Source organism: Falco biarmicus, chromosome 3 (assembly GCF_023638135.1).
Source record: "Falco biarmicus isolate bFalBia1 chromosome 3, bFalBia1.pri, whole genome shotgun sequence".
NCBI lineage: Eukaryota > Metazoa > Chordata > Aves > Falconiformes > Falconidae > Falco > Falco biarmicus.
In genome coordinates, this window is record NC_079290.1 from 83,392,148 (window position 1) to 83,535,901 (window position 143,754).

A 143,754-nucleotide genomic window follows, 5' to 3' on the forward strand; every position below is an offset into this window, starting at 1 on the left:
GGGAATGCTGCACGATCAGGACCTGGATGTTTGGCTATATAAGATACTGTTAGCAACTTGATGCGGCCATCTGGGGACATGGGCTAACACAGACTGGGGTCATCATGTGGAAAGCACCGAGTTGGCTCGGAGATTTTGGGGGCCAGAGGAGGCTTGGGGTTGAAGGTGCCCCTGGAAGGCACCTTGTCCGATTCTTAGCCAGACGGCGCCACTCGAGGCTTCACCCTATGGGTTTTTGAAACTCTCCAACGAGGGAGATTCCATCACCTCTCTGGGCAGGTTGCTCCAGAGCTTGGTTGTGAAACACCCTCCCCTCAGAGCTCAGCACTTCCCCCAGCACCTGCTGCCTCCTCACTTTCCTCACCTTCCCCTGTGCTCTCGAGAGCCACAGCCTGCAGGTGGAAGCTGGGAAGGGGGGCAGCACCTCTTCGGGTCCGCCCAGCACCACCTGCAACCTGGTCTAGAGTCACAAAGCACAGCCAGGGAGGTACTTAAAACCCCACCATACACACGTATTTTTCTTTTAGCCTTCAGTCTGGGTGCTGGAGGGAATCTATTTCAGCAAGTGGGCGCTTGGTTGCAGAGCAGGGGGCCACCACTGCCAGCTTTGCAGAGGCGCGGCGCCCCAGCAAGAAGGGCAGCCACTGGAGAGAGACCCCCATGCTCGCTACAGAACACCTCTCTGGGCTACAGCACAATGCCTGTATTTTCCACTTCAAATTGTAGTCTCTCTAACTGTTGAACATCCCCCATCACCATGTCTATAGCACTGCCTCAGTTGATACGGTGGCCCAAAACGCGAAGGCAGATGTGCCCACTGGCCACACTGGGAGCCGAGCAACGCGGGGTTTGTACAACACCTCTAACCTGATGTCTCCTCTGCTCACAGTGGCTTGTTTAACATAGCCTGCTGAGGTGCACAGGCAGCCAACATACCGTGACCCATATCACTAACACTGATAGGGTAGCAATGTGGGAAAGTGCTGAAAATTCCTGGTGTCAAAGGGAAAGCAATAGCCATGCAGATTGCTAGCCTTGATTTACAGCTACTTCAACAAGGCAACAGAGTGAGAAACCGGCAGATGTAGAAAATAAAAAGGGGCATGGGTCCCTTGGAGCATCTCTAAGTAAACTCAAGTTGCCAAGTCATTACCAGGGCAATGAAAAAAAAAACCAACAAAAACAAACAAACAAACAAAAAAAGTCAGCAAGTCAAAAAACCTGGAGCCAGTGTGGTGACAGGGATTTTTATTATTGTTTACATGTTGTGCACTTGGGAGGTGACAAGGGTGATAAAGGTGAAGAACTTGATAGAGAAACAAGGGATATAATGTTAATATAATAGAATATAGCAAAGGGTATACTGTAAAACAAACAATATAATCAGGACTGAATGGGGATAACTGTTTTCCAGCCCTGTGCCTGATCACCACAGTCTGGACCAGGACAAAAACCACACAGCCAGGAGGGACTGGCTATGTTTTTTCCTTGATGTTGATGAGGGAATACTAGAAGTGCCCTTCTTAATATTGCCAGCAGATTACATGGAGGGTGCCACCTACCAACATCGTATCTTCCTAACTCCTTAACACAGTGAAGTGTTTGTTTCACACATGGGAAATTCTGCTCAGTACAGGAGTATACCTGAGACAAATGTTTTGTAGTTAATAAAAAAAAAAGTCTGTATGCAAACCCAGCGTATTTCCATGTAAACACCTATGACCATCAATCATCATACCAAAATAAAGCATGAAATTATTCAGGTAAATTCATGATGAGGTCATGCTCACTAGCAAAGACAACTGGATAAATGATATCATTACTATTGATGTCGTAATGCAGAAAAACAAAGCAAATACAAAGCAAGATAAATTCCAACAACTTTTTAATGCTTAATCATCCTTTAGTCCAACTTTGATTTCACAATCTTATGTAAGTCTTGTAAAAAAACGATTAAGAGCTATAAATTAAAGTGTTCCTATTTTTATTTATGACAGTTTTCAAAACCAGATCATTTTCCTTTGACTGTTTTCCTCTCAAATTAAATTAAACACTAATCTTGAAGCCTAGTGTTATTTTATGCTTTTGTCAAATGAACATTTTGATCCAATCAATCATATCTTTTCTAGCTTCTTCAATATAAGGTTTATCAGCAGGTTTCATATCTTCTGGTTTCAACTGTGCAAACCCATGAACTTGTCCAGGATAAACCTTAATTTTATATGCAACTCTACAATACTGTTTCAACTTCTCCTCCAATAAGGTGATCTGTAAAAGAAAGCAGTTTTCCATTATGTTGTTGGGGTTTTTTTAAGTCTGCCAATCATGCCATTTCTCATATCTCTACATCTTTGTCTTTTCTCCATTGTCACACCTGAAGCAGGTTCTGTTGCTTAACAGATGAGAAAACCCCTCTTTGGAATGTAAGACTAAAACATTTTTTAAAAGTATGGGTGAGTCTAAGAACCTCAACAGTTAGTGCAAAGATGGTTTGGTAAATCTCACTGCCATAAAGGAACATTTCTATTCAGAGACTTAGGCTTGTAACCTAATTTTGAGCTCTGATCTTGAGAGAACATATTCCCTAAATCTCAGTGACTCTCAGTCCAAAACATTTTGATAGGCTTAGTAACAGAACTTAAGAAAACACAGAGGGTTTTTTAGTTTACTGTATAACAAAGAGACATTGCTTCCGCACAGTTTTTTGGTAAGTACACACATGCTTACACACAGAGTAATAATCATATGATTATGTACCTGTATACATGTGTAGACATTTTTGTGCTCAGTTCCATTAAAAAGTCAGAAAATAGGAGAATGAACACTTACTTTGCCCCTGCAAGCTTAATTTTACTCATTGTGCAGATTAGAGATAGTACTGTAATTATTTTCATGTTAACTTCCCTACACACAGAGAGAGAGCTCTTTATAATTCAGTGCAGAAAATAATGTATTTGAGGGGGTTTTCAGTTTGATTTTGGTTTTTTTTTTTTTAATGTAGACATTTTTCTTACATAATCTGGACAGATAGTTCAGAGAGAAAGCTTCAAGAGAAAAATATATGGCTTCAGTGTGTAATGCATGATGGAAAAAATGCATTTATGAAAATTGTGCCCCTGGGAAAAAGACACTTTCACCATAAAAAGGGGACAGGGAATGAAGGATTTGTTCTGTGCAGAGGAGACACATATCTGAGGTACAGCTCAACATGCTGAATAACACAGTTAAAAGTAAATATTGGTTTCTGAATTCCCAGAGCACACTGCCAGTTCCTCAGTTAGACCCTAGTCCTACACAACAAACTGTGCTAGAGGTGGTATGTTATTCTTGACACCGAAGAGAAGGAATTTTACTCACAGAAGGGGGCACCAGTTTCCTACCCATATATTTAACCAGCCTCTCAGATATGCTTACAATAGGGGTTATATCAGAATACAGATGACAGCCAGAAGTCAAAAAAGAGTCCACAAGATGTCATCATATTAGTCAAAATTCATGCCCAGTCTTCTGGCACAGTTCATTTTGTCTTCTTGTACCAAAAGCAATTGGTCCACATCATTAGAAAGTTCAGTTACTAAGCTGAAATTACTTTTTTCCATTCATATTTCCAAATTCAATCATCAAACTACCTGTTTGCTTGCCCATAGCAATAGTGTCCGTGTCCATGTTTTTGAGACATTTGGCTCAAACCAGCTGGATCTCCCTGCCCAGTTTCACACTCTGCTGGTCCAGCCACTCAGAGACTGATGACTGGTCTCTAGTGCATTTCTCACCTCAAAAAAGCAGCTTTGAATAACCTGAGCAAGATATGGGGGAATTTTAAACGTAAGCAAAACAAACCAGCCTGTCTGATTTTTCATACCTGAAAACAGTTTCTAACAAGCTAGGGTTTCTGTAGGAGATAAAAGAACTATGCGAAAAGAAGAAGCATTTCTAGTACAAGAGCTTACCTGATCATATGAAATAGTGTGGTCTTTCTCACCAAAAATGAAAAATGTGGGATTTAGTAAATTGTATCTTTCTTCAGAGTCCCTAATTATTCCTATAATGTTATTGAGAAACAGTGTGTTAGTGAGGTTAACATCCTTGCAAGATAAATAACAAATTAAAAGACAAAATTTGTATTTAGGTTTACTGGTTATGTACATTTTTTTAGATCAGGACAGTTTCTATTTCGATGGAGAAAAAAGCATTTGGAAAATATATTTCTCCACTCTCCAAGCACTAAAAAAAATTATAAATATTAGAGAATTACTGTGTAAAAGGAAGCAATTTTTTTCTGCTTTACAGCATTCTTAAATTTTTATACCAATATAGCATATTGCTGAAATAACCATAATTAAAATCTGCAACTCACCTTAGAGCTGAGTATTTACAGAAGGTGTTACAAAGCAATAACTAGAGTTACAAACTATGCATAGCCATGCGAGCCCATGTAAGTTTTCATGTGTTCTACACTACCATAGAGGGACACCCCAGCGGTTAATTGAGGATTTTTCAGCATCAAGTGATGTACTGCCATTCCACCCCAGGAAAACCCAACGATACCAATCTTCTTTGCATCGCTTTGTTCCTTTAGATACTTCAAGACAACATCAGCTTCCCTAAGACATATAAACAAAAGTAAACTAAGGAATCTATTGCAGAACCAATACTTGACAATTTAAGAAGTAAATTAAAAGAGGTACATGATTTTTTCTGCATCTGCACCCCCAATCATTTAAAATAGAGAATACTTAAAAAACCTATTTCAGCCCCGAGCAGTGGCTTCTATTCTTAAATGGGAGTTAACATCTCTGGTCCTAGTTTAGGGAAGTACAGGTGTAGGTACTTAAATACTTACCTGAATTGTGACCTGCTCCTTTCTTTTCAAAATAAGCAAATTTTTAATTGAATCACTTTGTCTAGGACAGGACAACTAAAGACAAGACATATCTGCAAGTAGAACAACATCTTGCATTATGGATTGTAGGAATAGATAAGCTTCACTGTGCTATCTCTACAGAGTCCACCTATTTAGATAAAGATTTATCCTGAGTATGGCATTCCTGTTGTATGAGTTAATATTAAGATATCCTACCACGTCCACATGTAATACCATATTAAAGTAGCAATTACTCAAAATTAAATTGTCAGTAACTATAATGTTTAAAAAACAGGTATTGCATGAGGTATAATGCAAAAAATATGAAAATTGGTTTTAATGTAGGCCAGAGCAGGTCAATTATTTTTTTAATTGCTAATTTCTTAGGTCTCAAGAGTTTTATCTTTTTCATTATCTGCAGTTTTATTTTTAAATGCAAACTGCATATATTAATAACTGTATTTTTAAATATTAAACATATTAGTAAGGTCATCACAGGTCTGGTTAGGCTGACAAAAAGAAATGAGAGTGACATGAGAAGGAGATCATGTCCTGAGCCTGTAGCCAGGGATTGCACTGTGAATGGATGGGATCTCTCGGATTTGGTTTGTGTGGAAGGGTGCAAAGTCATGGGAATCTTGGATTCCTTGTGCTCTGTGGATCTGACCTAGAAGCAGCTACCAGTGAAGCCTCAAAAGACAGCACAGGCATGTCCTTGAAGTGTAAATTGTTTAAGACAGGGTTCAAGTACCTGCTCACTCTTTGGAGCAGGATTTTTTACAGGTGTTAGTCATTTGTCTTTTCAAAAAATTTGCTCACAGTTTCTGCAACTATACAGTCAAAGCTTTACTGAGAGGTGTTGAAGTGAGGCTGTGACCATTGGGACCTCTTGAAAGGGTCAGAAGAATACTTGTGGCTTACAAGATGATAGCTGAGTAGAAGGGGGGTATCACTGCCTCACTATCATCTTCTGAAGTTTTAGGTTGTGGTGATAGATACTGAAGAAACAGTAATGTCTCCCATAATTCAGGGAAGCCTTGTTACAGGCACCGCTAGGCTCTACAGATTTCAGATGTCCTCTATTTCACATGGCCCTCTATTTCACATGGAGAAAAACGGTATAGCTCAACAGATATATCTCAGGTTTTGGGCAGTCTTGCAAATTTTTATGTAGTGCAGCTCAGGAGAATATCATCTGCACTTAACTTATCTACAAAGCAGAATGCAAGATGGGCAAGTGACAACTGGCAGATAACATGAGCAGTTGTGGAAAAGACTTCCTCCTTATCTTGAGGAACTGGAGGCAGAATCAGCCCTTGCGGGTGAGAGTGCTGGGTATTTCATAGCCTGTGAAATACTGGCTATGAGCCTGTGTGGTCAATATAACGTAGTTAGAAAAGGGCCCAGGAAAACAAGACAGGGACAATAAGCAGGGACGGACAGAGCAGATGATCTTTTCCAAATCCCAGCCAAGACAGTGCACAGAACCACAGAAGAACTGCCCAGAATAAGCAATTGTGTGTGTGCAGACACCTTGCCATGCTGTGAGGTGCCACTTTCAACATTTCAAACAAATTCTCCTCTTTTGTTGGATGCTTTTTAAAGTTCAAGTACAAATATATATCTTACTTGTCTACTTTCGTAGGATCATGATGTTTCATCCAGTCAGCAAAGTCAGCCCAGTGATCAGTAGTTTTCCAGGGATCTGTGCCCTTGAAGAAGTCTGGGCAGATGGTTCTGTGTGAGACATGGAATCAAGCAAACTTTTAAGTCCAGGTAGGGAGAATCTGTGAACGTCTAAATGTCTCCTAATGTCTTCTGCTCCAGAGTACACATGCACACGGTTACTATCTGAATCATATTCTACTCATCCTGTTCTGCCAATCAGTGTAGCTAAAAGTGTGTATCTTTGTACAGAAAAAAAACCAACACACAAATAAACTCTCATTATTTCCTTAGACATACTTAATACAAAATAAAGGGGATTAAGCAACTCTCCTGATTCTATTTAAGCACATATATCTCCCTGATAGTAAAAGCTAAAGCAACTATTCAAAAGGTTTGATTCTGAAAAGCTTATACAACTTAAAGATAGATACCAACATTTATCTTTTAATCACCCACACTGCCACATAAGCACAAACACTGGCACTTCGTGACTCTGCTTGTGGCTTTGTGCTCAGGTAGCCATTTTTGATGGGTCATTTTTAGTGACCTCATAGGAACATTTTGTCCCTTTGCATTTTTATTAACTCAGACTGAAACGGTATGGTTGCCCTATGTGTATGGGAAATACCATATGCCGTGCTTAGCTTTGGGCCTGGAGATTGCATTTAAGAGGAAGTGCATTTATCAGTGCATTTAAGAGGAAGACAGGAAAAACAGTTGCTTACATGTATCCATGACCTGCAATCAAATCGACTATATATCTAATATCTGGGAACTGCCATCCAAATATATCATGAATCACAATCACAGCTTTGTCTGTGAAAAAAGATGGTCTACAAACATATGCCTTGATGTGCTCAATTTGTACTTCATGTCCAAGGCACCCATATCGAGATCTTTCTCCAGTATCATATAGAAAAGGATCAGCCATTTGGAAACCTAGAAAAAGGGAAAAAAAGAGAGCAAGAAAGTCAAAATGATTTGTTAACACACATTATTATGGGCAAATAAAGACAAATGTGGCCTGCAGAAAGGAGTTCAGTAACTTCTGTAAACAGCATTGACATCCTTGTCTGAAAGGAGAGCAGAAAAAAGCAAAAGCAATGGTCCAGTGAAAAATGTCTTAGTCCCTTATATGTTATTGAGAAGAAAAATACCAGAAGCAAAGTTATAAAATTGCAAACAACCTGCACGTGTAGGTCCTGACTTTCGTGGCACGTTTGTTTTGCTCCCATGCTGCTCCATCAGCACTGGTGTGAAGCAGTATGACTTCAGATGTCACTCTGTCCCCAGGCATGGGCCATCATGCATGTCTTCATGGGGAATCCCATGCTGGTTTCTCTGAATTATGTGATAGGTAAGGACCACAGCACTCAACTGCTACAGAAAAGTACAGTGTTCGGTGATGCTCTCAGTGCTGGTGCCAGCCAGCCAGCTAATCTGTGCTCTTTGTAGCAGCACCACAGCTGTTCTGGGAGCCTATGTATCAGGTGCAGTTGGTGAAGGACTGCAGCATGGATTTGTAAATTAAATTCCAGTGCCTTAGGCCCATATGCCCTTGAAAGGGATTGCAAGAAAACAAGAAGATAATGCAAATCTCATTCAAAACAGGAGAGAGTATTTGGGTTTGTCCCTTCTCCAAAAATAGCAATTGCAGACAATGAGCCAAGAGCTGTACTAGAGAGATTAAAGTCTAAAGTCATTGTGACTCTGTGTCAGGAGCTTGGAATGGACTCTGCAAAAAAGTAGAATGTGATCCTGTAATTAAAAGTAGTGTTATAATGCATCTATACAAGGAATCCAATTAAGTCTGCAGGGGCACTGTTAATAGTAGCATTTCCTAGCCATGTACTGACTTTGAAACTGTACTTGGGGATACAGTACACACACCTGCATATACATTATGACTGTCTCCACTTCATCATTTCTGCATCAGCCTATTATTTCTGTTTGCATTGTAACATGTACATCAGAAAACTATCTAGTCTTCATGGAAGTGCAGCACAGCCTGGAAAACATGTATACCTTCCTCAGCTCTCTATTAACCGCAGCAGCGGAGAGCTAGGTTTACTGAGTAATGGGAAATTTTGCCTAGGCAACATGGACACATTTGGAACCACAGCACAGGCAGATTGAAGAACAGAGAATCGGTGACACAGAGACTCACCACTTGCTTATGCCTCACACAACAGTTCCCAGCTTGTGCTCAATAACAGCATCCAAATTTTGTATGTGTTTAGCCTGCCTTATACCCAAGACAATCAGCCTTCCCAACGTGCAGTGCAGAGACATCATTCTTCCTCATCGTCTCCCCATCCTGGGCAGGGCCAGCACTGTGTTTGAGCAAATATGCTCGATTACAGCTGTAACCCCTGGCTGACACCATGGTGTAGAGAGAGATACAGGAACTGATCTGTGGATTTGCTGCTAGAATCAAGCTCCTTCAGAAATAGCCACGAGGTGGATGATCTCACATTGTGAGTAATCCCCTGTGCTGATAACTGAGAACTGATTACATTTGTTAATTGCTCTCCCACCTTTCTCAACATGTGAATGTCAGGGTTGGTTCTAGGAAGCTTAAAGTAGCCTGAACTTCAGGACTAAAATCTCCATTGTTTTGGCATCATCTGAAGGTGGAAGTTGTAACACGCATGGGAAAGTATCTCCTAGTTTAATCCCCCCATAATACACCTGAAAATGCTTGAGATGTCCGTTCATGCAAAAGTGCTTCCTATCTCTTTGTTTTTTACCTAAGATGAATGAACTTGTTGAAGTGCAAGAGACTGCCTGAAGAATTCAGAGGCACTCCCAAAGACAGCTAACACCACTGGCTTCTGAGATGGCAGCCACAATCTTATTCCACTAAGGTCTTTTGTTCAGAAGGGCACAACCTATGGTGTCCCCTTCAAGGAAGTAGTGTTTAGGAGGCATTAAGCATTGCAATAATTGTGAAACAAGCTACTCTCTATCTGTTGGTTGCTTCCCAGAAATCACTTTTTTGGCTTATCTTCATGGATGCCTACTCAGCTGGCTCTTCTCCAGGCACCAGGCTGTGCAGCATGTTAGTAAATAGCCACACCTGAACTGCTTAGAAGTCTTCAATGGGATCCTGTTCAGTCAGAAGCTTTATTTGTTCCCGCCCAGTTTGTCCCACGCAATGTGGTGTGGCAAAGCAACAAGCCAGGATATTTCCTACCTGTCCTGTCTCACCTCATTCCCTCTTCCCACCAATTTCAGCCATTACACTTTTCCTTTTCCTGCTTTCCCTGTGGCACAGTTCCAAGCAGGCGGCATCTCAGCTTTACATCCTGCTCCTCATCGCTAAGCTTCAGCACAGAGGAGACGCAGGGCCCCGTGGGAAGCGAGGAACAGGAGAAAAACTGACTGCTGCCAACAGGGAAAAAAAGACTGATGTCCATGAGTCTGATGACATTCTTCTCATTAAGAGAAGGCCTTCTTATGGCTTCTCCTTCTCACCAGTAGTCCTGCTCTCCCTTGGATGTCTTGATACAATTCAGCTTTTGTGCAAGTAACATAAAAACTGAGGAGAGTTATTTACTGTTATCACAAGGCACACCTGGGCTCCCTCGGGTGTAGGACAGACCTGAACTAGTACATTTTAAGGGAGCAACAAATGACATGGTTAAATCCTGCCGAGTCTTAGTTTTCAATAGGAAAAACCAAATCCTTACTTATAAGGTGAGGCTAAAAATCTTTAAAAAACAATCAGGTAAAACAGGGGCAAAAATAGTCCTAAGGATAATCCCCACTTCTCAGAAAGCTGAGTACGAGCACATGACCTCAAAGTGCTGTGCTGTTTGGCAGGACCTTGGACTAGTCATGCCAAGAGGTGACATCTCTTCCTTTTTCCTGCATCCAGTGATAACATTTTAAACTCCAGCAGTAATTTATTTCAATGGTAAGTGCTCTAATGGGCCAAACAGGGAATAGAATGGGAGTTCATTACCATAAAGGCAAAAGAAATTAGGATGGTCCTTTAATGCGATCTTGCTACTGGTGGACATGAAATGGTTACCAGTGTCCTCAGAATTATTGCTGTGCCACAGTTGGCAGCAAGCACTCAGAATGCAATCGGTCTTTCCCAAAGTTGACACCCTTTATCTTCACCTTATCTGCTCCCTAATAGTTGACTTTGTGCATTTTTTTACTGAAACCAAAACAAAAGTCTCTCTTTAAAGGAGTGTTTTTTGCTGAATGTTTCCTGCCTTTTCAAAGAGCTATAACTAATCGCTTTGCAATTTCAGATTCCTCCCTTTTAGCACAGTTAAAAGTAGTTAGCAGTTCTCTGCTGCCAACTCAGTCTTTGTGGACCAGTTTGCCATCACATACCTGGAGTACAGGATCCTGTTTTAGCCCAGCTCGCCTCTTCTGCTCAGTGAAACACCAGCTAGTTCTTTCTAGACACAAAAAGAAGAAAACCAGTTCTGCTGACAGTTTTGCTCCTGCTGCTGCCCATCCAGTTTCCAGGTGCTCTCTTCAACTCTTGTGCAGACTTTGGGATTGGGAGGTGAGGAGGAGAGGCTTAGCACAGGAGTCATCCCGGCCGGAAGGGGTGGGGACAGCTCATGCAGAGAGGCAGGGTGCAGCAGGCTCCGCATCGCTTGCCTTTCACCCTACCTTTTACTTATTCATTATTTAAGGAGTGTGCAAAGCAAGATGCACACAAACACTATACTGCTCTTATTTTTTTATATCTCTAAATATATGTAAATTCTAACAAAATAGTTCAGAGATGTTGAAACAAGGCTGCTGAGTCTTATTATCAGCACACTTCAGTTTTCTGGGAGAACTTCCCTTTCAGACCTGTACACTACAAAGTGAATGATGTGTGTGATGCAACCGTTTAAGATACTGCAGAATCTTTACACCACAGCATTCATAGCGAAGGCATTTAGCATCAGTGGTGCATTTGCTGATGCATTGTTAAATTCAGAGATGTATTTTTATAGTACAGTCATGCACTTTTATTGTTCAGAATAAAAGTCTTTAATGGAATTTGTGCCAAATTAAGATTAATCCATGCTGGCAAACTTGCAGCATAAAAACATGGAAGTTTCCCTAGCACTCAAAAGAAACATATTACAGCCACACCCACAAGTATTCCCAACAAGTCCAAAAGTGTTCCAGGTTATTTTTGGTTAGACTTGCTTTCAACAAGTTAAAAACATTTGAGTCTGAGCTGGTTGTTATTGATGGTGGCTCATTGAAATTTTCCGTTCCTATTTCCATAATGGCCTTGTATGCAAGGAACTTAGCCCTCAGGCTGATGCCTACTATAGCTTTAGTTTTTCTTGATGTCTGCGCATTTAATTTTCTTGATGTGTGTATGCTGGGGGGGAGGAATGAGAGAGACCAAAGACCTCAAAGAAAATGACAATGTCATTTCAAGTCAAAGATCAATAAAGAAATTTTGATCCTAAGTATATATGACAAACAAGTCCCGCAGTCACTCTGTAGATGCTCAGCAGTACTCTGTGTGGTAGTGACCACTGTGTAATCTGAGGACTATGTAAAACAGGTGATGGCTGGTTTCAATTCACCAAAATTCAGGTATTTACAATGAGGATGTCTACATGTCAGCAAGGTGACTACACTCCCACAGTTGTCATAAAAATTTAGGGTGTGATTCACACTCAATGGGTGTCTTCTTTAGAATGAAATGGATAGTCCCCTAGATGCCACCACTTGTGCTCATCATGGAGTTTAATGGCAGTCTACCCACCTAGTGCAGGTGTAGATTGCTGTGCTGAGTGCATCATCACTCAGGTAAGATAAGTCCCACCTCTGTGTGCTGTGGGAGCCACACACCACTCGAAATTAAGGTTTGTCACGACCTGACAGAGGGTGTTTGTCCTGTCATACCTGTCAGTAGCCTTGCACATCAGGATTGTAAAAGAAACCATTAAAAAGATTGCTTGTGTTGCAAGGGAGGGAGTGGGGAGAGTTCACTGAAAAGATCCCATTTTTACTTTGATATTAACAGCATCTTGCTTGAGCTTGCCTAACCCGACCTGAGAGGGCATGCTGTACTCAGATCTACAAGACCAAAATACTGTCTTCCTACCTTGCCTCTGCAGAACTTGGGTCCATCCAAGCTGCGGTCCCCTGTGGAACAGATCGGGCCAGCAGAAGCAGACATCTGATCCCACATGCATGTCACAACCGAGTCCTGTCTTTCTGCCCAGCATCTCTGATTGGGGGTGGTTAGGGTGAAAGGAGACCAAAGGACTCACTCTGCTGTAATGCAAGCCTTTGCCTACACACTGTGATTATGTTTGACCTGCAAATCCTAAATCATTTAGATCTCACATACTTGAAGTCTGTCTCTTTCTCTCTAAGATATAATCACCTCTGTAATGGACTCAGTATTATGGAGTTCATTGCATCTGTGCATGTCCCACAGTCTCAAGCATCTTACACATTTATTTTTTTAAGCTTGCTGTGAACATCTCTGGTTTTAGGGTTTAAAAAGAAAAAGAAAGGAAGAAGACAAAGAAGGGTTGGAGTGAGCACAACAGATGCACCTGTTCAAACACACAGTGGTTGAATTTCTCCTTCACCTGAAACACACAGCTTTTTTTTGTTTGGTTTTATTTTTTTTTCTCCCCGAAGGTTTGCACCAATACTGCTCCAATTGCTTCTCTTGGTTTTATAGAAATGGGTGTGGAATAAAACCTTAAAGTAAATTCTCATGACTGTTGGCTGCATTTTTAGCTGTATGTTAACATAAGCAACAAGATCGTAGGACATGCAAGCCTGTTGTCCCGAGGCAAAATAGAAAAGTATTCCCTCTCAGACAACTACTGATAGATAAAACCCCAGAAAGGCAAGTACTCTGCTGGTATCTAGTGCAGAAGTGAAAGAGTCCAACAGAGAGACCAACGGACAGGCTTAATTAAACATGCCCCTTTTACTGTCACCTGGTACAGTATTTGGAGTGCTTCTGGTAGCAGTAGACTTGTCAGAAAGTTATAATTACTAATGTTATATTTATGTTGTGAAAAACCTGTTCAAAGCACCTATGATAAGTGATGCTCTGCTTGCAGCCTAGAAGCTGCAGATGAGGCCAGAGGGATGGTGAGGACCCCTCTCCTCTTGCATGGGTCCTGCTGGCAACAGCAGCCCTGCTAAGGAGTTACCACCACTGAGGGTACTTTGTGAGGAACTGGCAGAGAGGCTCTCAGGAAGGGTTAGCAAAGAGGCATGGTGGGATGGGGTCTGAACAGCACAGCTCAGCGAGGCCAGCTGTAACAACAGTGAGGGCTCCATATCCAACACCTGCCCCGAGAGCAAGAGGCATCCTTTGGGAGTGGGGTGGCTACAGCAGGGGAGCATAGCTAGTCCATCTCACACATCATCACTGAAAAGAGAGCTTAATAAGTGGGCTTATAAAATGGAGTTGGGTTTGGGGGTTTTGCTTCTGTATGTTGCTCTGTATGTTGATTCCTTTTCCTCCATCTAGTAAAAGGCTGCGTATCTAAACTTATCTACTGAGTCATCACTTTGGAGGGAAGAGAAACAGCTTAACAAATCTGATTTCATTTTCCAGGTTTTGGCTTCAGCCTCTAGTTAGTGCTTGAGTAAAGACCCTTGGAAACTGGGCCAGCTCTTGTTATGGCAAATCAAGGCTTGGCAGAAGGTTTACATGTACAGATACTTTCACTGTCATTGGTGAAAACTAGTCTCACACTTGAAACAATTTTGTTCTTTACCATTTATTTACCTAGCGTGGTACTCTGGAGTTTGTGTCTGCCTTTGCCTGGAGCATTAAAAAAATCTCCAGGAATTCTCTGATTCAGTTTGAAGTGAGGCATATGCCTGCTCTTTCCCATGCTTTCCCATGTGTCTAAGAAGAAAGACTCCTAAGTCTCCTCTGTGGGAGTGACCTTATCTGCTTCATCTGGTGCTGGCAGGCACCGCCGCGTTCCTTGCACTAAGCAGAGCACCCACCATTCCTCACAGGGCACCAGGACCCAGGCCAGGGCAACTGCTCCTTCTTTGTTATTAATCTTCGTATCTTTTGCCATGCTCCCACTCCCCTGCATTTCCACTTGCTGCTAAAAAATAGTGAACTCGATCTGTCGTCATCTCTCCCCTTTTGCTATCTCCCCCTTGCATCTGTCCCCTTCCCTGGCTTTCCACTCTGCTTCATTTCTGTAAGTTATTTCAAGCCACTGGTGTCAAGTGGTTTCTGGTTCTCCCTTTTAATGTCCATCTGAGTGTCCCATTTTTCTTCTGGGCTGGCTAGGGTCAGCTCTCAGAGTACACAACTCCTTTCCTCCCTAAAATCAAAAGTATGGCTCTGACCACAGGGACAGAAGGATGATCAGCAAAAAAATGTTTTCAAATAAGTATGTTGCTAATTTGCTTGTTGGCATGTAGAACTGGTTGACATAACAGCTTCTGGGTTTCTCATGCCTGGTTTGGATAAATATTTACCTAAAATAAATTGTGACTGGTTAGTCTCAAATTTCCTATTTTTGCTGAAAGAGCCTGTGGGATTTCAGAGGGTGTGTTTTGTGAACTTTATAGAAAAAGGGTGGAGTAAAACTGTAATGATGCCAAAACAATAACAGGAAAAGTATTTTAATATTGCAGGTGACATGCAAAGAGGCGTATGAAAATTACCTAACACTGTTCAGGTGTTTCTAGGTTATTCAGTAGCTCATCACTTTATTAAGAAACACTTCAAACGGAATTTTGGTATAAGGCACATGACTCCGAATAATAATGAATATTAATAACAATATATAAGGAAAACAGTATATTTTGGAGCAATGGCTCCAAAATAGGTACCCCGGATCAGATGCTGCATTACTATTGCAATGAACAATATCAATAGAGACATAAGCAAGACAATAGAGTTAAGATTACATGGATAATTGCATGGATTATGGTCTGATTTCCTTATCTAAAACCCTGAACATCTATTTTATGCATGATTTAAGAAGATGTCTATTATTTTTTCTTACTAAATATTTTGTTTTCTTCTGTAAAACTACAAAAATTTTGAATCAAGAAATTACTAAAAAGTACTTTTCCTTTCAGTTATCCACCATTCAGACAATCACCTTCAAGGACGAAGTAATTCCATGTATTTAGTCATTGAAATTTGAATTTTGTATGCAGAATTTTCCCCATAAAATGTTGATTTTAAAATAGATTTATTTGGTCTGTCTTGCTCCAGGGCACAAGTACTTTTTTTTCTTTTCCTTTTCTTTATTTGGTATGAGTTATCTCATACAAAACTCATCCAATGTTCATTTTATATTTCAGGAATTTTCTGGGATTAATCAGCTAGAAGGGGGTAATTTTGTTTGCTTGTAATTGGAGCTGTGATTGTGCTAAAATATAAACACAATTTTGGTCTTCAGTACAGATAAGTTGCCTTGGATAAAAAGCTGCTCTTTGTGCCAGTAGAATTTACCCCACTTTTCAGAAGAGGCAATTTTCATGAGCAGAAGTCTGGCTTCTCCTCTGTAAACTCTTAGTGTGCACTTGAACAGTTTAATCTGGCCGAGATTTTAAAAAAGATCCTTTTTAAAGCCAAGAGCACCCAAAAATCTCCACTGACATATGATCCCCCACAGGTTGTACAACTTCTAGATGACCACTATGGTCTTTTTTCCTAACTGGAAACAGGGAAAATGTTTGGTACTGTCACCAATTATTGAATTCTGGCAAAAAATTACTATACTGAATCAGTGTTTTAAACTACAAAATTTTAAAGCTCCAGAGCTCCAGGGAAAAAAAACCAAAACTTTTCCCCATGTTTGCTTGACTTCTGCAAACATGTCTACACTTAGTAATCTTGGTCTGGATCCAGGCAGCTTTGGACTGTATCCCACAAAGCAATACAGACGCCCAAATGCAACATCAAAGCAGCAAGTTGAAGGAAAGTAAATAAAAGAGCTTCTAATTATGTTACAAGGTAATTACCATACATAAATAAATTCAGAGCAATTAAGGTACTTTATTAAATAAATTTCCAGAGAGCACCTGTTCTTACCTTTTTTCTTAAAGCAAAATAATGAACTTTGACCTAGCAGAAAGAAATTACGTTTCAGTGTAATCCTGCAAATGGTTGAGTCTGTGCTGAGAGTGAGTGTACCTACTCTACAGTCTCTCCCAGTTTAGCAAAATCAGTCTCTAAGAGCCCCTGAGCATACAGTGAAATAAACACATCATGGAGGATCTCAGAAGACAGAAAGGGTCTGGGCAGGGAAGGGGCCAGCCCACCATGTGTCTCCTGCCCAGTGCTGCCCAGGTGGGCACAGGCAGGCACGCGGGCAATGTGCATTACATGTGGGAGGCAAGGCTTGGGCCAGGGAGACAAACCCAACTGCAGGCACTGCCCACCCTGCCTGGTTCAGAGAGGATGTCTGCTGCGTGTGGCATCAAATGCAGCAGTGTGGAAGCAGTTGTCTCCCCCTGCCCACCCAGACAGCTGCCCCTGCCCACCTGGAGAGTTAAAACTTTTGCAAGGGCTGTTTGTGCCAAAGCAGCTGTGCCCACAAGGAGTGAACTCCCAAGCTCGCTCTACCACAGCTCATTTGTGAACTAGTGAGTTTCAGACTGGAGGTTTCAGCAAGGAGAAAGCATGAGCTTAAGCAGGAAACTTCAAGGCTTTACCAGATTCCCCTAAGGGCTGATATTAGCACCTCCAGCCCTAACAACTGCTAGCACACTGCTTCCTTCTGGTCTGAAACAAATGGATCTCCATTGTTTGACAAGATCTCAGAAAGCTGATAAGTGATGGGCCATGAGGGAAAAAGCTTAGGGGCACCTTACTGAATCCATCGCAAGGTTCCTCACTAAGGCGCCTTGATTTTCCCCTTTTTTCCCCAGGAAGCTATAGAGATGATGGCCTGTCCTGTACCTGACACAGCAGCTACCAGCAGGCAGGCCCCTTCCAGAGCCCTGTCTTGAGCTGCAGCTCAGACCTCAGGCCAGGTTTGACTGTTCACTACAGCCTGTTCTCCTGGTTCAGAAGGAAAAAAACAACCCAAACCTGAAACCCTTCCCCAGCAAGCTGAAATCAAATCCCCAGTCACCTGCCTGTCTTCAAAGAGACCAGCAGTCTGCACCACAACTTATTAGCTTCCCCAAATCTCACAGCTTGCTTGTAGGTTTGCTTGGGGAGCTCAAATAATTTTTTTGAGAGAAATCACCACTTGCCTCTACCAAGCCAGACCCCAGTGGGTTTCCTTTCCTCCTTGTGCAAACCTTCTTGTAAGCCCAGATACTAACAACAAACAAGTTCTCCAGGGTATGGGTGATCTTCCAGCTTTTAATCTGGATAAAGAGGGGGAGAGAAAAAAGGGAAATTGGCCATCTTCTCCACAGAAGGAATTCATGGAGCCTCTACCGTAACATACTCTTTCTCATGGGAAAGTGATAGATTGACATTAATGGGATAGCATTTGTCTGAATATCCACACAAAAAATAAAACTTTGATATAAAGGTGATAGGAATAACACTGTGGGAGGAAGTCTTGGATAGGCTGGTCCTGAAGGAAGGACCCAGGACTTTCTATCCAAGACATATGCCCTCAGTGCGGCCTTGAAGATTTAACATAAATAGGCTGTGTCAGAGATCCATGTTCAAGCTACTGCTCCACAATGCTCATCCGTGTGGAGACTGCCATACCCACATGGCTACTTCTTACCCACTGCCTTCTCTGGGAGATCCTGCCTTTGTACAGCTACTTATATTTTTGTGTGAGCCGGAACCAGAAGCCTGATTCCACTTGTTCCAGACACCAGTATACTACTAGCTATTCCAGCATTCCCTCTCTGGTTTTCAGCAAAAATCAGTGCCTGCTGCTGATCTTTTTCCCTGAAATTTCTTCAAAAGTGGCACCAAAACTGAATTTTGATCACATGGATTTTGCTGATGATATGTATTTATCCTTAAAAAAAATAAATCAGCCAGTTCATTTCAGTTCCTCAGAGTTAAAACCCATGGTTTAGCTGAACACAACCATTTCTGTATATTATGCAATAATCATAAGTTCTTCCCTGTGAGAAAAGATGTAAATGCCAATGTTTTCAAATATAAAGCTCTGAGAGTAAAATGAATTCCCAGGAACAACTACTACATATTACGTGAGTTGAGAGCAAACAGTAAGCATGGCATGACTCAGAAGAACAGCGATGAAACTGCACATTTCTCAGTGAACTTGTGGATTATGCAAATAGATTCAGAAAATAAACAACAGACTCCTGCCTTGGCATTTGTAATTAGAGCTCTTCATTACCATGCAAGATGATTTTATAATATAGGTTTGTTAAAAGGCCTGTTTTATGTTTTCTGCTTTGATGGGATTAAAAGGTTTTGTGAAGTTTGGGAAACAACCAGTTTCCCTAAATGCAAACTTGATTTTGCACATTTCACCTGGGTGCAGTTCAGAGTAATTTTTGATGTGTTTCTGTTCATCTTTCAGGCAGCTGAACTACTGGCAGTTGTCTTGTTTACTTCTGAAAACCTCCCAGAGAACCTGCAGACTTCAAAGGCTATTAGGAACTCTCCATATTCTTTAAATATGGTATCTTTTTTGAGGAATTCATCTTTCTGTGATGTCCCAACAGCAGCTGAAAGTCAACAATTATAACCACCTTGTCACACTTTTAACTTTCTTTTCCTTTGTACTAAATGGCTCTCCCTTTATATTAAATGCATATTTTAAAAAGAAGATTTTTTTTTTCTGAAAACAAGAAAAATACGGGTCTTGATGGCTTCAGACTTAAAAAACACCCAAGCAAGGCGGAGATGCTGAAGAAGAAGCCAAGCTCAAGAGAAGCTCAGAAGAGCCAAGCCCCTACAGGTCCTGGTCCTGCAATGCATACCACTTTCCCAAGGCCCCATTCACTTTATTCCCTGGGCTCCAGCAGGGACTTTGATTTGTCCATGGAGCACAACACTTAACACATATGGCAATTTTCTAAGTACAATGGATTTAGGATGGATACTCAAGTGAGTAAAAATTTGTATCTTTCAGCTTCCAACTCTCAATAAAATATTGTCATATTAAATACCTGAAAATGAGTAGGCAAAGCATCTTATTGAGTGTCTGTGATATGTGATACTAAAGTGCAGGACATTAGTAACTACCTTTAAGAAACTGACAGAGATCAATATAGCAACTGGAATACAGCAAGCAGGGAAAGCGTGATGGAAAAGTCATTGAACTATCATTACATTTTAGTAAATGGCTTGTTGCTCTGCATATTATAAAGATGGGTTTTCAAAACCAGAAAGAGGTCTTTGATATCTTTCTAATGACATGTCTTTCTAAATTAACCCTTTTTTGGTAAGGATGGCTGATCTGGGATTGATCCTACATCTAAAATCTAGAAGCCGATCCAAAGTGTACTGCATGATCATACACGATCCAAGAACATTTCAGATATAAACATGAAAGATATATTAACCTAAGTACATCAACATATGTACATAAGCATACATATTCAAAACCCAATTTTGGACTGCAGTGAGAAAATCTAAAGCAGAAAACCAAGCGCAAGCTGTCTTTGCTGCACAGATTTCCAATTCACCTACATTCACAGATCCCCATTGCTCAGAGAAACTAGACAGCTCCAGGTCATCTTTCTCCAACCTACTTGGGCTTCCTCCTGCCGTTGCAAGATAAAGGCCGCTGGTGAGGACACATCAATTCACACACGCACACTGCTCAGTCAGGCTGTGCTGACATGCTGCCAGACTAGATCCAGTCCTTTACAGTCAGGCTCACCCAACAGGCTCCTCACATGAGGCCATTTGGTGTGTCAGTGCTGGAGCAGTCCCACACCCCATCCCTGTCCCCTGCCTCCTCCCTGGTGGGAAGCTAAAGCCTCTCTCCTCTTGACTTTGGACTGCTTGATACTGCCAACAGGACATTTTAGCAGGTAGCATTTTGCACAGAATTTCCTAGATTTGAACCAAAAATTCACTGAATGTCATTAGGATGATGGTGACCCCTACCTGGGCCCTCAGCAATAAGGCAAGGTTAGAAAGTCCCGGCACATTCTTCCCACATCACCCTGGAGAGAGGGACAAAAGCCAGTCCCTGGGGCAGGAGGAGGGACTGCTCCCTGCTGGGGCTGAAGGACCACGGCACTTTCTGCAGCTGAGTGGAGGCAGAGGCCGTCAGCCGCTGGCACATCGCCCAGGTGCTCCTGGGGGAAGCACTCGGTCCCCAGAGCTTTCTCCCCAACCACCTCCAGCCCCAGCTGAGCACAGGCAATGGGTGACTCAGCTCAAGGGGTTCTGGAAGTCGTAGGACATGATCTGGGGTTAATTCTAGTGACAGACGATACAGCAAAATACGGCAGCCTGAGGCAGGACAGCAGATCCGCAGCCCCTGGTGACTCACTCGTTCAGCTGCCACCAGCGCTGGCAAGGTCCAGGGCAGCTGTGCAGGATGCTGCTTCCGATGTTGAAGGCTTCAGACATTTGGAAATGCCCTGGGGCTGCTCAGGTAATAGGCTTAATCAGGTGGCAGCATTCGAGGCAACAGGTTTCCCAATATCGACAGCTGTTTGTTTCATGACCCATCACATTGCCAGATGCCCTCAGCCGGGTGCCTACCACCCTGGTCCCTGCCTGGCTGGCCCGCTGCATGATGCTCCATCTCTGGCACCCTCTTCTCCAAGCCACGGAAGCCCCTGCCGGGGCCGAGCAGAGGTGCCCTCTGTGGCACCCCTGGAGCTCCGTCACCTCTCTGGATCTGCCCATGCTCCTGCTCTCCAGGTCTCTGTTACCATGAGGCTGTTTCATTGCACGTTCCATAACCTTCCTGTGGACTGAGCTTAGGCTGACTGGCCTGTAGTTCTCTCGATTGTCCTTCTCCACCTTGAAGATGGCTGTGACACTTGGCTTTTTCCCATTTTCAAGGATGTCCCCCTGTTACCAGCTCTTGACTTCTTCTAGCCTCCCTCCTAGCCCTGCGTCCTCTCAGTCACCTGCACACCCCTCTCCTCCCAACTTATCACACTCACCTTGGCCATGCTATTCACCATAATCCTTTCCACCATGGTTGGCATCTGTGTAGCTCCTGGCTGCCCTTCCCACACTTCTGCAAGGCAGGACCCCGCTGCAGAGGAGAAACTCTGCTTGCCCAGCTTCAGATTATGCCTATCAGGTCTAAGATTGAGGGAGGACAACAGAGTTGTCCATTTGCTTTCCTTGAAGCTACTGTGAGGTTCGGGCCTCCCAGAGAGCTCCCTGTCCTTTACTGTACAAAATTCTCCCCTGTCCCTTCCATAGAAGCAGGATCAGGAGCTGGCTCAGGGGGACCAGGAGTATGTAAGGACAGCAGACAGAGGGCATGCCCTCATAAGGCTATAATTTGAAGACCCCTGCTTTCTTCCTGATAAAAGACTGTTGGAAGAAGGGTTCGCCGGAGTCAAGAAGACGCTCAATATGAGTTACGCATCTTGCTCAACTTTATTAGTTTCTAACACTACTTATATAGAACCGATACACATGCATATTCGTAAAGCAGAAATATAATTGGTTAGTAGTCTCTAAACGTGCGTGGTTCTCACACCCCTAATTATCATGACTAAAATAAGAATTCTATCCATGTAGCTAATTGTGTTGCTGTGCTTCAGCCTTGTAGTTTGTTACTCCCCATTTTCCCATACCGGTCCCTATCTTACTTGGCTCTGCACCTGCTTTCCCAGCAGCTGTAGCTTGTTACAGCCACGGCCTGTTGGCACAACATAATTACTTGGTCTCAGGATTCAAGAATAGCTCAAGGCTACCTTTTTTGTTAACTTCAGCACAATTCTGATTACACGCCTATTCTAATACCAGGCCTGGATTGTGCAGATCTTCAGAGATTCTAAGGCCACGCTTCTGCAACCGTTCTTCTACAGAAGATTAGTAAGAAAATAGGAGAAAGGAAGAAGGGAACTAAACTTGAGGGTTCAGGGAAAAACTAAAGAGCAGAACCCCCTTTGCCACAGTGAAAATTTGGTACGGGTTTATGACAGCAATTTGTGTTTTCAGTGCTCAGCTGATAAGGACTCAGAAAATACAGGGTCTCAGAAGACTCTTCCTTCTAAAGCAGAGATAAACCAGACACTCCTTCCTAAAGCAGGGACCTTCCCAGACACTCCTCTTTGAAAAGGACAGATTCCAAACAGGTTTGTTCTCAGGAGCTAAATGAGGATGCTGAGTGAGCTGAGCTGCTCAGATACTCTTCAGACCCCCTGAGGACAAGGCTGTGAGAAAGAAATACCATACACTGCTATTTCTGTGTGTTTCATCATCTTTGTGAGATGACACTTTAGCACTTTTAACAAGGCAGAGGCCCTAGCAGAGGCCCATCTGACATCATGACTCCATTAGAAAATGAGCGTAACAAAATGTTTAATTGATCCACAGAGCAAAGAAAATGTAGATTTTGAATAGTAAATGTGTTTGATTTTCCATGTCAGTCATCCAACTGAAAATCTACTTCACTGAGCTAAGCATTTTGCTCTCCTCTTCAGACATCAAAAGCATTAAGTGGTTCCTTCACTGTATTCACTGACCTTACACTGAAGGCAGTACACACAGCAAATACATTATTGCTATAGGGAAACAAGAAAAAGCTGGGGTTTATGCCCAAATTCTCAGTGCAAAAGCTGCAGTGAAGCAAAAGTTACTACAGAAATCCACCTCCTAAAAGAGAGGTCATTGACTCTGATCAACCTGTAATAACTCTGACCTTTAGACCACAGCTCACTTTCCCCTGGCCAACCTTTTTCCTGTTGCTGCAAAACGCTTGAGATAAAGTAATGACAAGTCATTAGAAGTCAAAGTCCTTCTATATTTCTTTCATAGTCACGTGCAGCAGAAGCAGAGGCAGTAACATAGGTGTCGTTACAGAAAGTATCTAGTGGCTATGGGGATCATTCTCCACAACAGACACATTCTCTTTTTGGCAACACTCACCGTTTTAAACAAAGCAGAACTGAACCCTGCCGTGAGGAGTTCAATTTAATTTGGTTTGCAGTCCTAACCTCCAATAACATCTGGAAGGTCAAGAAAAAAGGTTTCTAGCAAAATAAGATTGTTCCTGCTAAATACTGAGGATAAATCCTATCTGCTGTCATCTGTAAGGCTATTTTCACAGATTTTTAAAGACGTGAGAACCAACATGTCCTCAGAAGGACTTATAAGCATTCACCTGACAATGGTAACATGTTTGACATGATGCCTTCTATTACCAAGGAGAACAAGAAGTATGAAAAAAAAAAGGGGGGGGGGGGGGGGGGATAATTCTAATCTAAAGACACAGATATCTATCTATCTAAAAGGTTCACTTGAAGTTGATGGAAGTGTTTTACTTAAAGAACCATATCTTTCAAATGATACTACAGTTTTTAGGAATGGGATATTCCAGAAGACAAATATAGCCCTTTTTTTTTTGGTTTTGGACACAGGGGTCCTTCACCAAGCAACAGCAGCCACAGAGCTCTGAATCCTAAGTAGATTAGTAACAGCCATCGGCTCCACTCAAATCATGACAGCGGGATCCAAACTGAATTGACAGAGCCTATGTTTTGAACAGAAAAGCCACTATAAATAGTACATGAGAAAAGATCCTGATGCATTTAAGCACAGTAATTTGGTAATGCGCATTCTGCAGATTTTGAGTCATGAAGTTCTGGAAATACTGCTTTACTGCGTGGAAATGTATATGTGTCAATCATACAAGCATTACTTAACTTCATGAAATCTGGACATATATAAACAGCCTTGATTGTCTTCTCAGTCAAACCTATTAAACTGATTTCTCTTGCAATATTACTTTAGACTAGTTTTTTTACATTCAAGCAACACCTCACCTCTCACTGAAAATTCCAACGGGCTTAGTTACTTTCTTGGTTGAAATGTTAATACTCCATAGAACAAACCCCAGTGCATAGCCAAGCATCTCCTCAGAAATAATTTCTAAAATAAGCAGTTCTGGAGCCTATACTATGACTATGCTTGACGGTGCTCAGCCATGATGGCCATCCCTAAATTCATGTTCGATGCAGTACTGCTATGCATTTTATAGCATACAGTGCGTATGCAAAACATGAATCACAAGTCACGTTTTCATTCAGAAAGCTTGACTCCTCAGGTAGCTACTAATCATAGCCTAGGTTCAGCAAGAAGCAAATGCCAGCTGAAAGGAGACACATCGGTCAATAATGAGGCTTCAGAGTCAGTATTTAATATCAGTGCAAGAGCCTGGGCCATCCTCCTGGTGCAGCAGTGCACGTTATTGTATATGCAGTACGTCTGAGACCACTTCTCTGTCGTGCCAGGAATCCACTGCTGGGCAGGGGCAGCTTTATGAGGTGGTGGGGCAAAATGACCTGTCACCAGGAAGCGCGTCCTTTACAGGCCCTGCAGTGCACCGGGAAGATCCAGGGTGGCAGCGGCTTTCACCACAGTGTTTCTGTAGTCCATAGAGCTTTGTGCTTTCCAGTTGTGCCAGACTAATTTTCTGTAAGCCATACTTAGTGCTATATACCAGAGTGCCTACTCTAACAGTTTTTTCTCCTGCCATAGAAGCTCTAGACTTTGCTAGCCATGGTGCCTCATTCATTTAGGAACCAGATATGTGTTCACCCCAAATATTGCCCGATTTTTTAGGATAAACTGACATCCATTTGGTTTTCCTTAAAATAATCCACTATGTTTTCCACATTCCCGTAACCTGCTGTTCATAACCAGCTGAACCATTTTTGTGGTGAGAGTCAGGTGGACAGCTGAGGAAAAGAACTAAGACAGCATTGAAAAAACCTAAACGACTGGTTAAGAAAATAAATGTGTTTTGGAATGTTCAGCTAAAGAAAAACTGAAACGCATTAACATTTTCTGTTTTGGCTTTTTCAGTGCTTCAAACTTTTAAAATAACTCCAAAAACATATGGGAATAATTTTCATGAAGTCATTTTAAAATGGGAGAAAAGATGGAAATGTCATAGTAAAAATGCTGGATAGTTTCAATTTTGCAATGTTTATTTTGCATTCTCTTAAGAGAACTTTTGGAAAAAAGACAATATATATTCTAAGCATTTAAATGTTACAAAGCCAAAATATTTTACCAAAATAAAACCATGCTATGTTCAAAAGAATCTTGCCTTTTTTCCACTCCTCCCACCCACTCTAAATACACCCTTCCTTTTCCCATAACCTTCTGTGATTTGGGGTTACATCTATAACTGTCCTAGGTTTCCACTTGTAAAATTTCCATATTTCCACTTTTATCCAGATAATAACTAATTTGGAGCAGAGATTGGTTTTCAGTATGTTTGTTCAATGCCTGTTGGCACTAATTCTTTGCCTTGATGACAGTCAGAAGCTAATAACAATCTCCTAACATCCTCCTCTAATGAAACTTAAAGACTCCTTAAGCTGTGGGTATTTCTCAGGTGAAGAACACCTATTACCAGACAGATGAAGATCAATAGTATGTTCACCAAAAACACCAAGAAGGCAGAGAGAGTTTTAAGTTAACTGACAATAAAATATTCAATATTTTTCTTTTCTGTTTAAATCGTAATGGCCTGCCTTCAGCTCACTTCTACTGATAACCTGTTGTGTAGCCCATATGGAAACACTGAGTAAGAATGCAATTTTGGGATTAATTTTCTCTAAATGCTGAGAAGACAGCATACATGTAATGTTTGTTAGGTAACTTAAATGACTGAATAGATAGTTACAGAGAGGAAAGAAATTATTTACTAGCAACATATAACAACTCATTTCATCTAATGAGCAAAAGCTTTCATCTAATTTTAAAAAGTCTACCATGAAAGACCAAAATTGGAGAATTATGTACATTAATCCTGCCAGGGTCTTTTGAATATGAATGATAATTCAGAGACTTTTCTACGACATTCAATTTGTATTTATCACAGCAGAATAACAACAATGGTTACATGTTTGGGAAATAAAGAGGGGAAATTAAAAATGTACTTGGAAATTGAAGTGACCCATGTCTCATTGTTCTCGTGGATTTTCCCTCATTCAGACAAATTGAATATACTGGCATTTCTCATCCTCAGTACTATGCTGGCACTTTTTTAATAAGCCCAGATAATTTGTCAAGATGAAAATGAGCTTACTTTTAAAATAAACTGATTTTTTTCTTTAAGTTATAAGCGGGAGTTTTTCACCTTGCCTTTCTGAGAGGGAGGACACAGAAGAGCTGAATATAATAGCGTAGCCCACACGTGTTTTATTGCAGCACTTTAATTGTACAGCTGCTGGAGACATTTTCCTGAGTACCTTTGCTTACACCAGCCAGTGTTGTATATACCACCAGCTTGAAGAAGGTAATCTTGAAGGGTACTAACGTGGTTAAGGTGGGGAGGGGGGTGGGGGAAGAGGTCTAAAATTGTAACTTGGGCATGTGCCACCTCTGCACTTTAAGTCCAGGCTTTAACTACCATCCGTTCTGCTGCTGATGTGACGGCCAGAGCCTTAATGCAAAGGATTTAATGACTGGTTGGACACGAAGGGTCATACAGCAGAAAGAGCTGAAAGTTGCTGTGACTCATTGGTCAACTAGAGGGGTTAAAATAGCTGCCGCAATGGAAAACCAAAATCACATGCGCATGCATTTCATCGGTTTAGACTTTCTCTTTACCCTTAATGAAATGAACTTCTGCGTTCTCCCTTAGTAAGATCCTTGCCAGCTCCCCAGAGACCACCCGATAACTTTCTGCACACCCAGCAGAGTACAAAGTTTTAACGTTCACTGTCGCTGCCTCATCTCCGCTACTTAGGCCAGCAGGAACCGAAAACATGAAGTGATTAAGCGGAAAGATACTTTTGTGTTTACTGAAGAATTTATTAGTTCTATTGGACGTTCCAGGCTCCAGAAGGAGAGCTGCGATGTGAAGAAGCACACCGGTAACCGCTGCCTCCTGCACGGAGGGGACTGTTCCCAGGGCCAGGAGAAGGCCGCGGCCTCGGCACCCCCGACTGCCACACCGGCCCCACAAAGCCTGGCCGACACCCAGGGAGAACGCGGCCTTTCCCTTCGGTCTGGGGGAGAATTCAGCATCGGCTTCAGCCGTGCACTGCCCGGCTTCCCTGCCCTTCCTACACGCTGCCGGTCCCTCCGCCTCCACGGCCGCCAACCGCCCTGTCCCCGCTCGCCCCCCGCCGGCTCGCTCCTCGGAGCGGCGGCAGGGCCACGCGCTGCCGGAGGGGGGCGGTCACGCCGCAGCGACCGTCGGGCCGCCCGCCCCGCCCGGGCCCCCGCCCCCGGGCCTCCCGGGCCTCCCGCCCCGCCAGGAGGCGCCCGCGGCGAGAGCGGCGCTCTGGCCCCGCCGGCTCGGTGGTGCGGTCTCTACGGCGCCCGCACCGCTTGCCCGCGCGGCCCCGCCCCCCGCGGTCACACCACTCGCCGGGCCAGCGCTGCGTCAGCCAGGCAAGATGGAGACGGCCGAGGAAGGTACCGCGCTCCTTCCGCGCCCGCCGCTAGCCCCGGCCGCGCGGGGCCCTGCGCGGGCCGCCCCGGAGGGCGGAGGGGTGGGGGAAGCGCCGCCGGGCCCGCCAGCCGCCGGGCGGGCCGGGGTCTGTTGACGTCGGGAGGGGGCTCCGCGTGCCGGGGCTGCAGGTGCCCGCGCCGACCCCGGCCCCCTCCCCCCCGCTCTCCGCCACTGCCGGGCCCGCGGGGGGCGGCGCGCGCGGGCTGGCGCGCACGCGGGTGCCCCTTACATAACCGCGGCCGTTGGGGGCCGGGCGCTGCGGGGGAGGGGGGGCGGTGCTGTGGTAACACCCGGCTGGGGGCCGCCCGCGCGCCGGGCTGCTGCGGGCCGGGCCGGGCCGCCTGGGGCTGCCCCCGCTGCGGCTGCCCCCGCTGCGGCCTTCGGCGGGGGCGCGGGGCCCTGCCGGGGCTCGGGGAAGGGGCAGCCCGGCGCGGGAAGCAGGAGGCGGGGGGCGCGGGCTGGGGCAGGGGCCGTGAGGAGGGGGCTGCCCCCAGGCGTGCAAAAGGGGCCAGTTTTGTTTTGGCCGGCAGACACCGGCATACCCGGTCCTGTAACTTGGCGAGTTTTAAATTTCCACTTTAAGCTGAGCAGTAATAGCAGCTTCAGCAGCTGCTGCTGCTTTCGCAACGTTAACTTTGTCATGTACGCTAGAAAATTGAAATTGTAAAAACATGCAGGAGCTGTTAGGTTTCTCTGTCTCTTCTACACGAGACTGATACGTAGTAACTTACCTCATTTTAAAAAAGAAGTTGCCAAAGAGATTATAGTCATGTTTTTGCAGTGTCTAGTAGTTTCCATTTTTATGGGCGTTGCTTTATTTGAGATCAAATGTGGGTATGTTTTGTCAGCACTTCTGCGGTGCTGGATTGATGTTGAGGAGATATGCAGTTCAAGCTGATGATGCAGGACTTTCATAAACCAGGACTTGGTATCCTCGCGTAAACAAAAATAAATAAAGGATGTATGCCGTGTTTTGTTTCTTGCAGTATTTGAGCTTTGTTTATCATCTTAAGCTATAACTACAAATAGATATTGCAGTAGCAGGACAGTTCCAAGGAAAGTGTTTTGTGTCTTGGCTTTCGTTACTTTAGCATCATTTTGAATGTAGCTTTTTATCTAGTGGCACTTGATTTTCCAGCTTGAGAGGATTCAAAAGAAAAAAACTGGAAAAATGTGAAACTGGATGAAATAAGATGGCACCGTTGTAGAAACAACACCCTTGAGTTGTGCTGTTGACATCTTTAGTATCTGTGAAAACAGATGGCTTATCAAAATATTTTGTGTTATTAAAATCTAACAGCTTTTAGAACTGCTTGCTGCACTCTGTCATGCCTCTGTAGACCAGCAGTCTCTGCTTGGAATTTGGACTTTTCTGATTTTATACATCTAAGTGTTTGTATGTGGTCTTTTAACATATATATGTAGCCTTAGATATTATGTTGTAATCTTATCAACGTTACCCTCAAAATCTCTGAGTAGTAGAATGAAAGTAACTAGTCTATATACTCACTTTCCGTGAGTGCCACTAGAAAGTCACAACTGCTACAGTTTCAAACTTCAATTCCTACTATTAAGAGTTTCATGACACTTGCCAGAACGCTGAGGAGACTTACCAAGGTTAGAACGCTTCAAACACTGGTAGCAGAAAACATTGTGTTAGTGCCTTAAGGAAGAGGAAATCCATGCTCTAATAATGTTGCTCTATATATTCTATATATATGCTCTAATAATAATTAAAAAAAAGCAGCCTGTACTGCTGCTGCAAAGTGTCAGATGGACTTTTGTAACTACTGATAGCCTATTAACGATGTTATGGCCGTTGTGTTTCTCATGGGTTTCATGCTTGACTGACTTGCATTGCAGAAAACTTAACTGGATGGTGGGAGCTCTGATGAGAGAGGCATTTTGGGTAGCTGCAGCTGCTTTGCCTCTGAATGGATGTGAGAGTTGCTTCTCTGTAGCACCTGAAGGCTCCAGATACCAGGTTTTCCTGGTAAGAGGTGCTCCTCTTTCTCTCCGGTTAAATCAGTTTGTTGCTGTCTTGGTTTTGGCTGGGACAGAGTTAGTTTTCTTCCTAGGAGCTGGTACAGTGCTGTGGTTTGGATTTAGTAAGAGAGTAATGTTGGTAACACACTGATGCTTTAGTTGTTGCTAAGTAGTACTTACTTTGAGTCAAGGGCTTTTCAAGTTTCCCATGCTCTGCCGGTGAGGAGGGGCACAAGAAGCTGGGAGGGAGCAGAACCACAGCAGCTGACCCTAGCTAGCCAAAGGGATATTCCATACCATAGAATGTCATGCTCGGTTATATATATATGGGGGGAGTTGGCTGGGGCCTGCTGATCAGCCTGCTGATGGTTGCTCTGGGACTGGCTGGGCATCAGTCAGCGGGTGGTGAGCAATTGTTTTGTGCATCACTTGTTTCTCTTGGGTTTTATTGTTCTCTCTTTTTGTTATCTCCCTTTTCATTCCAGTTATTATTACTGTTAGTAATAGTAGTATATTTTATTTCAGTTATTAAACTGCTCTTATCTCAACCCACAGGTTTTTCCTTTCCTCCTCCCTATCTTGGGGGGGAGGGGGGACATAGTGAGCAGCTATGTGGTACTTAGCTGCCAGCTGGGGTTAAACTGTGACAGTTGCTAAATAACAATCTTCACTTTTGGATGTTAGTGACGAACATTCTGTTAGAGAGGTGATAGGCAGAGAATCATTTTCTAGTGGAACAAAAAACCGCTGTATTACCCAAGGCCATTCTTTCCAAAATGCATGCATGAAGAACGGGATACAAAGTGTGTGTGCAAGTAGAAAATCAGTGTTTATTACACAGTGGAATTCCCTCTGAACATTACAGTAGGTCATAAGGTAAATGTTGACCCTCAGCGGGGTTTATTGATTTGAAGCTGTTGGCTGCTTAATGCTCCAGATTGTTACACTCATGTTTATTTGGATTTATAAAACTAATGGGAATATCTAGAAATTGTCTTAGCCTTTGAAAAAAATATTTAGTTTTAACTTATTTTAGTAAGCTAACAGAGGAAATCCTCTTCCAAATAAAGAATTAATTTGCTTTTGGTAAAGCAAATTATGGTTTTCCTGACAGACTTGAGAATAAGTGAACAGTCTGCTGTGAGAGCCAACGGACCATTAATGAGCAGGTTCAGAGAGCTGTGGGGGCCTCTCGGAGAACAGTGTGCATTTAACTTGCTGGTGCCAGAGTGTTCTTATAGTAGCGGTTTTACATTCTGCCTTGTGTGCTGGCTGTAGAGCTTGCCTGACCCTTTATGCAGCTGATCCAGCATACGAAGTTGTCAACTTACTGTAGTGAAATAGCTCTCTTTGAAGGAGTGCTGGAGGAAGGTGGGCATGCCTGTCAGTTGAAGAGGCCTGTCTTGTGCAGCCATCTTAAATGCTCTCTATAGTAAAAGACTGATTTGTTAGGTGAAGTAGTGGTTCTAGTTGTTCTTGACGGCAGAGAAACCAGGGATTATTGATGTTTGCAGCAATATGTCATTGCTCAGTATGGCTGTGATGGAAGTGCTCTTTATGTCTCTTTGTAGCATCATTGGCATGATACTGAATACATGTTTCTGTTAATTCTAGCTTTTAGGCCTGCATGAATGAATTGAAACCTCTTTTTATGGATAGAAAAATTATTTTCTTTGGAATCACTTGAATTCTTGTGCTTTATGTGTAGAAACTGTTCTAATGTTGTGTGAACCACGGATATGGTCATGTTGTGACTTTTTAATAGAAAAACATTTTGGAACTTTTTGTTAAAAAATGTGGAAATCTCCAAAAATTAACTAAGAACAAAGATAGGTGATTCAGGCTTGAAACTGCATATTTTCAGTGTTCTTAGGTCAGTACTTCAAGTTTGTTTTTTATAACAAAGATTTCTGATGTAGATGTGTTAGTCTTGCAGGTTTGCTGAATGGTGTTTGATAGAGAAATAATTAACTAAAGAGAAAATCCAAAACTTAAATCTTCTGTAAAAATGAACATTTTATGTTCATTTCCTTAATGTAAGTAAAAAGAGGAGTAATAGGACTATACCATTCATCTCAATAAGCGAGTAAAATACTTCATTTTTATTTATATTTAGTTTTCTGTTTAAATGGTCTGTATAACCAGATGATATTAAAATAGACATTTGTTCTTCAGAGGGAGAGGTCTACACTTGCTTCTTTGTCCACAAAACATCTTGCAATCTTTAATTGTAAGAAAATGTCAAAAATAAACATAAAGGAGGTGCGGGACCCATTGAAACTATGAAATAAGAAATAGAAGATGTCTTCCCTCCTGTGACTAGACTGTAGACTGCTAAATGGATGGCTTTTTTCGACTCTGGTAGCAGACTCACAAAACACCTATTTCTGTTTATTGTGACAGGGTTTTTTTCCCCTTTCATAAGAGCACCAAGGGACACCCATGTTAGGTTCAAGAGTAGCAAATGGTGACAAATTTAAGTCATTGTCAGGCACCAGCGAATCTCTTCTGCTCAGTCTTCAACTTGTTCAAAACTCAGATGAAATTTTTCTGTTTCAAAGTCACTGCTTTCAAGAAGATTATTATTAACAGACTATGTTTTAGTGAAAACTTTTTTAGGCAAAGAGCACCTCTGCGTGTAGTTCTACTATGTCTGTTTCCTAGACATCTTAAAAATATAAGACAGCATGTTTGGGTTTTTTTATAACATGATCAGGCAGGATAACATTCTTGTTGGTTTTCTGGTGATCTCTCAGTCTTCCTGTCTTGCACCAGATAAAATCTGTCTTTAATCCTCTTTCAATTTATTTTGGCTTCATTTTGCTACATGGCAAAGTTTCTAGAATATAATTGTATAATTTGTCTTGTAAATTTCAGTTCTTTTGAGCAGTAGTGTAATAAGCTTTATGTCCTTGTCAGCAGATATATGCAGAGTCTGTCGGTCTGAAGGAACTCCTGAGAAACCCCTCTATCATCCATGTGTGTGTACTGGCAGTATTAAATTTATTCATCAGGAATGGTAAGTTCTGTATTTATGGGGTTTTTTTAAATTTTTTTTCAACAAAAACATCAGCATTCTTCTAAAAACAATACTTCCTAAGTCTTCAGGTTGACTACTAAGAAAACCCAATTTTCAGTGGAAATGTGTTAGGGATTTTGAAGTTTTTTACATGATGGTTCATTACAGTTCACAAAGAATTAATTTATCATTAGATATGAAAAGAAAGTACTGATAATCGTGTTTAGGACTATGGTTCTGCTGATATGTCAGCTTTATGAAAACTAAGCAGAAAAATGAGTACACTGGGGCTTTTTGTGCCCACTTGTAGTTGTGAATAAAAAGAACATCTAACCTCATAGCAAGAAATAAAAATACCATAGTACTTTTTGGTCATCTTGAGGTGTATGTTTGTTCAGGGAAAAGCTAAAGTGAAAACTATAATTCTGGTCTAGAATACATTCCTTTTGATGGTATTTTAATAATTAATTTTAAAATTTTCACAAATACAACAGTTATAAATCTTTCAAGATATGACACATATGCATTCAGCTAAGATTTAGAAGGAATGGTGTCACTAGTGGGTGTCTCTGTCAGGATATATGCTTTATTAGCCTTCTCAATAACGTACTCAAAGAACATACTTTGTCAATAATGTGATATATTTGAAGAGTTGCTGTTAGTCATAGCTTACCTTTTTTTACTTTTTGGAACTTACTTGATGGCCTAAAAACATTTAATAAATGTGCTAATTTAAGTCATCCTTGATAGTACCAATACCCTGATTTATGTTTGAGAACAGAATTGGTGTGTTTTTCATGATGAAGGTATAATGTGGAGAGATGTAATAGTGTGTTTTAATGTGATCACTTCTTATTGCAGCTTAGTTCAGTGGCTTAAACACAGCAGAAAAGAATACTGTGAATTATGTAAGCACAGATTTGCTTTCACACCAAGTAAGTATGTTTTACTGTTCCTATCTTTTCAAATTTTTTTTTCTCTTGGTATGTATGAAGTGATTACTTCTTCATTCAGCATGATAGATCCAAACTTGTGTTTTAACTTATATATTCTTGTTTGAATTGCACTTCTTATGCATATTATTGCAGACTTGTGAATTGTTTACATAATGGATAATCTGGTTGTTCCATAATCTTGCATGAGCCATAGAAGAAATAGTATTCTGTACCTTTTCTCACTGCCTCAGTCCCATTCTTTTGTTGCCAGCATTAGTGTATGGCTTGTTTCCAGCTTCAGTGATAAATGAGTGTTTGAAAGTCTGAATGTTAAGGTGAAACCATAGCAAAATTCGAATTGGAAAACTGGTTTTCAGTTGTATTTCAAATATTCACCTGTAACACTACCATATGACTTGTCATTTCAATTCAAATTATATTGACAGATAATGCAAATGATAATTATTCCACTAGCATTTCAGTCAAGATACAGTAACTACCTGGTATTACATTGCCTTTTATGTTAGATTCAACTAAATTAGGCAACTTATGATGAAGAATGACTGTATCTTTATATAGTTCCAAGAGGATTCTTAATTACATTTTAACTGATAGTAGTAGAAATAAGTGAGGTCCTTTGGCTTGGTGGCAGGCTAGGCTCATTATTTAGCATTGCCAACTTACTGCCTGTTCAACAGGTAAAGTGGTTCTTGTGCTATCTATTTTTCTTTACAGCTGCTGAGCTCAGTTCTTCATGGTGCAAATACGTAACTTCTCAGTTTAGAAAAAAATAATTATCTGCACTGTAGTTGGGAAAGATGATGAGGTTTGAGTATTTTAGGTGTGTGGTACAATAAAAATTAAAGCTCCTTTTCAGAGTAGCTGGTCCCAGTTAGAAGTATAGACTGCTCATCTCATCTCCTGCTCCCCTTGCCGCCTTTGGTTTTTTCTACTAGTTTTGTACATTGGTAGAGAAAACTGAGGGTAAGGACCCAGATCGCTTAGTTAAGGAGTATTACAGGATTTTTGGAACACAAAATACATTTCTTCTATATATTGAATCAGAATTTTCCATTTCTGCCAATGACTAATTAAACACATTAGACTTTAAATGATCAGCAGTGAAATGTAGAATACTAACTCTGTCTTACCACTGTGAGGAGAACAATATATTTTATTTTGGTCACAGGAACACTTTCAGGTTATTCTTTTTAAATAGTACAGAGACCTGTATAAGACATGTAAGAGGGATCTTATCTGCTTGCAGGTTTTATTTATAAACATTTTTATAAAGTTGTTACATTGCTTCTGTTTGGAAGCTTTGAAAATTGAGAGTGATCCCCATTTCTGGAGCTTCCTACAAGCTAATTAGCTTTTTTCAAAATGGTTTTCTGCTGTGAGGTCCTCTACAGAATCTAGTATGCAAGACCAGAAGACTGTATTTCAGTGATTTACTAGTTGTTAGGAAGAAAGAGGACTTTTTAGTTTTGTATGAGAAGAAAAGAAAGACAAAAGTGTAGTGTTCTCCTTAGGATATAGAAAAGGAGGATAAAAACTTCTAAATGAAGTACACTGTATATATGTTACACTGCAGAAGTTTAATCCTTGACTGCCATAGCTGTTACCAGCACAGCTGGTAATGTAGTTGCAGGTCATGGACACATAGAAAACAAAATGGAATTATTGGGGTTTAACAAGTTACTGTTTGTCATAGGAGCCTTGAAACTGGTAATAAGGAACCTCTTTCTTCTCTGTGTAGTAAGTGCTCCCTCCACGTTCAGCCTCTAGCAAAGATCTGTTTATCATCCTGTCGCACACTGGCCACTCCCCAGACTGAGCACCCTCAGCTGATAACGTTTGCTTCTTTGCTTTCCACGCTATAGTGTGCTTTCTATTCTACCAGGCTGCACACAGTGATAGCATATGTCAGGTACCTAGCACAGATTCCTCCAGCCCTCTCCCCCCAGCGTGTCTTCTTTCATTGTTTCCTTCACACCCAACACTCACTCAGTTACAGTTTCTTCAGTTGCTCTTAGCCCTCTTTATTTGGAAGATAATGTGGCTGTCCAGTCTGAAAGATGGATCTGCTTGTGGGAGCTGGGAAAGAGTCACAAGTGCTGGAGATAGAATTCTAAGGCAGAGATGGGATTGATGTATATAACAGTCATCCAAAACAAAGTTGGATCTGTCCTATAACCATGCCAAGTTACAAGCACTCTCAGATAAGTTAATTCACTATGGGATGTGGTGGAATAAACGCATGTACATAATTAGTATCGGGGCTTCAGTGGACAGTCACTAAGTTGAGAATAATAGTTCAGTAATACCAGCAACTCCTCTTTTAGCTTGGCTTGCTTATTAAAGCTGTTGCTGTCATTCTGTCAAAAATGCTTCTTTACTAGTATAATTTTTTGCATATGGAGTATTCATAAAATATTCCTAGTGCATGTATTCTTTAAGTTCTGTAACATCTTGTGACTTCTTTAGCACCTGACCCACTAAGTTACTCATGGTTTGGAAGGAAGAAAGTAGAAGGTTCAGCTTGCATCTTGGCAGGAGTACAAAGGAAGTAATTTTTCTATTGAGTAACAGCATCGTTCTCTAGAAGTGTTTAGTCGTGTAGGCAAATGTTTTTCAAATGCATGCTTTGAAGCTAAATTTTATGTTGTAAAGACCATTGCTTTTCTGCAGTTCTTCAAGTTATGAATTAATACAGCTATTAAAAGTAGCTTTGGACTTTTCTGTCGTGGTGCTTGTTCATTTTTTACTTGTTTTCTTTTCAAGTTTTTAAAGAGCAGCTACTGTGTTCTTTTTGTCCCCCCACGTCTGCTTTTCTTTGTCATGTGCTGGCATGCACTTTTCTTGATGTTACACTAAACATCTATAAGCACTGAATCATGAAAGAAAGTGAGGCTGTATTTCCCGAGAGAAGATAGTTTTCAAAATTTTTCTTTTCCGTAGAAGGTAACAATAACAAATATTTTCAAAAATACAAATATGGAAGTAGACTAGCATGGTCTTTGGCTGGAGATTGGGATGGGTTCATTCTTCTGCTTCCTAAGCAGCCGCATTGCTGGTGTTTGATACAATGTCACAAGATTAGTTAACACAAAGATTGTGAAATGGAAGGAAGCCATTTCAGTAGGCTGTTCCTTGTTTTATAAATTATTATAGTCTGAAATAAGCTTTTGATTTATGCATGCAAAGATACTAATTCAAGGCTTGCATGCATTTGGACCTCACTGTTTGTCTTGTTACAATCGTGGTTTGTTACTGTTCTTCCTGTTTCTTGGTGTTTGCCACCTTTGTTCATGTGTAACTGTTGATAGGAAAGTTTGTTGGAACAGGAACTATTTGTTCCCTTGAATTTGCATTGATTGAGCTCCTAAGCTATCCTATAGCACACTAAGATTCTTCATATTAAATACTTATTTTTGTTTAAATTAATGCACAAGCCTTGGTATTTTTTTCATTGGCCTAAAAACTTCTCAATGTGACTAGCATATCTATCTTAATGTGAAAGAGTTCATGGTTCATAGATTATTTTTTTTAAGGCAAAGGAAAATGAGTATCACATAATTTTAAAATACTAAACTATATATTCATATTTAAGTAACTTGTGCAAGAACCATTGCTTAGTAATTATAGTTTGCTTGTAGTAACATTTAAGTTCCAAACTTTTGGATCTTTAATTTTGTACAAAATTATAAGAAGCTGTGTAATTATACTAAAATGAGTGACCTGTTTTATTGGGCTCATCATTCAAAGTAATTAAGATTTTTGTTGAAGGATATAATGAGCTATTTTTTTTTACTTGTTCATTTTGACAGATTTTAACAGTAGTTCATAGTTCAGGCATTTTGAAAAAGTCAGGTTTGGAAAAACATAAACTTCTGAAGTAAAATACTGCATGCAGGCACAGAATTCAACATGTCTGCTGCCAGCTCCAGGTTGCAGAGTAAACACACAACTGAGAGACATATGAGTGTCATTTCGTATGTTTTATTAGACCCTTGGTTTGCATGAGAAGGGATGGCATTTTTCTCCTTTTACCTTAGCAGTATGGAGCAAAGTCTGTGTGTGTCTCGAGAGTATGAAACATAAACACAGAATGGTTTGGGTTGGAAGGATCTTTTGAAGATCATATAGTCCAACCTAAATAACTCACAACTCCTGTGTTACCAAACCCGTGCTTTGACCCATTAGTTATAAACCACATGGTTTTTACTTACGAGTGTTATAGTCTTATTTCATAAGTGCACAAGGATGATTGACATACTTATAAATGGCTTGCAAATGTAATAGTAAATAGAAAATCTATGGGTAAGAGGACTGTAAGTGCGGAGATTCTGTGAAGGAAGCTAAATGACAGTTTTACCTGATGAAAGAAAGACATTTTGCTTGCTTCCATACTAGACATACACAGATTTAGGTTATGGGCAAATAAAGAGGCTGACTTGGATGGGGAAAGAGTGAGAAATGAAATAGGATATGGTTGCATTGTGACAGCTGAGGGGGAAGACTAGTAGAAAAATTTGAGCCTTCATAATAAATAGTGGTAGGGTTTGTTTGATACAGCATATATCAGAACGCTGTTGCTTTTTTTAACGTCTTTCTGCAGCTCTGCTTCCCTAAGTGAAAAGAAAGGTGATGCATTATAGGAAGGGACCCGTGAGAGTCATGAAATCTGTAGGTGTAACATACACTGGGAAAATGCACTTAGAATTTTTATTCTCTTCCAGGGGGAAGATTTGCGTTTTCAAAATACTACTGAATACTACTACAGTAACATGAAACCTATGGATTGCTTTCTGTTGTATTTTATACTAGTTCATAATGATCACATATATCTGACTTTTCTGCAGATGTTTGCGCATGCTTCAGAAAGTATCCACTCTTTACCTTGTGGTGGAAATAGTCATAAATGGGGGAGATAAACATATTTAAACCTGCACAACCTGTTCCCATTCATTGGGAGTAAGCCCTTAGGAGGCAGGGAAAGTCTTGGACTGTTGCTTTGGGACCAGTTGTACATGCTGATGATTCATTGTGGATGTGGGTTTGTGATGGGATTCTCCTGCCAGTGTGGGACTGGAAAGGAGGAAAAGAATTTCAAGATTAGGAAGAGCCTGGTCTTCTCTCTGTCTTGGTCATTTTTTCTGTTGTGCAGCTGGCATTTAGAACTACAGAGAGTGCCAGTACTTCTGATGATGTTGCTTCTTTTTTCTTTTTTTAATACCAGCAACAAAAGTGAAGTCTGAAACTATCCAGTTTTGCTAATATTTATAATTATCATTACATCTTACTTTATCATAATGGAACATACAGGTATTCAAAAAGGCCCTGTTACTGCTTAGATACTGCTCTGATAACAGCCCCTTTCTGTACAGCTCATGTCATGACTAATATCTTGTCTCCTTGCAAGAGAAATTGTGTTGGCAATATAGTTTTCATTTGGATTAAATTTTGGTACTTTGAAAAGTTTGGGAAAGAGAGGTTAAATTGAAGGTGTTAGTTTGTTTTATTTCTTTGTGAGTTTGGTGGGAATAACAGCATTCAGGTTCAGCAGATTGTCCCATTGTGTTTGTCAAAGTACAGTTGTGTGATGTTTGTACTAAATAGCCTCTGAAGAAATGGGAATGATGAGAAAGCTTCCTGTAATAAATTTAAAGGTATCACTTTGGTAAGCTAGAGCATTGGGAACTTTTTTCCCACTTTCCTGTTCTAGATTTTTTTGGCAGCTGAAATCTATTAACAAAATGTTTCCCTAAAAACTACTGATCATTATTGTCTGCTTTCTTCCTTATTTTTTCTGGGAGAAGGAAAATGTCCAAAGACAGCCTTGTGTTTTTCCTACCTTATTTTTGTGTCAGTATAATAGATTTTTGCTCTGAGTTGTCTGCTTTGGAGAAATAAAATTAATATTTTTGTTCCTGAAAATGTTAGGCTTACAAAACCCCACCCCCCACCACCCCCCTGCAAATCCAGTATCCACAAGTAAAACAGCAGTTACGCTGCACAGGTGTGACCTGAGTATCCAAAAAGCTTTCTAGTAGTTTTCCCATGCCTGGACAGCTCAAAGAAGTTGAACTTCAAGCTGTGAAAACCTAGTTAAGCTCAGTCAAGGTCTGTATGAATTTTGTGCTGTAATAGGAAAAAAGTGTTGCTTTAACTGGCCTCTAGTGGAGATGTTTATTTGGAGCAACTGTGGTAAATAATGCAGGAAATCAGTTTCTCAAACTGAGTTAGGAAAGATTACTGGGATGGGAATTAACGGGTGGAGGAAGAATGAAGAAGGCCAACTGGAAAAGGGAATGAAGAGGATGTGTACGGTGGCAGGGGTCAAAGTCTCAGGCCTCACAGTGGTGGTGGTGGTGGGTGGATAAAAGGGGGTGGAATGTGGAGAGAAAATGGCAGTAGATGACAGACACAAGTGGGGGCGATTAGCCATGAAAATCACTGGCAGCAAGCTTCAGTGCTGCAGTGTGCTTCCACACCAGGGGTTCCTGTTGTGCTAGGAATTTTTGCATTTCACCCACCCAAATGTTGTAAGACATAGACTTTATCATATCATCATGGTATAAAGCTTCTAGTAGTAGAAGCTGTATATTTTTTGAGGTGTGGTAAAGCAGGAGAAAAACACCAATCTTCCCTCCTAGACCTGCTTCCCCCCCAGCTCCTGAAATGATCCAAAAATCACCAAATTGTTAAAATTTGGGGGATGTAGCTTGTTGTCTCTGAGTAGTAGCCACATTGTGCATTTATTTGAATGCTCAGTTGTCATCCTAAAGCCTTTAGAAAAGTATGTAATGGTGCTAATATTTATAACCACTTCAGCTTTACTGAGTTAGTATGGGCATTCTTTTTTACAATTCCCTGTGTGAGTGTTCAGTAACTCCTGAAAGATTCATTTTTTAAAAGCTAAACTCTCGCAACATTCCCCTAACAAAGATAAATCATTAATGCAAAGTTAATGTTTTCCTTGTAGCCTCTGTTGCAGTTCCAAAGTGTTGATCATGATATATTTTTTGAAAATGAAAAACATAAGCCTCGAAGTACCTGTTGAGTTTGCTTTTGCCTGAGTGATACCACAAATGCGTAACAAATATAATCTAGTTAGGTATTCTTTTAGTACCCTTAACAAAGGTCTGCTTGCTTCCTCTGGTAATTTTCCGGAATGTTTTTTCAGTGTCAGATGAGAGATGGTTAGTAAATATTTAGTTGGCATTTTCTATGTCACTACCAAATTATATACTAGATCTCTTTCTGTAATAAGAAAATTGTAAATTGGTAGGCAGTGTCAAAATATGTTTGTGTCCTGCTTTCAGTTTAGGGCTCAGTGTTCTCACAACTAGTGTTTTATTGGCAGCTAGTATTTTATTTTGAGTCCTTTTTTTTACGAATTCCAGTTCCTTGCCAAATACCTGACAAGTGAGAACCTTTGAAATTTAAAACCAGTTACTATTTGTCTTACTGTAACTGTTCTGTTGTTACTTTGTGTCAAAGATAATCTGCATGTTGTTGAAATGCACCAGACTGTCTGTATTCTTTGACTACTTCTGCATGTTGATACTGGCTTTCTGTGTTCTTCCCTTCTTTTTACAATACAGAAACTTAAGGAAATGTCCTTGGAGAGAAAATAAGTTGTTTTTTTTTCTCCTGTAGAGGCTTCTTTTCTGAGATTGGTAAAAGGATGATTAGGAGCTAAGGTAGAGGTAGTAGGGGTGTTCATTAGAGTAAAGAGGGGATGCAGATGATTGCATGAAGTAGTATTTCTCAGACTGAAGTCAAAGGATTGCCTGTTAGAGGGAAGGAGAACTTTTCTCTAGTAGTTCTTGTAAATATTTAGTTTCCCTATGTAATTAAAAGTATGTGATGTCTTTAAAAAGTAGTCTCTTAATTAAATCTGTTAAAGTCTTCAAGCTTTGCTGTTTTCAACGTAACTGTTAAACATCCAGGCAGCAATGTCTTTTTCGACTCCTAACCGTAGTTTATCTTCGTTATTTAAATCTGTTATTGACACTGTGTGTTACCATCCAACAGAGATGGATATTTTCTAAAGAAGCTCTGTCAATGCTTTTTGCTGCTTTTGAGCAGGGGTGCATTTGTGTAATACATAGGTGTTGAATTCAGAAAGTCAAGAAAATTTACTATTTACTATTATGAAAACGTCTATACAGGCTGAGAGATCTGCATTATATTCTGTAATATGAGTGACCTTAGAAGAAATCTTGCATTATATGAAATAGATATCTGTTGGAAGTAAGTCATTCTGTGTAAACTTCAATGTGTCTAGATAGTTAAATCTGTTCCCTTCAGTTTTCCTGTCTGTGTGGTGCTTTCATTGTGCTGATTTTTGTTGTTGTTTTGGTGCTGTTGGATAGCAAGTGGAATCTAAATTACCTAGCACAAACAAATTGACAATCTGCAAAATTGCTAATTGTTCTTGTTCCTTGTGCTCTTTCCTTGAACTAGGTTTATAAATAACACAGGGGTATCTTCAAGGTAGTGCAGAGTGGAAGGGCTACTGAATTTAGAATGTGCTTTTTCTTGTAGGCTTGAGCTTATTTTGAGATAATCAGATTTTTATAGTTGACAAAGCTATTAAGAAAACTTCTTTAAGTCAAAAACTAGCATGGAGTTTATTAATTTTCCTGTTGCACTCAGTACACAATGTAACAAATGTATCATGTGAAGTTTTTTTGTTGTTTGAGTTCATATTTTGGGAATCTATAAAATATGCTTATTTGTCTAGTAAACTTCTGCCAAATACAAACATTTTGTAGTTGGCAGGACTTTTAAAGAAGCATTTATATAAAGGAAGAGCTGTTTCATAAGTACCTTTTCTACACAGTTTATTCCCCAGATATGCCTTCACGGCTTCCAATCCAAGACATCTTTGCTGGACTGGTTACGAGTATTGGCACAGCAATACGATACTGGTTTCATTATACACTTGTGGCCTTTGCATGGTTGGGAGTTGTACCTCTTACAGCATGTAAGTATTACTTTTTTGTATTGTACTCTTGTAGGCAGAAAAATATGTCAATTCCTGCAACAAAGTTTTGTAAGACTATTGTTTATTTAGAAAAAAATATCAGAAATTCAAAGACATTATTTCACTTATTGTCACTTAAAAGTTTTAGCTATTTGACTCTTAAGCCAGTAGTGCAATGCAGGAAGCTGTTAAGAGATGACAAAACGCATAAAAGGGCTTTTATACTGCTTATTCCAATAAAACGCCTCTTTTTAAAGTATAATCTTCAAAATCTACATTGCAGATTTTATTTGATATTGTTTATCAATATTAGGATAGAGGAATTGTTCTGATCTGTAATTTATAAATGAAAGTGCAATATTTTTTTCTGTATGAAAAGTGAAATTCTTTTAGTCATGCATAAATTTATTAGTAAAACTCCTCTTACAAAATCTGAAAGTCCTTTTAGTAGTAAAGGAATTTAACAGAAAAAAAACCACATTTAAATTACTGTAGCATCCAGTTTGAAATTCACTTTTCAAATACAAATGGAAAGAGCTATTGATGTTTCAACAAGTGAAAAATGTAGAGAAGATGGAAAAAAGCAAAAGCAATGTGGTGTGCAGTCAAGGAAATGATTGGAAGTGCATCTTTACAAGTAATATACCCCTTGAACAAAAGAGCAGGGAGCCAGTAACTGCATCTCCCTAGACAATTTCTCAATATGTTCTGTGCTTTTATTTGTAGCTGACACTGACTTAGTTTGAGAATAGTACAATACTGGCATCAGCTATAGAAGAATTATTCTGTTCCTGCAGCCTGTCCTTCCTGTGCAAGAAAAAGAGGTTTTCTGGGCGTGGAGTAAACAAAGACTTAAAGTGCTCTGCATTAAAACTAAAAAATACATCAAATTTATTCCTTGGGGTTTTAGACAAATTTTGGGTTTTTACTGTTGTCTGTCAAAATGCAACTGTTGTGTATTTTTCTTACTAAAACTTTTGAAGGACAGCAAAATCGTATTCAGTGGATTAATTAACGTAGTTATGTTTTGTTGCTTAAAATCTGATGCTGGCTCTTCAGTAATACTGAAATGTTAACAGAGGTCACCACTTACAACTTAGATATGTAAGACTTTTAAACTTTTTTTTACAAATGTCATTTTTGTTTTTTAATACTCATTTACTAAGCCAATATAACTGACTTATGAATTTTATTTACAAGTTACTTTTTAAAAATTTTGTCTTAATTTGTCTCCAACATTGCGCGTGTATCTCTTTATGGATTCCTTTACAAGTTAATGTATTGTAAAGGGTAACATTTGCACAGGAAGATATCCAACATGATAGATCCATTCAGTCTTAACAAACCTTGAAAAATCCATTTGCTTTTGAAATTTGTCAGGTTCTGTCTTGTGTGTATGATTTTGTATAGGTATTTTCTTACATTAAATGCCTTTAATGTACTCTTTAATTTTCTACAATATTTAAATACTACTTAATGTCATCTTCTGCCTTCCCCATTTGTGTCATATGGCTCACATAATTGTGTGTGGCTGGCTTCAAAGGAAGTATTCTTCTTAATATTTTATATCTGGAAGAGGAAGATGCAGCATAAAAAAAAAAAGTCAAACATACCAAAGGAAATGTATGATTGAATAAATCTGTCTTCCAGGTTAACATGCTGGTAATGCACTTATCCCATTGTGGGATAAGTTCTACATGCCATTCAAAGTATGAATGGAACTGCATTATGTGAGCACCAGAAGAATGAGCAGAAGGGCTAAAAGGAGTATTTGCTGTTTGCCAGAGAGCACTATATATGTGATTTCATTCAAATCAAGAGGAAAGATAAACAGAATAAAGATAAGGTGTCAAGAACAAGGCTGGAGTTACATAGATAAGAGCAGAACAACTGAATTTTGCCTCAGACTCAAGAGGGATGAAACAAAACAACGAGGCAAAGATCCCTAACGGCACACACTCATGAAGAGTAAGAAAGGCAAGGCTAAAATCAGTTAATAAATGCCAGTCAAGAAGAATCCAAGAGAGATGAGTAGGATGTAGTAGCTGGTGTCTTTAACCTTGAGTGTTGTCCACAAGTGGTCCAGTCCAGAGCCTTTGGGTGTACATCTCTTATTGCTTGTATGAGAGTAAGCAAGTGAAATCTGCGAGGGAAAACAGCTTGCTTAGAGAAGTTTCCTTAGAGGTTTTTGTGTAATAATCTCCTTCACATTCCATGAAATCTCACAAGGAGTTTTGTTACACTGTTTTCCTACCAGTGTTGTGTAATCAAAATTTATAAGGCTTGTGTTCTTTGACCTTTTCAGCCTGGCAGAGTTCACAGCAGTATCTTGCCCATTTGAAGTTCCCCCACCATGTAGCTAGATGGGAGGCAGAAGCAAACTTGAAACTCACTGGCAGCAGAGGATCAGTGTCATGCTAAATTTGATTCAGTGACTGTTCAATATAAAATGTGTAAATAGTACTGACTACAATGAGACTGAACGTTTTCATTAGATCAGCTACAGCCATTGTCTCTTTTGTGTTCTAACTTACTCTAGACATTTGAATTTTGTAGTATTATTTTCTGCCCAATGTCAAAACTTCAGGAGGAGTGGTGCATTGCACTGGGGATGTAAGTGTTAACTTCCTCGAAGTGCTGTGTTATATGTAAAAGGTGAGCATGAACAGCAGACCTTTTGGGCATTTCTGATGGATTGATTCATGAGAGATAGAGAAACATAAACTTCCTATAAGTTCCAAACAGGTTTAACCAAGGGATAACAACAGAACTATTTATTCTAGGTTGCAGAAACCCTAGTGTGCCAGTATATACTTGGGTACCTATGCCTGCCTAAAGGGTAGAATAAGAATTTTAAGAACTGCATTTCTGAGCATGGGTGCCTTAATTCTTCCCTCATCCTGTTCTGAGCATCTGTGTCATCCTCCTATGAATACCAACCTAACTTTCTGAAGTAGACTATATACACTGTTAACCTGCTTTTATGTGACTGAAGAATCATGGTAAAAAGGTAACATTAACTAGCATCAACTATTAATCCATAAAACAATTATTTAAAACAGATAACGAAATGGTGGGATTCCTTGATACAAGATACCACAATACCAAAAGTTTATACAGGCTCAAAACGTGAGTGAAAAATGGGATGAGGAAAAAAAAAATCCATCGGGGATTAGTTAGCACTGAGAAACTGTGGCACAGGAACTGAGCTGTTCTGTGTGAGGCATATAAGAACGTACTGAGGAAGTATTGCTCCAGGTGTCTTTAACCTGTGTCCATATTTTTCCTTAGTCATCCATTGGTGTGACCAGTGTTGGAGATGGGTCTAGATGAAGCTTGGTCTAACCTAGTATGGCAGTTCTTAGGCTTTGAAAGTATACTCTATCAAAAACGTTCAGCTAAAATAAATATACAGCTTTGTTCCATATGGTTGTATATGGTCTTGACTTCTGTTAGTTCACTGAAAGTTGATGTTTTTTCCCTTGTCGTGAATTTAGTTAGGACTCCAGGAGAAAAGCGGGGTACCTATGGTCCCTTCCAAGTGAGGCTATAACCAAAATTGGATTTATATTATGCTTCTGTTTCTTCATGCAGGTCGTATCTACAAGTGCTTGTTTACTGGCTCTGTGAGCTCACTACTGACACTGCCACTAGATATTCTGTCAACGTAAGTACTTGAACAGTTTGATACAAATAACTTCTCTAATCAGATTACCATGGAAATGGTTGCTTTGGAACTTAAGTGTCCCTTTCTTCCAGTTATGCTTGCTATCTTTCATCGTCTTGCAAGACAGTAGAAATCATTTCACTTTGAAGTTCTGTTATTCAGGATCTTTGGAGGTGGAAAACTGACTTAATGAAATGGGCCCTGACTAATAAAGATTTGTATTTGACATCAAGAAAACTTAAACTGCCAAATTACACTTAACTAAAAAAATTAATTTTCTACAATTCAAATCGGATGCCACATAGTAGGATATTAATATATATATTACTAATAATACTAATGTCACATTCTGTTTGCTTTTGAATTTAATTTTATCTATCTTGATTCTCCTGTGTGGTAGGAATGGGTTTTTTTTTATCGGAATTCCTTCTAGCTGATACTTAGATTTTAATGCTTCAGTCAGCATATGCTATTGAGTATTGTCTGTCTTTGGGGTTTTCTAAATCAGTGTTAGTTATAGAATTGGGAAATAGCAACGTAATTGTGTCAGGCTAGTTCTTACTTTTTTCATTACCTTGAACCTGAGGAACTGAAACTTAGTTTGAATAGAATCAGTTGCACATCAAGCAGATTTTGAATTAATATCCTGTGTGGTTCAGCTAAGTCATCTCATTTGAGCTATTTGATTTGAATCATCAGGTCATGTTAAGTTTAATTTTTAATAATGGAGAGAGATGCTTGCTTGAGATTAAACCAGTATTCTTCCTGTTATCTCCCCGTAAGTGTAGATTTTATTTTTATTTTTCTGAGAAGAAACTGAAACAACTGGACCTAGAGCACCTCTTCCTGTCTTATACAGTCTAGAGAGAAAATAAGGCTCAAATATGTGTCAGATTTTAATGTAATGTGAAGCTGTGTTTGACGTGTATTTCTTTGTCATAGTCCATTAAAATAGCATTTTTTCATGTTGGACTTCCTGTCCCCATGGTATTCACTGTGCTGTGCAGACAAAAGTGTGTGTGTGACAATACTTTGGGGGTGGCAGAGTACTACAGTGACATATTTCTTTCTCTTTAAAAAAAACATATTCTAGTTGGCTAGTTTCCTGAGCAAATTCACTGTGGTGAAGGAGTAGTGCAAGGGTGGAAATAAGTGAAGGGAGTACCTGGAGTTAGGGATGAAGGTTGCTTAAGCCAATTCAAGTACCTCTTGCATTGCATGAAACCCTAGTTTCAGTTGATTAACTGAACTTTGTTTTGCTACTGCTTTACAGTTATGTATGACTTCAGATAGATTAGGACTGTTCAAGTATAGAAATAATAAGTGGAGTAAAAGATGAACTGAAATACAGTGAGTGCAGTTGAAGGCAAACCCTGCAGTTCCATTCTTCTGGTTGGGGTAGCTCAGCAGATAAAATGTTTCAGTGGACTGGATATTATGCATCTAGCCATTTAAACAGAAATTTTACTGTAGCAAATAATTTACTTAGTGAATATTGTGTTGCTTTTGCTGTTCTTGAGGATTGTTTTTCCCTAGTGACTCTTGAAGCTTTTCTTCATATTGAGTCAGATAGTGTTTTGCAGGAATATTTATGTTTAAACAGCAGTAATTTCACAAACAAAGCAGACAGAAGTAAAACCTATTCCAAATCAGTGTTTATCTTGTCACTTAAAACCATTTGTACACAGGTACATACAGCCTTCCTAAAATAAATATTAAATTAGTAAATGGTTATGGTATTTTAATGTATATTAATTAATGTTTTCTGGTACTATTTATATTATACATTAATAGTTATGACTCTATATTATAATTATTATAAATTACTAAAAAATTTATGTCTAGATACTTTTTTCACCTAGACACAAATAAATTCAGCTTTTTGCACAAATACCAGTGTATATGTTGATTTGGACTGGGAGGATCCGTTTGGTAGTTAGCAAAATATATTTCTCTTTTGTGTTTTTTTTTCTTTAACAGGGAGAACTTGCTGGCTGACTGTTTGCAGGGCTGTTTTGTGGTAACATGCACTCTGTGTGCATTTATCAGCCTTGTTTGGTTACGTGAACAGATTGTCCATGGAGGAGCACCACAGTGGCTGGAACAAAATCAGCAACAGCCACTCAATGGTGTTGGTCAACAAAATGAGGTAAAGCTTAGCTGCTCAGTAGTTCATGACAAATTTAGAAAACGTGGTTTTTGAATCAATATATTATCAGAACCCATCAGTACTACTATTTTACTGCAGGGTATCTTTATTTGTGCATTAGCGGAAGTTGAACATGTATTTCTGTATGAACACCACTGTTATGTTTTTGAAAAGTGACTTTAACGTTGTTTAGATTCTTATGTGTGTGTCTTTACATTTTCCTTAAAATAATTTTGTGCATATAAAGCTGAATTGTCAGCCATAGTCAATGAAGATGCAGCTTGCTTTTATTTTTGTCTCTTTTATAAAAGTGTTTCAGTAGTTCATCACATAACGGTTCACTGTTCTCAAAGCAGTTGGAGGTTTAGTTGAAACCTCTGAAGTTGGACCTTCTCTGCCTTCCCCCTCACCCCCAACACACATTCACCCCTTTAGTGCTTACAGGAACCTCTTGGTCAGGAGAAGAGATGATATAAGCAATATGTGCATAGGAGGGAAGTAATTAAAGTTTTGTTTCCTTTTGTAATAAATATCAATTTTTTAAAGGCAGAGATAAGAGAACTTCAGCTTGATGGACTGACTTGGGTTGTCCTTGAATTACCATCTTTCTAATATAATGATAGTTTCCATAAGATCAGGAGAGTTCCACAGAGTCACAGAATGGTCAGGGTTGGAAGGGATCTCTGGAGAAATCTAGTCTAACACCTGCCACCACCACCCCTCCCCCGATGAAGCTGTTCACCTAGAGCAGGTTGCATAGGATCAACATCCAGGTAGGTTTTGAATGTCTCTAGAAAAGGAGAGTCCACAACCTCTCTGGGCAGCCTGTTCCAGTGCTCTGTCACCCTCAAGGTAAAGAAATTCTGCCTCATATTCAGAAGGAACTTCTTGTGGTTCAGGTTGTGCCCGTTGCCCCTTGTCCTGTTGCCAGGCACTGCTGAAAAGACCCTGGCCCCATTCTCTTGACCAGGGGTCCTCAAACTGTTTAACCAGGGGGCCAGCGCGCAGATGAAGTGGCAGGCAGCCATCTGCAGCTGCTTGGTTTCCCCCCTCAACCCGTGGCGGGGGGTGAGGTGGGGGTGTGTGTGCGGGTGGGTTCTGTAAATACCAGGGGCCGGATTGAGGACCTTGAGGGGCTGTAGTTTGAGGACCCCTGCTCTTGACACTCGCCCTTCAGATATTTCTATACATTGGTAAGATCCCCTCTCAGTCTTCTCTTTTCCAGGCTAAACAGGCCCAGCTCTCTCAGCCTTTCCTCATAAGGGTGATGCTCCAGTCCCCTAACGATCTCTGTAGCCCTTGGCTGGACCCTCTCCAGCAGTTCCCTGTCTCTTTTGAACTGGGGAGCCCAGAACTGGACACAGCACTCCCCAGGCAGCCTCACCAGGGCAGAGCAGAGGGGAAGGATCACCTCCCTTGACCTGCTGACCATGTTCCTCCTAATGCACCCCAGAATCCCATTGGGCTTCCTGGCCCCAAGGGCACGTGCTGGCTCATGGCCATCTTGCTCTCCACCAGAACTCCCAGGCCCTTCTCTGCAGAGCTGCCTTCCAGCAGGTCAACCCCTAAGTGCGTGGGGTTGTTCCTCCCTGGGTGCAGGACCTTAAACACTTGTCTTTGTGGAACTTTATTAGTTCCCTCTCTGCCCAACTCTCCAGCCTGCCCAGGTCTGGCTGAATGGCAGTGCAGCCTGCTGGTATATCAGCCTCTCCTCCCAGTTTTGTATCATCAGCAGGCTTGCTGAAGGCACACCCTGTCCCTTCACCCAGGTGATTGACGGATAAGTTGAACAAGACTGGACCCAGTACTGACCTATGAACACCAGTAGCTACAGGCTTCCAGCTAGGCTTTCTCTACTGAGCACTGGTGAGACCACATGTGGAGTGCTGTATCCAGTTCTAGGCTCCCTTAGTACAAAAGAGTCATGGACATACCGGAGCGAGTGCAGTGAAGAGCCAACAAAAATGATTGAAGGACTGGAGCATCTGATATGTGATGAGAAGCTGAGCAAGCTGGAACTGTTCAGCCTGGAGATGAGAAGGCTTAGGGTGGACCTTGTCATCATGCATATATGCCTGATGAGAGGATGTAAAGAAGATGGAGCCAGAGTTATCTCGGTAGTGTCGAGTGACAGGACAGTGGGCAGTAGGTTGATATTAAAACATAGGAAATTCCATTCAGACAAAAAAAAAAGACAAAAAAACCCAAATGCGGGTTTGGTGGTTTTTTACCGTAGGAGCGATCAACTACTGGAACAGGTTGCTAGAAGAGGTTTGTGAAGTCTCCATCTCTGGAGTTACTCAAAAGCCAACTGGAAACAGCAGCAAGCAGCCTGCTTTGAGTAGGTGGGTTGCCTAGACAATCTTTAGAGGCCCCTTCCAACCTCAGACACTCTGTGAAGAAGTCTGCTTCTTTCAGTTTGAAAATGTTTAGTGGTCCCAAACTGAATGCTTATTTTAAAAAAATACATTAACTTTTTTAATGCTATTCTTTTTTTCTATATACAGGATAAAAGTATGGAGAGATGTTAATCAATTTAACTGAATACTAATTCTGTTTCTGCAGGCTCAGGCTGTTGTAAATGGAGGTGTTGAAAATGCTGTGCTTGATCAACCTGCTAATGTGGCTGCTGAGAATGTGGTTGTAGGTGAGAACCCTGAAATTCAAGAAGAACAAGTAGATGAAGAGGAGGAGGATAATGAAGATGAAGAAGATGCTGTAGTAGAAGATGCAGCAGATGCAAACAATGGAGCACAAGGTAACAGGTGACTCAAAACAGTAATGTTCTAGTTCTTTTTAAATATAAATTAAACCATTGGAAATAGAACTGTCATAATTCAAAGCAGTTGTGTAAATGCCCACTTCTGCTTATTTATCCTGGTTTTGCAAATTATTTTTTTTTGAGTACAGAAGCATTTGCTTGCTGAAAAGCTATCAGCAGTTATGAGTTGAATGTTAGGTACTGAAGTCTTTTTGTTCATTTAAAACATAGCATGGGAGTGGTTAAATCTTGTTTTGGGTGAGTAACAGCTGTAAAAATGGCCATTGTCTCCTCAGATGACATGAACTGGAATGCTTTGGAGTGGGATCGAGCAGCAGAAGAGCTTACTTGGGAGCGAGTGAGTAAGAATCATTTTCTTGAATTGAAAAATTCAGACAGATACTTGAAATGATTTGTAGTAGTATTGTGTTAAAATCCATTTGAGATCATTTTTACAGTAGACAGAGGTATCCAAATCTGTCAGTAAGAGCCTTTAGTGACCTAAAAACAGTCATTATATTAAAATACTGTTATGCTACTATTGTAACTATTGAAAAGGCATTTCTTTGATTTGAAATACAGTAGCAACTTAAAATGTGCTTTAGCATGGCCTTTCCTGAAGTGTTCAACTTGGTCAGGTTTAGAAATTGATTGCAGCTTGCACTGGGGATCCTAGGCCGGATTAGGAGCACAGAGGTATCGGGTTATGTTAGCGTAATACTTATTTTTTTGTATTCATGAAAGTGTTAAACTAAAGAAAAGAGAGAACTGGAAATTTTGGTTAATTTACTTCATTTACATATTTACAAAAGACAAACTTATTTCTTAAAAAATTGGAGCGCTTCAATGTAACATTGCTTCTGTTTTGTTTATGGATCACAAATTCCATAATTAGAGCATGAGATGCGTGTATACTGTAATCATAGTGTAGAGACTTGAGAATTCATTTTTTCTTGCTGGTTTAGAAGTAGCCAAGATCTGAGTTCAAAGCTCGCCACGTGCAGCAAATTCTACCTGAAGGTAGATACCAGCAGCTTCATGTGATTTATCAGCGTCACTAGGGCCTATGGCAGATGGCTGTAGAGCTAATCACTGTATTCCTAGGGTGTGATATTGTTGTTGCCTTGACTGCGGTGTAGTGGAAATACAGTTTTCATCATGAGGAACACGTCTTGATCTTTGTATCTAGTGAAAGCTTTAGTTGGTTTTGAAAGATATTTCATGGGAAGGGGCATACATAAATTCAGGTTTCTGTACCATTCTGCTGTGTATCTCAAGATGAAAGTGTTATATTTTTGAACCAAATTTATGTGCTGGGAAATGTTGATGTACTTCTAATTGAAAATATTTTGTTGCCTCTCCATGAATCTGGAAATCAGTTTCAGCAAACTCATAACCATTTCCAATCCTATTTGCTGGCATAGGCAATAGACATTGAGTTGACATGTAGTATCAAAAGTGGGGTAGGCTTTTTTGGTGTTTCATCTTGTGAAAATAGCATGCAAACTTTCTGAATTTTCAAAAAATATTTACATCTTGGTTTACTTTGTAAAGTATGTGCAATTTTAATATCTTGGAACTTGGCGCAAAATTCTGGTACAGAATAGCCTTGAACCTGGTACTTCATAGTACTAATCGTGGAGTAGGAGTGTCTGGATTGAAATAGTAAGACATCCTTGGAGCAGATGCAGCATATTTATTTTGTTTTAATAGATACTCTATTTTTGGCTGTTCTGTGGACACTTCCCGTAACAGCTGTGCCAGAGTGGTGGAGGATTTGTTTCCTGTCTTCCCTAGCTGTAAACCAGTTCTGATCTAAATTTAATAACATACAGTGTAGCAACATTATCCTGTTACTAGTTGCTTGTATACATTGAAGGTAAAATATTAACCTTTGACTTTTCTCAGTGCAACATAAACTGATACTTTACAATTAGGAAGCAAAAAAAAAACCCCAAACTTGTATTTTCATATTGAGCTGCTTAAACATGTTTTTAAATAACAGTTCAATCACAGAAATCTTTTATAAATACAAAATCTTTGTCAGGGTCTTCAAAGTGTTGGAAAGAAATTATCTATAAGTTCATTATATGTTTGCTTTGCCATACATAAATATATGCATTTTAGGATATTCCACATGTATATCACTGTATTTGATCAACTGAGTTTGCTGTGTTGAGCGAGAACTTTGTTTCAATCTTTATCTTTAAGAATTTATGTCTGGGTGCACTTGGTTAAGCAATAAAAAAGCTTTTGACCACATCAGATATTAAAAGTTGGTGTGAAAGAGGCTTCTATGAGGCATCTTATTTTATGTGTGTTGCTTATTTTTTCTGATAAGTAAATAAAATGAACTTGTCTTCACAGATGCTTGGACTTGACGGATCTCTGGTTTTTTTAGTAAGTGAAATCCTGCATTTCGAGAATTTCTGTAGAGGGCGCTTTTTTAAAGTAAACTGTATTTTTTAAAACTGCGTAATTCTATTTGGAGTCCCTGTTTTTGTATGGTGTATATTTTTAAAGAGACTTTCATATGATGTCATGTTCAAGCAAACTGTCTGTTTTAGGAGTTTGACAAAATGGAGTTTTGTCTATGTGGCATAAAAGTGGAATTGCTTAAAGCATAGGCAACTTTGGGTCATGTACTCTACTGTAAATAAAAATTGGATCCTTTAAAAAAGCATACACTGAAAATACTTACTGTTCTAGTCTTAAGTTTTGCTCTTTGTTATGATTACAATAGTGTCCTCATTCAGACTTCTCTGATTTGCCCTAATACCACCAGAACACTACTAGAGAATTTTTAGTGTAGGCTAGATTTTAGAATTTAAGATCTTCATTTGTTTCTTGATTTTTGTGTGTGTTCATGGGGTTTTTTTCTTGTTTTCATATTTGTGGTTCCATAGAATTTTTTTCCTCTTGAATATTACTTTATCAGTAGCAAATCTTTATTTTAAAATCTTCACAATCTGTCTTGTGGAGCATGTATTAATTAAATTGGTTGCAAAAAATCTTTGATACAATAATTTATCAAAGCACTTTTGAAAGGCTTTTGGCTTTTTAACACTTGCCTGTGGGTGAATTGTGCTGATTGTGTCCCTGAGAGACTCTTCCATACATAATGGGTATCTTCTAGTGGGCTTTGTTACAGATTATTTTGAAGGGCTTTGTCTGCTGCCCATCCTATCTGACTGATGGAGATGTCTAGCTCTGACTTCAGGGTCAGGCAACAAAGAGCACAGAGTCAATGGCAGGAAAACCTTAATCCATCACAGCTACATTCATTGGGTATCATCTACCAGATGACTCATTTCGAAATGAGAAGTAATTAATATTTTAAAGGGAAAGAAGATCTGTGCTCTCTTCTAGCAGTACAAATTTTACTTTGTGTGAAAGATGTAATTCTTAAATATGATTGTGTGTGTTAGGTACTGTAGTGGATAAATATCTCATGTCTGAAATAAAATGTCTTGGATTTTAATGTCTCATGTTTAAAATAATGTAGCTTATGTCATTAGTGATGGACCTTACATATTAATATCAAAAGGATTGAAATCCCAGTGTACTTATGGCTGAGTTCACATCTTAGCTAAAAGCAACACTAAAAAAAGACATGATATCATTTCTAGAGTGAGAGCTGTCAGTTTTGTTAATGGGTTTCTTGTGACAGTCTAATTGTTAAAGTTCAGGTGAACATTTTCTAGTTTAGAAAACAAATATCTGCATACATTTCATGTAATTGTTTTTAAGGTTGTAACTATTTATATTAGTTTTAAGAGCTCTTGTATGTGCTGTAACACTCTTATTTTGTAAAAATAAGATTTTATCTAGGTAAATGTCCATACATGTAATGCTTTCCTAATCTGTCCTGTGTGTTTTGATTTTTGTGTTAGAGCAAACTTCTTGGCTCTAACATGAGATGTGGAAGTTCTGGTAGTGGTAGGCTGTTGAAATAAGAAGTTTAGACACAAAAGTAAAGTTACTTTTTAAATGACTGATACTATGTACTGTTTCCTTGTCTTCCTTCCTCCTTCCCCCCTTACTCCTCGCAGGAACATGTCTTTTGGGTGGTATCTTTAAATACATTGTTCATACTTGTGTTTGGTAAGTATCATTTGCTCTTGGGTTTTATAAAGATCCTCCTTTTGTGAAGTGATAATGCAGGTTAATTTTAAGCTTGTTCTTCCAGAATAAATGAAGTTGTGACATCTAAAAATGGAACCACAAATGAACTGGGGATATGAATAATAAATCTTTATTGCTTCTAGCTTTGTCACTTTAATTCCTTTAAGTGAATAGGTTTAAAATAGGTTGTCATGTAGATGTGTTTTCAGTAGCTCCAAGTGTGCTTTAACAAGTGGGAAACTTAACAAGTAGAGAACAGAAGGGTAGTAACTTTTCAAAGCAAGTAAGCAGGAGATCTGGGAATTTAATTTGTGCCTCTCAAGCCTATTTTTAGTATGTTTCCTACTAAGTAATACTACCTAATTTACAGCTGCCAGGTCTCTAGTTATTCCTGATTACTGTCCTGGTGAGTTCAAATGTCACAGGGGGTACTTTCTAGAAGATAAAACAGAAGGAAAACATTTGGAACCTTAATTACTGGTCCAGAATTTCTCCTATGATGTTCCTTGGACGAGTTAGTTCAGTTCAACTCACTATATATTCTACACCTCATTTTAGTACTCATGGAGGAGTTTGTACTCCTTTATGCTTTTTATTAAAAGGGAACTATTGGAAATTCTCTTGTAAAGCAAGTTATTTAAAAACATGAAAAATTGCACTATAATCTCATAAAACACTCAAAAAGATACAGTTTTTAATTCATGAGTCTGGTTTCTATAGGAGTTGAGTGTGATTTTTCCCATTACTCCGCCCCCCAGTCTCATGGCTCTTACTGGGCAGGAGGAGCTCAAGTCCTCCCTTTGTCTTTTACATTTTTTCTATTCCCAGTAACTGCTGATTTCTCTGAAAGTGGCATAAATTTAAACTTTCTGATCATTGATTAGGGTAATACAAGTCCTGCTAAGTCTTTTTTTTTTTTTTTTTGACATATTTAAGGTGCTTTTTTTACAGGAGAGAGAAAATCATCAAGCTTTTCGTTTGAGAGTATGTTCAGGCTACAGGACTCTCCAGAGTGAATCATTATGATATAGTGAAGGCAATATAGATGAAAATAAAAGCTTGCAGTTCCTGCAGCCCCTTTACTTCCTATTGACTTCCTCTACTCTTGTAGAAAAGAGTTGCTGAATTCTATAGTCCTTCATAGCTTGGTTAGAAAACCACAGAGCAAGCTAAAACAACTACTTGATCCTGAAAATGGGGAAAGTGCTATGTGTTTTAATTCATTCCTCCTGAGACCTCAGAATTGGCAAGGGTTCATCTCGGGAATGATGGCAGTTCTTAGTACATTAATTCAAAGAAAAAGACTTCTCAGTTCCTCCTCATCCCTTCACTGCAACATCATCTTTCTCCTCAGTCTTCCGTTTGCAAGTTTTCTGCAGGGCTTTCATTTTTCATGGTATTCTTAAGAATTAAAGCACTAAAACTGAAACCTTTCTAAAGTAAGTCCCATCTGACCAAGATGTAAAATGGCTACTTAAGTCTTTTAGTGCATGAGAAAGGGTGAATATACAGAACAGGTTCATAGAGCAGTCTGAGACCAATACTACTCTAGTACTGAGAGAGAACTATGACTGAGAATATGACTGAGAAACTGAATTAATTTACACATAGCAAGATGTACTAAGGAAAAGACTGTTCTCACTCATTCTGTGTAGTTCTATATTGTTTGTAGTCTTTCAGTGTGAATTCTGATCTGATTTTCAGTGTTAGCAAGTGTTCTATTCCTATAATTTTACAAATATTTGCACATAAAGTAATTCTTTCTAGTTGTTTTCATAAAATTGATGAGTAGAATAATTACCATGTTACAATACACATCCTGTAAATAAGCTCCATTTAGCATTTTTCATGGCCATTTCCCCGCCTTCTTTCTGCTTGTGTTATGCAGCATTTTGTCCGTACCACATCGGTCACTTCTCCATTGTTGGCCTGGGCTTTGAGGAGTATGTAAGTAGTTTTGTAATTTCAAAATGAAAAAACTGCTGCTATTTAATCACATTATTGTTATATCATCTTTCCACTTTTTTTGTGACTGCAAAACTAATCTGGAGTGTCTAATTTTCTTTCTCCTCAGACCTTTTAATAAATTAAAGATGTTCTCTCACTCCCACTTCCTTCACTATTTATCTTTCAAGTGATGGTTCCTCCTTTTACAAAAAAATACATGGTTTTGTTTTTTTAACAGCCTCTTGTTCCCCATGTACATTTTTAATTTGTCTACTGAGTAGTTTCATAGTTGATTATAATAGGTGGTGAAAGCTATGAGGTAGTGAGGTACTGTAAGGGGACACTTTTTGTTTCTTATATAGAGGTTGTTTTATGTTTGAAGAAAGTAGCAGTTACATTTTTTTCAGTAAATCTAAACGTTTTCTGCTCTTGGTGGAGATAGAAAAATTAGTAGTAGACTATTAAAATATGTAAAAATAAAGTAATTATTCTTCTTGAAAAGTTAAGATTTGGAATTTATCTTGATTGCATAAAAAGGAGATGTAATATTTTAGGAGTCTGATAAAATTTCCCTTTTTTCCCCTCCCCTCCAGGTTCAAGCATCTCACTTTGAAGGCCTGATTACAACTATAGTTGGATATGTTCTGCTAGCAGTGACTCTGATTGTTTGTCATGTATCCTTTTGTCAGTAGTTACTGGGTTCATATTTTACATGTAAATTATTCTTTTGGCTATATTCTGAGGAGGCATAGACATGATGTAGGTGAAATCAATCTACTGTTTTGCTCTGCTTTTTTGGTGAAATTAGAAGAAAAGGGGTTTTTTCTGTCCTCTTGAACATTCAAGTTGTCAGTGCGACTGCATTCTTCGGAACACTTGCACACGTTTAACAACACAAAATCATAAGCTTTTATGCTTCCTTGAAAGGCCTTAAACTAAATTTTGAAGGTCTGAGTGTAGAACCATTAGTTTTTTCCTCACTGTCCTTACGCTGTTGCTGTGGACTACGTAGTTGTAGCAGAAAGAGAAGCGGGATTATGAAAATATATAGGTAAGATGGGAAACTTACTCACATCTCTTTGATCCTGCCAGATCTTCAGTGTGTTAGTCTTTTAGTTAAAATTGTGTTAGTTTTTCTTTTATGTCTTAGTCATTGAAAGAAATCCTTGCTACAAACTCTCAGGTGATAACCCTCATTATTACAGAAAAAAATTGGTAATGGCAGAGTTCTGAAAGCTAGAAGGATTTGGTCACAAGTGAAAAGTCTACATTCTAGCTGCATGTTTTTAAAGGGGCTACGCAAACTTCAGCTTGAAAGAATAAACGTTTGCTAGCAGTTTTCTGTTTCAAGAGTATGCAAAGCTCACCTCAGCTTTAGACTGCACTATACCAATGTTCAGTGCAAATATGGTAAAACAGTTGATGGGTATGTCTCTCTTGCCTCCTAAAAGAAACCAAAACAAACCCCCAGTGCATGCAGCTTTTCCAAAAAAAGGTGAGAATTTCTTTCAGACTGCACAAAATAAAAGCTACCACTAAAGGTAGGCCTTCAGTTTTGAAACTTACTTACTCATGGCAGACACTTTCAAAAGCAACTGTTTATTTCCTGAGAAAACTTCTGGATGCTTGGTTTAAGAAGGGTGGTTGTAGTATTATTTATGTATTTATTTAGATGCATGTTTTGGGGGTTATCTAGCATGTCAGACTGACAATTCTGGAGACACAGCCAATTTTGAAAATAGAACCCTGATTAAAATGCATGCTTTCTATTTCACTTTTGTCTTTTATACAATTTCCTGTTGCTAAAAGCTACATAAGATAGTGTTTCATATTAATCAAACTATGTTATAAAGTATAATTCAGTATCATTTTCTTGACAAAACTGTTCAGGGTTTGGCAGCACTTGTTAAGTTCCAACGATCACGTCGATTATTAGGAGTTTGCTATATTGTTGTCAAGGTAATTCTATTTTTTGTGTGTGGCAAAAAGCCCTCTCAATCTAAGCTTGCATCATAATTTCATAACGCTTTTGTTAAACTAGTCAGATATTCTTTTCCGTTTTTTCCTAAAGGTTTCCTTGTTAGTGGTGGTTGAAATTGGTGTGTTTCCTCTCATCTGTGGCTGGTGGCTGGATATATGCTCTTTGGTAAGAATGGAAATGAATGCGATAAATTTTTTTTTTAATGGTGTTTATATTCAAAGGAAAAAAGTTCTTACAAGAAGAGTTGTTGTGACAGCACTCTTCTGTTATTATAAACAGTGTTTCTGGAGGGAAATGTTTTTTTAGGTACTGCTTAATGCTAACTTTGTTTTCCTTTATTTTATTAAATACAAATGAACATGCTAATCAAATAATAAGATCCTAATCTTTTTTACTGCATTTAGCAGGCCACTGTTATAATGAAATTACAGGCAGACCTGTGTGCTGAATAAACTTTTTGTATGTTGCTATCTTATGTGAAATGGGAATGACTTCATATTTTAACAGTTGTCCTGTCTCTGTTTTGAACAAGGTACATGCTCTGTTTACTAGGGGTTGAGAAGGACAGTTTTTCTGACCTGAAGAAAAATAATTAAGTGATTAATTTCAAATGGAGAAAACTAATTTCTTCTTAGTAGAAAAAGAATTTTGCTTAAGGGAATAAGTATTTGCTTCCATCACAGTGCCACTTCATCTGAACACATTTATAACTGATGTAGTATATGCTAGTGTTTCACTTCTTCCTGTCAGAAGAAAAAAACTGATCAGAAACTGATCTTTATTTGTTCTTACTGTAAACTCTTCCCTTTTTTTCTAATTAAATATTATGACTATTTGTGTTTAGCAGGAGTCAGACATTTAAATTAAATGGCTAGTAGTATGTATGAACTAGGGTAAACAAAGTGAGTAACTTTACTCAGATTTGTTTGCTGCTTACTTCTAGGAGATGTTTGATGCCACTTTAAAAGACAGAGAATTGAGCTTTCAATCTGCCCCAGGTACCACAATGTTTCTGCACTGGTTAGTTGGAATGGTTTACGTCTTTTATTTTGCATCCTTCATTCTTTTACTGAGAGAGGTAAGTCTGTAAGAACAAGACTGGTAAGTAACACAGTTAGAGAAGCTTGCATGTTGAACTGGTAGTTAAATCTTTCACATGTAGGTATTGTTGCTACTGTGTTTTGTATGTGTTTGGATTTCAACCTTATAAAAAGGTTTCCACTGCAGTGGAAAATTATTATTTAGATTATAGTTTACTTAGAGGTGTTAAGTTTACAGAGAGTCCTTGAACGTTAATGTTGCCTTCAAATTAATCTAAATTTCAGTTGTTAAAGATTAATACTTGAAAATTAAGCTTGTAATTGGTTATTGTTTCACTACTTCTCTATGATAAGGCTTCCTTGGTTCTCTTTCTGTACCATTTTATTGAACCTTGTTCAACAAATACCCCTATTATGTTTAAAACTTAGATGCTGCTAGCAGTGTTATCTGAAATGAGAAACAAAGAATACAAAGATAATTTTCTCTTCAGGTGTTTTTTTCAATTTTCTACTTCAGGTATTGAGACCTGGCGTCTTATGGTTTCTCAGGAATTTGAATGATCCAGACTTTAATCCTGTGCAGGAAATGATTCACTTGCCCATTTATAGACATCTTAGGAGGTTTATCTTATCAGTGGTAAGGACTTTTCTCCAAAATTTCTTCATTTGGAAAGAAAATTTCCTATGTTACCTCCTACTGTTGCTACTGTATATTTAGGGAAAACATCTTCACAATGAAGGTGACTAGACACTGGAACGGGTTGCCAATAGGTTCTAGGTCTTTTGAGACACTCAGAACTCAACTGGATAAAGTTCTGAGCAACCTGATGTAACTGGTTCTTCTCAGAGCAGGGGGTTGGGGTAGTTGACCTCTGGAGATACCTTCCAAAACAAACTTTTCTGTGATATTTTCTCCTTACGCAAAATCACAGGAAATGTTTGTGTATTCAGAAAACAAGTGTTTATTATTATAGATGTTGTAAATCACATAACTCCTTCATGAGGCTCTTAGTTATTGCAGTAAATATTGTGCATGCAATTCATCTAAAGTAGTGCAGCAGGGGTAGAGTAACTTTCTAGTTAAGTTTTGGATTGGATTAGGCCGATGTAGCCAGTGGTGTCTGTTTCCAGATAGATTATCATTGTAAGATACTGAAAATGCTGAAAGTTTTTTCCTTTTGCTTGTTTGTCTGCCTAGCATGGAGTAAGGGAAGGGTCTCCAACGATCTTTGACATAAATGTCATGTGAACTGTGAAAGTTGATGTACCAGAAACATTTATTATTTGATGTAGTGTCTGAATATATCTAAAGTGCTTTGAGAAGTGAAAGCTTATAGAGAGATCTTAATTCTATTGGAAAGCCCTTCAGTACATGAGAAGAGCTGACCTGTCCACCTTTGGGAGTATTTTTTCCTTAGGTAATCAGTGCTTTAAACTGGTTTTATTTAAACAGTGTACAAGTATATGTTTAAACAGTAATAAAGTGCTTTAGCTGCCTGAAACTGTCACAGCAGATGGCCCAAATATAAGCAAAGGCATGCTTGTTACTAAGGGTCTTAGAGGTATGTTTCTCAGACTGTTGGAACTGGTGGTTACTTGAACTTCACCTTTTAATTTGCTTAGCTAATTAATTCAGAATTTTACCAGCCTCATGCTAGAATACGAGACCGGAACGGACAACATTTACAGCTTACTGTTTCAAAAAACAAGTCACACCTTTCAAATTGTGTGTGTTCCTCAGTATTTTTAAGAAACTTATTGTGTAGAACATAAACTATGAATGTTTCAAGAAGCATGGGATTTGATTTTTCTTTTTTACATAGCTAAACACAGAATTTTTTTGCATATTTAGTCTCTAGTGGTGCATTTGTCTGAAGTGTAAGTAGGTTTAAAAGGTACTTGGTTTTTAATCTGGTTCTTTTAAAGAAACAGGATTTATAAAAGTTGTATGGTCTTCATACACCTGATCTCCCCTACTAAATGTTGATCTGTCAGCCAGTTTAAAATGGGAGGAGACAAATTTCTGAGGCTTCTAGAAGTTGCTTGAAAACTCAGCCACTAAGAAGGGAGGAATCCAAGATTTGTAATCCTGGTGTTGGGGGAAGGACAAGAAAGAACTGTCTTGACATTATTCTAACTGTCAGCTGGCCAGTCAGTGCTTATTCAGACGCAGTCCTCTTTGTCAAGGTCATCATAGCATACTGCTTTGCCTGGGACAGAGTTAATTTTCCTCATAGTGCCCCATTCCTTGGGTGCTTTAGATTAGTGTTGCTGAAACAGTGTTGCTAACACACAGGTGTTTTGGCTATGGCTGAACTGTGCTTGCACAGCATCAAGGCTTTTCCTCTTTCTTGCTCTGTCCCGTGCCCTCACCCCTTCAGTGAGTGACCTCGGGGTTGGGGAGAGTGTATACCTGACACAGCTGACCCAAGCTGGCCAAAGGGGTGTTCACACCATGTGACATCATGCTCAGCAGTAAAAGCTGTGGGAAAGGAGGAGGAAGGGGGTGACATTCATGGTTACGTTATGGCATTTGCCTTCCTGAGCAACTATTAACTTGCTGAGGCCCTGCATTCCAGGAAGTTGCTGATAATCTGTCTGCTGATGGGAAATAGTGACCAAATTCCCTTTTTTGTTATCTCAGTCCACGAGTGTTCTTGCCTTGCATTTTCTCCTCATTAAGATGAAGAGGGGAATGAGTGAGCAGCTGGGTAGATTTTTTGGCTGTTAGCTAGGGCTAACCCACCACACACAGGAAGCATGATGGAGAGATGGGTGGGAAACAAGGTTTGGTTGTTTCTGCTATTCAGACTAACTTGTTTAACTTCCTTGTTGCAGATTGTCTTTGGATCAATTGTACTGCTCATGCTCTGGCTTCCCATACGCATTATTAAATATTTACTGCCTCACTTTCTTCCATATAATGTTATGCTCTACAGGTAAGCATTTATTTTTTAAAAAAGATGTCTTTTCAGTCTCCCTATAACTAGAAAAAAGTGTATTTGCACTCTTTAAGCATTAATGTGACATTGTTTGGTATGTTACTTTGTTCTCAGTTAATGTAAACTTCATTGTTCTAGAAAAGTATAAAGATAAAGGATGTGGATACATCCTACAGTTTGTCAAATAAAAAGCTACTAAGAAAAATAAAAGGCATTTTGTACTACTTCTGTAACGATAAGTGTTTGGTTTTTATATGCCCTCAAAACACTTTCCCTGTCAACTTTTTGATAGTGAGGTTACTGCTATGTGTGTTTTCCACACTTCATTCCTGATTAGTGTTGCTTCAAGAATAAAAAAAAAAAAAAACCACCTCTAACTGCATTTCTTTTTAATGATAGCAGTATCTTTCTGTTTCTAAAGAATAATTGAACCGGCAATGATAGAAGCAAATAGAAGAGCAAATCATATTCTCCGATATGATCTTTCTCAATAATTTTTCTTAAATTTCTGGTGTGCCTACGTGTCTAAACACTCATGAGCATTTAACCTGTGCTCAGAGTAGTGTATAAGGAAAAATGTCTGCAGAAACCTAAGAATTATTCCTGTTGGCATCAATATATATATATATATTTTTTTTTTACTGGGGTGGTGTTAATATGATTCATATAAAAGATTACTATCAGAATGTTCCTTATGTTTGACTTGCTGTGCTCTCCCATTGTTTGTAGTGATGCTCCAGTAAGTGAACTTTCCCTAGAGCTCCTTCTGCTTCAGGTGGTGCTTCCAGCTCTGCTAGAACAAGGACATACAAGACAGTGGTTGAAAGGTCTTGTACGAGCATGGACTGTTACTGCTGGATATTTGCTGTAAGTACAGAAAGCCAAAATCAGCTACAAGTATTGTGTGCAATTTAACCTTTTAACACAAAACAGCATGCTTTCAAGAGAGTTAGGCCAACAAGTAGCTTCAATAGCTATTTTACAGATAAATACATGATGAAAAACTTCTGCAGCAATTTTCTTCTTCTAAGCAGTAGTTGTACCTACTTCTGGACTAGTCTTTGACAAGTGATTCTTTTGGCACATTATTACAGCATTTGCTTAGTAACAAGTATGACTAACAGCTCATTAACTTTATCAAGATTCTGCCAGTACTCCTGTGTAAGATTTTTGTACAACTTGCACACATTCTGAGTAGGCCTATATTTCTGTAAGATTCTCTTTCCTATCAAAGAGAACAAAACTGAAATTTTGATTCTTACAGGGATCTTCATTCTTACTTACTTGGTGACCAGGAAGAGAACGAAAACAATGCAAACCAGCAGCCTAACAACCAGCATGCTCGCAATAATAATGCCATTCCAGTTGTGGGAGAAGGTCTTCATGCAGCCCATCAAGCCATACTTCAACAAGGAGGACCTGTGGGTTTCCAGCCTTATCGTAGGCCTTTAAAATTCCCACTCAGGGTAGGTATACCTAACACATTAGGAGAAAAGGGAAAGGCATTTGAAAAATGGTTATAAAATTGTTTTTATAAGAAAGATTTAGCCCACAGGGTATGAGAAGTCAAGTGGTGGGTCATGTTTTGCGTTTATACAGTTCGTATGTTTCTAAAAAGTAGACTCAGTTATTCTCACATACAGCATTTTTGAGCCTATAAATTAAGACCTTCAATTACCATTTTATCTATAGATTCTATACATGTTGTGTATTATTTATTAGTTAACATCTTATTTTCCTAACTGTTAGTAATGGAAAGAAACATCATAACCCCCAGCAAGCAGGTAGTTCAGGAATGTCTCTTAACAAAGCATGGCTTTCAAGAGTGCATACTTCAGTGTTGTAGCTGAAGTACATTTTAAACTATTTTCCTTTATTAATGAATTAAATGGACAACTTCTGTTGCATCTATGTTAAACGTAGGAAGGTGTTATAATACTTAGAAGTTCTAAATCCCTACAATTAGAAAGGAAATGTTGTTGGCAGATACTTAAATTTCTACAATAATATAATATACAATAATAGGTCAAACTAGATAAATTGTCTTGTTACTACCAATATGCCAATTTAATCAAATATAAATTTAAAGACAGCTCAGTTACCCATCCATCTTCATGCAGGCTTATGTCTGCAAAATCAAAAGATTTTCTTTCATTTAAGCAATGCTGAAGATCCTAACCTAGAGATGAGACTGATCTACATTGTCCCCAAAAGTCTCATCAAGGAAACTGTGTTACAGATTTAATTTTCTCTCAGTAGTCTGTTATGGTAAGCTGTTAGTTTTCCCCTGGTAAGCTTGCTTCTTGTGTGGCTTTGATTAATGAAGCAGAACTTCATAGCATATGGTACTTGACACATTCAAATATTTAAAGAACTAAAGTACATGAGAATTCTGTAATAAGATGTAAACTAAGGAGCCACCAGCTTTGCTCAGCTGCTGGTCACATAAACCTGAGGGCATCTGGAAGAACTTTCTCAGCAAGGTTTTCCTTAACTATAGAACTCACTGTCTTGCTTATCTGGCATACAGAGCTAGAAACCTTTCAGGGTTAATTGAGGCTTATGCTAGTCAGTGCAGAAATAAAGAGATAATGTAATGTAGCGAAGAACCTCAGTCATTCTGGATTCAAATGTTAAATTCTACTGTCCTAACAACTAATGCAAACTCTTGCAAAAGAAATACACAACACTAGGTGTGCTGTGTAGACTGTGGATAGGTTTCTTATCACTGATTCACTGTTACAGAGAAACATCAGCTGGTATTTGAACATTGTAGTTTAGCTGCCTTTCTAGGTTGATACATCTTTTTATATGATTTTTTTTTTTGCTTTAGTTAAGTAACTTTCTTATAAACTGTCTTTTTTTCATCTTTCAGATATTTCTTTTGATTGTTTTCATGTGCATAACATTACTGATTGCTAGTCTTATCTGCCTTACCTTACCAGGTAAGTCTATTGTAAAACTGATTAAAAACAGCTCAGCATGTTGCCATGGTCAACAATGGTGGATGTTTCAAAACAACAGTTAAAAAGAGAAAACTTGGAAAATTGTCTCATTTCTAATGGTACATCATTAAATTGTAATAATCTAAATGATAGAGGTAACACTTGTATTTAAATGACAGATTGCCATTTTTTTTTTTTTGTTGTAGAATAATTTTCTTCTAAGGGCAGAACTCCAGTTGCTGAGGCAATCTGTGGTAGTATTGAGAGGAAAAGAGAATCACAACTATTGTACCTGCTTTACAGTTTAAAAAAGAAATATATAGGTTGTTATCAGGCCTTCTACAGTATCTTCTTTAAATATTCTGAAAGTGTCATCATGATAGGTCACTAGGAGACTTTGAAGTGATATACATGCCACTTTCCAAATATCTATGAATAAGTGCAAAGCAAAAGCGCTTTGTAGGTTTTTTTAAAATAATTTGGAATAAATTAAGACATGTAAACTCATTTGAATTTTATAACCTGGCAACTGTAGTACCATGTCATTTCTACCTCCTTGTATTAATGATCCTGAAGTCAATAATGTGTTAAGATCTGGGTTAAGAATTTTGTGATGGTTTTACAATAAAATAATTCCATTAGAATACTAGTGAATAGAAACACTATTGAAAAATGTAGCGAGTCCTGTTTTTGTGGGAGAGCTTCAGAAGCCCTATCAGTAAGTCTTGAAAACATATATGATCCAGTGAAATAACCCAAATGTAGCTTGTAAGATTTAAGTTCAAGCTTATGCACTAATCCACTATTGCCCTTGCAGTTCTGAAGATTAGTGTTTAGGTTGTGAATAGTGCAGTATGCAGTGATTTGTTTTGCTGTAGTTTGGATCACATAGCAGGTATAATGAAATTTTAGGGGGGAAAAAAGATCTACATATGAATTTGGCATCATCTATGTAACTATTTACCTAGTGTTTCACATATTCATACTTCATGGGTATAGTACTAAAGTACTGGTTTATGTTGAATAATATTTGTGCATTGATATTTAACAATAAATTTGATTTGTATTTTTTAATAGGCATCCTCCCTTAATACATCAAAAAGCATTACTCTTATTTAACAGTCTTTGTGTTTTCAGTATTTGCTGGCCGATGGCTAATGTCATTTTGGACGGGGACTGCTAAAATCCATGAACTGTATACAGCTGCTTGTGGTCTTTATGTCTGTTGGCTAACGATCCGAGCAGTGACAGTGCTGGTCGCCTGGATGCCACAGGGTCGTAGAGTGATTTTTCAGAAGGTCAAAGAGTGGTCTCTCATGGTGAGTCTTGAGAAAAAAATGTACTGCGTTATCAAAAGAGTAGCTAGCAAAACTTGTTTAACTTTTGCTTGCAGGTTTTACTCTGTAATATATACTACATCATTTTTTTCAGACCATTTTTAAACTTTCACAGCTTACATTACCATTGCCTAAGCTAACTGTATTTTTGGAAGCTATTTAGCACCATGTTAAGGAATCAGTCTAAATAAGTTTGCATATATATATATGTTTATATATAGTGTATGTTTCTGGTTTTCTTCGAAAGTGAGTATGCATTCTATTTTCCCATATGTGCTGTGCCCTCAAATACATTTACGTTTTCACATACACCTGGAAGCTTAGCTATTACCTATTTAGTAACTTCACATTATCAAATAAAAAACCTAGAAAAGCTGATAATGATGATGAACATGTCTCTATAAAGTAGTTTGATGCATGTTTCCAGAAAGTTTTTTATGATTTCTCAGATCCCGGTTGTGTTCAAATTAATATTTTTAAAGAAAATGCCCTTTTTTTTTTTTTTTTGTTACCAGGAGTTCAGATTCTCACCATGGCAACAAATATCCCACCTTTACCTTTGTTTTAGTTTTGAGGATTTCAATAGTAGATTTCTTTTAAGTGTAGTCATTCTAAACATTCATAGCATAAGTGGTACCTTTTGGGGGACATACTTGGTGCTTATGGGACTATTACAAACAAAAGAGCAGTGTAAGTGTGTGTTTCATGTATTACCACTTTTCCGAAATGCCTCGTCCATCGTTTTCATTTAGGAAATCTTAAGCTTGTTTGAGAAAATTCAGAGCTAATATGTAATGCTCTACTTGTCCCTTGTCCCTTCTGATCACGTTAACTAAGTTAGACTAGTTTTGTGTCTGATTTTTGGATGATGTATGTAAATTAAGAGAATTTTAGAACAAAGACTATCAAGCATGGTATTCTGCGTCTTTCATTTTTAAGTCAGGAATATTCCATAATGAGTGAATTTTTAAGGTTTGGTTTTCACTGGAGAAAAATGGGCTGTTTAGGAAAGAGTCTTCTCTAATTCTCCCACATACAAGGATAGCAATATAATGAAATGCCATTGGATAGCATTCCCTATTGAAAACAGTCAAAGGTGATTTTATGATTTAAAACTATATGGACACCATAGGCACAGTCACAGATTTTTCTGGAGGGGGGCATGGAATAGGACAGAGTCTTGAAAACTTGCACTGTAAAACTATGTATGTAATAAAAATTGTTCTAGGGCTGTATATGTATGAATAAAGTTCTGCATGGGGGGGTTCTCCACCTTTATCTGTTTGTGTAGTTTAAGTTAGATTTTGAAATTGAAACAGAAAGAATCCTCTGATAAATGTATTGATTGGATGTCTTGGGTTTTGTAGATAATGAAGACATTAATAGTGGCTATACTGCTAGCTGGTGTGGTTCCACTTTTGCTTGGTCTTCTGTTTGAACTGGTCATTGTTGCACCTTTGAGAGTTCCTTTGGATCAAACACCTCTCTTCTATCCTTGGCAGGTCAGTTGCTCACGTTCTTCTGCTGTTGATACACTTCATGTTGATTTGGTGTTTCAGAGCATTTTCCAGAAGTATGTTTTTAAGTGGCACACAAAAGGCAGCCAGTCGAGATATGAAGATTATTTAAACCAAAAAGATACATTTAGGAATTCTAAGTATGAAAAGCTGAACTTCATGGGATGACAGCAGAGGATCTTTGCATTTCAGTGATAGCCACTTTTTTTTTCAGTAGCATAATTGTAACATACAGAAGTTAATATAGCTGTATATATGCACAGATGTATATATTCTGTCTGACCTATCTGCAAAGCTTTCTGCCTACAGTTATGCAGCAAGAGGTTCAGCTGATCTTTTTTGCATACAAGGTTGATGATGCACACTATGAATGGAATTTTGATATCCTTTTAGGATCATCCTAGTTTTAGGTTGAGATGTCAAATCATTAATACAAGATTTTGAAGTAGTAGTGTTTTGTTTTTCTTCAGTCAGGTCTCACAGGCTAAGGTGGTATAAACTTTTTTTCTTGCAAGATGGTGGAAGAAATGAAGGTACAGTGGGTTGAGTGACAAATACTTGCATCACCTAGGCTGAATTATGAAATAACTTGTAACTCAGAGAAACCCTGAGGGAGCCATAATTCCCGAAAGATCTAGAATGCATATTACAGAATAACAAGAAAGTGTTCAGGGATAGTGATTTTCGAAGCTGCCTGCAAGCAAGCTTTCAGTTACTTTCAGTATCCAGAAGTCTGAAAGCCATAATACAAAGAATTTGCATGCTAATTTAAATATTTCATTATTGTATGATACAAGTATATTTTGGAGGTATCTGTTTCAGTAAATGACTAATAAGTCAGGACATCATATGATTGCAGTGGTAGATGATCCTAGTTTCCAAACAAAATTCGTTTGGAAAGAATTTATAATGCTAAAGATTCCTAAAATTCTTAGGTTTTGCATGTTAGTTCTTTAAAATCTTGGAATTAAATATGCTGAAAGATTTTATTTTCATGTGGCAGAGCTTCCTCAAAATACTGGTTTAGAGGGATTTCAGACTTGTTCTAAATTAACAAGGAGCTATTGAAATTGAGAATAACTTCCATTTTTAACAAAAGAGAATAGTTATACAAAGATCACATGCTTGAGCAAATGTGAAACAACTTTAACACTGACTTTCTTGTAAAAAGTTTTTTAATTTTTTAACGTGTTTGGGGTAATAGAGGTTAATAAAAGCTGTCTTTTAAAATAGTTGGTTAAAGAAAATATATTTCCCCAGCAGTTTAAGGAAGTTAATTAACCTATGATGTCTTAAGTTTTACCAGTTCTGTAGCTGTTTATTCCGCCTTTTTAGCCTATGCTTTGCATGCAACTTTTGGTGGTTTTTATTGAAGAATCTCTTACAAATTCCTGTAATCCAGAAAGGATTGGCTCGTGATGTGCAGTGTTTACTAGAAGCCTGTAGTTATTGCATTCTTTTAATTCCGTGGCATACTAATTGTGGTATATGTTAAGGCATATATTTTCCTCTGCATAGTATGACACTCTTTCATGAAGAGCATTGCCTTGCTTTGTTTAGTTTTCCTCACCTCAGGTAGGGTTTCAGAACAAGTAAATCCTAAAAGAAGAAAAAAACCCCTTGGTTCCTGACCTGTGTGAGCACCTTTGTATCTTGTTTCTCTTTTCAAAAGGAATCAAAATAACTTATTTCTAGGTAAAAATTACCAGTCTTAATTAGTCTGCACCAGAATGTTAGTCTGTTGCTTTAAGTGTAATGCCTTTATTTTGTATTTGCTTTTGGTTTAATAGTAGTACCTGATCTTCCTGGTTACATATAGCTGAGTATTCTACAGATCTCAGTTAAGCTTGAGAGCATCTTTTTCCAAGTTTACAGATGTCACCTCTTGTAAACAATATCCCATGTAAATAGAAAGTTGTTATCTTTTAACTAGTAAGTAGTATTAACAAGTTGCTCTAAAAGCTTTTGGTAGTCAAACTACTCGAAAATATATTAATACTAACAGTCAGTTTTTACAAAATCAGGACTGGGCTCTCGGAGTTCTGCATGCCAAAATAATTGCTGCCATAACACTGATGGGTCCCCAGTGGTGGCTGAAAACTGTTATTGAACAGGTAGGAAAAAATTATCCATGTGAATTATCCGTATAATAAATTTTGAATGTTTTTTGAATATGTGAGTCAGAAAACAGAGTTACTGTTGTAAAATGGAGTAATTTGAGTAATTAAGTAAAACCCAACTGTTCTTGTAGAATCCTTTTAAATTGTATAGCCTAATGCATTAAGGTACGCTTAACAATAAAACAAAAAAACCCCTCAGGAATCAAGAAAATGCTGTGTATACAAACCTGATAAAATTGCATATATGTATTATGGTAAAAAAATCATTATTTCTTCAGATTAAGTCACATGTGTCCAAATACTGGACATTATTTATGTCTACCACTCAACAGAGAATTTCTGCCTTCTCCAGAGCTGTAGATGAGTGCATATGGAAATGGTGTCTTTTGTTCCCCTTTGATTATTCATTAAGCGAGACCAAACAGTTTCTGTGAGCAGTTCTGAGTTACATGGATCTGTTGCTTGCTTTGGAAGAAGTATCTTTTTCTTGATTATAAACTCTTTAAGTTCTGCTTGTCTCAATGCAGTATCTTAATTGTTTGTCAGAAGGCAACCCTTCAGCCCCACACTGTATGTAACAGCTATGATGTGTGTCCTGTTGTCCTCTGTACAAAAGGTGCCTTCCTTAAGTCTAGCACTTAGTCACAGTTAGTAAACCATTTACTCATCACTTTAGGTGTCACACTCTAAAAATACAATCTTAGTTCTACATAGTTATGCATCTTAGTTGATGCATACCATGGCTCTTTGGTTTTGAGTGCTCTCCCTGGGCCTGTTTGTCCCACAGCCTAGGTGTAACCATTTCTGAGGATAGCTCAGGAGAGTACGTGTGTAACTGAGTCCATCATCTAGCTGTATGTGATAGCCATTTGAAACTGTTCTTTTCCCATGATTAATCTAGTCACATTGAGATCTTAGCTTCTGGTAGTAGCTGCAGAAACTTGAAGAACTGTGGAGGCCCTTTCTTCAGGCACAGGCCCTACATGCAGAGGCTGTGCTCTGCCCAACCAAGTACAAAATAAGATCCTATTCTCTGTTACCAAATTTAAAGATTTGCTCTATTAGCACACACAGGATCCTCTCTCAGCAAGTTAACAGCATAAAGCGGTCTCAGGTCACTCACAAAACCACCATCCACAGCTGTATCTAATGATCTTTCAGTTGGTCTCTTGCACTCCTGCAACCAAATCATGACACTATTCCAGATTAAGTTGCTTTCCTGGGCACTATTTTAATGATATCCTGAAGCCCTTAGGACATACATTGGTGTAGAGTTTTTCCTTTTAACTGTGGCCATCATAGTTTTCTACAAGTTGAGAACACTTGTTCTGTCTCATAAAGGAGAATTGTGTAAAATGTTGTAACTATTACTGTAAGCACAAAGCATGGCTTTCTTGATTGATCCACTCTGCTTCTGACTTGTTCTTAGGTATATGCAAATGGGATTCGTAACATTGATTTACACTTCATAATCCGTAAACTGGCAGCACCTGTAATCTCTGTTCTGTTACTTTCCCTGTGTGTACCATACATCATAGCTTCTGGTGTTGTACCTCTGTTAGGTATGTATATATTCAGAATACCTGTTTCTGATTTGATTGTTTAGAGTAATGTAAATGTATCTGTGGAAATAAAACTTCAAGGTCTAGGTTAATTAAAAAAAAAAAAAAATCACCAACAAAAACCTATTATTCTGCCAGCAAATGTAAATTAAGGATTGCTGTGTCATCTTAGAAGTTTAGGATTTTTTGAAAAATGCAATACATTAGTCTGACTCACTTTTTAATAAACTAAGTGTAGGATGCATCGAGAGTATGGGACTACATAACAGCTAACAGCAGAAATGTAGGTATCTAGATAGGTTGGGAAAGGGATGATTAATTCATTTCTTCTTTGGATAATCAACCTTTCATTTTAGTCTGTCTTTAACAGCTATGCTGAACTGAGTACATCTTTTGTAACTTGCCAGATTCTAAAGGAAGCATAGAACAGGTGAAAATACTGGTTTTGGTTTGAGGTTTTAATTCAGTATTAAATGTAAATTGTAAATATAGGGGTTTTTTCAGACTTTCTCCTCATAACTGAGGGAAATAATTCTATCAGAAGCATGGTAGATGTGCTTTTTCAACAACAGTTGTATTTTGCTGGTTAGTTTTGATGTTAAAATGGTAAAAGAAGTCCCATTTTATTCTTCAACCTCTCACTTGAATGCATACTTCTGTAGCGTCAACTTTTTCCTGATACAAGGTATACAGGAGTCAGTAAGCAAGAAGAGCTGATAGCAGGTACAGAAGCAGAAATGCAGGAATTACTTTAGCACTGTTAGATGATGTGAGGGTTGTGTCTTGGTTTTTTAGGAGTTACCGCCGAAATGCAGAACCTAGTTCAGCGACGGATTTATCCTTTTCTGCTTATGGTGGTGGTTTTGATGGGAATTCTCTCCTTCCAAGTCCGCCAGTTCAAGCGCCTTTATGAACATATTAAAAATGACAAGTGAGTATATAGTGTGGAGGTTTAAATTTTTCCAATTTAAATTGTGATAACTTCAGATGTTTTAGATACTTAGAGCTAAAAGGGAATTTAGAAGTTTTCTATACAAATGATGCTGAGGCAGACCTAAACTGTTCTGGGCAAATGTTTTATCTGTGGTTCAGGTAGATAAACACAGGAATAGAGTATCTATAAATGGAAGACACTTCCCTATGTCCAAGTTGAATGTGTTTTATGATAAAAAAAGCTGATTGCTTGTTTGTCTCTCCATCTGTAGTCTTAAAGGACAGGTGAATGTAATAATTATATCTGGCAGTAAAACCATGTCTCAGTCTGCTCCTTATAATAATTGGCTGCCATTTCTCCAAGCATTTCTGCATAACTGTTTTTCTTACTCTTTCTACTTCATTAGTCCAATTAACTTGTTAAAGAACATTCAGTTAATTTGAAAGTTTGTTCTTACCAAATTTTGACTGGTTTGTGATATTTTCAGTAATTATTACTCTTTATTACTCAGATCCTGATAAAACATTAAATTTCCCAGTGTTTTTTCAGGTTATCCTGCTTAATTTCTAAACCTTTTTGTTACCTTTATTACCTTATTTTTTTGTTACCCTTATAATTACCTTATGTGTTGCTTATTTAGAAAAACAAGTTTTGGACTCCAGCAACTAGTCTTCCTAGGCTTCTTTTGTGTACATGAATACATGTTTTGTATACAGGAATAGCCGAGTTTGTTCTGTTCATGTCCTGAGCTACCTAGTCCAGTTTTGCTTTCTACTGACTACAAAAGGAGTCAAATGTAACATAAACTTCTTTGAATCTTAAATGTTAGGAAGTGACTGATGCATTAAGTGTTTGGTGTAAATGTGAAATTAATAGTATTTAGAAACATCAAGAGAGTTGTAACTGAAATTAAATTCTTTGCAGATCGATTTATACTTTAGCACCTTTCATTTGATCAGTTGTTTTTAAATACTGTTCACCAACCTGCCTTCATAACATGTTCTATAGTATCTGGCCTACTGTAGTATGTATAGCTGGTATTTATATTTACAAATGGGTTTTGAGCTTAATGTTAGTATCTTTCAGGCAGAATACGTATTGGATTGCAACTTGCATTAATGTTGCTTTCTCGTGTAAATAAGGCATGTAAACAGTATGCAAAGCTGTGAAAATATATCTGGGTGAAAAATTACTTTGATATTAAATGAACATATTAAATGTTATAACTATCCTTGTAGACAAGTTTGTACAACTTAAGTTAATGATCTCATTTCAGGAAGTAAGCAAAAATAGTCAAGCTAGTCATTAGAAATTGATGGGTTTAGAAATACGCTTAATTCTTTCATGGGAAAAATTTCAAAAGCATATACAAGTTTTTGTGATGTTCTGAAATATATAAAAATCATGTGATGGTTGTATGGTTGTTTTGTTATGGTTCTTTGAGAAAAGGAATGATGGTTTAAAAGTTTCTAAAGGAAATGGCAGGTTTCCGGGGAAGAATTCATAGGTGTATATGGCTCTTCTGTACATGGCACCAGCATACAAATAGGAATCATGGAAAGAAATTTAGATGGCAAAAAGTAGAGGTGTGAAATAATGATATGGAAGAAGTAAGGAATAATGTAAAAGGTAGGAAAACTGCTAAGCTGATGAGACAGTGAGATGCTGAAACAATTTAAATAAAGGAATCCTGCAGCCCTTACACCTGACATGGAGTAGCATTAGGGTATTTTCTTTCCCTTTAAGAAAGATTGAGCTGCAGTAAAAGTTCTTCCTTAACAATATTTACTTTTTCCAACTAGGGTGTTTTACATTGGATGTAGAAAGGCTTAGCTCCTTAGTCTTACCCCAATGCATGTTCTGCATTGTGACAGATTCTTTTTTGAACTTAGAACCAAATTAAGGTCATTTGGGTTTATATCTGAGTTGTTCCAGATGTTCAGGTGGCAGTGGCTCAAACAGACACTGTGAAGATGCTCTTTAAAAGTATCATCCAACAAAGGGGTTGGGTATATAAATAGTGCAAACACATTCTTTATATTTGCTATCTTCGTTCAGCTTATACATGTCTGATTTGTGTGCCTGCCAAAGTTAAGGCTGTAACCACAAAGCTGTAATGCCTCTATTCCGTTACGGAGTGCCTGAATATTGGAAAAAAAAAAATGGGGATGGTTGAAGACCATTAAGTGAGGAGGGATCACTTGTAGAATAATTTTTATTGAAATGAGAAAGCTACCTCTGTAGCAAAGGAGGTAGAGTGGATTTGTGTAACAATTGTATTAATTTTTGTTAATTTTTCACTGTTTTTACTATCCTGTCAGGTACCTTGTTGGGCAACGACTTGTGAATTACGAACGGAAGTCTGGTAAACAAGGCACATCGACAACTCCACCTCAGTCTTCACAAGAATAAATGGTCATATGAAACAACTTGGCCTTCCCTTTGCCTTTACGTGTCCTTTTTTCATAGACTCTTCTTCAGTCTTTGGATATCTCTCCCAATAATACTCTCAGCAGTATCTTGGCTTCGGTTAGTAGCATCCAGAGAGCAGTTAAGGCTCTGTTCCTTATCTGCATGTCTGATGTTATCAATGCTGTCTGAGGTCTGTATATGTGTAAATAGAAGTATCCTGACACCCTAAAACCTTGGATTAAAAAGAATGTGCATTGTACATCTTTTAAAAAGTATATTAATTTATTAAATCTAGTTGTCACTTTATTTTGGACTGCTGTTCTGTTGACAATGTGCCACAAAGCAATAGTGCAAAGAGGCAAGATGTTTTTATAAAATTTGGAGCTTACTTTACGGTGTTCATAACAGTTCTTATTATAGTATTATAGTATGATTCTTCATGAGTGGAAAGGCCACACAGAGAATATCAAAAGTAAATAGCTGTCTTACTGTCAGCAGTTAAGTGGCTGTGATGAGAACATGATGAACTATGTATCTTGCTCTCAAGTCTTTTTTATTATTTTGTATAACACCAAAGCTGTTGTACATTTTTCTATTGCCTGATTGTTTTTCATGTGTCTGAGTTTGTAATATTGTACAGTTGCTGTTAAATCAAGAAAATATTTCCTCTTCTGAGAATTCAGATGTACTTGTTGAGGCTCAGCTGGGTTTTTCTGTTTGGTTTGGTTTGGGGGTGGGGGGAGGGAGGGTGGTTTTGGGAATCAGGAGTTCCTGAATTGAAACAATAAGTAAAAAATTTACTAAGGCTAGGTGATGGAAGCATTTAAAGGTACCAAGGAAAATTGGATAGATTCACAACTTAAATTGTAGCCAATTTCTTGTCAATAATAGAATTTTTCAGGACCTCAAGAGGAGGGATTAACCTTGTCTGAAGTGTTTGCACAGAAAAGAAGAGCATAGTGTAAGCAACATTCTGACCTGGTCATTAAAGAGCTTCAAACCTTTTTTCTGTAAGTTACCAAAGCTGCAAATTGTAGTATGAATTTTATATTGCACAATTACTTTAAAAAAACCACACAACAACAAACCAACCACAACAACAACACAAACTTTCAGAATTGGTCACTGTGAATTTTTATGGGAATAATATTGAGGAAGTGATTAACCATATACCGTTTATTGCCTGTGGGGCAGGGAAATACATATGCTATTAAACAGGCAAGGAAAACTTAGCAGATTTCTTTGCAAGGACACAGTCAAACAAAAGCCACCAAATTCAGTCTGTGTTATTTCTATATGTAGATAGAGTTCTTTTGCAGTAATGTTTGGGGTGGGGGGGTTATGTAGATATTTTAAAGAAAATGCATAACAGTATCGCAAAGCTTTAAGTAGCATCAAATCATGCTTAGATTGCAGTATCTTTCCTAGATTAAATGAGGGAAATGTGAATATCCATTGCAGTAATAAGAAAATTGATGGAACGTGTAACTTGCTACTCGGTACACTGTCCTTCAGTATTCTGTACTTAACCATATGTGTAGGTAATTAATACTTGAGAATCTGGCAGGTGCTTTGAGAGTGTCATCTCCTTTTATTGATGTTGCATCTCTGACCTCACATGTTTTGAACTGATGTGGTCCAGGCTGTGATGGTGGTAATTGATTTTTCTGGTGTCTGGACTAGTGTTTCAAGGCAGTGAGCACAAGCCAAATGCATCTGAATCTAGTGGCAGGAGGACTGGGCTGTTACTATCAGAAAGTCAGAAGCTACTATTTTACAGAATTGCTGTTGTGTCCTGATGGTTTTGAACCACATATATTACCCTTTGGAGTGATTTATTAGGAAATTTCCAGTGACACGAAATCATAGAAAAATAACCAAAATATTTCTCTCGTTCACTGTTACTAAGTGCTAAATTGAGTATTTACCCCATATACTTTTGATGTGCATAAATACTGCGTTTGACTATTTACAGTGGTGTACATTGTGGGACAGGTATATTTTCACAATATTAAATTTACTGGTAACATGCTTTCTTATGCCAAGATTCTGTCTTTGACACACATTTCGTAAACAGTTCCAAAATGGTCTTGCTACTCAAATGTTGCAAGCACTACTGTGCACCGTGCAGAATTTGCAGTAGTGTGGTTCTTGTAACTTTGTGTTTTTATCCAGAAAAACTCATCTTAACATTAAAATTTATTAAGAAAAAGCCTTTGTGCTGTTTCTTATTGCTGTTATTTTACAAGTCATGACAAAAAAAACCCTGAATTGGGCCAGTCATGTAATGTGACCTGTAGCTGTTTTCATGTAGCTTTCATTATCTGTATTTGCTCTTTGTTACAGAGAACTGGCTCAAATGAAACTGTCGTGCTTGCTTTTTGCACAGCTTTACAGATCCCTGGTGAGGTGAAGTTTATTTCTGAAACTGTCCGTTGTGAACTTCCAAAAAATCTCAGCTCCTTATGTTCTTATTTTCACATGTGTTTTGGGAAAGAAGATAGAGGTTGTTACAGAACAAGAATTAAGTAACACTGCTTTTCTTATTGTTTTAATAGTTTGCCTTGTGCCGTGTGTACTCCTCTGACATAGAAACTTGATAGTAAGTATGTAAGTTAACTGGCTGTTACTAAGACAGCTGATGAGCTCTGTACTAGTGGCTTCCATCTGTGCTAGAGTAATACAGCATGCAGTGGTCTTATTACTCGAGTGGGAAAAATTCTGTGTCTTTGTGTGTGTGCTTTCACCACAATTTGTGTTGACCTTGGGCCTTGAATGGAGGAGTTGGAGCTGCATACTGGCTTAATTGTATCCCCTTTGTGTTGTTGAGAATCTAACGCTATTTATAGTTCTGCAGGCCTTCATCTAAGGCATGTCAGATGGCTCTGTAGCTATTTTTTGCATACTGAAAGATGTTAATTGCAGCGTGGCTTCAACTGTTTTTACACAATCATTTTATATTGATTAAAAATAATTAAACTCTGCATCCTCTCTCTGACTCCCCCTTGTCCACTGGGTAAAGCTTAAAATACTTGTCTTAGTTTATGAGGGCCCTCTGGAACTTGTAACTATTTTCTGTCAGTAACTTCCTCAGTAAGATGCCAGCACCAACAGCAATTACAGTATTCACATTGCTTTTCAGCTGAGTACATTGATTCTTTCCTTGCTTTCTGCTAAGCTTGGACAAAGATCTTCATAAAAAATCTGCACAGCAGCCCAGCTGTCCCTCAGAGAACTCTGTAAAAAGCCCTTTACCTTACAAAGCACGAATGACTGGTTGATCCCACTGCCTGCCATTCTGATCAGTGTCGTTTTGTTTCCTCCTACTCCACTGTCTGTCTGTTTGTTTGTATCTAGATTGGAAAGTCTTTGTAGCAGGGTCAGTGTTCTTGTTCTGCTTGCCTTGTGAATGGGCACTGTGCAGCCTGAGCAATGAGTGGGGTTCCTAGCAGAAATGATGATACAATGATAAAAACAGTAAACAGGGAACTGAATCTTGGTAGTATAATGAAGTTCAGGATGGTAAAAAAGGAAGCCATCTTCTGAAACAGATAAGGAAACAACTTTTACACAGCAGGATGCCAAGTTAGAGCGCTCTGTTATTTCCATTTAGATTAACTGGAACTAAAGATTGCATAGTTAAAAGCAATTTTATTAAATCAATGATTATTCCAGACAAGTGATGTTTCTGGTTTTAAGTTCTTTGTTTTGAAGTCACCATAAGTTGTGAAACAATATGCTGAAATCAAAGTTACTTAATAGAAATTTTTAGAAGATGGTATTTCCAAAGGTTGAATACTGTTCCAAAAGAAACGGAATGTTTTGAATTCAATATCATACTGAGGGATGGAGCAATGGCAAGATTATTTCACAACTCTGCACCAGTTTTGCTACTTACTTGCTGTTGTCTTGTATTTGTTGAGTAGTAGTCAATGCCAAAGCTGTATGGGTGCTTTTTTTTTTCCTGTATAAGGGGAAATCAAACATACCTGGTGCTGTCTGACATCAGGGGCAGGGGAGGGGGCACTTAACCTGATTTGTCTGATTCATGTTAAATCACTTGGCTTTCAAGGAGTGTTTCTGTTCCTGGAAAATGACACTAGTTTTACCTAAAGAACAGTCTTCCTTGTTGCTTACAAAAATAGAGAACAGTGCAAAGCTCACCATACTGAATAAAATGTATGTATTAGAACCTAAATAGCGGAGATCTGCATTGGTGTGCCATGTTCAGCAGGTGCAAATTGCATAAATGGGCTGGTGAAGTTTGGCAAGGAATGTGCTGTAAAGATACTGCTGCATTAGAATGGAGTATACATGGATGCTTTGGCTAGCTGTGACCAGGAGTCATGGAAGTAGGAAGCAGCAGAATTTCTAAGCTGAAATCAGCCAATGCTGCTTTAAAGCAACAATTATGTCCATGATACACTTCCGAATGCTCTTTATATAGAGTAATGGGTAGCGTGCATGGGGAGAAGTAGTGTCAAGGAAGAATCTAAGTTACTTCTTTCCCTGAAGCTACACTTGTCTATTTACTACCTGTGTTTTCATAGAGTTTGATTAGTTTTTTCTTGACATGAATTGTTTAAGCCTTACTACCTTTATAACTTTGGGCCAAGACTCTCAACACTGACCCATCAGTGTTCCTGTCACAGTGCCTTTCTCTGATCTCTTTTTTTTTTCTCCTCATTGAAAGGGGTTTGTTGGCCTAACAGCCACATTACTTACCTGTGTAATCCCAAATGTCCTTAAACAACCTTGTATTAATCTGCATATAATTCTCAACTGTTGTCACACCACCAGCCCTCGAAACTGAAGCCTCCCTCCCTCACCTACCTCTTAATTAGTGAATAAAATTAAGATAATCTCAGAGGTTATTCCATTCTTTATTATTTCTTATGCTGTTTTAGTAATCTTCCTTTTATATCCATGAATTGCAGTAATCTTTAAGCAGATATTTTAGTGTAATTACATGTGAAAAGCATGCTCCTTTTTCGCTAGTAGTAGTTCCCCGAAGTATAAATGCATTCAGTGCATGGACTCAATGATATCCCAATATGCCAGGCTTAAAACAACATGAGTAGTCACATACACACTTTGTGCACTGTGTTAACATGGAAGTAAGGAGCAGAAAATGTGCAGCACATCTGATTTTGCTTACAAAGCGGGAGTGTAGTAAAAAGTGCACAAAAATTGTGCAGTAAGTAAGGTCATAACTCATGTCATAACTGCAGGCCAGTTGGGCCAATAGGAGTGTGGGCACTGCTCTCCTCTCTCTTCTGCAAAGAGCAAGTAGCGTATTCCCCAGAGGTGTGTTTTTTATTATTTGATGCAGGGTGTCTTGTTTAATTATTGTTACATGTAAACTTTGATATAAGATTAATTTAGTCATGCCTGTGTAGCTTAAGCATGTTCTGGAGCAGCATGTGATTAATTGGTCTCCTATTTTCCAGTTACTTTCATTCTTACATGAAAGTTTTAGCCTTTGTCGTCTTCTACCAGTTTACAATTCATATAACATGTTTTGAGAATACACAGTTTTCCGTGAAATAAATAGAAAAACTTTCCACCTGCCTGCTGTTGTTTCTTATAATATGCTCTGGCAGCTTTATGCATGATTTCACGGCACAGGACCAAATAGCTGGAAGAATTGAGGGTAAGACATTTACTACTTGAGCATTTTTAGCATAGTTCCAAGTGTGTCCGAGGACTGCAGATGACAGAGAATATGAGACTTCTGCTGTTTATGTTACCCCTAGATACCTTTGGAAAAAATATATTGTGAAATTAATGAAATTCCATTCTGTAAACCCCTGCAGGATAATGTTTGCGACAGGTTTGTTTGGGGTTTTTTTTGCTGTAGTGTTCTTGTTTTAAAGCACTACCCATGTAAAGAACAGGGATGTGATGGTGTGGCAGAAGTTTGCAATTCTCATGTAGCTGCAGGAATCTGCAAAGTATTTTCAGGTCCAACACTTGGCCTGTAGCCTCTGTGGAGTGTTCATGTTTTCTGAAAGATTAAACAGTTAAAATGTGTGCTCTTTTGCTTTCCAGAGACCACAGTTTCATGTGTCCTCACTGATGAACACAGGGCTGTACAGGACAGAATGTGGATTAAGGAGGGCTGGCTTCACATGAGATGCTTCTTTTTCAGGAACTGTTTGGCCCGTTTCAAATGGTCAGCAGCTGTGTTTCTTTGGAGGAAGGGCTTGTGAAGGGTTTTTGAAGCGAATAATCCTCCTACCACGTTCACTTGAGTGTTCTGGCCCCGTGCTGGCTGTTACAGGGACAGGGGCAGCATTGCTTTGGAGCCAGGAGCTGCACCCGTGTCTTCACCGAGGGCGCCACTCGCGTTGCCTGCGCTGCTGTGTTTATCCACAGGGCAAGGCGCAGCCATCTTGTGCTCCGCCAAGGCTCTGAGGCCGAGGGGCACTTTAGCTCCTTGACCTTCTGGCGCGGTGGGACAGCCGGAGCTGGCCCTGCCCGCCCGGCCGGGCGCTGCCAGGCCCGGAGCTGCTCCAGCTCCTCTTCCCAGGACCGTGGAGGCTGACCGGCGGGGAGGGTGCTGGGGCTAGCCAGCCCTTGGAACCAGCAGCCACGGCCAGTAACGGGAACTTTAAGGAGCACGTTGCCCTGTGTCTGTAGTGCAGCTCCCAGAGGGGCTGTAGGCTCCTCCGGGCAGAAGCCAGGAGCAGGCCGGAGGCCCGGCTGCGGGGCGCCCTGGCGGCGGGGGCGGCTGCGGGGAGCCGGGGGCACCTCGGAACAAGCCCCCCCCCGCCACGGGTTCCGACCCGAGGCGCTTCATGTCCGTTCAGGAGTTAGCGTAAATCGGGCGTCGCTCTTGCATTTTAAGCAAGGTCGGCGACCACCCCCGCCTTCCCCCGTTAAGCACCGCGCCGGCCTCCCCCCGCCCCGCCCGCGTTGCCCTGGCAGCGGGGCCGCGGAGCGGGGCAGGTGAGGCGCCCTGCCCGGCCTCCCCAGCCCCGGGGCAGCACGGCCGGGGGGCGCCGTGGGACGGCGGTGAGGCTCTGCCGGCCGCAGCTCTCCCGACGCCGGGGCCTGGCGGCGGCCTCCGAGATATCGTAACGGTGGCCCGGGCGGGGGGCGGCCCTCAGCGCGGGCAGCGGGCCGGCGCGGCCGGGCGGTGCCCGGGGCCTTCGCGTCCCGGCCGTGTTTGGGGCGGGCTGTTGGGTTGAACTCCATACCCGACACGGCTGGGGCTGGCTCTGGGTGCGTGGAATGAGGGCGGGCGCGAGGTGGGAGCGGTGAGGCGGCCTCTGTGCACGGTGTTGCCGTGGGGTGGCGGCGAGGGGCGGCCAGGCCTGGCTGAGGTGGCCGCGGGTTGCCTTGCTCCTTAGGGGGGTGTATGTACAGGAGGTTCCCTCTCAACGTCAGGGTGCCCTGTCTCGCTGTGAGGATGACCGACCGCGGGCATAGGCTGTCCTGGGGGAGTGGGGAGTCTCCATCCTCGGAGATACTCAGCCCGCCTGGACACGGCTCCCGGCACCCCACTCTGGGGACCCCGCTCGAGCCAGGCCTGGACTGGATCATCTCCAGAGGACCCTGCCACCCTCAGCCCTTCCATGAGACTCTGCGATTAATGGCTTACTACAGAAAAGCAGTTGTAATGCTTTTTTTTGCTTCTCTACTTTTTCTTTTCAGATTAGTTTTTTTTTTTCTTTGACCGCTTCCCAAGACCACCTGCACACACATGTATTCCTTCCTCGAGGTTTTTCTGTTCTCTAGCTTCTCCTGAAATCCCCTTTTTGCCTTCAGCTTCAGTCTCTTGGCTAGAGCTGTGTTTTTGAATCATTTCTGAAAGCACGTGACCAATGTAGCAATTAAATGCACACTCTGAAGTCTGTCCCTGATGCACATTTGCTGCGTTGGAGTATGAAGATGCTGTACCCTGTCTGTATTTCTTCAGAAATGAAGTTCTAAGTATGGTTTGATCGTTAAAGGAGCCTTGAATCACAGCAGTCCCACTCCTCCATCACTGACTTTTGAGTTTTGTGGTGGGTTGTTGTGGGTTTTTTTCAATACAGAAAATATCACATGATAGGGGAGAAAGCCACCTGCCAGATACTCTTATTTTCATGTTAAAAATTCAAAATAAAGAAATCTGAAGGTATAAAGGATGCTGTTACATTGATTCCTTTTCTGATGCCATTGCTTTCACTGCTCTTCCCTTCTGCAAATAACTGACGTGTTTTCAGCTCTTCTTGCTAAATCGGTTTAAATAGACTGTAGTTTGTCCTTGAAATGATGAGGAGAGTGCTCAGATTTCCCACCAAATGTGCTCCATTGCTACAGTGGGAGAAGGAACATATGATAACCTGTCTGTCCCTTCTTTTGGATCTTGGGCAACAGGATTCCTGCAACAAGTTACATCCTGAGTGAGACAAGCCTGCCTGTAGAGCTATGTGAGCAAAGTGCAATACATAATTGTGGCACACGTGAATGTTTTGTTCATCACTGATATTTTTTATGCAAGTCTGCTAGGAGCACAAATTAGTAACTTTCTGCTACAGCCTATTTTTTTTAATACGTAAACGCAGTAGAAACTTGGTAATCTGCTTACTCTAGTTTCTGTACAAAAATGACAGGGCTCTCCTTGGCGTGCAGTAGTGAGTTTCAACATAGCTTTCACATTGGCATGTGCGGTGTGACTTGTCTGGACTGCCCATTTTGCAAATTCATATCGTGATAGGTTTGAGGAGAAAAACTGGTTTAAAAGTATCTAAAGATATCTGTTAAAGTAGTAGTTCTTCTTACCTGGAATTGTGGTTGGTGTCCAAGTGCCAGTCTTTTGCTTGGTGTTGCCATCAAGTTTAAGTTTTTTAGAGATGTGCAGCGCTTGTCTGTTCATCCTTCTGAGTCTGTCAGTTCTCCAGTAGCCCCAGCCGTCGAGTAGGACAGGCGTGAGTTTGGATATAAGCACTGTTGGCCCCCATCTGCACGCACCGTTTTTCATTCCCGTTCTGCACCTGTGAACTGCTGTTCTGTTATTTGTTTCAGGTCCTTGTAACTGAACAGGAACAGACCATGCCTCTTCCAGAAACGATGTTTTGTGCTCAGCAGATCAAAATCCCCCCTGAGCTACCTGACATTCTGAAGCAATTTACTAAAGCTGCTATTAGGACTCAGCCTCATGATGTTTTGCAGTGGGCAGCTGCGTAAGTATGATGCTCACATAACGGTGTAGTGCTATGTGTATGGATCCACAAAATCTCACTGCTCCTGCTTATTGTACAGTGGAGCTGTATTTGATTATTAAGCCAACCTGTATATTGCATGCATTAAAGCTGCATGTGAGCCTTTTAAAAACAATGTAATACTTGATTTATTTTCTGTTTCATTGAAGTTTAGAACTGGCATAGTTCTGGAATAGTTTGTTTTCCATACAGAAAATGCATCCTAATTTTTTTTGTTACTACTTTCTCTGTCCTGAAAACAAAAACTTTTTTTTTTTTTTTCAACTTCCTCTCATGAGACTTTAATTCCTGGAGTTCAAAGGAAACCTAAAAAATAGTTTTCTAATTCTTAAGCTTGCTTAGGTTTTGGGTTTTGGTTTTTTCTTTCCAGGAACAAATTTAAGGAGTCTCCTTAAATGTTATGGGAATAGGAAGAAGAGCCTGAAAAGTTGTAACTTTCAGGTGATGGTCCATGTAATAAATCTCTTACTGTAAAGTTGATTTGTTTGAATGTTTTTTCTTCAACTTCTTTTTTAATTTTACCTCAGAAGCTCACTATCATTTTCCTGTTCTATGGTTTGTGTGGACAAGCTCTTGAAAGGCATCTGAGATGTTCTCAGTTGAGAAGACTGAAAAATATCTGTATTCTGTACATGAGGGAGGGGAGGATGTTAACAAAGCCAAGGCTGGAGTCTGACTTGCCTGTTAAAAAGAGAAGAACCTGAAGCTGAATTGCTACAGCTGTGGTGTTGGAGAAAGGCAGCGGGACCATCTTAAAGTGATGTGGTGTTTCTTAGGAACGTGATGGGTGTGCGGTGCAGCACACCTCTGGTGGGTGGATGTGCAGTGAGCTTGCCCCAGCCCAGCAGCCAGAAGCAGCAGTCACCAGGTAGCTTGAGCCTGCTGGGACGGTGCTGGTGAGAGCACGGCGTAGTGCAGCAACGCCATGGCCACCTCGGTGGCCAGACCCTGACCTCTGCTGAAGGATTGCACCAGCTCGGTCAGAGGAGCCTCCGCAGAGGGGTGGGTGGCTGTTGCTGATCGCTCACCCCTCTTTCTGGAGTATGCTCTGGTGTGAGAGCACCAGGTCCAGACCTTGCTCTGCCCCAGGGGGTGACGCGAAGCAGAGCAAGGCTGTGATCACCTGCGCTGCCAGCGTTGTAGTGCTTGTCCCTGTGAATAATCAGGTGGGGAAATATCTGGCTGAAAAATAGCCCAGGAGTTATATGTGTGTACATAGGGTGACTGTACAGAAATAGATACACAGTAATTCAGTTCTGCAGTGCTGCTTGCTGTGCATTTTGGCAAGTATTTGCACAGCATGGGATAGGCTGGGCATGGACATGGGTGACCAGGGCAGGTAAGGGAGGATGAGTGGAGAAACCCTTAAATTAGACCTACCACTGACTGACAGAAAACAAAGTTTTCCTTGCACAGTTCAGTTTGCTGGCAAGTTATGGCAGAGGTGATTGCTCTTAAGGCTGTGGTAGCCTTATAATTAAAAGGACATTCATCTAATTCCCTTTATGCTCTAGTCTTAAATTTTATTTTGGAGTGGATGGAAATAGAAATGCTGATGAGAGAGTTGCAGCGCACATAGCCAGTTGTGCTTTTTGGGTAGTGTGTGAGGGGAATGTGTGCTCAGGTGACCATCAATCATATGGGAAGAGCCTGCATTTTGGTTTGCAAGCACACTCCGATGTTAATAAATCACTTGCTGCTTTTGCCACTAAAAAGAAAGGTGGCATCTGGGCACAGGGAGATGGGAGTTGTGTGTGTGGGCAGCTTGCTGAGAGCTGCCGCTCCGGCATGGGAGAGTGTGGATTCATTCACTGAACTGTAAGAGCACTTACTTTTGTGCAGCTTGTAATAGCCATAGGCATTGAAGTGTGTTGCTCTTCCTGTTCACTTAGGTATTTTTCAGCATTATCAAAAGGCGAGCCTCTTCCTGTGAAGGAAAGGATTGAAATGCCTTTAGCAACAGAGAAAACAGATGCTGTGTTAACACCGGGACTCCTTAAAATCTTGCACAAACAGGTACAAACTGGCCTTTTATCAAATGCCAGTGCTGTCAAGGAACGCTGATGTGTTGGAGGTGGCTGGGGAGATTGACTGTTATGTATTTGATGTATTTTGGGAAGGGACTGCGTTCGTTGTTTCATTCTGGTTTTCGGAGTTCTTATTGTGATACCATGGTTTTGTTTAAAGCTTTCTCCCAAAGGCATGGTGAATGTTGCAGAACTGAAGGAAAAATGGAAGCACCTGTGCTTGCCAGAGGAGCAGCTGAACGCTATCCTGCAATTGGACAATTTTGGGAAGGAGGTGGAATGGATGAAGGTTCTGGCACTTGCGTGCAGTGCGCTTGGCGAGGTACGTTCAAAGCAGGAGCCCTCATACCCAAATGGAAACGGTTATATATGATCATATATGAGGCAGACCATAAAACAATTAATGCATATGGACTTTGAAGAATGGTGATTACTTTTGCAGCAACTGGCAAAGTGGCTTGCATGTTTACTTCTGTTCTCCACCAGCTTTTGTTCAGGGGAGTTTAATTAGAAAGATGTCTAAGTCCTCCGTTTACTGGGATGACAGTAGAAGAGCAAGCATGCCTGCAGGAAGCTTGGGCCATGAGAGAGAGGGTGACAGAGGAATGATGCTTATGGCATCAGTGTAAATGTCCGTGGAGGAGAACCAGAGGGAGAAATTAAAACATCAATTTTAGATTGATTGTGTAGTCAATTAAATTTTCACAGAAGCAGTTAATGTTATTAAATCACCATGTAATTCTTTTAATGTCAGTAATAAAATCTCAGCAGAGCATTTCAACAGAATGAGAGATTATAAAAGGCACTAAGCTGATGTTCTCATGAGGTATAATACTTTTAATGATTTCTACAGTAAGGAAGAGGGGGTACTAAAAAGAAAATACATATTAAATAACATTTTGAGAATCTTGCAATATCTGGAAGCTCTGAATGTTGGCCTGGTGATGCAATTGTGTGTGCATATATATTTAGTCATTTCTAACTGTATTTCTTGATTCCAATCCTCCTCCTGACATGATTTTGTAGTTTGAGCTCCTTTCTTCATTTTAAAAAAAAAGTGACAGCAACGTTACTTACTTAAAAAAAAAATCAAACCAAAAGCAGGGTCACAGGAACATCATTCTAATGGAGCTAGACAGACTAAATTTACCTCCGTCTATCCTTTCATCCTTTCAGATATTAACTGAATGATTTGATTTCAGCTCTGTATAATGAAACCTAAACTTCGTTTTCCTAAACCAGAAAGACAGACATGCACAAGAAATTTACATTCATTTCCCGCAGCTGTAAAATGTGTTCGTAGTTCAGTGGGGTCACAGTTAAGATAGAAAAGTAGACAAGTATGAACCTCTTAAGAACATCAGTCATCTGAAGTATCTTTCTGTAAAGCACTGATGTGTTTTTTACAGCCTTGGAGAAATCACCACACAGGTAGCCTGTTAAATTGTCTTTCAAAGGTGGCAAAATTGAAGTGAATAACTTTGCCATATTGTGAGAGAGACAGCGGCAGCTTGGAGTGGTAGGAGCAGGAATGACAGTAGAAAGGTAGCAAACTGCAGAGGGTGGAGTCTGCCATCATATAGGCAACTGCCTCTCCTTCCCTGGCTTCCCAGAGGAGGAACCGCATTACGTAAAACTGTTAAAGGATTATAAAATGACACTTCTTTGGCCTGTGTTCTGGGTCTTGAAAAGATGCTGCATTTATTTTGAATATTGCTGTTCTACTGTTTGGAAATACTTCTATTTTTACAAAGTCGTTGCTTCCTTGTTAATGAAGAGGTAAGGATAAAGTTTGAAAACGTTACAGTAAAAATATTACTACTTGGGTTAAAAAGGTCTGTGGCTTTTTTGTTTTGTTTTGTTTGTTTCTTTGTTTTAATGGCATCCAACCAGTCTTTGACTCAGTGAAGCTCAATGCTGAATTTTTCCACACATTTCCTGTATAACTTACAATGCATAGGGCACTGTATAGAATAAAGGATTTCTTTCAAAGTGTATTTCGAGCTAATACTTTGAGGCATGTTTGTTTTTAAGGGAACTTGGATTTTATTGGGCTTTTACTAAACTGAAATACTTTTTGCCTTAGTCTATTTTCTACTAACTACTAAAATGGAACTTGCATACAGATAAGAAAAACAGTAAATATCAGCACTCCGAAAAATTCACATTGTATGTCATGTGTCATAATAAAATATCATGAGACATGATTAATATCATGTTTCATAATAAAAATCATCAAACCCATATGAATTTTCTGGCATTTGTAGATTTGTTTGTCTTAACTGCTGCTGAGAATTCATTTAGATCCATTGAGGTAATAAATACACAGACATACCACCAGATACAGGGATGTTGGAGCTTTTACAGCAGCAGAGCAATTCAGCCATACCAGAGATAGGGCTCAGACGACCCTATGCAATCTTTAAACATCATGGGATTCTGGTCTTTTTTACTCCTGTCTCTACTAGGGCTTCACTATTGTTTCCACCCCTGGACCTGCACTGGAGGGTAAATGTGGGGTTGAAAGCTAGGCGACAATGATAAAGCCTTCATCTCATTTACACTTACTTTTAGTGGCTTACAGTGCGGATTTTGTCATGGTATGCAAAGGATGTTCATGGCCCTCATAGTGTTCCTCTTGTTTCTTGACTGAATCCCCTGCAGTCCTTACTAAGTTCAATGAAACACGCCTGCGAAATCTTAACAACGGACCCAGAAGGCGGAGCAGCTCACATTCCCTTTGAAACCTTCTCATTCCTTTACTCATATTTGGCCAGTATTGATGGAGAGATACCAGAGGAGAAAACTGAGGCATTCCTCCACAGAATTAAAGAACAAGCGTAAGTAAAAATCCATGCATGGCATTTTAGTTTATTACCTCTGGGTTCTCTGTAAACCTTTAATTTCAGGTAAACAGTCTATCCTTACTTTGGGCATACCCGTGATGGCAGGAGTAAAGGTTGACCAAGGTTATATCAAGTGTACAGAGTTATATCTTGTTGTCATCACTGGGGTTTGATCTGTTAAATGATAAATTGTTACTTATCCCTCTTTCTTTGAAATATTGAAGTCACTGTCTGGTGGTATAATTTTCCCCGTAGGAAGCAGTTATATACAGGTTTGTATCATCTGCATATTACTGGTACTGGAACCAGCAGTATCTTATGCGCTGCTCTTTTAATTTAAATAGATCATGAACCAGAGAGAAAATTGGGAATTCCCACTTGAATTCAGAAGTTTCTATTGTGTTTCTCCTGGATTACTTCTCCCTAGAAATTTTCTTGAGAAAACATCTAGTATGCACTTAGTCTTAAATGGTTTGGGTCTTTAATTTTTTTAATGTTAGCTATGGTAAATTGTGATTCTTGGAATGGTCTTGGTGTTGGTTGCCTCCAGTGGGTATAAAGGACAAAAGACACATAGTCCCACCTGAAATCTTCATCCTGTTTTGATGTTTGCACCAAGTCGGGGTGGTTGGGTACATTTCTAGTCTGTTGTGTTCCCCTTTCTGCTCGCTGTGAGTTAGATCAGTTTATAGTTCAGTGTCAGTCTTGTCGGTGAGCCATGAACTGATGTGGCTCTTCACAGCAGGAGGTCTGTAGGCTGAAGGTTAAGCAAAACTCCCTGCCTGGCTGTCTGCTTGGCTATCACTGACAGGTCTCTTGTGCTGTTGTGTAATCTTTGACTCGCTACATAATGAAGAGGCAAGGTTTTCTCCGGTATCATTAGGTGTCCTTCACAGGACTGGGTAGAGCATACCCTGATGGTGGTTGGTCCCTTCAAATGCCATTTTCTGATACATTGTCACTGTCGTTGGTGCTCACAGCTTCTTTGTTCTGAATACTTCTGGACACTTGCACTTCATGACAATCAATAGGATATTTGCATAGTTTGGCTACCTTTTTTCTTGAGCACACCAACGCTATTCTGTTGCTTTAGACTGATGGCTGATCACATTTTTGTCAACATTTACAACAGCAAAAAGCTTAAAATTCATAGACTTGTACTAACAGCTCTGCTAACTAGGCCTAACTCACGCTAACTGCTACAGGTAAAAATCTCAAATAGACTGGTTATGTGAAGTCTCGTGCCCACAAAATTTAAGCGTCAAAATCTCTTAACTTTGCAGCAGATGGAGGAAAGAATCGATCAAGATACCACATATATTCCTGCTAGAATTATCATGGAATTAGCATCAGGAATATATGAAAATGACAGTGTCTTCAATCTAGCTCTCAGTGATAACTCCCACTCATTTTATCTGTAGTCATAAATAGGTCGCACAAATTGCACTTTATTTTTGATCAGCTTTAAAAGATCTGTTAACAGGCTTGTCCCTCGAGTGCTGCCTACATGGCATGTTTGCATAGATACTTACTCTTACCACCATCTATCTGGAATTGGTCTCTGTCTGGGGTGGGTTGACCCTGGCTGGACACCAGGTGCCCACCACAGCCGCTCTGTCACTCCCCTCCTCAGCTGGACAGGGGAGAGAAAATGTGACAAAACGCTTGTGGATCAAATTAAGAACAGGGAGAGATCACTCACCAATTACTATCATAGGCAAAACACTCAACCTGGGGAAATTAGTTTAATTTATTACCAATCAAATCAGAGTAAGGTAATGAGAAATAAAATGGAATCTTAAAAATCTCTTTCTTCTCCCCTCCCTTTGTCGTGGGCTCAACTTCACTCCCAATTTCTCTACCTCCTCTCCCCAAGCAGTGCAGTGGGGCAGGGAATCAGGGTTATGGGCAGTTCATTGCATGTTGTCTTTGCTTCTCCTTCCTCCTCACACTCTTCCCCTGCTCCAGCATGTGGTCCCTCCCATGGGAGACAGTCCTTCATGAACTTCTCCGATGTGAGTTCTTCCCACAGGCTGCAGTTCTTCACAAACTGTGAAGTGTGGGTCCCTCCCATGGGGCACAGTCCTTCGGGAACAGTCGCCTCCAGCATGGGTCCCCCACGGGGTCACAAGCCCGGCCAGCAAACCTGCTCCAGTGTGGGCTCCTCTCTCCATAGGTCCTGCCACGAGCCTGCTCCAGCGTGGGCTTCCCATGGGGTCACAGCCTCCTTCAGGCACACCCACCTGCTCTGGCGTGGGGCCCCTCATGGGCTGCAGGTGGATATCTGCTCCACCATGGACCTCCATGGGCTGCAGGGGCACAACCTACCTCACCGTGGGCTTCACCACGGGCTGCAGGGGGATCTCAGCTCCGGTGCCTGGAGCCCCTCCTGCCCTCCTTCTGCTCTGACCTGGGTGTCTGCAGGGTTGTGCTCTCACATAGCCTTGCTCTTTTCTCCAACTGCAATTGCCATTATGCAGTAACTTTTCCCCCTTCTTAAATGTCATCCCAGAGGTGCTACCACCATCGCTGATGGGCTCAGCCTTAGCCAGAGGTGGGTCCACCTTGGAGCTGGCTGGCATTGGCTCCATCAGACATAGGGGAAGCTTCTAGCAGCTTCTCACAGAAGCCACCCCTGTAGCCCCCCCACTACCAAAAGCTTGCAGTGCAAACCCAATACACTTAGATTGCTACCAGCTCTGTGTACATGGGAGCTCAAAAATGCACAAGCACGCAAATGAACTGATTTATTTTGGCATTAGTTACCAGACTGACAATTTTCAGTAAGAACCACTTTTTGATCCCACTACTCTTGCAATTAATATAACCCTCCATTGTATCTTGCCCAGCACACTAGGATTTACCATGTTAAAGTGTTGTTCTAAAACATTTTATTTTTTTCCTCTCCAGTGACCAACAAACTGGCATGGTGCTGCTCAGAAACTTTCTGCCCCAGCCTTCAACGCCGTTTTGACCAAGCCTACTCTTCAGCACTAGGTTAGAGGAAAAGAGGAATAAATACGCGCATGACAATAATTTGTATTCAAAGGACCGTTATTTGCACACTGCAATACACGGTGAGCTCTTCTCTGGCACTTCCTTTCTTTATTCCACTCCCGAAATTGCCCTTCAGTGGATGTTAATTGAATACATGGTTACACTGTTCTCCTGCCTCAAACACTGATGCTCGCACCTATGGAGGGATACCCTGTCATCTGTTTATGTTCACTTAAAAGGTATTTTGTTACGGATCTTCCTACCTATACTTTGTAAGTGATTGTGAGAAAAGTAGTAAACCACAGAATTAAATCTAGAGAAGATTGGACAGCTGTAACTAGTGCATTTCTCATTATGCTTCTAGTAGCACTGACTGGGTTTTTGGACTCTTACACAAATACAGCTTGTCTTTTGATGACCTTGTCTGCATGAACACACTCTATTAATCGTTTTACCAAGCCTTACTCAAGAGAACTTCATGAGAACCCTGTGCCTGAGCTGGAAAAAGAAACATCAAATCAAGAAAGGACAATGGTTTTACATTGTTTTCCCTCTAATTAGGACCCTTTCAGAACTCAAATGCTTTCTCCATTTTTAGATGGACTTAATTCTAATTAAAGATCTGTTTTAAAATACATCCTGTTTTTCAAAAAGCTACTGCATTTGTCATGTAGGTGAGAAATGCCTGACAGAGTTCAGTTTGGGTTTGAGTTGGACAGCTGTAGTAGGTACAGAAGTCTGAATCAGTCAGAATTAGACCAAGTATTTAGTAACAGATAATCATGCTTAATTGCAGAAAAATTTGAGTAAGACAGGATACTAGTGGCTACAATAAAACTGGAGATTCCATTGACAGCGGCGGCCAAAATCAGGAACATATGGAGTGCCCTCTCCTGGCAACTCGATCAAACATTAAGTATTGCAGGGAGGAAAGTTGGATCTGCAAGCTTGTACTTTTATAGTTGCTTATTTTGTTGAGGTAACAAGCTTGGCTGATGATGGCTGACCTTGCTATAGTAGATTGTGTGAGAAATTAACAGGAACAGAAATTGATATAGTAAAAATCTCACTGAGCTTAAGTGGAACCCTCCTGCACACCCTTAGTATGTACTGGCATGTCTTACCAGCCTCTGTGACCAATACTTGTATATTAATCTACAGGATGGGAACTCCTTGTAGTTATTTCTGGAAGAAAAGGGGTACGCACCCAGTGTTTGGCAATCAGCAATATTACAAGTTTCTTTGGTGTCTCCCCATTAGTTTCTATGGAGAGCTGTATTCTCATCATATTTGCCAGATGACACTGATCATAAATTTCTTTGAGCATGAGCTTAGGAACAGTAGCTTTCCCGTTACTGTCCTTTTACCACTAGCTGCAGCTGAGGACATTTTAGCCTGTTAGAGAACTCTGCGATCTTCCCTCTTCCTTCTGGTACATGCTGTAACTAGGCAGTAACTGCCGTCTTTCTGGAACACTGTTCCTAGAGGTGACAGTGTCAGAGGTAGGAGGGGAGCTCTCTTCGTGCCTTTTCCATTTGTAACTGATCCTAGACTCCAGGGATTAGCTCTGTTCTGTATCTGCTATGGGCCAGGAAGGCAAGTTAGTACAGCCTTCTCACACTAAACTCCAATAGCTGAGAGAATATGATTTATTAACAGAAGCAGTAGTGTTACAGATTTACACATTTTCTGATATACATGCTGCTTCCATCTTGACAACCTTCACACTTCTTCTGTTTTTGTCTCCAAGCACAGCTGTGATGCAACACCAGTATTAACGTACACAGCATTACTGTCCCTGGCACAATGGCAGTAACGATAGCTCCTGTACAAGCCGTTTTTTGAATGGCTGACAAACAAAATACTTAGGTTCTTGTTTCTACTTTCTTCTTTTATAGTTGTGATATTTGTCTTCATCCCTGAAACAAAATCACAAACATTGTGTGGGCTGTTAGGTTCAGACTGACAAAATCTGAAGGGGATGGGGGCGGGGGGGCAGAGAAAGCTCTTGTAATCACGTCCTCTTCTAAGGAAAGAAAGTAAACTACTTTAAGACAGTTTGCTTCCTATGCTGTTTTAATTGAGGCCTTCCCACGCAGCACCATAGCAGCAATCAGTTTAGGATGAACAGCATCACTGTGTAATGAAGCCAGATTTGAGACTAGTGATCATTCCCATCCATGAGTTACCTACAGCATTTCTGCTGCACAGCAGCCTAAACCTTTGCTCAAACACAGGTTTCACCTATGGTGCTGCAGATGCAAATGCGCCTTTGTTTGATGGCTTAGATTTGTCTTCTTTTGCCTAGAAATATGTCCAGAACTTGTGAAGAGCAACAGCATTGCTTTGAAGCATCTACCATAGAAAAGCTAGTCAAGTGATTGTATGTATATACATTTTAGTGAAACAAACGATCCTGTTTTCTAGAGCAGAAATCAGCATTAGACATGACAAGCACACTCAGTTAAATGGGAAATAGGTTCCCCTATGCACATGCTGATGAAGAAGTACAAGCTAATCCTGTAGCCTGCGGCTGAAAGTCTCACCTTTCAGATGCGAGTGAAGTCTGGATCACAGTTTGTGATTCTCAGCATGTTCTCTGTAGTATTAGTAGGTTTACACCTATATGTACTATATATGAGATTAGCCTAGCTTTTTAAGTGGACTAGATATTCTAATACTCTGCACTAAATTCTCATGGACGATGGCTACAGCTGCCTGATTCAGAGGCAGGAGTCAGCTGTCACTATTTATGCTCACCTCTCTCTTTTTCTCCGAGTATCTCTGTCTTTGCCTCTTTCACGACTCCTTTTCCGTTTATTCGGACTCCTGCTGCTCTCTCTCCTATGCCTGGTGCATTCCATATCCTTAGAGCTTCCTCCAGACTGCCGTGAGTCCACTGAGGCTGATCGCCTGTCTTCCTTTCTGAAAAAAATAATTATTTTATTCAATAAAAATAGCTTCAGTCACTATTGTTCTCGTACCAGTTTTGTAATATAATGACCTACTAACGGTGTCAGACAGAGGACGTAACTTTTATTAAGTGTTTCTATCTCCCCAAGAAATACAATACCTGCCAAAAGAGGCCCAAAGACCATGCTCTTACATGTCTGCACATCTCAGCACACTATTTAGTAGTTATTTCTTACAAACACTGCCCCTCTGTTTTACCACCTCTGCTCATGAAACAGGGGGCAGCAGAAGGGGTTCACTGTTTTGCTTTAAATCCCTAACTCTTCAACCACCTGCCTTCAGCTGCTACTTACAGCTGGAAAACCCAGCCAGCCTGATCTCCTGTACAGCGTTTTCATTCACCTTCATTTTAATGCTGAAAACAAAACACCTCAAGTGTCACCTTTTAATTTGTTTCAACATTTTCACCTCAAAGCTCTCCTGAAGAAGCGCAAATACCCTATCACTAGTTCATGACCATTTTTATTTCAGCAGCTAATGGCTGGAAGAGTGTGCAGTGTTGCTTGACATGGGAAGAAATAAGTATACATAAAACACACTGCTGGTTAGCACAGCAGCAATCAGTGATATGAACCGTAAAGGGTCCCTGTATTTAGTAAGTTACAAAAACCTTTTATCTGAGGTATTTTTATATTATATCTACCATAGCATTTCCTGTCATGTGGTAGGGAAGGGGAAGAAGCTGCATACTTGTATCTTCCAGTGTCCTTTTGTTTCCCAGCTATCACATACATATGTATTTAGACACAGAGGAAGCACTATTCATTCCCCAGCTCCACCAGAAACCACCTGTTCAACTGGATCCCTTGCGACCTACCTCCTTACCCCTGAAAGAAAGCTAAAAACTCAATTTCCCCCATCCTTCATGCAGGCAGAGCTTCTCAAGCAAGAGCTTAATAGAATTACTATGAAATAAGTTGTGCATATGTCTCAGCCAAGGTTGGCACGTCAACTGTGGCATACCTTCCTGAAGATTTTGACTTCCCTCCTTCACATATCTCTGCGTTATCCAACCTGTTCTCCTCCTGCCAGTGATTGCTGAGTTCTTCCATATGCACACCAATCACATCCCGAATCACCTGGAGATTAAGATATATTAAAAAAGAACAAGAAAAGCAGCATGTCGTGGTAGTCGCCTAAACTAGCAACTAGGCAGCAGAAGGTAAACATCTCCAAAAAATAAAGATGCCCCCAAACCCTATACATCAGGATGTTTGAATGGAAAGTCTTATTTGCAGAAACAGGTATTTCAGCATAAATTTAAATAGAACCATTTCACATCAGACAGCCAACTATATCTTTCTGGCATTTTCAGCTTCAAAATTTAAGTCAGAAATGCTCCTGTTGTTTGTAACTTGCCGCAATAAACCAAAAACCAAAATCAGGTTCTTCCACAGTTTGCAACTCTAATAAAGGCAGGGTGCAGAAAGTGGAAAAAGAGAGACATCATTTTTGAAAGGGTTTATCACTGTTTATGCTGATATACAATAAGCACTTTTGTGCAAAAATCTCTCTTCAGATCTCACCTCAGTGTAAGACTTCTTTGTTATGTGAACATTCTTGGCTCTGTATGACTGACGCCGCCTCTTGTAGTCTCGCATTTCAGCCAGAATTTCAAGATGGGACTTTGGACCTTTCTGACTATCGTCTAGCAAAAAATTGGAAGTAAAACAAATGGACATTAGCACCCGCAGCTATGCACATCTGGTGCCTTAGTAATAAAAGTCCGAAACATAGGATATATTGTGTTCTTTCTGAAGTTTCTCCAGTTTTTAGTTAACTGGCGCAAGCTTCCTCTCCAACCTTCTTGCTAGCTGTTAACAACACTTGTTTGGTGGCTTTTTAGTCTTGTGTAATGTAATCTCAGTCTCCTGACAGCGATCCAAATCAATATACAGGCTTGCAATTTGGTCAAACACCTACAAAATATGGGCCATGTTTTCAAACCAAGTATTACAGTAAGACACAAGGACTGAGAAAGCCAGGTTCCGTAAAACATTTACCTGTGTAGATGACAAACACTGCCCTACCTCCTAGGCACAGCAGGGCTCAGAGGGTAACACAGATGGTTATGTTGCACTTAGTATAGTTACAAACGGGCATGACTCAACAGGGTTAAGAGACCTCAGTCCAATCCACCCATTGGTATATTGCTCAAGAGCTCCATCAGACACCTGCCAACCTTTCCTGTTCAGTTTTTACTTTTTAGAGATCTTTAATCTCATCGTCTCTTGCAGCAAAGACAAAAAATCCTTCCGCTAAGATACACACAATACATGAGCCAAGAGCAGAGCACCAAGGCTTTCTCGGAAGGAAAACAACATAAAGGATACCGAACTAGTGTTTTCTGATGCCATGTCTTCATTGTGGCTTTTAAGAACAGTATGCTTTTCACAACAGAAATAGCACAAGCAATTCAGTTTGGCTTTCAACAAGACTCATCAAACTACATGAAGTTCGAAGCCATAAATTGAACAATAGATCATTCTTCAAACCTTGGGTGATTTTTGCTGCTAAATCCACAAAGAGATCACTGTCATTTTCCATTATTTGGGATCTAGATCTCTGTTTCTTTGTTTCCTCAACAACATAATCATAAAGAGCAAGGCGATCAGCTTGGGTCAGGTCACAGGTGAAACGTTTGTGATTTTGAGGAACTTCTACAGGCAGTGATGAGTAAGATCCTGGAGGTTGAACAGACAGCTGCTATTAGTAAAACAGCATAATTACACAGGAAAACCCCATGAAGCTCAGCAAACAAACAATGCAGTAGCCACCCATGCTGTTTTCATTCTTCCCCTACATATATGTAAGAAGTTTCATCCATCTTAATTTGAAAGGATAAAAACTGCTCCAAGAAAAAGAAACCCTCCCTAGCCCCATGCAGGCTGTTTAACCTCTCTTGACTGCTTACACTGCTGGTTACGGGGTTTTGTATGCTTTGAATGGACTGTACCACATTAGATCACAAGGACACTCTGTGTTGTCCCATCAGTTTCAGCTCTTGGCTAACATGCTAAAGCAAGAGAGAGGAGGCTGCAGTTCTGACTTGCAGATTTGTCTCACTCCTAAATTTTTCCGTAAAGTACTGGCAGAACAACAGGTATTTTGCAGATAACAAGAATGAAAGCTTCCCGGAGACTAAGTAATGGGTGCTGTGCAAATCAGTCTCACTCACAGTCACTTTCTCTACAGAGCTTTTATTATAGACTGCTGCAGGCATTTATAGCTAGAAGGGCTACAAAGGCACTTTGAAAATGGTCCAGATTAGTTCAGGTGACTGAAGTTATAAAGACAAACACACTGACTGCACACTCTTCTTTCCCTGAATGATCAGCCCAATACTCACTCTTCCCATTCCCCAGTTAAAAGACATATCCTCCAGACAATCTATTCTCAATGCATTGCAACAGCAGCCAAGTGACTTCCCTAAAGATACAGCACACAGGATTCTAGGATCTTGCCTGCAAAAAGTATTTTACTCAATAACATTCAAATTCCCAGCAACCATTGACCTGACCTCCATAATCCTGCTCCCCTCAACGCAACCCTTCCCTGCATGGCACAATCCCACACGGACATACATCTCCAGAAGAGCCAACACATAAGACAGGGTGTGTGCAGGACCCTTCACAACAGCAAAGCTACTGCTTCTCTACATTATTCAGCACTTAATGGAAGCTGGGCAATCTTTCACTAAAGACACCAAAGAGGAAGAGGAGCCACAATGACTCTACAACAACAAATCTAAAATACAGTTTCCTCATTACTGTACTTGGAGCCTAAACCAGAACTTTTCTAATCTGAACTAGCACATGAATAGTAGAATTTTATTTTGAAAACGCACTGTTCTTACATGGTCACAGAAGCCCATAAAAGTGCCCTAATAGTTATATGTTTGTGATTTTACATAAATTTCACAGTTTGCAATTAAAACCAGCTTTCCTGTCCTAACATATAGCTATTCTAATATTCTAAATGTGGTTAGAATTTTTACAAAAACCAAAGAAGGAAAATTACTTCCTTTGATACAGTTAGTCAAAAGAAAATTTACCATGAGAAATGCTTTCCATTTGTTTCTATTGCCAAAGACTTTAAATTAAAGAATTCCAAGTCAGTAAATCTTACAACAGGCCAAGATGCCACAATGAAAACCACCCCTATGCAGTTTTAGTTTAACTTCAGAGAAATGCAAGCTTGCAGTCAAAACCGAAGAGGTGAACGCCGGCACCTAGTGGCTCACTGACCGATCTCTGCGATGCACCACTTGATAAAGGGTTTATCTGTTTCTTCCCTACTTGGACGTCAAATGAATGAGTTACCACTTCCCTCCAGAGGAAACGCATCCGACGCGCTCCAAAGACAGTGCCCACCACATGAAAGCTCCTTCCCAAGCAGCTGTCTGTTAAGGCTCTTCTTGGTGTGCCAGAGAAACAAAGACAACACAAAAAACTATGCCTGAGCACACACTGCTATATTGGACTGTCAGGAAAGTAGAACAAATTTACTTTTCCTTCTGAATCATTCTGTTTACCAAACTAAAGGATGACAGACAGTAAACGCTGTATCTTTCAGGTGCTGAAATAATTTCCAAACCATACACTGCAGCTCTACAGTGGTTTCTATAGGTAGCCCTACTTTTCTACTTTGTCTTGGTATGAACTCTCAAAGAGTAACAGCTCAGTCGTGGTCCTCGCACTTGTCACAAAACCCACTGAAACAATGGAACTAATGAGCTGAGAGCAGTGGCAGAGGGCAATGTCATATTTTCAGATCTGTCAGCATATTTCTTATACAACTCCTTAGGATAGTCTTGAAACAATACAACATAGTAACAAGTGTGTTGTTTGGTTTTAGATCTGAGGAGTGGTGGACAAGCACATACAGCTCACGCCTAGCAATTAATCCTTAAACAAAATATTACATAAGGAACCATTAAATGAAGAGCAAGGCTGGAGGCAGCATTAGAAGAGTTTGGGCCACAAAGAGAAGGGTAATAGCAGAAAATGCAGGCAGAAAGTGAAGTGTAGGTGGTGGGATGGGATGTGAAGGACTAGTGCTGTGGTGGGATGGGACGTGAAGGATTAGCGCTTTAAGAAACTCCTGAATTTTGCAGTGTTGATTTTCCAGTCTGAAGAGAACCACAGGTGTGAGCACAACAGACTCAAATTCTCTTATCTAGTCACCCCAAGTAGAGAAAGTCGTTATGCTCCAAAACATACAAGGGAAGGAATATTAAAAATAAAGAAATAAAAATCCTCACAGCAGTTCACAAGTGGAATGAAGGAAGCTGCAAGGTGGGAGACAAGAGCAGCTCACCGCATGAGAGCTGATGAAGTCATCTCAGTACCTGCTTGCTACTTACCTTCACTGTAGCCTGTACCGTCTTTTGCACTTTGAGCTCTAGCCTGCTTAACAATGTGAAACTGTAAATCTTTATCTGCAGACACAGAAGACATAAATATCATACAAATTTTACATCAAGTAGTTGCTAGGCCTAGACTTTATTGCCCCACCTCTGAGACACGGTATGTTACAGAACACTATAGTTCTATTCATGCATAACATAAAGTCTGAACTAAAAATATAATTTTAATCTATTCCATATTTGAACAGAAGGGAGAAGAAAAAAAAAAAGGATTTCTGGGTTACAGGGATATGGAAAAAGAAATAATGCAACTCTCTTCTGTACCATTGTTATATCCCCAAATTCCAGGGTCAGTTTTTCCACCTTCTAAGCATGCATGTCAATACACTTTCTGCACTTCATGTAAGGAAAACATAGGAATAACATGGAAAAGAATATAAGGAGGGGTGGGGGGTGGGGAGTGGAATCCTCCTTGAATTTGAAGATGAAAACAGTGAAGTGCCCTACAGAGCAGAATTACACAGCCACGGAAATGTAACAAGGGTAAATTAAGGTAAAGTACAATGGTGAAAAAATAAACCCACAGGTGGTAGCACTCACGGTTTTTTGGGAGGGCTTGGAGAATTTGCACTGACAAGGCAGTGGGGTGTGCTACCGCCAGGACCCGGGCCTTGCCCCACCAGGTCTCCCCTCAGCCCCTCATCCTCTGTAGCCCCTGGGGTGTCCCCTCAGTCCCCTCCTCTGTCCCCCACCCCCCGGGTGCCCCCTCAGCCCCAGCCGCCCCCCGGGGGCGGAACGGCCCCGTCAGGCAAACCCTCCACTCACCCATGGCGACGGTGGGAACCTTCAGGTTTTCGTAGAAGAAGCTGGAGTCGTACATCTCCGCCTGCGGGACCAAGCGGCTCAGCCAGGGCCCCGGGGCCGCCCCCAGCGACACCGGCTCCGCGCTCGGCCCGGCCAGCGAGACCCCCCCCCTCCGCCGGGCTGGCGACACCCCCCGGGCAGCAACGCCAGCCCCGTGCCCCCGCCCCGGTAACCGGCCCGGCCGCCCACCTCCTCCTCGGCGGAGTAGCCCATCTTGCGCAGCCGGCAGGACGCGGCGTGCCTCTCCAGCGACGCCCGGGGGACGCGGTGATGGCTGTCGTAGGGGCACAGCACCCGCTCCACCTGCCGGCGGGACACGGGTCAGCGCGCCCCGCCAGGCCCTCACCCCCGGGCCCAGCCGCCGCCCCCGCTCCCCCGGCGCAGCCCCCGCCGCCACTTTACCGCGTCCCCGAGCCACACCGCGCAGGGAGCCGCCATGGCAGCGCGGCAGGCGCGGGCGCCGCAGCCCCGTGACCGGGGCGGGGGGCGGAGCCGGCGCCATGTTGACCGAGGGCGCTGCTGCTGCAGAGCATGGCGGGCCCGCGGCGCCAGCCGGCTCGGCGGCCGGTTCGGGGCGGGGGGAGGAGGCGCTGCGGCAGCAGCCCCCCTCCGTCCTAGCGCGGGGAGTGGGCGGCAGCAGCCCCGGCGGGAGACCCGGGGCGCAGTAGGCACTGAGCGCGCTGCCCGCCCGCTCCTGCCCCTGCCTCCGCCTCTGCCGCCGGGGCCCGCGGGGCGGCGAGGCGGGGAGAGCGCCGCCTACCGGCGGGAGCGGCCAACGGTGGCGCGGGGAGGCCGCGTGTCCCGCCGCCCTCTCCGGGTGCCGGGAGGCGGCCGCAGCGGCGGGGGATCACGCAGGGCCCGGGGGGAGCACCACGCCCGGGTGCCCGGAGCCGTGTTGCGGAGAGGTGCCCTGTCTCTGCGGGGCGGCCGCACCTGGGCCCAAGGCCCGGCGGGCACCAGCCGCGCGGGTGGCCGGGAGCGGGCGGAGGCGCTCGCAGCGCGGGGGCCGGGGCCGGCGGCCTGAGGGACGTGCCGCCGCCGGGCCTGGGCGGGAGCCTGTGCGGCGGCCGGTGGGGCCAGGCCCCGGGCCCTGCCCGCTCTCTGGGGATGAGGGCTCCGGCAGCAGCGGGGTTCCCGGGAGGGCACCGTGACCCCCCTGCCCCATTTTGGTCTTTTTGCCATGAAGGAGCAAAGCAGAGGCTGAGTGCAGCCTGCTTCCCTTCGCCAGGCCCAGGCCTGAGCTCCTTGGCAGCTTCAGCAAGGGCTGGACCCTTCCCCGAGCGCAGCAGCGGGAGCCAGCCCCCGACGGCACATGCCTGTGAGCGACAGGCAGGGGGAACATCAGCCTCGAGCCCTCGATGCCCACTTCCCGCTTGCCACACGAGGCATGGTGCAAGGTGGCAGCCCCTCCTGCCTCGTGCTGCATGAGGGGATCGGCACGGAGCACACCATGCCATGCAGGGCCAGGGTCCCCCAGCACCGCTGCCATGTACGCGCAGCACAGGGGTGGGTGTCGGGGGGAGCTGCGTGGCTGTGGCACGCCCCAGGGAGCCCTAGAGGCTGTGGCAGCGTAAGGACTCAATAAGGCTGTAACATAGGATGAGGAAAGAACAACTGTCCTAAGGAATAATTTTCACATGACTGACATTCACGCTTGCCTATTTTTGCCATCTATGAGAAAAGCACATATGACTGGAAGGAAGAGTGGGTTTAACAAGGCAGGATGGTAGGGGGAGGCAGCATGACAGATGTAGGTGCCTGAATGACTCCTGTACATCTGCTTTCGTTAGCAGATTACAGCTCTTTCTCCTGCACAGTGAATTTGAGACTCAGCTGGGATTTTAGCCCTTTGAGAGATTTTCTGTCTCTAGCTATGTTTGCCTGAGGATCTTTGACTTCACACGGCACAGAATACTTACAGTGAAGACTTCCCAGCTCCCTTTGCAATTTCATCTATGCTGTACTAGAGTATGCTTGCTAACGTTGGCATGTTTTATTGAAAGAGTAATAAGAACTAAGCAAAATTGTTCCAACCATCTCCACTGGAAAATACCATTTTATCAATGTTATAAAAGTCATTTGACAAAGTGTCTGAGCAGGTTTGGTTTTTTTTAAGATTAAACAACAAATTTGATTTTGTTTATTTATAAATTAAATTGATAGTTAAGAATCATGATCAGAACAGATGTTTTGCTTTACTAAACATTTTGAAGTAATCAAAATTATCCTAGGGTTTTCTTTTCCGTCTAAGAAACAATTCCCAGGATCATGAAACAATAAAAAAATACTGTTTCTTCCCTTCCCCTCCCCCCCCCCCCCCCTTGATGGATTTGGGGAAATGTCTGAGAAAAAAAACACCACCGGGATGAATGTTTTTCTTTCTAGAGCTCTGGGAGAAGCCTCCATCCTGTTTTACAGCACATCAGTTAGGAGGCAGCTCATGCTAGGAAGTCTGTCCTCCCATCATCCGGGTAACGCTACAGCTCACCCACAACAGGCAGCAGAGATGTGCCTCGACTAATCAAAATAAGGCTGCCACGTGGAGACCGAGTGCTCAGCAGATAGTGTCTAGGTCACTCTCTGAACCAGAGAGATACCTACAGTACTTGGGCTGCAGGGAGGAGCAGAAACCCTCTTCAGGGTCTTGAAAACAGTCTCACAGATGCATTAGCAGAGACCACAGCAAGGCCTGAAACAGCAGCAAAGATTAAGCTTCTGAAATAGGTTCACAAGAAAATCAAGGACAGTACAGGAAGATCACAGAATCGTAGAATCACTCAGGTTACAAAAGACCTTTGACATCATCAGGTCCAACTGTTAACCCAGGACTGCCAAGTCCATCACTAAACCACGTCCCTAAATGCCACACCTATGTGTTTAAATTTTAAATACCTCCAGGGATGGTCACTCAACCACCTCCCTGGGCAGCCTGCTCCAACGCTTGACCACCCTTTTGGTGAAGAAATTTTTCCTAATATCCAATCCAAACCTCCCCTGGTGAAACTTGAGGCTGTTTACTCTTGTCCTGTTACTTATTATCTGGGAGAAGAGACTGACCCCCACCTGCCCACAGCCTCCTGTCAGGGAGCTGTAGAGAGCAGTAAGGTCCCCCCTGAGCCTCCTCCAGACTAAACAGCCCCAGTTCCCTCAGCCGCCCTTACTAAGACTTCTTCTCCAGACCCTTCACCAGCCCTTCCCTGGACACGCTCCAGCACCTCTACATCCCTTTTGAAGGGAGGGGCCCAAAACTGAAGCCAGTATTCGAGGTGCCGCCTCACCAGTGCCCAGTACAGGGGGACAGTCACTTCCCTTGTCCTGCTGGCCACACTGTTGCTGATACCAGCCAGGGTGCTGTTGGCCTTCTTGGCCACCTGGGCACACTGCTGGCTCATGTTCAGCCGGCTGTCAGCCAGCACCCCCAGGGCCTTTGCCTCCAGGCAGCTTTCCAGCTGCTCTTCCCCAGGCCTGTAGCATTGCCTGGGGTCGTTGTGACCCAAGGGCAGGACCCGGCACTTCTCCTTGTTGAACCTCATACAACTGGCCTCGGCACATCGGTCCAGCCTGTCCAGATCCCTCTGCAGAGCCTCCTGCCCTCAAGCAGATCAACGCTCCCCACCAACTCGGTGTCACCTGGAGACTTACTGAGGGTGCACTCCATCCCCTCATCCAGATCATTGATAAAGGTATTAAACACAGTGAGCCCCAGTTCTGAGCCCTGGGGAACACCACTTGTGACCAGCTGCATGTATCTCCATTCACCACCACTCCTTGGGCTTGGCTGTCCAACCAGCTTCTTACCCAGTGATGAATACACCTGTCCAAGCCATGAGCAACCAGTTTCTCCAGAAGAATGCTGTGGGAGATGGTGTCAAAGGCTTTACTAAGGTCCAGGTAGACAACATCCACAGCCTTTCCCTCATCCACTAGGTGGGTCATCTTGCCACAGAAGGAGGTCAGGTTTGTCAAGCAGGACCTGCCTTTCATAAACCCATGCTGGCTGGGCTTGATCCCCCAGCTGTCCTGCATGTGCTGCATGATGGTGCTCAGGTTGATCTGCTCCATAACCTTCCCCAGTACCATGGTGCTGGCAGGCTTGTAGTACCCTGGATCCTCCTTGCAGCCCTTCTTGTAGATGGGCGTCACAGTGGCTAACCTCCAGTCTTCTGGGACCTCTGCAGTTTGCCAGGACTGCTGATAAATGATGGAGAGTGGCTTGGCAAGCTCTTTGGCCAGCTCCCTCAGTACCCTTGGGTGGATCCCATCCGGCCCTGTGGATTTGTTCATGTCTAAGTGGAGCAGCAGGTCACTGACCTGATTTCCTCCTGGACTGTGGGGACTTCATTCTGCTCCTCCTCATCCCTGTCTTCCAGCTCAGGGGGCTGAGTACCCAGGAGGAAGCTGGTCTTGCTATTAAAGACTGAAGCAAAGAAAACATTGAGTACCTCAGCCTTTTCCTCATCCTTTGTGGCAGTGTTCCCCGCTGCATCCAATAAAGGATGAACTATTCTTGATCCTCTTACTGTTTCTAAGATACTGTGAAACAGGGGTAAGATCCTTCCATGAGCCACTTTCCTGCTACATATTCTGGCTGCAAACTTTCCAGGAGCAAGCTGACTGATGGGAGACAAAGACTGCCAGCTTACAAAAGTTCACAGCACTGCTTTTCCTTCCAGGCAATAGCCCACTTACTTGATTTCCCACCAAATAAGGAGTGGGATTGCCACTGACGTTCAGCTACATCATTTTTCCCAGCTGGTTGTCTCCAGTCTGTGGCATACCCTCTTCTGCACCCTGGCACCGTGCTGGCTGCAGCCTAACAGCGTTGTGACTTTGTCATCAAACAATGCAGTTAATAACATACCTCAAAGTTTAACACTTCTCAGTCTCTGTGGTCCCTTCCAAGAAGGAGAAGGAACTCCACAGCTGCACCTCCCCAGGCAGGACTGCCACCTGGTTGTAGCTTCCCAGAATGGGGGTACAGGAGTATGGCCCGGACCCTTTGCGGAGCTGCAATGCTGAGCATGCCAGTAGCGCAGCATTTTTCTAGAGGCTTTTTCTGTGCAATATTGATCTCCAGAGAGTCTCTGTTGGAGCCAGCCCCAAACATCCTCACAGTGCAGCAGAACAGTCCTAAACTGCGGGATGAGCAGAAGGTACGACAGGGAAATAGCATATATATTATGCCAACATAAAGACCGTACAGCACTCCTGGAGAACTTAAACATACCACCCTGTATCCTCCTCCAGATGGAATTTATACTGCTAGATAATCCAGCTGTTGGCACACGGGGGACCATGTAGCTTGGGACCATACCCTAAGGCAGGAATCTTAACACAGGTTCAGTGATGCCAGCCCAACAAAGCCCCTTGGTACCTCCATAGAGTGCCAGGCTGAAACTGTGCTGAAATCACACTGCTCTTACAGTCCAAACCTTTCTGAAAGGTATCCACCAGCAGTGGGAGGCTCATCCTGAGCAACAAAGCCCTTCCCCACACAGGGAAGAGCATCCCTCACCCACAGCTTGTATTTGTTTTTTCCTTCACTGATAACAAAACCTTGCAGGCTTTCTGCAGCCACTTATTTAAAAGTATATTGACTGTTTGAATAAGATGATTTTTTCTGTAACATGGAAGAGAAGAGTTTTCATATTTAACGTTTCTTCTATTCCTTAGATACAAAGCATTACTTAGAGTTGTATTGTGTTCACAGTTCCTCCTGGGAATGATGAAAAAAAAAAGTGAAAGCTCAAATTACTAAATTTTTTAAAACATGCTTCTGGTAAAGATAAATAAAATAAGCTTTATAACAGCTTTCTCAGGCCGTTCCACGTCTGGCATGCACATTATTGGATGGGGAAGGGGCCAGAGAGCAGGAGCAAGAAAACTGAAGGATGAAAAGAAACTTCTTGGGACTACTCAAAAGCTGAAATGGAAGCAGCCCGGCTTATGGCCCCAGACATCCCATGCAGACCTGGAAGGCAGAAAAGACAGCTGTCAACCTGCAACTGTGATGATAGATTTTTGCTGGGCTCCACCCCAACATATCTGGCAAAGCTATGATCAAGTTCTCTGCATCTAGCCTAGCAAAGGGTATGGAGTAAGCAGCCAGCACCTGGCCGACCACAATCTGCCCTGCAGCAGGGGAATACTCCTCTGGGGCATATGTGGTGCAGAGACTGCCTCGTCCCTAGGGGAGCTTAAACAGCAGCTGCTTCGTTAGTGTTCACCCGTTGGACTGCAGGAACAGGGGACGTTGAGCAGGGAGGCAGGGGGTCCCAGCACCCCGCCGCTAAGATCGATGGTACTCAGAGCAGCTTTGCTAGTTTGCCTTTGCAGCAGTGCTGCCTCTTCTCCCTTGGCCCTAAACGCCACGTGTCAAACCCGTTTCCTCCAGGGAAGGAGATGTGGTATCCAGGCTGATAGCATGGGTGTCACTCAGCAAAAGCTACTGAACTGAAGAGAAATTTTGTAACGATGAAGCACACAGACACTTGAATTTCAATTTTTTGTCATTTCTGCTATTACTCCCTGCTCTCTTAGACGTCAGCTAAGACACCAGACTCAAAATCTTATCACGGATTCAGCTGAATCAGCTTCGTTATCTACAGGGACGTGAGGTGAATTTCTCTAGCGCACATGAATCAATTCTTCTTGGCACAGGCAGATTTTTCAAAATTCCCTTCACCAGACCCCTGAGCAGAGTTTAGTTTTATCATTTGCTCTCTGAGTTCTGGATTTGTTGCCCTTTCAGCTCATCCCAAAGCGCCGGTGTGGAGCAGTACAGGTGCTGATGGCAAGCAGAGAAGTCAGAGAAGGCTCAGACCTCACTGGTTCCTCTGCTGGGGAAGTGTAGCTGATCTGGTCCTTCATGCCCAGAGTCTGCTGCAAGTCCTTGGCTCCTGGATCTTGATGCTGCTTCTTTTGTGGCTTAGTCCAGTTCACAATTACAGCCTAAGGTGTATTTTACAAACTGCAGTAAACTGCACAATTCTAAATTGATTTACAGATGGCAACTCTAGCATCTGTTAGTGCTTTATCGATTCCTCTTTCTGTATCTCCACGTGATATCTCATGGATTCATCAGATTTAGATCAGTTTATCAGGTCATTATCATCCTTATCATTAAAGATAAAGCAATTTAAAGCTTTGTGTTGCCCCCAGTGCCAGATTCGTATGGAAGCTACATAACCATCTGTGCTTAAACATAGTGACAATACTTACCTCTGTAAGAATATTGATGGAAAGGATTCTCACTTGACAAAGCTGGGAATTCACCATTAAACAGCCAGAAGTAAATCCAATGTCCACTTGCACACTGAAGTTATATTATGTGTGTCTTTGAGCTTGCGTGGATTTTTCTGTTTAAGCCCTAGCACCTTCAAGTTGTAGAATATCACAGTGCAGGTGCTGCATTGCAGTCCTTGATCCTTTGCCTGCTCCCTCTGCCCGCCCTTTGCTCTGAGCTTTTCTGAGCCTGCAGCCGAGGTCCCTCACCTGCCTTTTCCTCCCGGGCTGTTAATGGCTCGGCAGGCAGTCTGGCATCTGCTTTCAGCCCATTCATTTATTTAACGTTTATGAAGAACAAGAGCCTCTTCCACACTTTTTTTGGTCACAAATGCTATTGAGATGGAAACCAATTAAACCAAATTGCGGCCAAGACTCCATAACCGTGGGAAGTGGCAACTTCTGGTTGGTGACGCAGCCCCTGCTCGTGCTTGGCGGTGCCAGTGCCCTGTGCGCTGCAGCGTGGAGACCCTTCCCACACACACGAGGCTGCTTGTGCTCTTTGCCAGGAAGCACAGAGCAGCCTGCGCTTTTCTTTTAAAAGCATGCTATCGACGTCCAGTTGATGGCTGCTTGCAGTTACGAGATTTTACTCATCTGCTTGCTGTTTCTGTGTTGTACCATGACAGTTAGTCTTCCTGGGAAGTTTTTACCACTCTGTGCTTGACATGAGGCTGTGTAACGTGTCCCAGCCAGGAGCTTATGTGTTGCCTTAACTGCTGAGTGGTATTGTCTTGCCTTGAGGTAGCTCCCTGCTAAAGGGTACGGGCTGAGCAAGAGAGCCCACGCTGCACGGAGCCCCGCATCACGCTGCAAGCTGCTGCGTTCTGCTGACCAGGCTTCCAAGGTCAACCGGCTGGCAAAGAGGCAGCCTGACATCAGGTGTAATCCAGTACAAACACGCACGCCTTCTGGCAATACCCACGGGTACTCCGGATTGCCCATAGCCTCAGGCTGCAGCCCCCATGGCATCGGCAGGAGGGCAGGTGTAGCGGGTTTGGGAGAGGTGTGAGGGAGGCTGGAGTGGCACCTCCTGTGTTGGTACCATAAACCAGGATTTCAGATGGGGGTGCTGGATGTGTCCATCAGAAGCGGTTACGTACCAGTGCTGCTTCTCTGGGAAGGTCTGAGAGCAGGGTCTGAGTGTCCTGTGGGCAGAAGACAGCAGGGGTGCCAATAACGCGTGGCTGTCTCAAAAAATACGTGCTTTACTGCCTCTGCTTCATTTCCCACAGCAACAGGTCCCCACCCCAGAGCAAGAGCTAATGAATTAAGTATTTGTTAATTTGTCATGTGGCTGAAAGGTGTGACCCAGATTACATTTCCCTCCCTGTGTGAATGCATCTAAGGCCACAGCAGCAGATGAATGCTGCTCCATGTGTTGCTGTCCCAGCCTTCTGCCAGGCCTTTGTCTTTGGGTCGCTGTTGCCCCTGCCTGGTGTGCATTGATAGGATTCTGTTTCCTGAGCATCGGGAACCTGCCCAGCTGATCGCCTGCCAAAGATGAGCTGGAGCAGGCTGTCCCCTTGCTGCTCACCCAACCCTTTGTCAACAGAACACATGGAAGTGCCTTCCAGGGTGGAACATCATCCCTTCCGTTGTGCCACCTGCAACCTCTGAAGCACCTCACGCGGCCAGACGAGCCAGCTGAGTCCCAGCCCTACACCACTGCACCACAGCCAGCTGGAGCCCTTCCGCAGTGCAGCAGATCAAGTGCCACACAGGGCAAGGCAACAGGGAGCTAAAACGGCACAGACCTTACAGCGCTTTCAACCCTTACACCACTTCAAAAGCTTCAGAGCAACACAGAAGTCATGCAACAACTGCATGTTTCAGCTGGTGCTGAAGTCCCCCTTGCATTTGCCATGTGGGCATGTCCTAAGTGTGCCCCACTCTGTACTGGTACAGGGGACCTCAGCTCCTCCCTTGAGGACCCTGTGTATGCCCCAGTACATGGGGGATCCTTGCCTGCATGGGGCCAGTGGTCAATATCTGGACATATGGATCAAGCCGCCTGCTTTTGCTGCATCTGCAGAATTGTACAGCTTTAGAGGTCGCTTTGAAAATGTGGCCTATCATGTTCAGCACTATTAGTGCAGTGAATAATGACAGCTGTCCCTAGGTGTTGCCATTTCTTCTCATAAGGGTGTGTGAAACAAGCGATATTACTTTAACTTGAAGTAATTTCAAAGGAAGTCCACAGGAAGGGGAAATTTACTCACCCGCAACATTTTTTTTGGAAAGAAGAGTCAGCAGACACAATGACAGGCCAGGTTTTATAACAAGCTTAGTATTCTGGGTGTGGATTTGCAAGTGCTGCCTACAGGCATCCTTCTTCTTGCAGGAGGATTAGCACAGGGGATTATAGAAGCTCTTTGAAGAGATTGGTGTGTGCTTAGATGGTCACACCATCTCAGGTTTCCCAAGTGTGTGGGGGCAGAGAGAAAGAGAAAGCGAGCACAAGAGTGAAATGGAGAACTTGCTCCAAAATGGCCAAAGGGAAAAACACAGTGTGGCTTTAGGTTTCACAAGGAACTCATAATTCAAGATCACTGTATTTGCTGAGCTCATCAGTGATGGGATTTCACCAGGTTCAGCATGAAAACTGCATCTTAGCAGCATCACCCTTAGAAGCTCGACCTCTTGGCTGAGACACAAAACAGAAGTGCTGCTTGCTTGTGGTCAGAAGCAGTCCTCAGGCTCTCATGGTGCCTGAATTACAGCGTCAAACTTGACATCCTGGCCAGTTTCTCTTGGCTCTGCACACACATAAGTCATTATGAATTTGCAGTAAAAGTACTGCATTCCCCACACACACACACACTGTGGTCTCCACATCCCTCTGTTCCCCAGTGCAGCCTCCTCCGCATCCTCTGTTACTTCTTTGCAGACTTTCCCCCATTTCCCTCCTAGTTAGACCCAAGGTTTTGCAGTCATTCTCACCTCTTCAGTATCCCCACCCCTCACATCAGAAGCTGCATGGTCCCAGGTCTTTCTGATTGTGGTCACTGATACTCCAAACATTCGCAGAAAAGCAGGAACTGCTCCACTGTGTTGTTGCAATACTACCACCAAACAAGAAATGTTCCCCAGCCAAGTAAAATACCTTGCTTTGCTCAGGCCATAACTGTTTTTGCAGTTCTGAACCATCCTTCTGCTTGTCCCCTAGCACACGCTTTGTCTCTCACAACAAGGCACGGCCTTGCAAAGCAAGCAGTGTCCTGATGGTAGTGAAAAGGAGAAGCATCTACCCTCACCCACTTCACCAGGCGCATTGTCCATCCCCGTACACACAGCATCCTAGCACATGCTTCCCTGCAAGCGTACGTGAAGAATCAGGTTATTTTCTCTCTTTATCCCACTTTCCAGACACTCAGGCAGAGCTTCACATGTGCTGTTCTTCATGCCTGTCAAACGCACTGCAGCGGTGTCACACCTCAGATGTCTCTTGCCCACCACAGCAGAAGCAATATATAAACACTAATAGGACAGATCTTAAGGCAACAGCTCCATTCACATCAGCAAAATCTGTTAGCAAAGTAAACCCATGTCAATAATAGATCCAGGGTCCACCTAATACAGACACAGTTTAACATACTGTGTTAAAAAATCTGCTTTGAAACTGCATCATTTAAGCTGCAAACTCAAATGCAGGAAAAGCCAGATTTGAGCTGAGGGTCCGCGTGCAGTGCTGCAGCCTCTCGCATCCGCGGCGTGCATGAACAGCAGTGCCTTGGTGGGTGGGTGGCAGATCCTACCCATGCGTATTGTAAGCGGCAATGCCCCAGCAGAACGAGCTGAATTAAGGTGTCACGCACGCGGCTGTGAATTACAAAACTATCTGTAAGGCTGCTGGGCACCAGGATTACTCTGGTCTATTCCTGGCTCTGCCAGCAGAGTCTTAATGGATACGGCTGTGATTATGAGCAGGATAAGCAAGAGCCCACAGCTGGAAGGGCTCCCTCTGAAAGTCTCTGTGGCTGTCTCGGGGGGATTTGGAGCTGTTCTGCAAGTCATACCTCCCACCCGAAACCTGGCAGGGATTCCCTTCTTGCTAAAGTAAGCGGAAAATTTACATGTCTTACAGGAATGGACATGCAACCAGGGAAGTCAGGATACCTTAACTCAGTCTTCGTTTTCATAGTCTGTAGGTGGCTACATAAGAAACCAGAAGAGGAGTCAGGTAGAAAGACTGATTTAATCCAGATGCTTGTGCAAAATATAGTATCATCTCTGCTCTTAAAGTTCCTCACTCAGTATTGGAAAAAAGTAACTGCTACTGTGTACCACTGAAAAATGCAAGATCCTGCAAACCAGGCTTTATGTTTTGGTTGCAGACAAACCCCAGAGCTGAAGATTCGGGATCCTGTTCCCTGACACCTGGGCTTCCCCCTGGTTCCCCACGGGATTGCTCAGGTGCGATCACCCAGGCAGTAGCTGCAGGGTGGGAGGCAAAGTGCTCCTTGGCTATCTCCTGTCTCCTCACCCTGGCGTCTGTAGGGCCAGCAGTGCAGTGAGTTGTAAACACACAGTTACGAAAAAAAAGCCTTAGCTGTGGCTCCTCTTACTTATAGAAAGCAAGCCTGATTAACTGGGTTGGTGTGCTTTTTGCTGCATGACCCTGCGGTGCAGAAGCACGCTTCAAGTTGCACCCAGGGTTTGTCACTGCTTACGGCCCTGTCACACCGATAAACAAGAAAGGCCACCACCAGTTTTACCCAGTAAGTGGTACTTGGCGTAAGACCCAAATGCCAATCGATCCTTTCTTAGAAATCCCAGCTGCCCATGGCAGCTGCAAAGCTCAAAAGTGTCTGGTACTAACACTGCTCCTGGAAAGGGGCAGAGCTGCCCTGGGCTGGGGTGGTGGCACTCGCCAGGCACCTCGGGAGGCTTTCATGGAGAAGCACTTTGCGCTAAGCAGGGAGAGGAGAGCAGAGGAAGCTTTTGGGATGGGAGAGGCTCTGGAAGCTCTTCCCTTGCCACAGCCCAACACCCAGTGGGGCTGGGAAAGCCACGGCACCCCAGCTGCAGGCAGCACCCCGGCCGTGCCTCCCTTCAAACAAAGTGCCCATGGCTTTGGCTTGTGACCCTGGCTCTTTGTCACACCCCTGCCGGCTGCCGATAGCGGTAGGGCATCATGCACCTCGCTGCCTGGGAAGGGCATAGCAATGTGGAGGCAGTGATATTTGAGTAATGAAACAGCTGTATGAGCCCTTTCCTTAGCTTCTGGAGGGGTCTGATGTCTTTACATCACCAGGGGTAGCCCTCAAATTCCTCTCGGTATAAACCTGGAACAGATCCTTCACCCTGCCTTTCCCCAGTTTATTCGGGTCTTTTCTTCCCCAATGCTACAAGGGACCCTGTCCCACCAGAAGCCCAGTGCTCTCCCCTCACTCTCCCGCTGGCCCTGCACAGCTCCAGGAGCTGACAAGGACCACAGAGGCCAGGGCTGTAGGCAGGTACCGACGCTCTGGCAGTAAGAGGGTGGGCAGGAGACACCATGGCAGCTCTCCTGAGCCCCCTGTTGAGGGGCTCCCCAGCCAGCCTTAGCCATGCAGTGCCCTTCCCAGCCAAAATAGAAATGTTTCCAGGGTGACATTTGCATTTTTCCTCTCTGAGGCTATGAAATGGAGATACAAGATTACTTCAACTGGAGGAGATTGTGCCAAACTCAGCCTGAAGGCTCCACGGGACAGGCAGAATGGCTGTGCTAGAACAAATCCCACAGCAGTAACATGCCATGAGCAATTCTGCAAAAACTCCATTTCCTACAACCAACGAGTGGACTTTTTGTGCTTTGAAAATTAACATCTCAAATTAAGATCACTCCTGTGCTTGTCAATGGTTTGGCCTGTTGCAACACTATTTCAGACAATGCAGAGGATATTAGAACTTGTCAGCTATTCCTTGATCTTTTCTTTTTCCTCCTCAGTTTGAGATGGGAATTGCGAAAAGCCCAGAGGATTTCGCAGGACTCTTATGACAAAATGACAACGGAAATGAGTCAAGGTTCCTTCAGCTTGGCATTGCTCTTCAGTTTCTGAGCATTTGCTTCTAAAAAATCTTCTCCACAGTAGCAATTCCCCGGTCCAATATTCTCTAGCTCTTGCTCAGAGTCTGAAATTATGAAACACATCCCCCTCCCCCCCCCCACCCGACCAACAAAAAACCTCTGCAACAATTTCCAGAAATAAAACAGGCCTGCCGTTTCATCTGTCTGGAAATATTTTTCGAGAGGCTCCTAGGAATTTTCTAATATCTTAGTTTCCCTTCTGCTTCTCCAGCCTCACTCACAACCTGTGTGAGATGGAAGCCAGAGGTTTTTAAATTAAAGAGAAAATCCCCAAGGAAGTGACTTTTAAAACATATTACATATTTAGGTAAAGTATACTTATAAATGATATATTATTTATGTATATATTTAAAAGGTCAGTGTGTGTATATATATGAGTGCATGTGCATATATGCATAAAAGGTCAACAGTATGAGCAAAGAGTCTTGGTATTTTCAGTTGTCCTAATTGAAAACATACTGGAGGTCACCTAGGATAAAAGTAAAGGCTTGTAATCATTATGCTCTTCTTCAGGTTTTATAGGCTTACCTGCAGAAACCTTCCAGCTTTGGAGAAAATCCCCCCTCACTCCTTTTTCCTCGCTAAGCCTGGTAAATTCAACACCATTCTTCATCATGGGTTGTTTTCCATCTAATTACTGGGGGTGGGGAAAAAAATCCCAAATTGTGGATTACGGTATGATTTTCACCAAACAGCCCTAATTTAAAATGAACTAACTAATCAAGGAAAGGAAAAAAGTGAGGTGGGTAACAGAGGGGTCCACCATTAGGGGAAGCTCCGAAGTGAGCTCGGACTGAGCTATTGGAGGCTTCCAAACAGGCCAAAATAGCTGCTGCTAAATACTGGAATCATCAAATATACAAATCTGCCTGTAAAGGAGACAATGTTTCTACTGAAAGCAAGACTAAAATGTACAACCTCCTTATTATGCATATTTACCATGAGTGCCTTTATGAAAAGTATGCATTGCTATTGGCTTAAGCACCCGTAGTGAACTTCTGTAACATACTTCTTTGTCCTGTCAGCCCAATTCGGGTGTGAAACCAAGAAATTCTTGGTTTACCCTTCTTACTAGAAGGTAGAAAAATCTAGTTGCAGTTAATCTTATTTGTATTCCTGTGTTCACACCTCATCTAAAGACTGAGGCTCTGGTCCAGCAAAAGCAACAAATGCATGCTTAGCTTCAGACTGGCCTTGCTTTGTAGTTTCAGTGACTTTAAATTGATGGGAAAAGACACATGCTGACAGCATGTGCTGGAGCACACCTGGGCACAGCCCACCAAACCCTGCATGTTCCGACATCCCTGGGACAGCCTCAGGCTGTGTGGGCAGCCAGGGGCAGGAGCAGGACTCTGCTGTGACTGACTGTGCCGAAGGACAATCTTTTGGATTTTGAATGAAGTTTGTAGTCACTACTTTTCCCTCCTACTGCAACTGTAGGACAGTCAGTGCAACATTCCAAGTCTTGCATTCTCTTTTTGTTGCATTTTTTACCTTTTTCCTAAGGATGTGAGGTTACTGTGACCATTTTCAGTACATCACTGTTCTACCTCCTTCCCCCAAATAAACCAGAAGCAGAATTTGAATTGACAAAATTTCATCCTCATTTTTTTTGCAGTCTTTCTCCAGTTTGTCAAGGCAAGTGCAAAGCACTACCCTTGGTCAGGAATAAGCAATTTCATGAGTACAAATAGGGACCAAAGAGCTAGGAATTGTTGGAGAAAAGGTTCTGACAATTACAGTGACCTTAAACTGGATACAGGCCTGTGGCAGCCTGCCGTGCAATAGGTGAGCACTACACAGGACCGTAAGAACAGCAGGCTAGTGAACGAGACCTACAAGTAATCCTACAAGTACTTCTTATGTTCTCTTGAGGGCTTGTAAGGCTCTTTCTGGAGGTACACACCTAGTTGAACACTCTCCTTCAAAAATGAAGGGGATCTGGAATAAACTGATGTCAGAGAGGCTGTGGAGACCCCAGTGCTAGAAACTGTTCAGTAAGGTTTACTGCTGTGCTCAGACAGGTGGCATCCTGGGTTCGTGTCACCTCTGTGGTGGCCAACCATAAAGCACCTGTTGATGGGACAACAGGGCTTCACACACTCAGACAATGCATGAAAGTCTTTTGCTTTTAGCTGGTGGTCAGAGCACAGTATCTTTGCAGCTATGTGTTCTTCTTTCGTTCTTCAGACGAAAGTATTATTTGGGCAACTAGCATCATCATGCTTGTGTTAAGGGGGTTAGAGAATCCCTCGAGTGCAAGAGAAAAAGCATAGTCACCCAAAATCTAGAAACCTGGGAGCAGCATCAGGGAAGAATCTCATGGAAAAAGAAAGCAATGCTTCATATCACCTGGGCATGATTTGTTTTTACATGGAAAACTTTTAGATAGTAAAAATATGCTATGGCAGGCCCCTATCAGTTCTCCTTTCTTCGTTTCACTCTGTGATTTGTCAGCAGTAAGGAAGATAGTTGTGCTGCTTCTCTGCACAGGCACTGATGGCAGGGGTTGTCCCCATGTTCCTGTGATGGGTTTCATTGCTTCTCTGCAAAACGCCGTGGAAGTAAAATGCAAAGGTGCAGCAAAGCAGATTAGCTAATGAGATTATGCTCTTGGTTTACCTAATGGAGAAGGGTCATCGGGAGATCAGGGGTGTTCCTGCCTGACCACATGTTGCTAGAGGGAGACTTCCACAAAACCAACAAAACTGTTTCTTAACATGTCACCCAAGTCCCTCACAGACATGCTTGGCTTTATGGTTCTAATCTTGGTAGCAGGAAGGAAAATCTGATTGTAATCAATCTTACTTGACAAATGGAGGGTGGAGCCAGAGAAACAGCAGGGCATGCTGAAGGCAGTGATGCAGCTGGGTACCAGGGCCAGGATAAGAATTCAGTCTGGCCGGACTGGGACTCCCCTGGAGGGGGTTACACCTCCCCTTGCAGCTGTGAGTAAAACCACCAAAAGTGTCCATAAAGAAAGCACACTTTCTCAGTTCTTGCTCAACTCTGTAACTACCAGAGTCAATAAATATTATTATTTTTGCAGATGAATCCGATTCTGCATTACGTACTGTGTTCCAGCGCAGTTAACATCTACTCCTCCCATGCTGCCGCATGCAGAGCGGCACTCTGGCTAGCTCACACTGAAAAGGAGATAGTTTGGTAGGAAAAATGAGACTTGCTGAGCAGCACTACTGTTGCACACATCAGGCTGGACTGAGGATAAGGAGAAAAGCAGTCAGAGGAAAGTATGATATTGGACAGTATTAGTACTCTGCGATCTCAGCTTCTAGATATGTAGCAGTACAAATAACTTTAAGTACTGCTATGAGAGAAAAAATATATACATGTACAGAAAAAACAAGAAACATCTCATCATGTAGTAGAAATTAAATTCAGTAAATTGTAGTCGACGTAGATTTTTCAGAGGAAAGAGGGATAGGTTTTATATCTGCACTTCTATTGAAAAGACCGTGGAGGGACAGACTATTCAACTGTTCATCATGCTCACCTTAAATCTTTATTCCTTTTATTTTAAATGCACACAGTTGTAAGCTGCTATATGTATTGCTTTGTTTACTTTTCACTGGTCTTGTTGGAAGTTAAACATGCCCTAGAATAGCTAATTATCGCCCCTGTAAGTAGCACAAAGGCTAATACAAAGATGTTTGCTCTTTTTAAGCTGTGATAGCCTTTTCTAAATCCCTGTGATGGCTTTTTCTAAGTCACTGCTTTTATGGTTTAGCTATTTCAAAATATGTTCAACTATTTTGCTATCTTGTTTTGAAGCTCGTTATTTCCCAGCTGGAAATAGCGCAGACTGTGTGCTGAGGCAGCTGGCAGATGGACAGAGAGGAAGAACTGCCATCCCTCAACAGGCTACACCCACACTTGCTGGGGAATTGGTTTCCTCAAAGCACAGCCCCGATTTAGGTCAGCTGGCAGCAACTCAGTTTTGAAGAAGTCTTATGATATCCAGTATTAAAAGAAACAGAGTCAAGAGCTCTAAGATGTATTGCTACATCTCACCCACCTTTAGAGCAGCAAACAACCCTACAGTACATGGTAGATTAAACAACAAAAATCTATTACAAATGAAGACACTATTTTCCCTCTTCTCACTTCATTCTCTTATGTTTTAAGCTATGCACATTCAGAACTAATGGGAAAACCCACACAGCTAATTTATTCATTTGGGCATAATAGTTGCCTCAAACGCTTGATACAGTAGAAATACCAGGTACTCGAGTCAAGCTTTTTGAGGGGAGGAAGAAGGAAGTCCAGGCATGCCCTTTTAGAAGTCTAAGAAAAGCAGCAGTGAGAGTGGACTTTTGAGTGATGAAACATGGGAGTCCCCAAGGGCTATTTTAATTGGTGCTATCTACACCAGCAGCAACAGATCTGGCTTATTCTGATCTTCCATTTCAGAAACTGTTTGACCGTGCAGCTGGGAAAGTGAGTTTCTTGTGCATATGCATATCTGCTCTATATTCCAAAATACACAAGAAAGTGCTCACAGTGCATGTGGGACTCGACTGTGCAGTTTTCATACAGGCAGCAAAACAAGGGAGCAGACTGGAGGACCCCAAGGCTGGTCCATAAACACTGCTGCTGAACAAGCGCTTTGGTTTCAGCTGCTCTTGGGAGCCCTGGAGGGTATACTATCCTGACACCTGAGTCACAAGTGAATTCCCCTTGCCCCCTCCGAGTGAGCCCTCATTCATCTGGTGTCAAACTGTGGTGATAGTCCAGAGAATGGCAATCGCAAATCTAGATATAGACAAATAAAATATCAGATCACATACGGCAAAATTCCCCTCCCACTACCACTGGTTTGCATAAAAGATTGCGGAGTGCTGTGCCTTCACCAAGATTAGCCACTATGAACAAAGAAAATTAATGACTTCTCAGACAGTTATCCTGCAGTAAAGTTGGGACTACTAAATTATAGTAATTATTTACTAGTGACAATTCTGAGGCTACTAATAAGATTGGTGCTTAGGGTCTGTCTGTCCAGTTCAAGGGCAGAAACGACAGGCACTTTAGGAGAGTTGTTAATTTCTCTGTATTCTTAGTACAGTGGCCAGCTGTAAATAACCATTGTCATATTGAGGGAAAGGCACAGGATATCCTGGAGACCTTCTGGGATTTACAGAGACTCACCACAACAGTATTCCCTTAGCAGTCGCAATCACAGTGGGTTATTGGAGCTGCCCTGCACTACTCTTCCTAAAGTGAAAGCTGCCTTGACTTTACAAGGAAATAAAGCACATTGACTACATTTAAAGAATGAGCACTGGGTCCTTCCAGGCAATTTTCAGTTCTTCTCTAGGAAGGCCATAGTCAGGTGACTGACTGCTCCCATGCAACTGACTGCATTGGCATTGCATACAGATTAGGAAATGCACTTGTATACTGTGAATTACAGGACTAGAGCTTCAGACTTTTAAATCCCTCAGGACAGGAGGCCCCTTTTAGCAAACATTATATATAATGCATAATAAAAGCCCTATGCATAGCAAAATAATGGCCTACTATGTCTACTCATTGTTATTGATGATCATATTACAGTATTATTAACAGTTTGCTTTATGCTAACATTTCCCCAGAAAGCATCTGGGTGGTTGAAGGCACTAAAAAGTTTTCCTTTGCTATCCTAACCTGTGACATGAATATAAAACGCTAAAACCCTGTAAAAAAAAAAAAGGAAAAGACAAGCATTCTTCATCTTCTTGTTAAAAGGCACTTTCTTAGGGGGAGGTTAATTATTTAACAAGCAATTTAATTCACCTCATCAACCCACTTCACTTTGTCTTCTGCAGCTGGCTGCTGCAGGCTGCTATGCCAGCTCCATGCAGTCTCAGTGTCCCCAGCTGCTAGAGCCGTGGCTGTCACCCACTCAGCCCCAGGCACCAGCCCTGCCACTGTCTGGTGGAGCTGCTGCATGGTCCCCAGCACATAACTCGCCTGCACCAGCCAGCACCTAGCCAAAGAGCTGCCAGGCACCAGACAGGTGTGAGTAGGGGACTGCTCCCACCAACAGCCTGGATGCAGACATGTGGTTTTGGGAGGCGGGAGGGAAGAACTGTACGTGTGCCCACTGTGCCATGTCATTTAGACTCAGAAAAGAAGACTTGACCCATTTTAGTGACTGCCATAGATGTTGCTTCTGGCCTTCAGGGCACTGCAGTACCCTCTCCTTTCACCTCTTCCATTCTGAGCATCCTACAACCCTGACCAGAGCCCTCCCCCCAGATGTCCAGACCTGGGAAACAAGCCTTCATTTAAGCACGCATTTTGGCTTCCCCCCGCCACCCCCAAGCACAGCGGGGGAAAAGCTTGCACCTGCACTACATCCCCTTGAGGAACCATTCAAGCAAGCTCCTCTCTACAAAACTGGGGGAATGGCAAAAGGTATGGCTGCATCTGTGTCACCTGAATCTACCATCAGCAGCCCTTGCTGTAATGTCCGGTAATGTGTAAAGTCACATAAAATGGCTCTAGAGTCCTTAACAGGAATGGATTTATTAAGAGGACGAAAGCTTCCCCTTTTAGCACTGGCTGATGCAGTCTTGCAGTATTGAAAGAGAAGGGACCCTCATACAGACAGTTTGGGATTGGCTCTGTCCTCATTTTAAAAAAACTTAAGAAAATATATTTGCACATAGAAGGAACCTACTTTCAGCAGGGGTCTGAGCCTGGGCTTTCCTTGGAGCAATGCAGGGACACCACATCATACAGATGGCTGTCAACAAAAGGGACAGATAAAGACGGCTGCAATAGCCCTAAGCATGTTTCTGGGGCATGAACTGCCTTCATGGAATTGTAACTCTGCATCAATAGGACAAGGGGCAATGGGCACAAACTACAACACAGGCGGTTCCATCTGAATGCGAGGAAAAACTTCTTTACCTTGAGGGTGGCAGAGCACTGGAACAGGCTGCCCAGAGGCTGTGGAGTCTGCTTCTCTGGAGACATTCAAACCCTGTCTGGATCCTGTGCAACCTGCTCTAGGTGAGCCTGCTTTAGCAGGTGTGTTGGACTAGGAGGTCATCTCCAGAGGTCCTTTCCAGTCCTCACCATTCTGTGATCCCACCTGCTGACCTCTCTCCTATCTAATCCTTCCAGCACCTGCTCTGATTTTAAAACAGTTATAATCAGCCTTTTTTTTTACCTTCTCAGACCTTTTCATAAGTCTTCCTTGATCAGTCTGAGAAGATCTCTGTCTTGTGACTTTGCTGGAAAAAGACCACTCTTACAAAATTTAGAGCAATTGTCTTATTGTTGAAGCACACTGTTGGCTCTGGGAGCATTAGCGTTCAAGTCCAACACAGAGTAAAAGGATGGATTAGGCAAAGGACTGCCTTTTTCAAAGGGACACCTGTGCTTTGAAACAGATAAGTTTTGAGACCCCCAGGAGCAACTAATACCCAAGCTGAACATGAATTCATTTTCTAATCCAATGCACTGTACTCTACTCCTAAACATATTGGTAAAAAATTATGGAAAAGAAAAAATGCTTTAAACAGCCATTATAGACTGTTAAGCGTACTTTAGCAAGACAGTATTATGTCTAAAAGACAACCAGAATCCTATGAAAGAATCTAGGGAAAAATTAACAGCACCAGAAAGAAAACACACTGCTGTGGAAATTGGTCATTAGCAATATGGCAGTACTGCAGCAGTTCAGCCAAACAGCCCAATTTGACTGTCGGCCTGCTGGTTGTGGCCTTTTGCAGGATGTAATAACTTACAGGTTTTTTCTTAATGCTGTAGGTTAAATCCTGATCACTCTCAATACCTGTTACCAGTAAAGAAATACCATGCCTGAATAGTAAAAAAAAAATAATTAAAATACTCAATGTTTAAGATACATTTAGTTACATTTTCAATAATATCCTGAATTGAGTTATATGCTGTTTTTAACTAAAAGCATGTTAACTGCATCTGATCAGAACATTTGTTCAAGCTTATTGATCAAGCCCATTTGTTTTTTTTACTAAGTACCTGCTGAAATACTTTAATCAGAAACTTCGCATCAATTGTTTTAACACAACAAAGATCAGGAGAAATGGAGGTTCACCAATTAGCTTATTATCAGCATTCAAACCTTGTCTGCTTCTCTGCTACAAACTTTGCTAAATTAAAGAATTTCTTGGCTCCTAATCTAGATGTTATTTTCCTCAAGGAGCTTTCAGGAAGGCAGAGCTTGTAGCTGGTGGAAAGGTCTTATCTGTATTTCTAAACAAAGCGTAAATACATTGTGTGACCTAGGGGAACTCATTATGCTGTTGATTACTCAGAGAAACTGAATACATCTTTTATTTACTGTGGGGATTATTTCATCAATACTTGTAAACAAAAGAATCTTCAGTAGAAGATAAGACCAAAGTACTATTTATTTCCTCTTCAGAAAACTTTTGGAGCATAATGATATGAAGTTAAATATAAGACAGATAAAGTTTTATAATTCTGCTTGCAGGCAAAGTACATTTTCCTGACTTGGTTCTGTTTGCTGATGGTGAGCCCATGTGTCAGCCCCAAATTAAAATAAACTCACTGCACCATTGACAATATGGCCACTTCTGTTTTCAGGGCGAGTGTGTGCACAGCCAGCACGCTAAGTTAGCCACACATAAGGTAAACCCACTTTCCAGCTGCTGAATTAGTTACACGTGTAACACCATGAGATGGAGTCCCTCACTCTTAACAAAGGCCAGATCACCAGGGCTGCTGAGTGGCTGCCCATTTGATGCAGTGTGGCCATCTATAGTACATCACATGTGACACTACACCTCTGCGTTAGTCTCTCAGCTTCTGCCATAATCAGGCAAAGCTTTTTTTAATGCTCCAAGGACCATTTTTCAGACACACTTTTCTCTGTACAACTAATGGGCTCAGACAGCTCCATCTGTAACGTGCATATTCTCATTTGAGTATTGTCTCAAGGTAGCACTCTACAAATTTGCTTTTCTGATGCAGTCAAAAATTTGAAGCGAAATCAAAACGTGAAATACCACAGTAACGTTTACTACACGTCTAGTCTTGCCATCAGAAGGCCCTGTAGCAGTAACAGGAAGGATCATAGAAGGGTTTAAGTGCGAAGGGAGCGCTGTAGTCACTTTTGATACTGTCCAGGTTTCCCTGGCAGGATCATTTGGGTCCATACAAAACAACGGCAGGGGATGGTAGTCAGAGAGTTGGAGGAGCTTCAGCCACCCCTCCACAGCATCCCCAGCCCTGGCCCCCAGCAGACCAAACTTTCTAGATGATAGACAGGTCAGGCCAAGAGATAGGTGCCTCTGTCCACTGCAGCCAGGAGCCACCTGTTTACACAGACTCCCCATTTCTTCCAGGTGGTTTTACATGGTTTAGGGTCAGGTCAGCCATATCCTTTGCCTGAGGGCATATTTGGCTCCTCTTCAACTCTGAGGGTGATAAATGTATTTTGCTGTTGTAAGCCCTTAGGTGGGGCATAGGCCTTTCTTTTGGTGCCAGAGTCACCAGCTCCATTCTCCAGCAGTTGCACTTACCTTAACATTAGGTGTGGACACTGCCTGTTTCTCTACTACAGTTGGGGTCTGGGGTTCTTCAAGCTGCTGTATCTAAGAGAGGCCTCCATATAGCTCCCTTTTCATCCTCTCTGATGCTGCACAACCTGCTCACTGCTTCCTGTAACTCCTCCAGTTGGCAGCACAGATGGCACACATTCTGCAGGACAGCAGGCCACCTCCTGCGGTGGTGGAGAGAAGCCCCAGGTCCTCCCTGTAGCCCAGGACTCCAAGGGCTGTATCTGCTCTCCAGAACTCAGTCTGCATCAGAGCCTCTGCTCTAGCAGGGGCAGCTGCTCCGACACCTGCTGGGCAGCCTGCCCAGCGGTGCATCACTACCATGACCGAGACTGTCACAGCAACACAAATTCAGCTAAGGCCCCCATCCTAATGCTCTGCTGCACAAACTGCTGCCTCTAAGGGCTCTGCTCTGGGCCACGGCTCTTATATAGTCCTCTCCCAGGCACCAGCTGAAGGATGCTTCACCCTCTCTAACTGGGGGCAGCTGCAGCAAAGGCTCCAGGCACTCTGGGTCAAGGGCGGCTGATCATGCTCATCAGAAGCTGCTAGAGCTTCCTCAGGCCCACACTCTGGTGGCTCCCAAAGCAGAATGCAGAGACTGCTGCCCAAACAGCTGCCTTTGTTGGCTGCACCCAATAATATCTTACTGAAATCTCCAGACACTTGTTCCTAGAGACTTTTGTGTGCTCTGTGTGCCTTAGCTGAAGCATGCATTTAATGTGTGTGAATAACCTTCAAAAGTATTATGTGTGTATATAAAAATGTATTTTATATATATGTATGTGTGTGTAAGTTTAATAATACATATATATATAAATTTAAGGCCCCCTTTGTATTTGAAATGTAGGCAGCCAAAATCACTGATTTGTCTCCCCAGTATGTTCAGCTGCCCATCGTCAGCTATGCATAAACATTTCCAGAGAGTGTACTTGAACTCCCATGTTTGGGACCCCGAAAGACTGCTGAGTATGCAAAAGATGAAACTTTAGTTAATTTAAACATAGCAGCATAAGAATAGCTTTGCATCAGACCGATGGTCCATCTGAAAATGTCCTATATCAGATACCTATAGGGGAGCATAGGGGCAGGGCAAGCAGGTATAGGCACTTCCTCAGCCTCCAGAGGTCTGTGCAGCAGAGTCCCCTTAAGTTGCTTTATAACTCTTCTGCCCAACCATAGATTCAGGCTGGGGTGAGTAAGGATTTTTTCACAAATTCAGCTTCATTGACCACGTGAACTGTTCAGGGTTTACTGACAGCCATTAAAACCAAGTCAGCTAAATGTTTTCTCTTTTAGAGCTATCCTTAGGGTATTTAATTAAAAATAGGCTCCTGACCAAAATAATTTCATCAGCTTATCTTTCATGAAAGCTTTACTGTGAAAGGATGTAATTGCTTGGGAAAGACTTATCCCATAACATGTTATTCTATTATTAAAGCCATTTCCCTTCACATTCTAGGTATTCTGCCAAGAAACAAAGGACCTGTATATATGGCTTTTGTCCTCTATATAGTGTTTTAAGATGATTTGACAGAAAACATGTTTTTGCTTCTTCATTAAAGCAGAAATTAAACTCTTGTCTCTCATGGAAGGCTGTTATGGCCAGGTTAATACCGAATTGTCAGTCACTTTCTTGAAAACAGAGTAAAAAATATGATTCAAATTGCTTATACATGTCAGAGTTTGTTTGATTCTTATTATGCTTACTTAACTTAAACATGTAAGGAACACCACAGAGAAGTCTCATGGTCGTTAGGATCCAACTCAAAAAAGTTGTGTTGTTAAGAAACAGCATTAAAGGTGTTCCAGATGTCTGGCAATTCAGTCCTTTGTCCATGAACTTCAGCATGTCGCATTAATTTCTCCTTTAACACATGTTAATTGCTATTATTCACATGATCGTAGCTATAGAAATGAGGCCCAGAAAGAGCAGATGATCCATCTACAGCCACACAGAAAGCCTGCACAGCACAAACCGCAATCGTCATCTCAAGCTAATGTGTTAACTAACCACCGGGACATCCCGACTCACCACCCACCAGCCCTGAAAACATGTTGTTCCAATTGAAAGCCCGAGCTACTGCCTTCACAGGCTGCAGTGCCTGGTTACCAAGCTGTTTGACAAATACAATTTCGGTTCCTCCATGAAATTCTGGCAGTTTCAGCTTTGACTTCTGATATTACAATTTAAGACATAATAAATTAATTTAAACAAATATATTCTGATATTTTAATACCACGTACAAGTCAAAATGGAATAAATTACAGTGGTAAAGTCAGAGAAAAGTCATTTTGCTTCTAATGGTTTTTGGACATTATTGAAATATCTTGATGAGATAGTGAAAGCTGTTGTATATATTTGCTCCCATCTAACATGTTGTTAAACATGGTTCACTACCACAAAGTATCTAAATAATCTGTATTTTTTTGTGGGAAACAGCTCTTTCAAAAAAATTCCTCCAGTGCAAATAAAAAAATAAGGTCTTGTAAGCCAAAGGCTTTCAGTTGTACTTGTCCCATCCCATCTCATAGTTTGTGATGGTGTATTTGCAGCATAATCTTTATCAAACACAGCTCATGAATGGACAGAGAGCAACAGGCACAGTTAAAAATTACTGTTACACTAATCCTCAAGAAACGGGGTCTTGGGAGACTTACTGGAAACCTGCTGTTCCCCAAAGCTGTTCAGCCCTGATGCTGTCTCATCACAAGGAGAAGCAATTAGCAGAGCATTGGTGTTATCTCTGTTTCTCTGCTTGTGCGATGTTGGTATTTTGTTGTGCACTGGCAGTGGGGCACTGACCCGTTTGGGAGGGAGCAGCATTTTCCCCACTGTGATTTAAAGACTTGCCTGCAGTTGGTTACTCGTGTCATCGCTGGTGTGTAGCAGGACAACCAGGAAATAAACCAAACCTTGAGGACCACCCATAAAGACGGAGCGGATACCTTTCCTAGAAGTAATGTGTAGGATAGACGGCAAATTGCAACTGAGAAAATCACATTCTCAGGCCAATCAGTTTGCAACACAGTTCAGGTAGTGTTTCTGCCTGTGTCCTTACATATAGTCTAATGGTAGCAAGTCTCCTTCCACTTAAGATAGGTTTATTGCAAGCCTAACTTTACTGCACCAACAAATCTCAGGAACAGTGACATCCACTTGATGAATTTGAGCTGCCACCAGCCGCAACATGGGAATAGACTCCCCTCACCGCCAACAGCACATTGTGGCAATTTGGTATCTATCTGGAAGGCTCTTCTGCCTGAGGCTGCTTCCAGAAGATGTGCTACTTGGTGCCTATGGGCACTGAGATCTACATCGCTTCTGGTTGGAATTCAGAAATTTTGGGCACTGGTAGAAGTTGTCAAGCCTCTTGAGCAGACTGTATGAACCTCCTCATGGTGGAAGACCTTTGCTTACCTGCCATTCAGTGGTGGTAGAGACTCAGCTGCTGTTGGGGCACCTTTTTTTCCTTTCACCTGTAGGTTCCAATCTGGTTGCTTGAGGAGACATGGGTAATTTGGAAGGGTGATGGATTACTGCTCATCTGAGGTCTTCTGCAAATTCCCTGGTGTCAGACTAGCACCAGCCCTAGCCTTTCCTCAGAAGAGGCTCTCCAGCTGAGACAGAGGAGGTCCTGAGAGGGCACAAAGGACAGGAGTATGCTGAGGCTGAGGTCCTCCTCCACTGCTCGAGGTGAGACACTGATCTTGTAGCAAAGAAGCACAAATGGTGGAGGGTTCAGGGAAAGATGGGGTGAGTGGGGCCATGAGTCACTTCATCTCTTTTTTGGCTGGAACAATTTCTCTCCATCTGTACGTACTTGGACTATGGGTAGTTAATACTCCTGAAGCATGTTTGAACTGTGCGTGCTCTAGAACTGATTAGGTTTTTTTATGTAATCACCTAATTGGGGGGAAGGACCACATTACACCAGCATTCCAGAGACGGTGCCAAGTGCTGTATGCCAGGCTTCACCTCCACGCTCCATAGGTTCTGCCATGACAGATGAGCAGTTCAAGTGTGAGGATGAATTGCCTTTTCTCCAAACTACTCCAACTGCCATAGAGTTGTTCGACACTGTGGTTAAAAAGAAAATCAGGCAACTAGGTTTAGGCAAGAAGGGAAGAGCATTTTAAAGGAGGAGCAATGAGTGCTGTACTTGCCTTTCCACTGGCCTGACCTGTCTGCATCAGAATCTAAACGCAGACGTGCTCCCTTTCTTTGCATTGGTGTCAGCCTGATAAAAGTCACATTTTGCTTACTTGTTCTTCGATAACTTTCTTTTTGATCAAATACAACAAACCCACCCCTATTACTCATTTGCCTGGAAATATTAGCAAGGCTATATCTCTTACAAATCAAACAACTCCTACATGAAGACTTGGCTCACTGCCTTGATTTTGAAAGAAATGTCAGGATTGCCATCCCATTTCCCCTGACCCACCTATGTAGTTTTTACCATGACTTCCACCTTCTCTGCCCTATAGAAGCTGAGCCACAGGTCACGGTCCCCAGACTAATGAGCTGTTCTGCCATGTCTTTTACTGCCTTATTCTCCAACTAAAATCGATGCAATTTTTCTTAGTGGTAAAGGGAATCAGTAACCCAATTAAACAGAGGAGCATTTTAACCTGGAGAACAAGCCATTCAGAGACAGTATTTTTGCCTGTGAAATAATTAACCTCTATGGAACACAGAAAGCACAGTTCCTATGCACTGAAGCCTTTCTCAGATGTCAGATCCTTAGTTTTTTACATCCCTTGACCCTTGGTGTATTTTATTATGTTGAGCACTCTAATGATGCTATTCTAAGACCAGTGGGATATCAGTACTAACACAGCCTTGCCCTAACACAGCCTGTACATCGTAGAAGCAAAATGGCAAGACCTTAAAAGTACAATGTGCAAAAAGACACCACGCATTGTGTAACAGCATACACCTCCCATTAGGCAGAGACTGACCTTTACAGAAGAAAGAGGGCAATACACATTCATTGGAAAAAAAATTATTAAGGTGGGTTCTTTAGAAGCACAGCACTGGCCTAAGATGCTGCTCACATTCAGAGTCATGGCTGAGCTGCCCTACTGGTACGAGGCCAGATACCCTGCATGCAGGCTCGCAACACTCTTGAAGCGGTCTATGGCCACAAGTCCTAAGGCAAGTCTGATTCATAAGCGATTTAGATGTTTTGTTAGACCCTCACTCACTCTGTGGGAGCACTTTTTACTCTCTTCCCAGCCCCAAAGCACTGAACACTGACACCAAAAGCACTCCGCCTGCCTGGATGCTGCGATAGAGACATGCAGTTGTTGCAGTAAACACACTCCTCTTGTTCTCCAGTGCTGCATGGGGGTCAGCAGCATTACCAGACCTCCCTCCTGTATACATCAGTAGCTGTGGTTTCAGCTAGGTTATATTAACCCTGGCTAAATCCATCACCATCACTGGAGTAACAGCTCTTAACAAATACTTCGTGTGGTCTTCTTTCTCCTGGAAAGAGTTCTTAGTTTCTTAACTGGCCCCTTGGCTGTTGTAACTCTGTAAGAGCCTGGAATATGTTCTTCACTAAATCTGCTGTATATTAATCTCAACAACATTGGGTCAGATAAACATCTAGTTTCCTTCATTTACCTCCCCAGAACCTTTGGGTGAACTGTGTCTTTCATCATGCAGCACTTGACAATGGTAACTTTATTCACCACACTGAAGGAAACACTTTGTTTACTCCATATATAACACACATGCCAGAGAATTATTCCTAGATTAAGCACTAGGGAAGATGGTGATGAAAGATCTTGTTTCACTGGACAGCTAATTACACTTGCTGGGGATGGCAGCTTAAAGAGTAATGTAAACAAACACAGTGATGCAGTAATTCCCCTCAGGACATGCCATGTGCAATTCTGTAGTGAACAAAGTCAGCTGAGACCCTCTTGGCCAAAATGTCATTAGCGACATTAAGAAAATGCCAGTGCTTGCTGATTTATGCAAAATCCAGGGACTCATCAGAACTAGAGACAGTGTGCCTGTAAAATTTAAGTCAAAAAAAGCAGTTTCATAGAGGTTTTGCAAATATTTTTGTCACTCCCACACTTTAGTCTAAAATAAAGCAAAAAAAAATTCATGATTTCTTACTTGATTCAGCCACTGAATTAAGAATACAATTATTTACACTGGAACAACAGACTTTACACTACAAAGTTGCTAGTTTAAAAGACTGCAAGGTTGCTAGATTAAAAGATAAAGTTGCAAGATTAAAAAAAAAAGACCTTTTAATTTAAATTCCATGTGTCTCTGCATGAAATATCTAGTTACACTGAACTTTCTCATTCATTCATGGTTTGCATGCACACTCTTTAACACCTTTTCTCCCTGCCCTTAGATGAATCCTGAATAGTTCAGACCAACAGCAGTCTTCAAATAATTTGTACAAGAGATATGTAATTATCTCTCTTTTGTGCCCTTGAGGTCTGCAGCACCAGAGCTGCAGTACTCGGGGTAACTGCTAAAAAGCCAGGTAGGAATTTTGGGTGGCCAGAGTGCAGTATCTATATCTGGGCCAGGTGTAGGATCCACCTAGTGCTGTCAGTGGAGAGCAGGGTCACATCTAGTCTCCACTGACTGTCCTTCAGGACTCCACTGATTGTAGCTGGAGCCCACCTCACTGTCTCAGATGTAGATACAGGTACCTCATACCTTTTCAAACACAGCAGAGCACCCCACCTCCATCCCACGTGCTGTGTCAGAAGGGTACAAGTACGCTGTGGGCCCTATGCTGCATCTGACACCGTGCCATCTCATGTAAAAGTCCCAGGCTTCACACAACATGGGTGTAGGGACGTCACCGCCGTTTAGATCACTGACCTGCTCCTCTTCACAGTGTAAAATCTTTTAATGCTGACACAGCCTATGCCGTTTGGTTCCCTGAAGTTAAATAAAAAGTATTCCATCTGCTTCTGCTCTGTTAATCTTATCGATCATACACAGCCACAAAGCAATCTAGAAATATTTTTCACACCTCTTGTTGGAGCTGGTTTGTCTGTGCTGGATTGCAGTAGCAGAAATGCTGCAGATGCCCTGCCCTCGCTGAAACACGCATATTTGCAATCAGAGCAAATTGAACCTTAAAGTGAATTCCCAAGTCTTTAAATTCCTGCTATAGCCCTGACTCCCAGTCCCAGTGCAGCAGGTTTAACTAGCCCATGCACAGCTCCACGCTGCTTCAGTGCTGGAGCCATTCAGCTCTGCACCTCCTGGTTCTGTGTGGCAAAGGGGTGGGCAACCTGCAGGACAAGTGAGACAAGTAGCAACTTTTTTAGGGGTGCTAAACTGGTCAAAGCTTTCTGTCTCTTTTTTAAATACCTGTGGCTCCTGATCCAATACTTTTTTAACTCAAGATTCATTATATTTCTTCGTGGCTTCATGTCATGGCTTACTCCTTTCTGCTCTACACCCATATGATTCAGTTCTTCCCAGATTTCTTTACTTGCCTTTAAATTGACCCTGGCTGTCTGACCGTACGGCTCCAACAGTTAACGACACCAGGGACTTGCTGGAACATCTCTAAACCCCCATCTGGCCTTTGCACCTGCTTGCTTTCTAGAAATAGAGTGGGTGTATAAACTGGTGCATGGCTTAGCCCCATACTGGAACAGCCGGATCACGTACACAAATGTTCAAAACTCTTCACCGAGCTGAAACTCACTGCTCCAGTTCTCGGAAGGTTTTCCCCCATCAGGCACTAGAGTTGCCTCCTCTTCTGACACAGGCATCTACTTACAATAATAACGGATACTGGAAGATCATCTTTTAAGTGGAGAAGAGAGAACCGGTTCCCTGTTTGGACACACTCCAAAAGTAAACACCTTTATTCTCACCTATAAACTGGACCTGAAATGGAGATGGTCAAACAGCTTTAAGGGCAATCACTTCTTCTAGGAATCTCAGACCAACACTAAGATCCGGTCCATCAAGAACTGGGTACAATGGAGTAGCAACAGAGTAAGTAAATTCCATTTACAGCAGCCTTTCCAAGGAGCATGTTTCTCCAAACAATTTTATAGCATCTAAATATTAACAAAGCACACAACATAGCAACTCATACACAAAATAATCTGGAAGACAAGCACCACCAGCCCATCTTTGTTTCAACAGTGTTGGCTTCATCTTGCCTGTTCCTGAGTCATTTTTCTTTACATCACAAAACCTGGAATGACTGAACATTCTTGCAAAATCTGTGACTATTTCACTAGTTGCTACAGCTTTTCCTTATTTTCAAAAAGATTCCTTTTCTATTTAGCTTCTACAACTTTAAGCAGAGGAACTGCTTTTCTTTTTCAATTTTCTTTGAATGTCATTTACCTATGATTCTGTTAGGAATAAAGCAGTTAAATGAATTTCTTTTGTGTGCGGTTAATATAAGCAGCATTAATATAATTGAGATGGGAGTTCCAAAGCCAACCTGCCTTTCAATTTCTTTCAATTATGTTTCATCAAAATTACCCTATGTCATTGGTAACAGTTATGTCAGGTTTATATGCCAAGGAGAGAAGCCAGCTTCAAATGACAATTTTCTACTGTACCAAACCCATAACATTTATGTGGCTACATTACTAGGCATCCACATTATTATTCATCAGATGCAAATTTCTTTATGTAATTCCTGAGTAAATAAACGCATTTTCCTAACAAAACTCTTGGATGTGCCTCTTAGTTTGTGCACAATTTTCTTACATTGTTTTAACTTATAATCAGTAGTCCTCTACATCTTGTATTCAAATGAGAGACTATTTTTGCGATACAGACAGGAATTGCACATCACTTAATTCTGCTTTAATCATATTTGAATTATTTAGGGGAGTAGTCATCTTGACAAAAACTATGCAAATCTGATCCAGTCGTGGTGTGGTGCAAGGAATTCTTTTCCAGAGATGTCAAAAGCTGTGTAATTATTGTCATTGATAATTTTTGGTTTTCATTTTGCTTACACTTTTATAAAAAGCTTCGTGAGAGCTCTCCTTAACCTGTTAACAAAAGTTACAGGCAATAAGATTGTATGCATGCAAAATGAGTGTTCTTTCTATTGTTTTCTCTGGTTTTGCCACCTGAATCCTCTTTCCTCTGGATCTTGTAATTTTCTAATTTTGTTTACCACTATAGTAAATTTTCTCTTTTAATTACTTTCTCTCCCTGTGCAGCCCAAAGGCATCACTGGAAAGCTCAATACAGAGAAGCTTTGCAAGGTATTCTAAGAAAAAAAACATGAAGATGATCCAAAATCCAGTGAAGTCTGAAAATCCTCCCTCCCCCTGTCCTTTGGAATGGGTCCCAAACAAGGTGCTGCACTTTTGTGCTGGACTTCTCCCCCAAAGGAAAACAATAGTGACCTGATTCCTGCTTTTATTTCTTCCACAAGGGACTGGAAGAGGGGTGGTAGCACTTCTGCTTCTCACTCAGACAGTCCAAATGATGAGCCCTATGTGTTTATACAGGAACGTATATAAGCGTTATATGCCAGCCCTGTTCTTAGAGACTCTCACTGTAGGAAAATGAGAAAATAAACTACTTAACTGTGCAAGTAATTTCAGCTGGAGCCAATTATCCATCTGCTAATACAGTGCAGCCTGAAAGCTTTGCCAATGACAGATTAAGGTCAAACAAATGATCATTCCTACGAGATGCACTCCTCTTCCTAAACGTATTTTTCTTTCATTATGTTGTGAAATGCTGATCAGAGAGCCTATAATAATATTATATTAATATAAATTTCTTGTAGTGAGGCTACAACATGTTTCTGGAATAAAACTGGGGTCCTGACAAGCCAGACTGCATTTAAGACAGAGACTCGGGTCTCAAGAGCTTCGGGGCCAAAAAGGCAAAACACAGGAAAAACTGCAGGAAGAAAGTGCTGTTATTTCATTTTACAGGGGCAGAACTAAAGCAGAGGGCTTGTGGGAATGGGGCATATGAGGTTTCCAGACACTGAAATAACAGTGGCAACTTTAAAGCCTGCATCCAGTCACAGGGTAAGGCTGAAACCTCCCCCATGACATGCTTAAGAATATTTTCCCCGAACTTGAATTTGTGCTGACTTCTTTTTGCAGAAGCACTTTTTTTCTAAAAGGTCTTTAAAGATCAGCTTGAGACAGCTTTGAAAATCCCAGCCTGCGCAGTTGTGCACACAGATACAAACTACATACAACTAAAGACAAGGTCTTAGTATAAAAAGTGTTAAGAAAACCGAGTTGTAAGGACTGCTACTTCCACAGCCTGAAACATAAGACATCAGAGACAGACTGGTAATTAGTAGTATTTAATTTTGTGACTGGAAGTTTACACAAAGGTAATTCAGGCATGTTTCAGATTCAGGCATAGGTCTTAAGTACTAAATAGGTAAGCCTCATTCACTCAGGCACGTTGCTGAAGAGTTTTACACCTTCGCACAAGCTGTCTTGTATTTTACCACTGCTCTGACCATGGGAAGATGCTCTTTCCTCAAAGCCAGACACAGAATATGTAAATTGAGGTTGATAACACTGACCTCTTTTTTTTTGTGCAGAGCACTTTAATACCTACTGATGAGAAGTGCTGCTTGGAAGCTGGGTACTGTTACGTAAACTGAACGTTTTCACGCCAGTAATCCACAGATGTCTCACAAATTCTTGTGCAAGGGACTGGCAGGCGTGGTGCTTATGTTGCCTCCTCTCAAAGAATCTGCTTTGCGTGGAGGATAAGAGCCTACTTAGCTTGTCCCACAGTAGCTGAGCTCCAAGGGTGCCCCATCTGTACCACACACTGCACAGGTAGGAGAAACGATAGCGTGTCGCTGCCTAGTTAGGGACCGCAGCCCAATGCCAAGCACATGAGGGATCATGATGAAAAATGTTTTGAGCTACTCTTTTGAAAGGGGAGGCTGGGAAAAACAGGAGTTCGCTGAAAGTGAAGACAGTCTGGCAGAAATTCGGATTTTTTTTAAGCTAGTTCAGAAAGTATTTTAGTTCCCATCTCTCCTTCATTTTCATATTTCCTGGTAAAAAAGGAGAAGAAAGGAATAACAGGAGAAGTGAAGAGAAGTCAGACATTTTAGAGACAATGGATCACTGTGAAACAAATTTTGCCACACACTAAAAAAGCTTTTTTCAAAGAGGATAAAGCACAAAAAGACAGGGTTCATGAATGTCCACTAATTTAGAGCACACTGCTGGAGATGCTTAGGACCTGGATTTTGTCAGTACATACAGGGCAAACAAATGTATTTAGATACCTCACACACGTGCCTAATTACCTTCATCTTTCTCTTAAGAATTTCACAGGATATTCTCTCCAGCATAGGTATGTTTCTGTTGCAGTAGTGAATGAACAGTATTTTTGAAAAAACAGACCAAGGACTTTGAAAAGAAGGAATTGAGACCCTCTGAAAACCTGGAACACACAGCTAGTGACCACCAGTCATCTTGCGCCAAAGGGCTGAAAGATGACACTTCTGGGAAAAAGAATTCATCATAATATTTACAGAAAGTCAACTTTCAAAGAGGACACCGGAGTTTTTCTGACATGCCAGAACAGCACATTTGTCCTTTCTTTTTTTCCCTTCTTGAAAGTAGCAAACCAAATTAGGGTAAAAAAGCCCCAAAGACATAAAAGCAACCTTCCTAAAACCTAAGGAATTTTGCCTAAGCATTTAAAACTTGATGAATTTCTAAGTAACAGAACAGGGTTCCTTACAATGGGAAAGTGTTAAGCTGCCATAATTGCGTAAGGACCCAAGAGGCCGAATCTCTGTTATGGAATGCTTTATACTGATCATGAACTGCAGAAACTTCTCTCTTAAAGTCCACCACAAATCTATAGCTAATGAAACTTGTTCCCCACTAACGACAGGCTGGTCGTATGAAATCACTGTATTATGACCTTGAGCCACACAGGAACAGTTTGCAATACAGGAACTGAAATTAAGGGTAGATGCAGTTGCAGCCAAGAGCTTGTTGGGTTATTGATGCTGGATTGCCTATTAATTCTGAAAGGTTATTCTGCCTCTATAGCAGAATATACAGTGTGGGAGTGCCTGTTGTACTCTTGTAACCAGAATGTATAAGCTAACTAACAAATACTATATGGATATATGGTTTTGTTTAACATATTCTTGAAGAAACAATGGACACGTTATTTTGACTCAGAATGTCCCACACAAAGAACTATCAATGATGATTAACTGAAGTAATTGCTGCTTAGGAGAAGGTGGCTCTGAAGAACGTTACATCCTGGAAAGGTGGCAACACAAGACTCTTGCAATCAAGATATATCTGATACTTGTTGGACAGAGAGCCAAAGGTGTGTCCTTAAGCAAACTGCCTGCATTATAATACTAAAAATCAGACCCCTTTACACCAGATACCCCAGCCCAGAAAGAGACCCTTCCTCAACAAGCAATAAGATTGCGTAACCATTATGTAGCTTACCATCCCATCAGTGTTAGAGGGTTGGAAGTTAACAAATTACTGTTTGTGTAATGGTGTGTAAACCTGACTGTGGAAACTACCAAGGTGTGCTAGTTCACCTAGCACCCAAATTTGCTCAACTTCGTATTAAAAGCAATATCTTGTATTCTTAGACTTTTTCTTTCATTCTGCACACTGCATAACGAACTCACTTTTGAGATGACAGTACTACTTACCATAAATATATGTTCTTCACCAGAACTGTCAGAGGGGTGTACTTCCAAATCACTAATTCCTAACTGCTAAATTTCAAGTGATGCAGAGTTTTTAATAATTAATAACTAACTTGCAAAATCATTGAGATGCTATTGCACTGTAGCCATCAGCAAGCATTGGGAAAGCAGGTTCTGTATCCCAGGTTGCAGGAGAATTAGCAGGACAGGCCATGTATTTGGGGGCTACTCCCAACCTGTGCATTGTTTTGTGGGAAACGTACACAGTGGATTCACAGATTTCAAGGACTGACATGCTCAAGCTTTCAAAGATCCCATACTTAGCAACATAAATCACCAGATTATCTTCAAAATCATCAGGTATTTAAAATAGCAGACTTATTATTCCTTTTACTCCCCTTTCTAGTTTAGAAATGTAATTTCCAGATAAGCAGGTGATTTCAGGAGCTTTGACTTCCAGCAAAAACTGGGACGTCATGAGACTGCTGGAAATCGAGGCAGTTTGTTACACAGGACCATGGACTATTCCTATTATTCACAGAGAGTTTTCCCACCAGTGAGTATCTTGTTCTCAAACGTTACTCCCAGTAGATCTCAAAGCTTTACAAAGGCCATTAATGTGTCTTTCAGTACCAGCCTTTGCTAAAACCTCCACTGTAGCCCTCCAGCTGTGTCAGCAGCCCCCCTGGCCACATGGACCTGGGAAGTAATCCCTATTTCAGTGTCTCCTGCCTGGGCACAGTATTAGCATTGACATGCAGAAGGCAGTTCTCCTCATGCTCTCCAGAGGAATGAGGAACCTTTGCTGGCACCATGCCTTACTTCCCAATGAGACCAGAGGAACACCACAAAAGGAATGTGCCCCTGCTCCATATTTCTAATTAGCTCAAATACTGTAATTTAAAAAGCATATAACTATTGACTTAATGAATGGTTAAAATTCATTTTCTCTCAGATCCCTGCTGACAGGGCAGGTGTACCTTGCCGAGTAGCCCCTGCCTGGTGTGGTTTTGAGCTGGGCTGTTGAGGTCTTCTTACTCAGCCCCATCCCACCCAGTCTTCCTCCACCCCTGGAGGAAGCGAATCCACCCGTTGCACGAAGCCGGGAGTTTCACTAGCAGGGGTTCGCAGCATCTGTGCTGAGCTGACACACCACCACACAGAGACAGCACTATTACAGCAGTGGCGCGGGCACACTAGGCACACACAGCCCAAAATGACTCGTTCCAAAACATCTAAATGGGAAATTAGGCGTGAATTGAACTTGGCTCTCCCAGCCCTCAGCTTTGTGTCTCTCGTGATTTTAAAGTGTTTTAAAGTATTATTAATGCATTTGTCTTACCTGCTATGGTGTTTACTAGGCAGAGGAAAACCCACCTGGGGTGAAGAACACTAGAAGGAACCCTGAATTCCAGTAAAGAGCTACTGCTGTCACTTCAGGAGAGGAGGATGTAACCTGCTCATAGGCCAGCCAGGTGACATGGCTGTCCCCTCTGGTGCACAGCATGTTTGTCTCCTCTCAGTCCCCCTCATCCAGGCCAACCCTCCAGCCTTCTTCCCCATACCCAGAGGGACTATGCTGGCCATGCTCCACACTCTCCTGGCTGTGAAATCACCTGGAAAGCTCGCTCAGTCTGCTCACTTTGTGAATGTCAGGAGCCTTCTGATTGCACTAGTCAAATATTTAGGAATGCCTCGTGTGGTATAACACCAGTGATGCTAAAAACGTGATATGCTCCAAGATGTACCCATAATCCAAGACTACCCGTTTTACACCGTTGCATCTTGCTACAGAAGTTGTCCTGATGGCACCAGCAAAGGATTGTCTCCACAGAAAGCAATGCCTCGCAGACATAAAAACAATTGAATCTCACCAAGATTGCTGTAGCAAGTCCTCATTTAAATGACAATTATATCTTTGCTATTTAAAGTGCATTTTGTTATCTTTCACAGCCATGATTCTAACGCCCCCCCCTTTTTTTTTTTACAGAAACACGCACGGGATGCTTTTGTTTCTAACACAGGCAGCACAGTTCCAGAGTTAGGTTTAATATGGGTAAGCAAAAGGCAAATTTGTAAAAGTAGATGTTAGATCTCTATTTTTTTTTTCAGCTTTGGAAAAGATATTTAGCTGAGAATGAAAGAGAGGTGCAGGAAAAGTGTTTTTAAGTTTAAGGCCATGTCATTATTTTTGAATGGCAAAACCTTCTCTTTTGTGGTTTAACTTTAGAGCACACCATACAGCACAGCATAATGCAAAACCTTACAGTAGTGCTGAGCAGTTCTGTTATACCTACAATGGTTTTCCCTCTCTCAGAAACCTTATTTGAAAATACTTACCTTTACAACTAAAATTAGCAACAGTCTGTCTTCTTTAAATATGTTGTATCCTATTATTCCCAAAACAAGACTTTCAGCAGAGTTTGCAATCAAACACAGCTCAATATAAAAGTCCCTGCTGGTAAATCTCATTACTAGGTGATAAGCAAGATGCCATTTTTATAAACCAATCAACAAAAAAATTAGATCGGCTTGCTAGCAAGTTCTCGATTCTCTCTTACTATTTTGTAAATAAAATCCCTTCTGGAAATTTCTAGGAAACGTCAAGGTTTATTTTTTGCTGTTTGCATTCTGAAATAGCATTTTTTCCAGATCAATTAATTCACACCAAGCCCTTGTACCTATTATGCTTCATGATGTTGCTTGTAATGCTAATATGCTAACTGGTGTAATGAAACTTTTACGAGTAATACAACAAACTGTTCGCAATTAAGGCAAAGCATGTACCTCTCCCAGACTGTCTCCAGGCTTCCAGTGGGAGAGTTAACATCTTAACATCTGTCTCAGCAGCAGCCCCCACCTTGTGTTCCCCCTTATTGACTGGCCAGTGTGGGGCAGAACACAGCCAGGATGCTCAGTGCCTCCAGGCAGGACATGCCACCTCCAGGCAACAGCAAGGTGATACCCGAATTGACTCTCACTCCTCTGCCAGGGGAAAAGATAAATATACAGCATTATATTTTATATATTATATCTTTATATATATATATAAATTAAAAAAAAATATACAGCACGAGGAGGAGCCAGGTCATGCCAATGCAGAGCTAAGGTAAAGGAAGCACCTGTCTTCTTCCACTGCTGATTACTAAGTTAGGCGGGATAACTATGTTTTCTGCGTCATGTCTGATGAAAATGGGAAAACCTCTGCTTTGGGTACACGCTGCAATGTGAGGAGAGGACTGAAAGGACCGATCCATCCAAAACATTCATGTTTTTAAGTTAACCCCCCCCAGCTTTTAAGAGTTCTACAAAATCCATGCATTCATGCAATACATTTGGGGTGTCACCTCCTCAGCACTTCGTTAACAAATTACCCATAAGTGAAGAGCAGACACCACTCATACGGCTCCTCATCTGCATCACTGCTTGCCATCACCATACTCTGGATTCCTTTTCAAACAGGACTGTGTGGATGCAGAGAAGAACAGAGCACAAACTCTCTTCTGGAGAGCTGCGCTGTCTGGCCCTGGCCCTTCCCTACTCTGGGAAACCAAGATGCTCTTTCTTCCCTCTTCTCGCTTCATCAGGACAGTACATGTTTTCATCTTTTCAACAACCACCCACAGAGTAGATGATACATGTTCCTTCACGTAGCATGCAAAGTCCTTCATCAGCGCGAGACAGACCATAGTGAAGGAAACCAAAGAAATCTAAATGGAATTTAACTTTAAGAGCAAGCGAGATGTTTAAGGAAAATTTCCTCCTAAGATCTTGGTACTACAGAAGTGCAAATAAATAGAGGAGGGTAATGTAAATGCATATATCTACTGCTGAACATAAGACAAAATTCCAAAACCTAAAGACATTCAGGATATCTTTGACCGTGACCTAACATTGCCCTAAATCATTAAAGCAAGAATGTCTAACATTGGTTACAACACTCCTGGTGTATAAATAAGTGTTCAGATTGCCAGGATTCCCAAGAATGGGCAGTTCTTTTGATTTTGTAGGTTTCAGAAGTTTGCAATTCATGTCGCTAATTAAGCTGTTGAAGTCCAATCATAGATTTTAAATTGGAAGACGTTGACCTTGACCTCTTTATTTCAGTTTCACCGACTGAAAAGCAGAGATAACAATATTTACCTACCTCAGTGTCTTCAGATTATTAATTGCTGCTTCTGAAGCAGTTTGACTATGGCAATGTCATCCCTTGATGCTGCTGCCTTACAGAGGAAGTTAAGGATTTTCTTGTTGCTGGATACAACAGAAGCAATCAAAAGGAAAACACACGAGGCTCATAGGATGTTTCCAAAGAAAATACAACCACATGGAAGCATCTGTCTCCTTTACTGAGTCAGTAACAGACTTTATTTGGAGTTGCAAAGAAAATACAGGCAATGAGAACAGTGCAGCAAGGAGATACTGCATTCTGCATTTGGTATTACTTATTAACTAGCTCTGTAAAGGGGGTCAGAAAGACCCTCCGTACACGCCCTTTATGGCATAATATGCTTTGAATAGCAGCAGCTCTTCATTCTAATACACATATTCATACAGAGGAGTATGCATAGTAACAGAACTGAAACCAATGGAACTGCGTATAATTTACCACAAAAGTATAATCAGTGTTATCTACTGACTTACCCCTCTAACTTCTTCTGTAGCAAATTAATGGAAATATATTCTTAAGTGGAAGAATTCTGATAAAAAGAGTGAGTAAGATATTTAAAGCTGCTTAAATAGTGATCACATGGGAGGTATGATTTCTGAAGAGGTATGTTTTACAGATAATTTGCTTTGCCTTGAGAATCTCTTGGGATAAGTCCCATGTTGTTTGTGATTTGTGAAAACTGTGTTGTGCAAACTCCAAGAAACAAGGGAACCATTGGGTGAGATGAGCATCTATTTATTCTGGCAGTATGGCAATTTAAATTACTTCAGGAAAACATTAAATAAATAATCTCCTTGAACAGCATTGCATTTCTGCAAAGATGAAAATGTGTATGATCCTATTAGAGACAAGGAAACCTAATAGATAATGTGCACAATATGAAAATAATAATAGCCACACAGTTATTCTATGAGTTTCTAAAATGTTTGCAAATGACACACATCATTACCAGGGCACTAATTCTCTAAATCACTTAAATACCTACACAAAGCCTTTCCAGCATAGTTAAGCATATTTGTCTTCCAATACAAGCCTCTAGTTAATTGCATGATTGCATATTGTGGTGAAACACGAGTTAACACTAGAAAGACCAATTATCTGAGGAAGAGGTGGGAGAGGAAAAAGGAGAAATCCTCTGAGCATGATTCATTGCACATACAAAGAATCGTATTTCCAAATACAGGGTGTTACTATTTTGATGCTGTATGAGGAAACAAATGCAGACTCCAAAAACCTGTACTGAAGCACCGAAGCGGTCTTGTATACATGTGA

General features: G+C 41.4%; 4 protein-coding genes across 11 annotated transcripts; 2 read left to right on the forward strand and 2 right to left on the reverse strand.

Moving 5' to 3' along the window:
* Positions 1 to 1,982: 1,982 nt before the first annotated feature.
* LOC130146576 (carboxymethylenebutenolidase homolog) lies at positions 1,983 to 7,463 on the reverse strand. The gene is made up of 5 exons (XM_056332838.1): positions 7,258 to 7,463; positions 6,494 to 6,601; positions 4,462 to 4,604; positions 3,951 to 4,042; positions 1,983 to 2,268 (listed from the first exon to the last, which is right to left on the reverse strand). Exons 1-5 carry the CDS (start codon positions 7,461 to 7,463, stop codon positions 2,089 to 2,091), a joined length of 729 nt encoding a protein of 242 aa, XP_056188813.1. The 3' UTR covers positions 1,983 to 2,088.
* A 20,422-nt stretch (positions 7,464 to 27,885) lies between these two features.
* On the forward strand, positions 27,886 to 78,633 carry MARCHF6 (membrane associated ring-CH-type finger 6). 4 transcript variants are annotated; one of them, XM_056331255.1, is made up of 26 exons: positions 27,886 to 28,007; positions 32,953 to 33,049; positions 33,911 to 33,984; positions 42,839 to 42,982; positions 46,577 to 46,649; positions 48,630 to 48,798; positions 51,364 to 51,556; positions 51,856 to 51,917; positions 53,927 to 53,959; positions 55,612 to 55,663; positions 57,573 to 57,631; positions 58,225 to 58,305; positions 59,522 to 59,590; positions 59,703 to 59,777; positions 60,556 to 60,690; positions 61,170 to 61,289; positions 63,491 to 63,591; positions 64,324 to 64,461; positions 64,859 to 65,060; positions 66,470 to 66,539; positions 67,662 to 67,858; positions 69,244 to 69,378; positions 71,418 to 71,507; positions 72,943 to 73,075; positions 73,871 to 74,006; positions 76,331 to 78,633. In XM_056331255.1, the coding sequence occupies exons 1-26, from the start codon at positions 27,989 to 27,991 to the stop codon at positions 76,419 to 76,421; spliced, it is 2,748 nt and encodes a 915-aa protein (XP_056187230.1). In that variant the 5' UTR covers positions 27,886 to 27,988; the 3' UTR covers positions 76,422 to 78,633. The 4 variants fall into 4 exon arrangements, with proteins under 4 accessions (XP_056187230.1, XP_056187229.1, XP_056187231.1 ...); XM_056331254.1 differs by having other exon boundaries at positions 27,899 to 28,007; positions 32,950 to 33,049; XM_056331256.1 differs by having other exon boundaries at positions 27,899 to 28,007; positions 32,950 to 33,049; positions 67,677 to 67,858.
* A 4,287-nt stretch (positions 78,634 to 82,920) lies between these two features.
* ROPN1L (rhophilin associated tail protein 1 like) lies at positions 82,921 to 93,608 on the forward strand. Of its 5 annotated transcripts, none has more exons than XM_056331965.1 (6): positions 82,921 to 83,018; positions 85,437 to 85,594; positions 87,526 to 87,649; positions 87,821 to 87,982; positions 90,325 to 90,500; positions 93,417 to 93,608. In XM_056331965.1, exons 2-6 carry the CDS (start codon positions 85,464 to 85,466, stop codon positions 93,478 to 93,480), a joined length of 657 nt encoding a protein of 218 aa, XP_056187940.1. In that variant the 5' UTR covers positions 82,921 to 83,018; positions 85,437 to 85,463; the 3' UTR covers positions 93,481 to 93,608. The 5 variants fall into 5 exon arrangements, with proteins under 5 accessions (XP_056187940.1, XP_056187937.1, XP_056187938.1 ...); XM_056331962.1 differs by lacking the exon at positions 82,921 to 83,018 and adding an exon at positions 83,136 to 83,372; XM_056331963.1 differs by lacking the exon at positions 82,921 to 83,018 and adding an exon at positions 83,353 to 83,438.
* Positions 93,609 to 95,129: 1,521 nt separating this feature from the next.
* On the reverse strand, positions 95,130 to 103,267 carry SNRNP48 (small nuclear ribonucleoprotein U11/U12 subunit 48). The gene is made up of 9 exons (XM_056331966.1): positions 103,111 to 103,267; positions 102,898 to 103,011; positions 102,670 to 102,730; positions 101,842 to 101,916; positions 98,972 to 99,160; positions 98,003 to 98,124; positions 97,440 to 97,555; positions 96,264 to 96,428; positions 95,130 to 95,422 (listed from the first exon to the last, which is right to left on the reverse strand). The coding sequence occupies exons 1-9, from the start codon at positions 103,144 to 103,146 to the stop codon at positions 95,383 to 95,385; spliced, it is 918 nt and encodes a 305-aa protein (XP_056187941.1). The 5' UTR covers positions 103,147 to 103,267; the 3' UTR covers positions 95,130 to 95,382.
* Between the last annotated feature and the right edge of the window lie 40,487 nt (positions 103,268 to 143,754).

Excerpts from the sequence above, each read along its gene's own strand:
- SNRNP48 (XM_056331966.1), bottom strand. The coding sequence starts at position 103,146 with ATGGCGGCTCCCTGCGCGGTGTGGCTCGGGGACGCG. Across the intron at positions 103,012-103,110 it reads CGGTGTGGCTCGGGGACGCG|GTGGAGCGGGTGCTGTGCCC; the intron begins GTAAAGTGGCGG and ends TCCCGCCGGCAG. Across the intron at positions 98,125-98,971 it reads AGCAGCAAAAATCACCCAAG|ACGATAGTCAGAAAGGTCCA; the intron begins GTTTGAAGAATG and ends ATTTTTTGCTAG.
- MARCHF6 (XM_056331254.1), top strand. Across the intron at positions 58,306-59,521 it reads TGACTCTGATTGTTTGTCAT|GGTTTGGCAGCACTTGTTAA; the intron begins GTATCCTTTTGT and ends AAAACTGTTCAG. Across the intron at positions 59,778-60,555 it reads GGCTGGATATATGCTCTTTG|GAGATGTTTGATGCCACTTT; the intron begins GTAAGAATGGAA and ends GCTTACTTCTAG.
- LOC130146576 (XM_056332838.1), bottom strand. The coding sequence starts at position 7,463 with ATGGCTGATCCTTTTCTATATGATACTGGAGAAAGATCTCGATATGGG. Across the intron at positions 6,602-7,257 it reads ATTGCAGGTCATGGATACAT|AACCATCTGCCCAGACTTCT; the intron begins GTAAGCAACTGT and ends TGTCTCACACAG. Across the intron at positions 4,043-4,461 it reads CGCTGGGGTGTCCCTCTATG|GAATAATTAGGGACTCTGAA; the intron begins GTAGTGTAGAAC and ends ATAACATTATAG.
- ROPN1L (XM_056331961.1), top strand. The coding sequence starts at position 83,785 with ATGTACAGGAGGTTCCCTCTCAACGTCAGGGTGCCCTGTCTCGCTGTG. Across the intron at positions 85,595-87,525 it reads GTTTTGCAGTGGGCAGCTGC|GTATTTTTCAGCATTATCAA; the intron begins GTAAGTATGATG and ends CTGTTCACTTAG. Across the intron at positions 87,983-90,324 it reads CGTGCAGTGCGCTTGGCGAG|TCCTTACTAAGTTCAATGAA; the intron begins GTACGTTCAAAG and ends AATCCCCTGCAG.